A 110936-nucleotide genomic window follows, 5' to 3' on the forward strand; every position below is an offset into this window, starting at 1 on the left:
GCTGGAGCGTGGTCATTGAGGACAAGTCGACGAGAGACTCCCGAGTACGTCTACAGTCAGCCTTGCGGTAAGCTTGTGCGCTCGGAAGAACCTAGGGTAACAATGGGGCAAACTAAAAGTAAATATGCCTCTTATCGCAGCTTTATAAAAATTCTCTTAAAAAGAGGGGGAGTTAAAGTGTCTACCAAAAATCTAAATACGCTCTTTCAAACAATAGAACAGTTTTGTCCATGGTTTCCAGAACAGGGAACTTTAGATCTAAAAGATTGGGAAAAAATTGGCAAAGAATTAAAACAAGCAAGTAGGGAAGGTAAAATCATTCCACTTACAGTATGGAATGATTGGGTCATTATTAAAGTAGCTTTAGAACCGCTGCAAACAGAAGAAGTTAGCGTTCCAGTTTTCGATGTCCCTAAAAGCTGTGCAGTAGATTGTGAAAAAGAGGCAGGGATAGAGTCCCGGAAAAGAAAAGAAAGTTCACACTGTAAATGTGTAGCAGAGCCGGTAATGGCTCGGTCAACGCAAAATGTTGACAATAATCAATTACAGGAGGTAATATATCCTGAAACGTTAAAATTAGAGGAAAAAGATCCAGAATTGACAGAGCCATCAGAGTCTAAACCACGAGGGCCAACTCCTCTTACAACAGCTCAGATGCCTGCAACCTTAGAACCTCAAATGCAGGTTAAACAAGTACAAACTCCAAAAAAAGATCAAGTAGAAAAAGATAGAGTCTCTGTCACGGCAATGCCAATCCAAATACAGTGTCCACAATATCAGCAGGTAGAAAGTAAGATCCAGCCGCCAGTAGCCTATCAATACTGGCCGCCAGCTGAACTGCAGTATCGGCAGCCTCCAGAAAATCTGTATGGACAGCCAGGAGCATTTCCAGTGCCACAGGGCAGGGTGCCATATCCTCAGCCGCCCACCATGAGACTTAATCCTACAGCACCGCCTAGTACACAGGGTAGTGCAATACATAAAATTATTGATGAGGCAAGAAAACAGGGAGATATTGAGGCTTGGCAATTCCCAGTAATATTAGAAGCAAGGCCACCTGGAGAAGGGGCCCAAGAGGGAGAGCCTCCCGTAGCTGAAGCCAGATATCAGTCCTTTTCTATAAATATGCTAAAAGAGATGAAAGAAGGAGTAAAACAGTATGGACCCAACTCTCCTTACATGAGAACATTATTAGATTCCATTGCTCATGGACATAGACTCATTCCTTATGATTGGGAGATTCTGGCAAAATCATCACTCTCACCCTCTCAATTTTTACAATTTAAGACGTGGTGGATTGATGGGGCACAAGTACAGGTCCGAAAAAATAGGACTGCCAATCCTCCAATTAACATAGATGCAGATCAACTATTAGGAATAGGTCAAAATTGGAGCACTGTTGACCAACAAGCAATAATGACAAATGAGGCCATTGAGCAAATCAGGGCTATCTGCCTTAGGGCCTGGGAGAAAATCCAAGACCCAGGAACCGCCTGCCTTTCCTTTAATACAATAAGACAAGGCTCTAAAGAGCCATACCCTGATTTTGTAGCAAGACTTCAAGATGCTGCTCAAAAGTCAATTACCGATGAGAATGCCCGTAAAGTCATAGTGGAGTTGATGGCATATGAAAATGCCAATCCGGATTGTCAATCAGCCATTAAGCCATTAAAAGGAAGGGTTCCCGCAGGATCAGATGTAATCTCAGAGTATGTTAAAGCATGCGATGGAATTGGAGGAGCTATGCATAAAGCTATGCTTATGGCTCAGGCAATCACAGGAGCAGATATCTCTGTAATTGCTTTAAATCAGTGGCCAAAAAATTGGCCTAAACAAAAGGCTGTAACAAGACTTGTCGGCGTAGGCACAGCTTCAGAAGTGTATGAAAGTACAATTATTTTACATTGTTTAGGGCCAGATAATCAAGAAAGTACTGTTCAGCCAATGATTACTTCAATTCCTGTTAATCTATGGGGTCGAGATTTGTTACAACAATGGGGTGCAGAAATCATTATGCCCGCTCCATTATACAGCCCCATGAGTCAAATAATCATGACTAAGATGGGATATATACCAGGGAAGGAATTAGGAAAAAATGAAAATGGCATTAAAGTCCCAATTGAGACTAAGAAAAATCAACAAAGAAAAGGAATAGGGTATCCTTTTTAGGGGCGGCCACTGTAGAGCCTCCTAAACCCATTCCATTAACTTGGAAAGCAGAAAAACCGGTATGGGTAAATCAGTGGCCGCTACCAAAGCAAAAACTGGAGGCTTTACACTTATTAGCAAAGGAACAATTAGAAAAGGGACACATTGAGCCTTCATTCTCACCCTGGAATTCTCCTGTATTTGTAATTCAGAAAAAGTCAGGCAAATGGCGTATGTTAATGGACTTAAGAGCCATAAACGCTGTAATTCAACCCATGGGGCCTCTCCAACCTGGATTGCCCTCTCCGGCCATGATCCCAAAAGACTGGCCTTTAATTATAATTGATCTTAAGGATTGCTTTTTTACCATTCCTCTGGCAGAGCAAGATTGTGAAAAATTTGCCTTTACTATACCAGCCATAAATAATAAAGAACCAGCCACCAGGTTTCAGTGGAAAGTATTACCTCAGGGAATGCTTAATAGTCCAACTATTTGTCAAACTTTCGTAGGTCAAGTCCTTCAACCAGTTAGAGACAAATTTTCAGATTGTTATATCATTCACTATGTTGATGATATTTTATGTGCTGCAGAAACAAGAGACAAATTAATTGACTGTTACACATTTCTGCAAGCAGAGGTTGCCAACGCAGGACTAACAATAGCATCTGATAAGATCCAAACCTCTGATCCTTTTCATTATTTGGGGATGCAAATAGAAAATAGAAAAATTAAGCCACAAAAAATAGAAATAAGAAAAGACACGTTAAAAACACTAAATGATTTTCAAAAATTGTTAGGCGATATTAATTGGATTCGGCCAACTCTAGGCATTCCTACCTATGCCATGTCAAATTTGTTCTCTATCCTAAGAGGAGATCCAGACTTAAATAGTAAAAGAATATTAACCCCAGAGGCAACAAAAGAAATTAAATTAGTGGAAGGAAAAATTCAGTCAGCGCAAATAAATAGAATAGATTCTTTAGCTCCACTCCAACTTTTAATTTTTGCCACTGCACATTCTCCAACAGGCATCATTGTTCAAAATACTGATCTTGTGGAGTGGTCATTCCTTCCTCACAGTACAATTAAGACTTTTACATTGTACTCGGACCAAATAGCTACATTAATTGGTCAGACAAGATTACGAATAATAAAATTGTGTGGTAACGACCCAGACAAAATAATTTTTCCTTTAACCAAGGAACAAGTTAAACAAGCCTTTATCAATTCTGGTGCATGGCAAATTGGCCTTGCTGATTTTGTGGTAATTATTGATAATCATTACCCAAAAACAAAAATCTTCCAGTTTTTAAAATTGACTACTTGGATCTTACCTAAAATTACCAGACATGAACCTTTAGAAAATGCTCTGACAGTATTTACTGATGGTTCCAGCAATGGAAAAGCGGCTTACACAGGGCCAAAGGAGCGAGTAATCAAAACTCAATATCAATCAGCTCAGAGGGCAGAGTTGTTTGCAGTCATTACAGTGTTAGAAGATTTTAATCAACCTGTTAATATTATATCAGATTCTGCATATGTAGTACAGGCTACAAGGGATGTTGAGACAGCTCTAATTAAATATAGCATGGATGATCAGTTAAACCAGCTGTTCAATTTGTTACAACAAACTGTAAGAAAAAGGAATTTCCCATTTTATATTACTCATATTCGAGCACATACTAATTTACCAGGACCTTTAACTGAAGCAAATGAAAAAGCTGACTTACTGGTATCCTCTGCATTCATAAAAGCACAAGAACTTCATGCTTTGACTCATGTAAATGCAGCAGGGTTAAAAAACAAATTTGATGTCACGTGGAAACAGGCAAAAAATATTGTACAACATTGTACCCAGTGTCAAGTACTACACCTGCCCACCCAAGAGGCAGGAGTTAATCCCAGAGGTCTGTGTCCTAACGCATTATGGCAAATGGATGTTACCCATGTACCTTCATTTGGAAAATTATCATATGTTCATGTAACAGTTGATACTTATTCACATTTCATATGGGCAACATGCCAGACAGGAGAAAGTACTTCCCATGTTAAAAAACATTTATTATCTTGTTTTGCTGTGATGGGAGTTCCAGAAAAAATTAAAACTGACAATGGGCCAGGTTATTGTAGTAAAGCTTTCCAAAAATTCTTAAATCAGTGGAATATTACACATACAACAGGAATTCTTTATAATTCCCAAGGACAGGCCATAGTTGAAAGAACTAATAGAACACTCAAAACTCAGTTAGTTAAACAAAAAAAAGGGGGAGACAGTAAGGAGTGTACCTCTCCTCAGATGCAGCTTAATCTAGCACTCTATACTTTAAATTTTTTAAACATTTATAGAAATCAGACTACTACTTCTGCAGAACAACATCTTACGGGTAAAAAGAACAGTCCACATGAAGGAAAACTGATTTGGTGGAAAGACAACAAAAATAGGACATGGGAGATAGGGAAGGTGATAACCTGGGGAAGAGGTTTTGCTTGTGTTTCACCAGGAGAAAATCAGCTTCCTGTTTGGATACCCACTAGACATTTGAAGTTCTACAATGAACCCATCGGAGATGCAAAGAAAAGCGCCTCCACGGAGACGGAAACACCGCAATCGGACACCATTGACTCGCAGGATGAATCAAGTGGTGATATTAGAAAAACAGATGAAGTCACCACGCACCAAGAAGGCGGAGCTGCCAACCTGGGCACAGTTAAAGAAGCTGACACTGTTAGCTAGAAAAAACCTAGCTAGCACAAAGGTGACACAAACCTCAGAAAAAATGCTGTTTGCAGCTTTAATGGTTGTATCAACGGTGGTAAGTCTCCCCATGCCTGCAGGAGCAGCTGCAGCTAATTATACCTACTGGGCCTATGTGCCTTTCCCGCCCTTAATTCGGGCAGTCACTTGGATGGATAATCCTATTGAAGTATATGTTAATAATAGTGTGTGGGTAGCTGGTCCCACAGATGATCGTTGCCCTGCAAAACCGGAGGAAGAAGGAATGATGATAAATATTTCCATTGGGTATCGTTATCCTCCTATATGTCTCGGGAGAGCACCAGGATGTTTAATGCCTGCTATCCAAAATTGGTTGGTAGAAGTACCTACTCTCAATCCCACCAGTAGATTTACTTATCATATGGTAAGCGGTATGTCACTCAAACCACAGGTAAACTATATACAAGACTTCTCTTATCAAAGATCATTAAAATTTAGGCCAAAAGGAAAACCTTGCCCCAAGGAGATTTCCATAGAAAAAAAAGATTTAGTTTGGGAAGAATGTGTGGCCGATAGTGCCGTGATTTTACAAAACAACACATTTGGAACTGTTATAGATTGGGCACCTCGAGGTCAATTCTACCACGATTGCACAGGACAAACTCAATTCTGTCCCAGTGCACTAGTGAGTCCAACTGTTGATAGTGACTTAACAGAAAATTTAGACAAACATAGGCACAAAAAATTTCAGTCTTTCTACCCTTGGAAATGGGGAGAAAAGGGAACCTCCACTCCAAGACCAAAAATAATAAGTCCGGTTTTTGGTCCTGAACATCCAGAATTATGGAGGCTTACTGTGGCTTCATACCACCTTAGAATTTGGTCTGGGAACCAAACTATAGAAACAAGAGATTATAAAGCATTTTACTCTATCAACCTAAATTCCAGTCTAACAGTTCCTTTACTAAGTTGTGTAAAACCTCCTTATATGTTAGTCATAGGAAATGTAGTTATTAAACCAGACTCCCAAACTATAACATGTGAAAATTGCAGATTGTTTACTTGCATTGATTCAACTTTTGATTGGCAGCACCGTATTCTGCTTGTGAGAGCAAGAGAAGGCGTGTGGATCCCTGTGTCCATGGATCGACCATGGGAGGCCTCGCCATCCATTCATATTTTGACTGAAGTATTAAAAGGCATTTTAAATAGATCCAAAAGATTCATTTTTACTTTAATTGCAGTGATTATGGGATTAATTGCAGTCACAGCTACAGCCGCTGTGGCAGGAGTCGCATTGCACTCTTCTGTTCAGACAGTAAGCTTTGTTGACAATTGGCAAAAGAATTCCACAAGGTTGTGGAATTCACAATCTGGTATCGATCAAAAATTGGCTAATCAAATTAATGACCTTAGACAAACTGTCATTTGGATGGGAGATAGGCTCATGAGCTTGGAACATCGTTTCCAGTTACAGTGTGGCTGGAATACGTCAGATTTTTGTATTACACCCCAAGTTTATAATGAGTCTAGACATCACTGGGACATGGTAAGACGCCATTTACAGGGAAGAGAAGATAATCTCACTTTAGACATTTCTAAATTAAAAGAACAAAATTTTGAAGCCTCTCAGAGTCACTTAAATATTGTGCCTGGAGCTGAGGCGTTAGATCAAGTGGCAAAAAATCTTTATGAATTAAACCCCACGACTTGGATTAAGTCTATTGGAAACTCTACTGCAGTAAATTTTGGAATTATGTGTCTCTGTTTAATCGGTTTGTTTTTAGTGTGCCGGACCAGTCGAAGAATCCTGCGCCAAAATCGAGAGAACGAACAAGCCTTCATCGCCATGGCACATTTATATAGAGGGAAAGGGAGGGAGAATGTTGCGGAAAGTCAGGGACCTTGAACTGAAGGACTGGCTGAAGCCACAGCAGAAAAACATAACATATGAAGATTTCACGGACATTTTATTAGTTCTCCAAAATTTATACTTTTGTAATTTCTTATGTCTTTACTTTAATCTCTTAATCCCATCATCTTCTTTGTACGCTGAGGAGGATATATGTCACCTCAGGACCCTGTGATAATTGCCTTAACTACACAAATTGTTTGTAGAGGACGTGTGTTTGAACAATACGAAAACTGGGCATCTTGAAAAAAGAACGAGATAACAGTGGTGTTCAGGAAACAAGGGAGGTAACCTTGAACTGGCCGCCGGTGAGCCGGACGGAACAGAGCCATATCTTTTCTCCTTTTGCACACAAGTAGGAGAGATATCGCTGAATTCTTTTTCTCAGCAAGGAATATCCCTGAGAAAGAGAATGCGCTCTAAGGGTAGGCCTATAAACGACCCCCTTGGAGTCGTGCCGCCTTTTACGGTTGAAGCCGAAGGGATGAAATAAGCCCCGGCCTCCTGTAGTGCTCCCAGGCTTATTAGGATGAGGAAATTCCCACCTAATAAATTTTGGCCAGTCAGGTTGTCTGCTCTCAAACCCTATTTCCTGATAAAATGTTATCAATGACTATGCGTGCCCAAAAATTTCGTTGGCAATTTTAATTTCAATTTTAACACCGCCCTGTGAACTCATCCTGCCTCCACTTGCTTTATAATATTCGATTACCTTGTGAAGTATGTAATCTCGGTATCATAATGACAATGGTAGTTTTGTTGAAAAGAAAAGGGGGAAATGTGGGGAAAAGAAAGAGAGATCAGCCTGTTACTGTGTCTATATAGAAGGAAGTAGACATAAGAGACTCCATTTAGTTCTGTATTTGAGATGCTGTTAATCTGTGACCCTACCCCCAACCTTGTCCTTGCAAGAGACATGTGCTGTGGTGACTTAAGGTTAAAGGGACTTTGGGCGGTGCAGATGTGCTTTGTTAAACAAGTGCCTAAAGGCTGCTTATGGTTAAAGGTCATCACCATTCTCTTAAATCTAGAGAAAAAGAAAAACATTCATCTCCTGCCCGTCCCTGGGCGATGGATGGAGCAATACTGCTAAAAGGTTTATGGAGATGTTCGCATATACATTTCAAAGCACAGCACCGGTGATGGTAAAGATAATTATCAATAAATACTAAGGGAACTCAGAGGCCGGTGCCGGTGTGGGTCCTCTGGAAGCACAGCACCGGTCCCCTGGGCCCCGCTTTTCTTTCTCTACACTTTGTCTCTGTGTCTTATTCCTTTTCTCAAGTCTTTCGTCCCACCTAACGAGAAGCACCCACAGGTGTGGAGGGGCAGGCCACCCCTTCAGAGGCTAAATTATGAAGGATCTGAATACTGAAGGCCATGTAGTAGTTACCACCTACTACACATTTACTATGCACTTACTAAACACTGTGCTAAGCAGTTGACAAGAACTATCTCTCTGTGTCTTTTTTTTTTTGAAACGGAATCTTGCTCTGTCGCCCAGGCTGGAGTTCAGTGGTGCTATCTTGGCTCACTGCAACCTCTGTCTCCTGGGTTCAAGCTATTCTCCTGCCTCAGCCTCTCGACTAGCTGGGACTACAGGCGCCCGCCACCATGCCCGGCTGATTTTTATATTTTCAGTAGAGATGGGGTTTCACCATACTGGCCACGCTGGTCTCGAACTACTGACCTTGTGATCTACCGACCTTGTGATCTACCCACCTCGGCCTCCCAAAGTGCTGGGATTATAGGCGTGAGCCACAGCACCTGGCCAAGAATTATATCTCTTAATCTTCTACAACCTTAAAAGATAGATATTATTATCAGTCCCACTTTGCAGATGAGAAAACTGAGATTCAGAGAAGTAAAGCAACTTGTCCAAAATCATACAGCTAAAAGATCTTAAAGCTCACACTCAAATTCAGGTCTGGCTGGCTCTAAAGCTGTGTTCTCTTTTTGTTGTTGTTTTATTTTATTTTAATTTTTAATTGGCACATAATTGTACATATTTATGGGGCACATAGTGATGTTTCAATACATAAAATGTTTAGTGATCAGCTCAGGATAATTAGCATACATCTAAAAAATGTATCATTTATTTATTTATTTATTTTGAGATGGTGTCTCGCTCTGTCGTCCAAGCTGGAGTGCAGTGGTATGATGTCGGCTCACTATGACCTCCACCTCCCGGTTTCAAGTGATTCTCATGCCTCAGCCTCCTAAGTAACTGAAACTACAGGCACCTGCCACCACTCCTGGCCAATTTGTGTACGTTTTAGTAAAGACAAGGTTTCACCATGTCAGTCAGGCTTGTCTTGAACTACTGACCTCAAATAATCTGCCCACCTTAACCTCCCAAAGTGCTGGGATTACAGGCGTGAGCCACCGTGCCTGGCCTCACAAATATATAATTTATTTGTTTCCAGCACAAACATTCCATATCCTTCTTCTAGCTATTTGACAATATATATTATTGTTAATCATAGTTATCCCCCAGTGATATAGAACACTAGAATTTTTTTTTTTTTTTGAGATGGAGTCTCACTCTTGTTGCCCAGGCTGGAGTGCAATGGCGCGATCTTGGTTCACTGCAACCTCCACCTCCGGGGTTCAAATGATTCTCCTGCCTCTGCCTCCAAGTAGGTGGGATAACAGGCACCCGCCAACATGCCTGGCTAATTTTTGTATTTTTAGTAGAGATGGGGTTTCGCCATGTTGGCCAGGCTAGTCTCAAACTCCTATCTCAGGTGATCTGCCCACTTCAGCCTCCCAAAGTGTTGGGATTAGAGGTGTGAGCCACCGCACCCGGCCAAGAACACTAGAATTTATTCCTCCTATCTAAATGTAATTTGGGGCCAAGTGAGGTGGCTCACGCCTGTAATCCCAGCACATTGAGAGGCTGAGGAGTGGGGATTACTTGAGCCCAGGTGATCACCGTGGGCAACATGATGAAATCTCATCTCCACAAAAAGGTACAAAAAATTAGCCAGGTGTGGTGACATGAGCCTGTAGTTTCAGCTACCCGGGAGGCTGAGGTGTGATGATCACTTGAACCCAGGAGGTGGAGACTGCAGTGAGCAGTGATTGCATCACTGTATTCCAGCCTGGGTGACAAGAGTGAGATCCTATCTCAAACAAACAAACAAACGAACAAACAAATGTAACTGGGGGCCGGTGTGGTGGCTCACGGCTGTAATCCTAGCACTTTGGGAAGCCAAGGTGGGAGGACAGCTTGAGCCCAGGAGGTCAAGGAGGCAGTGAGCCATGATCCTGCTGCTGCACTCCAGCCTGGGCAACAGAGACCCTGTCTCAAAAAAAATTGTAATTTTATGTCTTTTTTTTTTTTTCTTTTGAGATGGAGTCTTGCTCTGTTGCCAGGCTGGAGTGCAGTGGCACAATCTTAGCTCACTGCAACCTCTGCCTTCCGAGTTCAAGCGATTCTCCTGCCTCAGCTTCCCGAGTAGCTGGGACTACAGGTGTGCACCACCACACCCAGCTAATTTTTGTATTTGTAGTGGAGACGGGGTTTCACCATGTTGGCCAGGATGGTCACAATCTCTTGACCTCGGGATCTGCCCACTTCAGCCTCCCAAAGTGCTGGGATTACAGGTGTGAGCCACTGTGCCAGGCCCAATTTTGTCTTTTTTTTTTTTTTTGAGACGGAGTCTTGCTCTGTTTCCCAGGCTGGAGTACGAATGGCGCGATCTCGGCTCACTGCAACCTCTGCCTCCCGAGTTCAAACAATTCTCTGCCTCAGCCTCCCGAGTAGCTGGGATAACAGGCGCCCACCACCATGACCAGCTAATTTTTGTATTTTTAGTAGAGATGGGGTTTCACCATCTTGGCCAGGCTGGTTGTGAACTCCTGACCTCATGATCCACCCCCCTCGGCCTCCCAAAGTGCTGGGATTACAGGTGTGAGCCACAGTTTTGTGTCTTTTAACAAATCTTTCCCTGTCCCTTCCTTCCCCCTGCTCTTCCCAGCCTCCAGTATCATCTGTTCTATTTTTCACTTCTATTAAATCAACTTTTTAAAAGCATCCACATATGAGTGAGAACATGCAGTGTTTAACTTTCTGTTCGTGGCTTAAGTCAGTTAACATGTCCTCCAGTTCCATCCATGTTGCTGCAAATGACAGGATTTTGTTCTTTCTAATGGCTGAAAAGTATTCCATTGTGTATATACACCCTATTTCCTTTATTCATCTGTTGTTGGACACGGAGATTGATTTCCTATTTTGGCTACTGTAAGTAGTGCCGCAATAAATATGGGGGTGCATAAATATGGAGTGCAGACGTCTCTTGGATGTACTGATTTCCTTTTTGTTTTTTGTTTTTTTTTTCCTAAATCGGCTTCCTCAGGTTGAATTATGTCCTTTCCTTTAGATAAATGTCTATGGCTGTATTTTTAACCACAATACTATGCTTTCTTCCTGAAGGATTTTGGACTTTATCTCGTAGATGATGTGGAGCCATTAAAAATGTTTGAGGACAGGAGTGGCAAAATCTGGGTTTTTAGAAAGTTTCCTACTGGCAGCAGTGTAGAAAACGGACTGGAGCAGAGAGAATGACCTCTTCTAAAAGAAAATGTGAGAGGCCGGGCGCGGTGGCTCACGCCTGTAATCCCAGCACTTTGGGAGGCCGAGGCGGGCGGATCACGAGGTCAGGAGATCGAGACCATCCTGGCTAACACGGTGAAACCCCGTCTCTACTAAAAATACAAAAAAAATTAGCCGGGCGAGGTGGCAGGCGCCTGTAGTCCCAGCTACGCGGGAGGCTGAGGCAGGAGAATGGCGTGAACCCCAGGGGGCGGAGCCTGCAGTGAGCCGAGATCGCGCCACTGCACTCCAGCCTGGGTGAAAGAGCGAGACTCCGTCTCAAAAAAAAAAAAAAAAAAAAAGAAAATGTGAGCCATGCGCGGTGGCTCACGCCTGTAATCCCAGCACTTTGGGAGGCCGAAGCGGGCGGATCACCTGAGGTCAGGAGTTGGAGACCAGCCTGGCCAACATGGTGAAAGCCGTCTCTACTAAAAATACAAAAATTGGCTGGGCGTGGTGGCGGGCGCCTGTAATCCCAGCTACTCGGGGGGCTGAGGCAGGAGAATCGCTTCAGCCTGGGAGACGGAGGTTGCAGTGGGCTGAGATCGTGCCACTGTACTCCAGTCTGGCGACAGAGAGAGACTCCGTCCCTACAAAAAAAAAAACAAAAACCATATATATATTAAAAATAAAAATAAATAAAAGAAAATGTGCTGACTTAGGGTTATGGGGGTCGTCGTACCACCAAGTGGACTCATTGAGCAAGGGAGATCTGGTACTAGGGCAAGCGGCCTAGAGGCTCCGCGCAGGAGGAGTAGGAGAGGCTGAAGAGTAAAGAGGGTTTAGAGGGTGGGACTAGGAGTCTCTCGACATTCTGTTACTTCTGCCTGTAAACGCCCGACTTCCGCCGCTGGGGGCCACCCGCAGGTAGTGGTATCGAGCGTCGAGCTCCCAGAACCGAGCTGGTGAGGGGCTGCGAGTGGCGGCGCAGTCTCGGTAGGCGGTATGAGTTTGGCTGGGGGCCGGGCACCCCGGAAGACCGCTGGGAACCGGCTTTCTGGGCTTTTGGAGGCAGAGGAGGAAGATGAGTTCTACCAGACGACTTATGGGGGTTTCACAGAGGCAAGATCCGGGCCTGGGAAAAGGGAGGGGAGGAAGCGAAGAGGAGCCCTGAAGGGAGAAACCCCGGACAAAGAAGAGGGCGGGGAATAGAGAGGAGCTCTGGGAGCTGATACTCAAGTGGCGTGGGTGAATCGGAGCCGGGGGGCAAGGCGGGGGGACGGATAGTGTGGAGTCCTAGAAGGGAGAGCTCTGGATGGGGTCAAAGGGGCCTCAGACGGAGAAGCTCTCCGGAGGCACTCCAGAGAACAGAGAACGGCAGAAACCTACCGTGTACTTGCGTGGTTGCATCTCTCACTGTACTTCTGACGTCCAGCATACACGAGGCACACACATACTAGTAGTCAGTTGCTCGATGTATACTCGTTGGCCCACTGCCGGATTATTCACCTGAGACATGGAAAGGAACCGCTCCAAAAGTAGAGGAGCTTAGCCCACTCCTTTTTCAGCTTTCAAGTCTCAGTGTAAATGTTTTCTCAAGAAGATAACCCTTCCTTGACTATCCTAACAAGTGTCCCCATTGATTTCTTCCACAGAACATATTTCAATTTGTAATTAGATTTGGTTTGCTTACTTGCTTATGCTTTTCTATTGCATTGTAAACTGTATAAAGTTAGAGATGGTCTGTTTTGTTCAACATTATGTGTGAGGTGTCCGGACTGGGCTGCCACTTGCTAAATTTTTATTAGTTGAACCTACTCGTTTATTAAATGTGTTGAGTACCCAGAGCATGCCATCGGTAATAGGTTGTTTTAGGCTCTGGGGAAACAGAATATTAAAAACAGTGCTCTGTCCTTACATACTCCATGCTCCAGTGGGGTAACTGGCTGGGTTAACAGTTAAAATACTGTGTGATGGGCCGGGCACAGTGGCTTTGGCTAGGCACACGGATTACACGCCTGTAATCCCAGCACTTTGGAAGGCCGAGGTGGGTGGATCACAAGGTCAGGAGATCGAGACCATCCTGGCCAACATGGTAAAACCCCCTGTCTCTATTAAAATACACAAATTAGCCAAGCGTGGTGGCGTGCGCCTGTAGTCCCAGCTACCCAGGAGGCTGAGGCGGAGAATCGCTTGAACCCTGGAGGAGGAGGTTGCAGTAAGCCAAGATCGTACCACTACACTCCAGCCTGGGCGACAGAGCAGAACTCCGTCTCAAACAAACAAAAAATGTGTGATAAAGACTAAAACAAGGTGTAAGAGTCTTAATTAAGGTAATACATCTGAACCAAAGTTGTTGATCAGGATAGGCATCCCTGGAGGGATGATGTTTAAGCCGAGGACAGTTTGAAAAGTAGACCTTAGCTTGATGAAAAGCAGGAGAAGGAGAAAGGTTAGTCCACAGAGCAGGTTGGGGAGAGTATGTAAAGACATTGAGATCCTGGTCTAGGACCTGCAAGTCTACTTTCATTCTCCAGAGCATGAAGGAGACTACAGATTGTTAAACCTGGAGGGAGTAGGCATGGGCCAGATCATTTAGGGCCTTGTGAGCTATGTTAAGGAGTTTTGCTCTTCATCCAGCGGACTGAGAAGAGTCATCAGAATTCCAGGATGAAATTTGTACTTTAGGAAGATTACTTACTCTGTAATGAGAATGGCTTGAAGGGGGCATGGCAGTAGAGAAACAAAGATTCAAGAGAAATTAAGGAATAGAACCCACAGGACTTAGGGGCTGGGTGCGGTGGCTCACGCCTGTAATCCTAGCACTTTGGGAGGCCGAGCTGGGTGGATCATGAGGTCAGGAGTTCGAGACCAGCCTGACCAACATGGTGAAACCCTGTCACCACTAAAAATGCAAAAAATTAGCTGGGTGTGGTGGTGTGCGCCTGTAATCCCAGCTACTTAGGAGGCTGAGGCAGGAGAATCACTTGAACCCGGGAGACAGAGGTTGCAGTGGATTGCGCCACTGCACTCCAGCCTGGGCGACAGAGCGAGACTCTGTCTCAAAAAAAAACAAAAAACCCACATCACTGACAGAGTCATTACTGACACAGCCCTAACCAACTAGTTTAAAATAGAACTTTCTCATCCCTCCTCTAAGGCCATTTTCCTATTTCTGTCATTTTACGACTTGTTATTTAATATGTACCTTTCATGCTTCCAAAAAGGATTTAAGGAGGCTTACAATATAAACAAAAAGTAGGAACAGTAAAAATAGAGACAGATCAGAAGTAATTGTACCAGGAACCTCTGCTAAAATGGTAATAGCAATTGATATTAAATTTAGCTGTGAGCTTCCTGGTAGCCAAACCTTGTATTTCTTTTTTTAGTAAGAAGCATACAAGTTCTTCAAGAGACACAAACTTTTTCAGCCTTAAATCCTAGGGAGCATTTATCATTATATCCTTATATTATAAAAAGTAACGGTTTTCATGGATGATATACAAACATTCTCTTATCTAGTGATGTCTCTTAATGACTCTCAATAAAAGCCAAAGGAATGGTAGTAAATCCTTAATTTAGTGCAAGTATGTTGATTGGGCACTAAGCTAATGTGTGGTTGATCTACTACCCTCTGGTGATATGGCTTAATACCAGATTAAAGCCGAGGGGATTAATGTGTTCCCAGGCCGTCTTTTACAAACATCAGTTAGGAGGAAATGATGGTCATCAGTGCAAAATTGAACTCTGGCTGGCTTGCTGTGTCAACCATCTGTGTTATTTGCTTGCTTTGGCATCATGTGTACCAAGATTAGCCCATTAGTCTGCATCACTGATTGAAGAGGGAGCCACATGTGTGAGGTGTCACCCAGCCCAGTTGACTGCCTCTCCCTCAAGTGGCTTTTTTCCCTTTTCTTTATAAAATGGCTGCCATTCTAGCCCTAGCCTGTTCACCTGAGGTCTAGGCTGTACTTCACGTTCTCTACTCCAGGCCATCTAACTGCCTCCAGAGCTTTCTGAAATACCCATTGTACATACCGTTACCCCTCCCCTAAATCTTCAGTGGCTCTCCATTATCCATAGTAGCAGTACTCAGCTGTTTTTCTGTCCCAACACACCTGAGGAATGACACATATTTCTCTCAGTAACTTTAGTTTACCTCAACAAAGATTATCAATGGTAGGACAAATAAGGAGATGGAGGGGATTGAGAATCACTGGCCTGCAGGTTAAAATCGTGTTTATTAGCGTGACATTTGAGTTTCTCTATAAATGGAATGCAACCTTCTTTTCAAATCATATAGTCCTACAGTGCAATCAGTGTTGGAAGGAGGCAGTGCTGGAGCCAAACGCAGTTGGCTAACAAGGTTTCTTGACAGAAAAGTTTTACTTAGATCTAAATCCTTATTCCATAAACATGCTGTACACATTACCATTTCTGCGCCTTTGTTTCTGCTATTTCATCTGCCCATGATTCCTTCTTCCCTCTTGGCTGTCTAAATACTAACAGTGTTTTCAACTATAGTTTAAGTCCTCTTCATCCTTTTTTTTTTGAGACTGTGTCTCGCCCTGTCGCCCAGGCTGGAGTGCAGTGGTACTATCTCAGCTCACTGCAACCTATGCCTCCTGGGTTCAAGCAATTCTCCTGCCTCAGCCTCCCAGGTAGCTGAGACTACAGGTGTGCATCACCATGCCCAGCTAATTTTTGTATTTTTAGTAGAGACAGAGTTTCACCATGTTGGCCAGGCTGGTCTCAAACTCCTGGCCTCAAGTGATCTGCCCATCTCGGCCTCCCAAAGTGCTGGGATTACAGGCGTGAGCCACCAAGCCTGGCCGAGACCCACATCTCAAAAAAAAAGTAGATTATGTTCTCCCCTTTACTGTAAGCCCCTGAAGGTAGAGACCAAACCATATCCTTTTGTTCCCCAGTACTTAACAGTGTGTTGCAGGTAAAGGGCTATCGATTAATGTTGGAAGGAGGTGGTACTGGAGTCAAAGGCCATTAGCTAAAAAGTTTTCTTGCCTGAGGAAAATGAAGGGCTGGATTCAGAAGGAGAGTAGGGCAGCCCTTATCAAGAAAGTTGAGAGATTCTGTTTCTCCTGAAGGGGCATTAAGGCTTCCATTGCCAGCCAACCCTCATCTCCCTGTGTCCTTAGGAATCCGGAGATGATGAGTATCAAGGGGACCAGTCAGACACAGAGGACGAAGTCGACTCTGACTTTGACATTGATGAAGGGGATGAACCATCCAGTGATGGAGAAGCAGAAGAGCCAAGAAGGAAGCGCCGAGTAGTCACCAAGGCCTATAAGGTACAGGGGGAGTCCTAGTTGTCTTGGATTTCCTCAATTCCTATTCTCTCTTTCATCAGGTCCCAGTACTCCCTACGCCACTTCCATTTCTGGCAATGCTAGTTTTCTCTCATTGAGATCCTCGTATTTCTCCTTACTTCTTCTGTTCCCTGGTATCTGATTCCAATCTGTCCTCAGGAGCCTCTCAAGAGCTTAAGGCCTCGAAAGGTCAACATCCCGGCTGGTAGCTCTCAGAAGGCCCGAGAAGAGAAGGCATTACTGCCATTAGAACTACAAGATGACGGCTCTGACAGTGAGTAGGGATGTTTGGGTCAATTGGAAAAATTGGCATATGATGATAAAGTATCATATCAGTGTTAAATTTACTGTTGTTGCCGGGTGCGGTGGCTCACTCCTAGAATCCCAGCACTTTGGGAGGCCTAGGCGGGTAGATCACCTGAGGTCAGGAGTTCGGTACCAGCCTGGCCAACATGGTGAAATTCCGTCTCTACTAAAAATACAAAAATTAGCCAGGTGTGGTGGTGGGCCCCTGTAATCCCAGCTACTTGGGAGGCTGAGGCAGGAGAATTGCTTGAACCTGGGAGGCAGAGGTTACAGTGAGCAAAGGCCACACCATTGCACTCCAGCCTGGGCAACGAGCAAAACTCCATCTCCAAAAAAAAATAATAAAAAGAAGAAAAAATTTACTGATGTTGATAACTTACTATGGATAGGAAAATCCTCATTCTTAGGAAATACACACTGAAATATTTAGGGTTAAAGGCCATGATGTGTACAACTTTAGTTACCTAATTTAGATCATTCAGAAAAAAACCACACATACAAATGTAAAAGGGCCAAAATATTACCAATAGGTGATAGGGGTAAAAGATACATGAGTATTCCTTGTACTATTCTTGCAACTTTGTAGGTTTGAAATTATTTCCAGGCCAGGTACGGTTGCTCGTGCCTTTAATCCCAGCATTTTGGGAGGCTGAGGCAGGCAGATCACGAGGTCAGGAGTTCAAGACCATCCTGGCTAACATGATGAAACCCCATCTCTACTAAAAATACAAAAAATTAGCTGGACGTGGTGGCATGCACCTGTAGTCCCAGCTGCTTGGGAGTCTGAGGCAGGAGAATTGTTTGAACCCAAGAGGCAGAGGTTGGAGTGAGCCGAGATCGTGCCACTGTACTCCAGCCTGGGCGACAGAGCGAGATTCTTCTCAAAAAAAAAAAAAAAAAAAAAAGGAAAGAAAAGAAAAGAAATTATTTCCAAGCACAAAATTTCAAAATAAATAAAATAGGTGGACATGAATTCAAAGATTTCTTCTTATCTCACTCTCTTCCAGGTCGGAAGTCCATGCGTCAGTCTACAGCTGAGCATACACGACAAACGTTTCTTCGGGTACAGGAGAGGCAGGGCCAGTCAAGACGGCGAAAGGGGCCCCACTGTGAGCGGCCACTGACCCAGGAGGAACTGCTCCGGGAGGCCAAGATCACAGAAGAGCTTAATTTACGTTCACTGGGTCAGTCTGTGGTTTTGGAAAAAGTAGGTAGAGGGGCTGAGGGGCATGAGAAAAACCATGAGACCTGGAGGACCAAAGAACTGGAGAGATGGAAATTTGGGATGAGGGAATCAGAAGGAAGAAATGGCAGAGAGTAGGTAATTAGGTGTAAGAGGCTAGGCAGTTACGAGCACTCTGAAGAACAAGCTAAGGTACTTTGGTATAAAATAAGAGTTATATAGAACTGAGGTCAAATCCTCGTTCTGCTATTCACTTGCTTTAAGTCTGTAGGTAAATTACTTGACTTATTCACATTTTGCTTTTCTTGTTTATAAAATGGGGTGTATGCCTAATGACTCAGGGAATTTAGGCAGGAGGATCACTTGAGGCCAGGAGTTCATAACCAGCTTGGACAACATAGTGAAACCCCATCTCTAAAAAAAAAAAAAAAGCAGGGGGTGATAATGTTGACTTTAATGATAATCATGAGAATGTAAAGTCAGCAGATTAGTCCTTCATGAGATAAATTGCTTTAAAAATCTCTTCATTTTATGGTATTGCTTTAAAAATCTCTTCAGTTTGGGCCAAGCGCAGTGGCTCATACCTGTAATCCCGGCACTTTGGGAGGCCAAGGTGGGTGGATCACTTGCAGTTGGGAGTTCCAGACCAGTCTTGCCAACATGGTGAAACCCCGTCTCTACCAAAAATACAAAAATTAGCTGGGCATTGTGGCACATGTCTGTAATCCCAGGTACTTGGGAGGCTGAGGCAAGAGAATCATTTGAACCTGGGAGGTGGAAGTTGCAGTGAGCTGAGATCACACCCCTGCACTCCAGCCGGGGCTACAGAGCGATACTCCATCTCAAAAAAAAAAACAAAAAAACAAAAAAACAAAAAAAAAAACCTCTTCAGTTTATAGGCATAGAACCATGTACAGTAGTATATCATACAAAAATATATACTTCTTTATAGAGTAGTAAGGAGTCTCGTATCGTGAAAGGTACATGATAAATTGAGGGACCAGCAGATTCACACCTCTTAGTACATACTTTCTGGGTGAAATAGCATGTGGAATCACCCACAGTATTTAATATGTTTTCTTTCTCTTTTTTTCTTGTTTTTGACACGGAGTCTCGCTCTGTCGCCCAGGCTTGAGTGCAATGGCGCGATCTCGGCTCACTGCAACCTCCACCTCCCAGGTTCAAATGATTCTTCTGCCTCAGCCCCCCGTGTAGCTGGGACCACAGGCCCATGCCACCATGTCCGGCTAATTTTTTGTATTTTTAGTAGAGACAGGGTTTCATTGTGTTAGCCAGATGGTCTCGATCTCCTGATCTCATGATCTGCCTGCTGTAGCCTCCCAAAGTGCTGGAATTACAGCCATGAGCCACCGTGCCTGGCCATTTTTCTCTCCTTTTTTTTGTTCTCTCTTTTTTTTTTTTTTTTTTTGGCCAACCATATATAATTGAATATGCATAAGCTAGATGTGATTTCCCAGAAGTGGGAGATTATTTACCTGGAATATCTGGGACCCATCCTATTCCAGATTAGTAATAGTTTTGAAATTTAGATAACTTCGCCGGGCGCGGTGGCTCACACCTGTAATCCCAGCACTTTGGGAGGCCGAGATGGGTGGATCACGAGGTCAGCAGATCAAGACCATTCTGGCTAACACGGTGAAACCTCATCTCTACTAAAAATACAAAAAAATTAGCCAGGCATGGTGGTGGGTGCCTGTAGTCCCAGCTGCTCAGGAGGCTGAGGCAGGAGAATGGCGTGAACCCAGGAGGCAGAGCTTGCAGTGAGCCGAGAATTGCGCCACTGCATCCCAGCCTGGGCGACAGAGCAAGACTGTTTCAAAAAAAAAAAAAAAAAGAAATAAAGAAATTTAGATAACTTGACTCCAAAAGAACACAATGATTGAGAAAAGATTTAGCTCATCCCTAACATCTTCAGGATATATTCTCATCACTTTTTCTTTCATTATATTGGTATTAAAGTGGGACATATAATCTTTATTTATATAACAGCAATTAAGTATTTTAAAACAGTAGCTGTCCCTTAAAACACATAAAGTAATGACAGAACCATCACAAGCAACAAGGTCACCTTGATGTTACTGTAGTTACAATCTGCATCCCTTGTCCACGTTGATTGGTTTGGACCACTGTAAGGAGAGTGACTCCCAGGTTTTCTTTTCTTTTCTTCTTTTTTTTTTTTTTTTTTTTTTGAGACAGAGTCTCACTCTGTCGCCCAGGCTGGAGTGCAGTGGCGTGATCTCGGCTCACTGCAAGCTCCGCCTCCTGGGCTTGAGATTCTCTTGCCTCAGCCTCCCAAGTAGCTGGGATTACAGGTGCCCGCCACCATGCCCAGCTAATTTTTTTGTATTTTTAGTTGAGATGGGGGTTTCACCATGTTGGCCAGGCTGGTCTTGAACTCCTGACCTCAGGTGATCCACCCGCCTCACCCTCCCAAAGTGCTGGGATTACAGGCTTGAGCCACCGCGCCCGGCAATTCCCAGGTTTTCGACATCAGTAACTGGCTTAGGAGACCCTGAAGGAGGAGCAAGTTCAGTGGGGAAAAAATAAATTTATTTTTGAACATGTTGAATTTAAGGAGTTTGTGAGCAATTCATGCAGTGATGAGAGGTCAGTTAAATATGCAAATCTGGTGTTCCAATAAGAGATCTGGGCTGAAAATATAAATTTGGAAGTCTTTAGAATATGGATGGTAATTGACGATATTGGAGTGCATCTGAGCATGGAGGGAGAAAGCTCAGAGTGAGAAAACAGAGGCCTGATAGAGTCCTGCAGACACTAAAATGTGATAGTTTCATACAAGAGGAGGAGCTTTGAAAAGAGCCTGGAAGTGACCAACGAGTTGGAGAAACCCAGGAGAGTTTGTGTTAAAAATGCCAGGAAAGAGAATGTCTCAAGAGAGTAATTGCTGCTGAGACGATGATTAGTAGAACTGAGAAGTGCCCATTGGTTTTGGTGAGATAGAGGTCAGACATTACCTTAGCACTTTTTGGGGACCAAGTCATATCAAAGTATATTGGGGAGCAAAACTTTTCAAGCTTGGCCATGAAGGGTAGAAGAGGGCATAGAAGCTACAGAGGGGTCTGAGATTAAGGTAAAGTTGTTTTTATTTTATTCGAAGATATTAGAAATTATATCTTTCATGAGAAACAAGTGAGTTTAAAGAAAGAGAAGAAAAAACGGTTATTAATAGTGTAGGTTTTTGGAGATGGGAGGCAAGGCTGGGAACCAGAGCAGCATGGTGGAGGAATTGGCTTTAGATGGGGGAAGGGAGAAAGAAAGTGTGGTGGCTGGGCGCTGTGGCTGACACCTGTAATCCCAGCACTTTGGGAGGCTGTGGCGGGCGGATCATCTGAGGTCAGGAGTTCGAGACCAGCCTGACCAACATGGAGAAACCCAGTCTCTACTAAAAATACAAAATATTAGCTGAGTGTGGTGGCACATGCCTGTAATCCCAGCTACTTGGGAGGCTGAGGCAGGAGAATCACTTGAACCCGGGAGGTGGAGGTTGCAGTGAGCCGAGATCGTGCCATTGCACTCCAGCCTGGGTAACAAGAGTGAAACTCTGTCTTTAAAAAAAAAAAAAAAGAAAGAAAGTGTGGCTTAGCCGAGTGCAGTGGCTTAGCCGAGTGCAGTGGCTCCTAGCACTTTGGGAGGCCAAGGAAGGAGGATCACTTGAGCCCAGGAGTTCAAGACCAGCCTGGGCAACATAGTGAGACCCCTGTCTCTATTTAAAAATGTGGCTTACAGTTGTAGGTTTGTAATCCAGAGGGAGGGCATCGCAGTGGTTCTCACCTGATGTCTTTTTCATTATGCAGCACCATCTGTCAAACATTAAGGATACAGCTGGAAGCTTGAGGAAACTGAGGAGCATTTAAATAGTTATTGATGTGGGATATTGAGCAGTATTGAGGGACCTGCTGAAGGCTAGGACCATGAATTTATGGTGGTTCCAGTCTGTGCTGTTATTTTTCTCCAGTAGCACTCAGCAGTCCAGATCAGGGCAAGGGAATTATTGACAAGAGAGTGACTGAAGTGATTGAAATGATACAGTGAGCAACCTAAGCGTGATTTAAAAAGGAAAATGTGACTGGGCGCGGTGGCACATGTCTGTAATCCCAGCACATTGGGAGGCCAAGGCAGGCAGATCACGAGGTAAGGAGTTCGAGACCAGCCTGGCCAACATGGTGAAACCCTGTCTCTACTAAACATACAAAAAATTAGCCAGGCATGGTGGTGCATGTCTGTAGTCCTGGCTACTCAGGGGGCTGATAATCACTGAGGAGAATCACTTGAAACCAGGAGGTGGAGGTTGCAGTGAGTGGAGATCATGTCACTATACTCCAGCCTGGGCAACAGAGTGAGACTCAAAAAAAAAATTAAAGTGACATGGAAAAGAAGGTTGTTAGAGATGAGGTGATAAAGTGTGGCCATGCAGTGTTGAAGGGGCTACCCAAGTGCACTTTGAAGTCACCAGGGTGACCCTAAGATGATGGGAATTGGGGTAGAGATGAAGAGTGGAAACCACTGCCAAAGTCTTCAGTGAGTGAGGGAGTGACCATGACTAGGAAGGAGAGAAGGTAATCTAGACTCTTGGCACAGGTCTCAAAAGAGAAGAGAGTTTGCTGGTAGGCAGAAAAGTAGTGATCTGAAAGCTACAGGGTGGGGTCCAGTAGGACATAGGTATATCCTGTAGGGATGTAAGAGAATGAGCAACCTCCACCAGAGGTCTGCAGAGAGGAGTGGTGGCCTCAGTGAATGACCAGGTTTCTGTTAAGGCAAGTCATGGAAGGAATGCTGAGTGAGGAGCTTGAGGATATAGATGAGTTGGCAGATTACAGAGCACGAGTTCCAGAGGGTGTAGGCAAGTGTTTGAAAGTAGAGGGGTTGGGCCAGGCGTGGTGGCTCATGTCTGTAATTCCAGCACTTTGGGAGGCTGAGGTGGGCGGGTCACGAGGTCAGGAGTTCCAGACCATCCTGGTCAACATGGTGAAACCCTGTCTCTACTAAAAATACAAAAATTAGCTGGGCATGGTGGCGCGTGCCTATAGTCCCTGCTACTCAGGAGGCTGAGGCAGGAGAATTGCTTGAACCTGGGAGGGGGAGGTTGCAGGGAGCCGAGATCGCGCCACTGTACTCCAGCCTGGTGACAGAGCAAGACTCTGTCTCAAAAAAAAAGAAAAAGAAAGTAAAGGGGTTGAGGGGTTGGAAGACAGCTCAAGGGAGAGAAAGCAGTATTATCAAACAGTTCAAGTGCAAGAGAGGTTCAATCATTGGAAGGGTTTCCAGAGTACTCTTTTTTTTTTTTTTTTTGAGACGGAGTCTCGCTCTGTCGCCCAGGCTGGAGTGCGATGGCAGAATCTCGGCTCTCTGCAACCTCCGCCTCCCAGGTTCAAGCGATTCTCCTGCCTCAGCCTCCCGAGTAGCTGGGATTACAGGCCCAAGCCACCACACCCAGCTAATTTTTGTATTATTAGTAGAGACAGGGTCTCACCATGTTGGCCAGGTCCGTCTCAAACTCCTGACCTCGGGTAATCCACCTGCCTAGGCCTCCCAAAGTGCTATAATTACAGGCGTAAGCCACTGCACCCAGCCTCCAGAGTACTCTTTTTATGGTCAGACTTTAGGGGATTGTGTTCATCGTAACCGTATTTAAGGACACAGAAATCTGGAGTTCATTCAGAGGAAGGGGACGAGGAATATTTTGATTCATTTTTTTTCGTATGTTTGTTTTGTTTTTGGAGACGGAGTTTCACTCTTGTTTCTCAGGCTAGAGTGCAATGGTATGATCTTGGCTCGCCACAACCTCCGCCTCCCAGGTTCAAGCAATTCTCCTGCCTCAGCCTCCTGGTAGCTGGGATTACAGGCATGCACCACCACATCTGGCTCATTTGGTATTTTTAGTAGAGACGGGGTTTCTCCATGTTAGTCAGGCTGGTCTCGAACTCCCGACCTCAGGTGCTCTGCCCACCTCAGCCTCCCAAAGCGCTGGGATTACAGGCATGAGCCACCACGCCTGGCGATTCTTTTTTTTGAGACGGAGTCTCGCTCTGTTGCCCAGGCTGGAATGCAATGGCGCAATCTCAGCTCACTGCAAGCTCTGCCTCCTGGGTTCATGCCATTCTCCTGCCCCCACCTCCCGAGTAGCTGGGACTACAGGCGCCCGCCACCACGCCCGGCTAATTTTTTGTATTTTTAGTAGAGACGGGGTTTCAGCGTGTTAGCCAGGACGATCTCGATCTCCTGACCTTGTGATCCGCCCATCTCTGCCTCCCAAAGTGCTAGGATTACAGGCATGAGCCACTGCGCCTGGCCTCTTTTTTTTTTTTTTTTTTTAATTTATTTATCTTTTTGAGACGGAGTCGCACTCTGTTGCCCAGGCTGGAGTGCAGTGGCACGATCTCGGCTTATTGCAACCTCCGCCTCCTGGGTTCAAGCGATTCTCCTGCTTCAGCCTCCAGAGTAGCTGGGACTACAGGTGCACACCACCATGCCCAGATAATTTTTTGTATTTTTAGTAGAGATGAGGTTTCACTATGTTGACCAAGATGGTCTTGATCTCCTGACCTCATGATCCGCACACCTTGGCCTCCCAAAGTGCTGGGGTTACAGGTGTGAGCCACCAAAAAAAGCCCGGCCCTTTTTTTAAAATTTTTTAAATTGTTTATTTTTTTGAGACAGTTTCGCTCTTATTGCCCACGTTGGAGTGCAATAGCGCAACCTCGCTTCAACCTCTGCCTCCCAAGTTCGAGCAATTCTTCTGTCTCAGTCTCCCAAGTAGCTGGGATTATAGTCATGTGCTACCACACCCGGATAGTTTTTGTATTTTTGGTAGAGATGGGGTTTCACCATGTTGGTCAGGCTGGTCTTGAACTCCTGAACTCAGGTGATCCACCCACCTCCGCCTCCCAAAGTGCTGGGATTACAGGCATGAGACACTGTGCCCGGCCTTGATTCATTTATTCATTAACAAATATTTAATGAGTGAGGCCGGGCGCGGTGGCTCACGCTTGTAATCCCAGCACTTTGAGAGGCCGAGGCGGGCGGATCACGAGGTCAGGAGATCGAGACCACGGTGAAACCCCGTCTCTACTAAAAATACAAAAAAAAATTAGCCGGGCGTGGTGGCGGGCGCCTGTAGTCCCAGCTACTCGGAGAGGCTGAGGCAGGAGAATGGCGTGAACCCGGGAGGCGGAGCTTGCAGTGAGCCGAGATTGCGCCACTGCACTCCAACCTGGGCGACAGAGCGAGACTCCGTCTCAAAAAAAAAAAAAAATTTAATGAGTGCCCGTAATGTGGAAAATGCTGTATCACCCTGATAATATTTAGGCAATATGAGTTATAGTCACTGCCCTTAAGGAGGAGACATATATACCAATAGGGCATCACCACAGAGCAGTGTCACGGAGACCAGGCAGGTAACATGAAGTGTACAGCCAGCCAGAGGGATGGTGGTGAACTGGAGAGGAGTGCCTGAAAGGAGGAACAGTTACTCAGCTCAGCTAATTGTTCCCCTGTAAGAATGCAGACCCAGGGTTGCCAGATTTTGTTGTTTAAGAGCGACCAGAAATCTCTATATTTAAATATAATTTCCTACTTTGTTAATTTTTTTTTTTTTTTTGGAGATATGATCTCACTCTGCTGCCTAGGCTGGAGTGCAGTGGTGCCATCTCAGCTCACTGCAACCTCCGCCTCCCCGGCTCAAGCGATCCTCCCACCTCAGCTTCCCAAGTAGCTGGGATTACAGGCGTGTGCCAGCACACCCAGCTGTAGGAGTGAATTGACAGGGCATTTGTAGAGGAGATTTTGGTATCTGGGAAAGCAAATAAGCTCCTCACCAAGGGGTACCTTCCAACTCTGAGGTACTATAGAGGGCCCAGGTGTACTTGAGAAATGAGCAGAGAAGATGTCAAGAAAAAACTTATAAGCAGAAAACTTACAAAATGGGAGGTGCCAGAGGGCCTTAGGGGACTTCCATAGTTGTCTCTGGTAGTTGGCAGTGACTAGATAGCCAGGAAGATAATTGAGAGATCGTGGGACAGTACTGGGATGTGGGAAAAAGGGACATTCTGATCATCCCCTCATTTCTTCCTTTGACCCTAAAGAGACATATGAGCGGCTTGAGGCTGACAAAAAGAAGCAGGTTCATAAGAAGCGGAAGTGCCCTGGGCCCATAATCACCTATCATTCAGTGACAGTGCCACTTGTTGGGGAGCCAGGCCCCAAGGAAGAGAACGTTGACATAGAAGGGTGAGTGAATCTCAAGAGGAAAAGAGATTGTATATTCAGCTCATGTTCTCTTGGCCCCATTTTCCTTGCTTTTCTCACACAGCTCACCTCAACACTCGGAGATTTCTTTCAGATTCCTCACTCCCTTCAGCTCATTTTCTTTTTTTTTCTTTTTTTTTTTTTTTTTTTTTTTTGAGACAGGGTGTCGCTCTGTCGCCTAGGCTGGAATGCAGTGGTGCAGTCTCGGCTCACTGCAACCTCCACCTCCTGTGCTCAAGCGATCCTCCCACCTTAGCCTCCCAAGTAGCTGGGAGTACAGCCACACATGCTAATTTTTGTATTTTTTGTAGAGACGGTTTCGCTGTGTTGCCCAGACTCCTGGGTTAAAGTAATCCTCCCGCTTCATCTTCCTAAAATGCTGGGATTACAGGTGTGAGCCACTGCGCCCAGCCCAGCTTATTTCTTTCCTTTTTCTTTTAGCTTCTCTCTTCTTCTCTTTCCTGTTTTTCCTTCTGGCCTAGCTTTCTTTTCCCATCAATCACTTAGTAGGTTCCTCAGAATGTTCCCAACACCCTGCCTCCTTTTTCTCTTTCCTCATCTCTCTGATTTCCTTCTTTCTTTCTTTCTTTCTTTTTTTTTGAGATGGAGTCTCGCTCTGTCACCCAGGCTGGAGTGTAATGGCACGATCTTGGCTCAATGCAACCTCCGCCTCCTGGCTTCAAGTGATTCTCCTGCCTCAACCTCCTGAGTAGTGGGATTACAGGCATCCGCCACCACGCCTGGCTAATTTTTATATTTTTAGTAGAGACGGGGTTTCACCTTGTTGGTCAGGCTGGTCTCGAACTCCTGACCTCGTCATCTGCCTGCCTCAGCCTCCCAAAGTGCTGGAATTACAGGCATGAGTCACTGCACCCAGCCTGATTTCCTTCTTTCTATATCTGTTGTCTTCTCTCCTCAGCTCTTTGTGTTTTTCTTTGTCTTTTGTCCTCAGACTCGATCCTGTTCCCTCAGCATCTGCATTGACTCCTCATGCTGGGACTGGACCCGTCAACCCCCCTGCTCGTTGCTCACGTACCTTCATCACTTTTAGTGATGATGCAACTTTCGAGGAATGGTTCCCCCAAGGGCGGCCCCCAAAAGTCCCTGTTCGGGAGGTCTGTCCAGTGACCCATCGTCCAGCCCTATACCGGGACCCTGTTACAGACATACCCTATGCCACTGCTCGAGCCTTCAAGATCATTCGTGAGGCCTACAAGAAGTACATTACTGCCCATGGACTGCCGCCTACTGCCTCAGCCCTGGGCCCCGGCCCGCCACCTCCTGAGCCCCTCCCTGGCTCTGGGCCCCGAGCCTTGCGCCAGAAAATTGTCATTAAATGAAGAGATGTCTAGTCCTCAGAAACTTCTTTCCTGCCATGATTGGGGCTCTTGCTGTTCCATTTCCTCTCCCTGCTTCTCCCCTTTGTCACCTCTGATCTTTGCCTAATCTATTTCTTTTTCCTTTTCCCCTAGTTCTTACAGGTTTCGTTGTGTTTTTTAATCTAATAAAATAGAAAGATCCCTTTTGTCTGGTGTCCAGTCTAGGGTTGGGAGCAAGAAGTATTTATGAATACCTGAATATATTTGGGTCTTTATTTGATAGCATTTATTATGAGCTCATTCCTCCAACTAAATTATAAACATCTGAAAATTGCACACCAAAACACATCCTTGTATTGACCTTCCTATCACTTTACACTCACTGTTTTGAATACAGCAGGCACCAAATAAGAAGGAACTGGCTGATTCTAGTCGAACTCCGATGTCTCGGACTGGGGCTTGTATGAAGGGAAGTGGAGGAGATGCCATGGCTGTTAATGACCACTAGAGGCTCTCAGGGCTGGACAGGGTATGGGGGCTGTGTATATGTGATCTCCCACTACCCCCCACCTGGCCAGAGCTAAAATAATAAAATGCTGAGCTCACTGTTCCCCCACCCTCTCCCCCGGCACTGGGCTCCTCCTGCTGCTGGGACAGTGCTGTAGTAGAACAGACAGACGTACTGACACAGGGGAGGTGAGAAGGGAGGTGACCACCAGGACTGGTAGGTGGGGAAGACAGGGGGCTTATGGATGAGAGTCCGGTGGGAGATGGGAGGAGAAGAGTGGTTCCTATGGGGAATGATGTGGAGTGTGTCCCTGTCTCTGTCACTCTGTGTATATTTCTGCCACTGTGCCGTCCTACCCCTTAACTGTGTATAGTTTACATTGTTGATGTGTCTCACATACTTTCTGGATCTTTCATATTCAGCATGGTGTGTATGTATAGCTTCTTGTGTGTATCTTATATTGTACAAAATTGTGCGAGTTTAATATTCCCACTGTTTTTAAAAAAACTTTACCCCATTTACACCCATTGGTCTGGTGTCACCTTCCTGTCCAAAGCAAGGGACAGATTATGGGGACTCAGTCCCTTCTCCAGAGGCCTTACTACCCTTACCCCAACCTGGAAGTCCCCCAACTGCTCCGAGCCCTTGCCTTCCCTTAAGACTTCAAATTTTAGCAAACACAGAAAGTGAAATCTTGATCCCCCACAATAAAAGGGAAATGAGGATTGGGTAAGAGACTCTCTCTTCCCCTTACACCCCATTGTCCTTGCTTTTTTTATCCGGTTTAGGAAAAAGGCTGGATTATGAGGAGGAGAGGAGGAATTTCCCTGAAGCTCTCTATTCCCCCACCCGTCATCCCCTTTCAATAGGAACTGGGCATGGGACCAGCTGTGTTGGCAGGGCTTCCGGCAGCTGTGTTATGGCGAAGGCACTGACAAGTGAGGTTATAGGAGAGGGGTGCTGCCAGGATTTCTCTGTCATACCGTGGGAAGACAAACCCAGCTTAGATGTCTGGGATCCCCATCCAGGGTGGCTGGAAGCTGGGGAAGCAGAAAGGAGACTCTAGTTCTAACTTTAAACAACCTAATCTTCCCGGCTTCCCATCTTCAACTAGATTTCTAATCAAGAAATCCAATCCAATGTTCTGCCCCCCTGGCTGGTCTCTTTGTGTCCCTGCTGTGTCCCTGTCCATCTTACCATTGTCCATCCTTTTGTCCCATGTTGCCCAGGCTCTGTGAGTGCCACACAGTGGGGAGGGGGTGGGGGCCACCATGTCATCATATCAGAAGGAACTGGAGAAATACAGAGACATAGATGAAGATGAGATCCTAAGGACCTTGAGCCCTGAGGAGCTAGAACAGCTGGACTGTGAGCTACAGGAGATGGACCCTGAGGTAGGGGCTCCAGCACAGGGAACCAGGGGCAGTCCCAGGCATTTGGGAAGGGTGTTGGGCTCTGGGTGGCTGAGAATAGGGTTTGCTACAGGACCAAGAGTCCTAAGAAGGCCAGGGGAAAGGTGTCTGGAGATGTTTTAGGGAGACCTAGCAGTACCTAGGTCAGAGGGGAGGTCTGACTTGCTCCCCAAAACTCATCCCTAAGAACATGCTCCTGCCAGCTGGACTAAGACAACGTGACCAGACAAAGAAGAGCCCGACGGGGCCACTGGACCGAGAGGCCCTTTTGCAGTACTTGGAGCAACAGGCACTAGAAGTCAAAGAGCGTGATGACTTGGTGCCCTTCACAGGCGAGAAGAAGGGTATGGGGACCCTGACATCCATGCCTTGTAGAACCCAAGTGGCTGTGCTGTCTCTCACTTGTCCCCACTCCAGCTTCCCTCTCACTTTCCAGCTCCTAGTTGCCTAGGGACTCAGATGCCCTGACACTTACTTAAATGCCAGCTTGCACTCTTCAGTTCTTTTTTTTTTTTTTTTTTTTTAAATGGAGTCTCGCTGTCTCCCAGGCTGGAGTTCAGTGGCGCGATCTCGGCTCACTGCAAGCTCTGCCTCCCAGGTTCACGCCATTCTCCTACCTCAGCCTCCCAAGTAGCTGGGACTACAGGCACCCGCCACCACACCCTGCTAATTTTTTTTTTTTTTTTTGAGATGGAGTCTCACACTCTGTCGCCCAGGCTAGAGTGCAGTGGTGCAATCTTGGCTCACTGCAAGCTCCACCTCCCGGGTTCACGCCATTCCCCTGCCTCAGCCCCCCGAGTAGCTGGGACTACAGGCGCCCACCACCACACCCGGCTAATTTTTTTGTATTTTTAGTAGAGACAGGGTTTCACTATGTTAGCTAGGATGGTCTCGATCTCCTGACCTCGTGATCAGCCCGCCTTGACCTCCCAAAGTGCCAGGATTACAGGCAAGAGCCACCATGCCCAGCCGCTAATTTTTTGTATTTTTAGTAGAGACGGGGTTTCACCGTGTTAGCCAGGATGGTCTCGATCTCCTGACCTCGTGATCCACCCGCCTCGGCCTCCCAAAGTGCTGGGATTACAAGCGTGAGCCACCACGTCCGGCCCCGTACTCTTCAGTTCTTGAGAGATCAGGGGACTAAGGACTCCTGAGCTCGTAGAGGATTCAGGCTTTCCAGTGTCCCCTCGTGCCCCAGCATTCTACCTCCTGGAGAAGGAAAGAAACCTGGAGGCCGGGATCTTGGGAGAAATTACCTCTACCTGAACCATCCTTCATCTCCCCATCAGGGAAACCCTATATTCAGCCCAAGAGGGAAATCCCAGCAGAGGAACAGATCACCCTGGAGCCTGAGCTGGAGGAGGCACTGGCACATGCCACAGATGCTGAAATGTGTGACATTGCAGGTGGGTAGCTGTAGGAAGTTGAGGGTGAGAGGATCGGGGCAGGTAGATTCTAGCCATGACATAGGACTAGTGAGGAAGGCCTTCAACCAGAATGTGGATGTCTAAGAAAGCCTCAAGCAGTAGTTTCAAGCTTTTCTTGTTTGTTTATATATTTATTCATTTTTAAATTTAATAACACCTCAAGAGCAATTTTACAGGGATTGTAAGAGCAAATAAAAGTGGAACCATTGGGCTGGGCGCCGTGGCTCACACCTGTAACCTCAGCACTTGGGAGGCCGAGGCGGGTGGATTGCCTGAGCTCAGGAGTTCAAGACCAGCCTAGGCAACACAGTAAAACCCCGTCTCCACTAAAATACAAAAAATTGGCCAGGTGCGGTGGCTCACGCCTGTAATCCCAACACTGGGAGGCCGAGATGGGTGGATCACCAGGTCAGGAGATCGAGACCATCCTGGCTAACATGGTGAAACCCCATCACTACTAAAAATACAAAAAATTAGCCAGGCGTGGTGGTGGGCGCCTGTAGTCCCAGCTACTCGGGAGGCTGAGACAGGAGAATGGTGTGAACCCAGGAGGCTGAGCTTGCAGTGAGCTGAGATAGTGCCACTGCACTCCAGCCTGGGCAACAGAGCAAGACTCCGTCTCAAAAAACAAAAAACCAAAACAACAACAACAAAAATTAGCCAGGCATGGCAGCATGCACCTGTAGTCCCAGCTACTTGGGAGGCTGAGGCAGAAGTATGGCTTGAACCCGGGAGGTGGAGGTGGCAGTGAGCCGAGATCACACCACTGCACTCCAGCCTGGGGGACAGAACGAGACTCCGTCTCGGGGGAAAAAAGGTGGAACCATTCTGGCTGAAAGCAGAGTCTCTACAGACTCCTTTATCCTCTAGTGGCTCATAAGGGACCTTCCTTTAACTCTTTCTCAATGTTTTAGAAACTACTGCCTTAAGAAGTTTATGTATGGAAAGGACCCCAGGGGCTGAGAGAGGGTGGGGAACTTCTTTGGCAAAGTGTAAGTGGTCAGGCTTTACAAATGCAGCAGATTCAGAAATAGGTAGGAGGGAGGCTTGGAACACGTTCCTTTGCATTCCCTGTGACCCCTCTGCTTACCCTCTCCAGCAATTCTAGACATGTACACACTGATGAGCAACAAGCAATACTATGATGCCCTCTGCAGTGGAGAAATCTGCAACACCGAAGGCATTAGTAGTGAGTGTGTTTGGGGAGCACGGTCCCCAGGGCTCTGGGCAGGCAGTCCTAGTGTCTGGGAGAAGGTAGAAAAGGGTGAAATTGATGATTCTGGGAGAGAACATGCTGCATGAGTGATAAGAAAACCTGTGGAGTGCCAGGCGAGGTGCCTCATGCCTGTAATCCCAGCATTTAGGGAGGCTGAGGCGGGTGGATCACCTGAGGTCAGGAGTTCGAGACCAGCCTGGCCAACATGGTGAACCCTTGTCTCTACTAAAAGTATAAAAATTAGCTGGTTGCATGCCTGTAATCCCAGCTATTATACTTGGGAAGCAGAGGCACAAGAGTCTCTTGAACCCGGGAGGCGGGAGGTCAAGGCTGCTGTGAGTTGAGATTGTGCCACTGCATTCCGGCCTAGGTGGATAGAGCGAGACTCCATCTCAAAAAAAAAAAAGAAAAGAAAAGAAAACCAATGGGGAGGAGAGGGAACATGTTGGGGTTCCCTTCCTGCCCTCACTTACTAGGTGTAGTACAGCCTGACAAGTATAAGCCAGTGCCGGATGAACCCCCAAATCCCACAAACATTGAGGAGATACTAAAGAGGGTCCGAAGCAATGACAAGGAGCTGGAGGAGGTGAACCTGAATAATATACAGGTATTTGACTTGCATCCTCCAAACCATAACACCGGATAACCACTGACATCCGAGAGTCCCTTAGCCCACCATCTCCTATTCCCCTCTGGTAGGACATCCCAATACCCATGCTAAGTGAGCTGTGTGAGGCAATGAAGGCAAATACCTATGTGCGGAGCTTCAGTCTGGTAGCCACGAGGAGTGGTGACCCCATCGCCAATGTAAGGCTAGTTGACATCCCCAGCCCTCTCCCCACATCTTACATGCGCCCCTTGCACGGCTGTCATAAAGGGTTTTGCTAGGGAGTGCTATTCTCATCATGCCTTCTTAGGGCAGCCCTCATGGAGACTCCTACCTTCAGTGCTATGGCTCATAACTCTCAACCCTCTCTAACACTGCCAGTCCCACTGCACATTCATCTCCCTGCTTTCCCGTGCTATCCGCCCTGCTTTCTGTATCCCTCTAGCTCCATTTACAGCTCCTGAAAGACTCTTCTCAAAGAGCTGTGTTTCCCTCTTGCTCCTGTTCTTTCTTTCCTCAGTCATCTGTGAAACTGTTCCCTAATCCTAACCCAAGTCCCTACTACCCAGGCAGTGGCTGACATGTTGCGTGAGAATCGTAGCCTCCAGAGCCTAAACATCGAATCCAACTTCATTAGCAGCACAGGACTCATGGCTGTGCTGAAGGCAGTTCGGGAAAATGCCACACTCACTGAGCTCCGTGTAGACAATCAGGTCAGCATTCCCTTCCCCTGATGTTAGCATTCAGTCTCATTGAGTCTCTTCCCTGAGCCAGCCAGTGGAGCAGGTAGCTTACTTAATCTTGTTTGAATTCTCCTCTTCATTGTCTCTACGAGGGAAGCCATGTCAGTGTCTCTCTTCACCCACTGTGGAGAAACAAGTTTCTTTGACCTCCCAAAGGGGTCTGTGGTCTGGGATGGTAAACAGCCCAGAGAAGGTGACTATCAGCTTTTGCCTCCCCCTCCCCCAGCGCCAGTGGCCTGGTGATGCAGTGGAGATGGAGATGGCCACTGTGCTGGAGCAGTGTCCCTCTATTGTCCGCTTTGGCTACCACTTTACACAGCAGGGGCCACGAGCTCGGGCAGCCCAGGCCATGACCCGGAACAATGAACTACGTGAGTAACTGCAGACATGATGTGTGGAGTGGGCAGGGAAGTGCAGAAATTGGTGGATCCTCCTGAAAGCAGACCTAATGACTAATAGCCCAGGGTGCTACCAAAGAGCTATTCATATGAGAAGTTCAAATCCCAACAGTGATCAGAAAGTAGACAGAAAACTCCCCCTGCCCCAAATATGGACCAGTAGAGAGGTAGAAAGGATGCTAGAGATAATCATACTTGTTTAGAGGTATCGTAATTTTATTTGTGGTGTGGTTTCTTGTTTTGTTTTGTTAATGTGGGATGGGCCTGTAAGGTGGCCTAAGACACTACCAGTTTATGAGTTTGCCTAAGGTAGTGGAAAGGAGAAGAGTGCCTTTGCAGAAAGCAGGAGCTGGAACAAACACTTATGTTTAATATTGCTCCTTTACAGGTCGCCAGCAAAAGAAGAGATAACACTGCATTTCCCTTTACCAACTAGAGCTGGGAGCACTGGACACTTAAATCCTCATCTGTCCTCCTTTCCTGTAAATAAAAGCCCTTCTATCCATTTTGCCTGCCTCCTTCCTTGGGCTTTGGGGTGAGAATCTTGGCGCTAACCCCCAAGGGTTACTGCCAGTTCACCAGGGGATTATTTATACTCTGGGGATCAGCAGGCAGGGAGGTTCAGGTTACTAGGAGGAGGTGGGGGAGCTCCTCCCTTGGTGTTCCCCATAACCCTGCCAATGCCTTTCGACTCTTCTATTTTCACAGGGAACTTAGCCGCAGCCGTTTCCAGATGTGGCCAGGTCCCCCCAGTGCCTACCCGCAGTCCTCATGTGATTTGAAGGGGGAAAGGACTTTGAGTGGTAGTGGAGAAGCAGGCAGACAACATGAAGGGCAAAGACCTCTTTTTGACAGTCTTATTAATAGGGCACCAGGCTGATGCAGCTGACGCTTGGCATGGCTTTGGTAGAAGGTGGGGGAGGGGTTAGAAGTATGGATAGCTGTGGCTGGGCGCGGTGGCTCACGCCTGTAATCCCAGCACTTTGGGAGGCCGAGGCGGGTGGATCACGAGGTCAGGAGATCGAGACCATCCTGGCTAACATGGTGAAACCCCGTCTGTACTCAAAATACAAAAAATTAGCTGGGCGTGGTAGCGGGCGCCTGTAGTCCCAGCTACTCAGGAAGCTGAGGCAGGAGAAAGGCGTGAACCCGGGAGGCGGAGCTTGCAGTGAGCCGAGATCGTGCCACTGCACTCCAGCCTGGGCGACAGAGCGAGACTCCATCTCAAAAAAAAAAAAGGAGTATGGAGAGCCGTGTACATTGCAGGCAAGGAGTAGTTGGAATGAGAATGAACAGATCTGAAATCCTGAGATCCAACAAGGAACCAGACTTAAGGAAAGTTAAGTTCTCAGCACCCATTGCAGTTTATTTGTGAATGAATGGGAAAAGGGTATCAGTCCAAGGGGAGATCAGGTGGTTCCTCCTCATCAGAGTCAAACTCAACATTTTCATCTTTTACCCATTGACCTCGTCCATCTGGGATCCATCCAGAGCTGGAAACATCAGAGAAAACAGCATCGATCAGGAAAGAGGCTTATTAAGAAGTTAGTGGTGAGCTCACACCTGTAATCCCAGCACTTTGGGAGGCTGAGGCGGGTGGATCACTTGAGGTCAGGAGTTGGAGACGAGCCTGACCAACATAGTGAAACCCTGTCTCTAACAAAAAAAAAAAATTAGTGGTGAGAAAAAATCGAGAGCCATGTAAGTTGGGTGGCTAAAACAAAACGAAACCAAAGATAGAAAACAACAATAGGAGTCCGGGCGCGGTGGCTCACGCCTGTAATCCCAACACTTTAGGAAACCGAGGCAGGCGGATCACCTGAGGTCAGGAGTTCGAGGCCAGTCTGACCAACATGGAGAAACCCTGTCTCTACTAAAAATACAAAATTAGCCGGGCGTGGTGGTGCATGCCTGTAATTCCAGCTACTTGGGAGGCTGAGGCAGGAGAATCACTTGAACCCAGGAGGCGGAGGTTGCAGTGAGCCGAGAGCGTGCCATGCACTCTAGCCTGGGCAACAAGAGCAAAACTCCGTCTCAAAAAAAAAAAAAAAAAAGGAAAAACAATAGCTTTGAAACAAGAAGGGTCAGAGAGAAAAGAAAATCTGAGGAAACTGATTAGGCACACTCACCTTCGAAGGGTGAGATAATGGTCCAGGGCTCGTCTTCTTGTGGGGCTCATGGGTGCAGGGGCTGAGACAGTTGCTGACTCCTCGGCTTGTGGGCCAGCCCCAGGTTCAGGTTCCCTACTGATCTTCCCACTCTGGAGTTCGACCTCTGAAGGTGGCATAGGGGAAAGGGAGACAGAGGGACCAGGGGCTTCTGGTCTAGGTAGAGAAGAATAGTCTGTAAAAGCAGTAAGGGAAAGGGCCAACTCTCCCATGACTCCCAACCTCTTAAAACAGTGCTTCTTAAACTATATTTCTCAAGATATTAATAAGTTCTGCATACAAAGGATTTTAGAATCATGAATTTGGGAAAGGCTAGCTTAAAATTTTACAAGTTTTTTTAATCTTAAGACTTTGTATAGCTTTTACAACTGTTATTCTTCAAGTAGAATTACAAAGTGCCATTTCTCAAACTTTATTTAAAAATCACAAAATTCTCCTTTTCGTTTTCTTTCTTTTCTTTTTTTCGAGATGGAGTCTCACTCTGTCACCCAGGCTGGAGTGAAGTGGTGTGACCGTGGCTCACTGCAACCTCTGCCTCCCGGATTCAAGCAATTCTCCTGTCTCAGCCTCTTAAGTAGCTGGGATTATAGGCACACACCACACACCCAGCTAATTTTTTATATTTTTGGTAGAGACGGGGTTTCACCGTGTTGGCCAGGCTGGTCTTGAACTCCTGACCTCAAGTGATCCACCCACCTTAGCCTCCAAAAGTGCGGGATTACAGGCGTGAGCCACCGCGCGCAGCCAAAATTCTCCTTTTCTTGAAACACTAAGTAACATCTCCAGAACACTAGTATTCCTCAGAATACACACTGGAAAACCCTTTTAGAGCCATCTGTCTCCTTCTGAGCCTTCCTACCTCTGGCTTTCCCGTCCCATACCTGTACTTCCGGCGGCAGCAACTGTTATAGTAGGGAGCTCTGTGCAGAGCACTCTGGGTGATAAGTCTTGTCTGAGTTAGCAGAGGAGCCTGGTAAGGAGATGGGAGACAGAGTCAGAGCCTTCAGCCCTCCGCCCTTCCAGCCTGATGTGTGCAGCAGGGTCTTGCCTAGAACACACTCTCCACTCTCTGATTACCTCAGCTTTGGTTTCTTCCCTCCTCAATTCATTCTGATGTCTTGGATTCTGCTTTCTTTCCTTTCCCGGCTGCTTCTTGCCATAGAAAAGCTGCAAGCCTGAGGAGAAAGGGAAACAGAATTAAAAGCATAGCACCAAGAGTGGTGTGCAGAGATTTCGAGGGTTTATTCCCCATCCCGTCTTCCCCCTAACTTACTGGACAGATGTTTCTTGCCTGCACGGTGGGCAGTCAGCATGGCCAGGGTGTCCAGTACCGGTCGATGGGGGCAGATGGCACAAGCAAAGCTGAGCAGGGGTAGAGAAGAGGATAACTGGTCCAGGGGAAGAGGGTTGGGCCCGTCCCTGCCATAAGTCCCACCCTGTCCTAGCAGTCTTTGCAAAACTCAACTCCCTGGTGACCCAATCTCCACTTCTTCCAGTCCTCACTGGCCGCCAAAGAATCCTAGGTACTCCTGCTGTCCTAATTAATAACAAAAGTTTGTTGAAGCCGGGCGTGGTAGCATGCACTTGTAATCCCAGCTAATCGCGACGCTGAGGAGGCAGGATCACTTGAGCCCTAGAGTTCGAGGGCAGCCTGGGCAACACCGCGAGACCTCCGTCTCAAAGGAAAAAAAAAAAAAAGTCTGTTGAGCCTCTAACCGCAGAACCCTCAGGCTTGAGCCATTCCTCGCTCTTACCGTCCATCCCGAAGCATCAGCGCCTCATCCTCTGGAATGTAACTGGCTAGGAGGTCCCCGACTCTTCTTTTCTGCAGGGAGTAGGGGAAGAAATCCGGACGGGATCAGCGGGATAGGAGAGAAGGATGGAAGCGAAATTATAGAAATGAGTGAAATGGAATAACGACCCTGGGGAGAACAGCGATCACAGACCGAAAAAGGAGTCACTACACAGCTTTAAGTCTCCTGGTTCTCTCCTGCACCCCCGAGTTGTTGCCAGAGCAATGAAACAAAGCTCCTTCCCAACCTTCAGAGAGCGACTGAAGCGGCTCCAGATCCTCTCCGCTCACGCTTACTTTGAGCACATTGAGTTGACTCCAATCGTCTCCTTCCCTCTTGAAAGACATCACGACTGTGAGTCCCAGAAGTGATAAATTCTCTTGTTCCGGTTTCGCCACTCCTCCAGGCCACCGTAGCAAGAGCGGGACAGCGCCTTCTCTTTTTTCCTTCTCTTCCTGTCAGCCTCCATACTTCCGGGGATGCACTTCCACGCATGCATTGCGCGATCCGGAAATCCACTCTCTGGTGCACGGAGGGAACTGCATTTCCTATGGTGCCCTGCGACTCCGCAGACGCGGAGCCTTTTGGGAAATGAAGTCTTTTCCTCAAAGACCTTGCCGCTCAGCTGGATCCAGGCCCTTGCATCTTGGCGGACCTGAGGCGTTTGGAGGGACAAGAACCTAGATGTGGAGCTGAAATTTGAGGGTGTGACCTATCTTATGCGGAGCAGACCTTTGAGGATCTCTGAGTGGAAGGTGTACTACAAATTCTTGCAATCCTCACGCTCTTCGTCTGCGGCGACAGTTCACCTGGGGTGGGCCTGATTTGCTCCTGACTCTAGCAAACAAACCCCGGGACCGGGCAGAGCTGGGACGTTGGAGCGCCCTGAGGCCAGGCTACTTGGGGGCAAACTGAGGAAAGAGTGTTGAGGATTATTTCTAGAGTTCAAAGGTCAGAGGTCAATGTAGCGAGGAGTTGTGGGGACGTCCAAAGTCGGAGGGGTGCTTAGGGGAGAATTAGGGAGGAACTGAATACTTAAGGGACAGATTTGTGGATAAGGAGCTTGGAGGGAGGAGAAACCGGGAGGGGGCAGATGGCGTAGTGCTGGGGAGGCGGGGACACAGGGGAAGAGAGAAGGGGAAAGGAATCCCCTGAATATCCATTCCCAGACTTCAGGCCTGTCACTCGCAGTCTCGGTCGTACCTCCCCTAGTTGCAACCCTAGCTGTTGGCAGGGTGAAGAGATGGCTTCCCCGTCTAGACAGCCCCCGCCAGGGGGGTCAGGACTGCTTCAAGGGAGCCGGGCTCGTTCATATGGAAGCCTGGTGCAATCAGCCTGCTCCCCAGTGAGGGAAAGACGCCTGGAGCATCAGTTGGAGCCCGGAGACACCCTGGCTGGACTAGCACTCAAATATGGGGTGACGGTGAGTTTTCCAGGATTGGGGTGCAGACAACAGTCAGGAGGGATTTAGTCCTGAGAAGAATGTAGTGGCCCTTCTAGGTAACCTCCCCCGAAATGTTCTTAATGTGTTGCACTCTGTTCTGCCTTTGTTTTCCCATCACAGTGTTGCACAAGTCCTGCCCTACTATTCCAATGGAGAGGAACAGCTCCTATTTTATTATGCCAGACGCTGTGCTGGGGGCTTCACATACGTTAGCTCATTGCACCCTCACATCCTTATCAAGTATACATTTATCGTTCCCTTTTGGCAGATGAAGAAACTGAGACTTGGATTGGTTAACCAGTTTGACTAAGGTCAGATAATGAGTGTCAGATTTAGGATTCAAACAGGTCTGTCTGACTCTATTAACCACACAGAAAATTTTACGTTGAGAGTGATTAAACGTTTACAGCAAATAATGGAGAGCTGATTTTTAGTTCTCAGTTCCTAAAGTGTCCACCTCTCCTTGCTCTTGGTTCCTCCTCAATGCTCTGCCTTCTTTCCAGTAAGGTGGCCTCCTTTGTGCAAAAACAGGTACTCTACACCAAGTATTTCAGGTCATGCATGGGGGAAATTGGATAGATGTAAAAATGTACAGCACTGAAGTTGATGGGATTACTCCCCCTATCCCCGCCCCTGTTTTCTTGTTCCATCTCACTCGAACAAATGTTGAATTTAGCCAACACTTTTATGCTTGCTGTATTTAAAGCACTGTGATAACTTTTCTGGGAGATAGAAACTTAAACTATATGGTTGCTGTCCTCATGTAATTTATGGCCTAATGAGAAATGAACAGGGACACAAATAATGATTACAAGTGACAGAATGTGGTGAGTTTGTAAAGGTATTAACAAAGAATAGGGGCCAGGCACGGTGGCTCACCCCTGTAGTCCCAGCATTTTGGGAGGTGGAGGCAAGTGGATCACCTAAGGTTACAAGTACGAGACCAGTCTGGCTAATATGGCGAAACCCTGTCTCAACTAAAAATACAAAAATTAGCCGGGCGTGGTGGTGCTCACCTGTAATCTCAGCTATTCAGGAGGTTGAGGCAGGAGAATTGCTTGAACCCAGGAGGTGGAGGTTGCGATGAGCTGAGATCGCACCACTGCACTCCAGCACTCCAGCACTCCAGCCTGGGCAACAGAGTGAGACTCTGTCTCAAAAAAAAAAAAAAAAAAAAAGATAGGAAATCAGAAAAGATTAAATTTCAGTTGGAAAGGGGCTGTGGTGGGCCAGGCGTGGTGGCTCATGCCTGTAATCCCAGCACTTTGGGAGGCTGAGGTGGGTGGATTGCTTGAGCTTGGGAGTACAGGATCATCCTGGGCAATGTGGTGAAACCCCATCTCTACAACAAATACAAAAATTAGCCGGGCATGGTGGCATATGCCTGTAATCCCAACTACTGGGGAGGCTGAGGCAGAGGATCACTTGAGCCTGGGAAGCGGAGGTTTCAGTGAGCCGAGTTCGCGCCACTACACTCCAGGCTGGGCGACAGAGTGAGACCTTGTCTCCAAAAAAGAAAGAAAGAAAGAAAATACGAATACACTCTATCTGTAGTTTCTATATTTCATTATCTAATTATGATACTTAGATAATTATAATTAATAATTTTTAAATAAAGCATTAATGAGCCCCTGCTATGTGTCAAGGTCTGTAGGATGCTAACGACTGCCTGGGGATACAGAGACAGCAAGTCACAATCCTTGCCCTTAAAGGACTTATAGGGTTTAGGTAAAGCAAATATTTAAAGAGGTGAATAATATTATAGTAGGGTTATGTATTATTATAGCAATATTTACAGTATGCATTCGGAGCCCTGAAGAAGGTGGCACAAAGGGAGTGATAGTTGATGAATAGAAGTTTTCCAAGCAGAGAATGGGATAGTAGGGGGGCGGGAGCATTTCAGGCAGAAGTAACAGCATGAATAAAGTGTGAAAAAGATCATGGAATGTTCAAAGAAAAATAAAAAGTTCAGGAAAGCAAAATGTAGAGGTGTCAGAGGGAGATTAATCTAGACATTTCCTTTGGGAGCTGGATTGAGAAAGCCCTTGAATGCTAATTTGGTTTTTATCTTTTAGCCAATGCAGAGCCATAGGTGGGTAGTGGATTAATCAGATTTATTTTTTTAGAAAGATAGATGCCAAGAGGAGGATGAGTAGAAATACAGCGAGGAAGGCCAGTTAAACTATTGCAATAACCCCAGATGAGAAATACTGAGGGTCTATTTTAAATCTTTGGCAGTAGACCTGAAGATGAGACCAGATATGGGAGAGATTTTTGAAGCAGTTTTGTTGACCACTTGGTATGGTGATGAAAGGCAAGTATTAGTTAAGGATGACATTGATGTTTCTACCTTGGGAGGCCAGGCAGATAGATGGTGATGCCAGTCACTATGTCCAGTGATGAATAAATAGGTCAAAATAAATATTTATTAATGATATTGTTAATAGTATAGTGTGAAAAGCATTCCCAGAAGCAGTGAAAAAACCCAGGATTGTCGTTCTAGCTCTGTCATTTAACTTGATAGATAATTTTAGGCAAGTAGCTTAACCTCTCTGAGCCTCAGTTCCTTCATTTTTATTCATTCATTTATTTATTCATTAATTTTTAATTTTTTTATTTTTAGAAATGGCATCTCACTATATTACTCAGGCTGGACTCTAATTCCTGGGCTCAAGCTATCCTCCCTCCTCAGCCTCCTGAGTAGCTGGAATTACAGGCATCAGACGTTGTGCCTGGCTTGCACAGTAATTTTTTTAAATGTAAGGGGGCCAGGGCCGGGCGCGGTGGCTCACGCTTATAATCCCAGCACTTTGGGAGGCCGAGGCGGGCGGATCACAAGGTCAGGAGATCGAGACCACGGTGAAACCCCGTCTCTACTAAAAATACAAAAAAATTAGCCGGGCGTGGTGGCAGGCGCCTGTAGTCCCAGCTACTTGGAGAGGCTGAGGCAGGAGAATGGCGTGAACCCGGGAGGCGGAGCTTGCAGTGAGCCGAGATTGCACCACTGCACTCCAGCCTGGGAGACAGAGCGAGACTCCGTCTCAAAAAAAAAAAAAAAAATGTAAGGGGGCCCTAAGACCAAAAAGTGTGAAAACCACTCATCTATAAAATAGAAATAATGTCAGCCCTTTGTACTTTAGCTTGGTTGTTATGGAATCAAAGAAGACTCTATACAGTCACTTTAAAAAGCTCAAGATGTAAGATTGATCATTATTACTGTCCTTAATTTTGATGACTTTTTTTTTTTAAGATGGAACAGATTAAACGTGCAAACCGCCTTTATACTAATGACTCCATCTTCCTGAAGAAAACCCTCTACATCCCCATCCTGACAGAGCCCAGAGACCTGTTCAATGGTTTGGATTCTGAGGAAGAGAAAGATGGAGAGGAAGAAGTACACCCAAGTAACGATGAAGTTTGGCCACACTCAACTGAGAGGAAGAAACAAGAGACAGGAGCAGGACGTGCCAATGAAGTCCTCCCCACACCTGGCCAGGAAACCCCCACGCCCATCCATGACCTCTCTGCCTCTGATTTCCTTAAGAAGCTTGATTCACAGATCAGCCTGTCCAAGAAGGCTGCTGCCCAGAAGCTGAAAAAAGGGGAAAATGGGTGAGTCTTGAATGGTTCCTTATAAGTTCCTCCCTAGACTCCTCCATCGTTCCTGTCTTACCTAACCACAAACACAAGTAAGTAAGCACAGTGCCAACAGAGGCAAGGTGATACCTTTCCCCCATGTGGCCCCAAGATAGTGAGCAGAGGCGATGGCTGCTGGCATGGGTAGAGGCAGTGGAAAACTAGGTTCTGTGTTCTTACTGGAGTCAGACAATTAACTGTTTTTTTTTTTTTTTTGAAATGGGGTCTCGCTCTGTCGCCCAGGCTAGAGTGCAGTGGCGCCATCTTGGCTCACTGCAAGCTCTGCCTCCCAGGTTCACACCATTCTCCTGCCTCAGCCTCCCGAGTAGCTGGGACTACAGGCGCCCGCCACCACGCCCGGCTAATTTTTTTGTATTTTTAGTAGAGACGGGGTTTCACCATGTTAGCCAGGATGATCTCAATCTCCTGACCTCGTGATCCACCTGCCTCGGCCTCCCAAAGTGCTGGGATTACAGGCGTGAGCCACCGCCGCGGGCCGACAGTTAACTATTTTTACTGCTCTGATCATCCATGAAGGAGCATTAGGGCTAGGCTTTATCTAGAGGGTATTGAGACTGTCTTGAAGCAACCAGCTTATGTATTAGAAGACAGCTTTCCATGTACCTCTCACTTGGCCCATTGTCAGGTTCTTCCCTTGATCTGTCACTCTTTCCCCCCTTTCCTCACTTGCAGGGTACCTGGGGAGGATGCAGGTCTCCACCTGAGCTCCCCTTGGATGCAGCAACGAGCAGTCCTAGGTCCTGTGCCGCTGACGCGTACCTCTCGGACCCGGACACTACGGGACCAGGAGGATGAAATCTTCAAACTCTGATGTCCCCAGAACTGACTGAGAGAAGCAAGATGTTGAAAGAGAAACTTCAGGGGGAGAGGAGCCTGAGGTGAGGCTCAAGAACATGGCTTACGGGCCTGCCTCCCTCCACTCCAGCCATCTTCCCCAGCCTCCTTATCCGCCAAAAATTCCTTGGCCTGGGTCAGTTTTATTGGCAAGATTAGGGAATGAGAACTGGACCTTTCCCAGTTCTTGGGCTGAATCTAGAGTTGAGTCCTTTAGACTCAAAAGGCTCTTTTTATATCCCTGTTGCCTTTCCTATCCTTTTTTACCTTTCCCTGGCCTTAGAACGGGGAAGCAGAGACTCCCCCTCAGCTTCTTCCTCATCTCCAACTATGTGACATAATTTATTTGGTGCTAATATTGAAGTAATATTTATTTGCTATATTTTATTCCTTCCCACTCTTAGCTGAAAAATGGAATTTCTATAGCCCTGGGGTGAGGAGAACCCGGGAACAGTGAGCCAGTGACTGCTGGTTCTCCACCTTCCCCACCTCGTTAGCCAAACATGTTATTGAGGATGAGGCAATCGGTGATCTAGCCCACCACAGAGAACGGATGACTGCTGGCCTTTTCTCCAATCTCAAAGTGACAGATTTGGGCTGATTTTTTTTTTTTTTTTGGTACCCCATTCCTGTTAAATGGGCTCAGTCTTGACTAACCAATTCCCTGTAACTTTTTCACAATTCTTGACTCTGAGAAAAAGCAGCACAGTAGGGACCTGAACTCTCCATTCTACCAGTTCACCCTTCTGACCTGTTCTGCTCAGCCTGTGGTGAGGGGAACAGATGGAAGAAGGCTTTCCTTGGGGTTTGAAGAGGAAGCCAGTTGTGGGAGTCTCTTTGTTACACCCCCTCCCCTCCAGACCCTCTCTCTCTATGCCTTCCTCCTCACTGCATATTTATTTGCGATTTGTAGCACTGATCTATGGTACAGTTGTTTTGTTTCTTAAACAGAAGTAGGTAAGGAAACCTCAATAATAATGGAAATCTGCCTCAGTCTCCTGTTTGGAAATGATGAGAGGTGAGATAAGTAATGTTTATATACCTCCTTTCTTCTGTGATGATTATAAGGTATACGAAGCTAGACAGATTAAACATTGAGCCCTGTGCATATTTTAGTAGTTTTATTTCCCCTATGAGAATCTCCCCTGCCCGAGCCCTTTCCTCCTGCACTCTGGAACAGAGCCTCTGGCATCTATCCAAGCTGTGTCTCTAAGGGCCACCTTCCCCCTTCTGTCTTTAGTGTCCCCAAAGGGGTTCTCTGGGCTGTGCCTCCTTTCCTTGGTTCACATGGGAGGGGTCTTCCCTGTTTCAGAAGTCCCTTATGGGAGAAATAGAGATCCAAGTTTCACTTCACCTTTTTCAGGCAGTTCTGTTTCCTGTCCTGGGGCTGGAGTGGGAGAGAGGCCTCACCCCTCAGCATTGCTCCTTCTCCACCAGCTGTTTGGGGGTGGGCTGGTCTCAGAGTCAAAAGCACTCTTGGGAAGGAATGAAGCCTGAAGATTGAAAAGTGTTAGTGCCAGGTGAGCAGGGTTAGGAAGCCCATTATCTGTGTTTTCTCAGTCAGCCATTTTGTCAAGGTGGAATGTGCTAGGCTCAGGACTCTCAGAGCTTCCCTTCATCTAGCAGCTTCCTGAGTCCGTCACAGATCTTGCCAAGGTGCTGAGTGAAGTCAGGCCCATAGAGGGCCGTGAGCAGACCTGGGTCAGAGAAGTGATCAAACACGTGGCGGATGCGGCCATGTGACTTGGGCGTGAGGTGGCGTTCCACCAACTCCAGTAGCATATCCCGGCACTCGGTCAGCAGGCCAGCCAGAACAGCAGCCTCGAAGGTGAAGTCTACCTCACCAAAGCTAAGTGCTGTCATGGCACCCTGCCGCAGCTTCTGGCGAAAGCGGGTAGCCAGGGCCAGCTCACTGGGGCCAAAGGAGCCATTGCGGTGCAGCACAGCCACCTTGACGGCCACTTTGATCAGGTCCTTGATCACACGCTGGGCCTGGGGCCGGCTGTGCGTGTACTCCTTGGACACATGGTAGAGCTCATCTAGCACCTCACTGCTTGTCTCATCTATGAAGAGATGAGCCACAGACCGACCCGCCATCTTACTCAGTAGCTTCTTCTCTGCTTGCAGTGCCAGGCTCTTTGAGCTGAAGGACTCCATGGGTCCTGGAGAGTGGGGTATGTGGTCAGTCACTAGAAGAAAGGCCACAGGCTTCCTTAGAAAGAGAGAAATGGCTTTTCCCCTTTCTGTTGCTTCTTTAGTTTCCATGTCATCATCATCTTTGCCATCCTCCCCGCCCCCTGGGGCCCCTCCGGCCTCTATGACTTGCTCCTGCCTGCTTTTTCCCCTTAGTGCTATAGCAATCTCGACTCCAAAACAGCCCACAGGAGTGGCGATAGTCCCGGCTGGAGGAATGTGGGCACACGGGAGGCTAGCCTAGCACAAGTTACATCTCAAGGGGAAGTAGGCTGTTGCTGCTGCAGTGAAGACACGGCTTACCTGACAGATAATTCTTTTTTTTTTTTTTTTTTTTTTTTTTTGAGATGGAGTCTTGCTTTGTCACCAGGCTGGAGTGCAGTGGTGCGATCTCTGTTTACTGCAGCCTCCACCTCCCGGGTTCAAGCTATTCTCCTGCCTCAGCTTCCCAAGTAGTTGGGATTACAGGCACCCACCACCACACCCGGCTAATTTTTGTATTTTTAGTAGAGACAGGGTTTCACCACGTTGGCCAGACTGGTCTCGAACTCCTGACCTCATGATCTGCCCACCTCGGCCTCCCAAAGTGCTGGGAATACAGGCGTGAGCCACCACGCCCAGCCTGACAGAATTCTTACAGCTACCATTTTTGGACACTGACTCTGTGCCATATGTCTGTGGTATAGGTATGACCATCCTTGTTTTACAGCTAAGCAAATGATACTTACTTAAATAATTTACCCAAGATCAAACGCAACTCATTTTTTGGCCCCCAAAGCCAGTGGCAGATAGTGTACTATACTTCCTTTAAAGTAAGAAGCATAAGCATCCCAGGAATCCTAATAGGAGTAATAACTAACATTTACTGAGAACCTACTATGTGCCAAGTGCTTTATGTCAGTCATCTTAGTCTTCCCAATCTTGTATAAGGTTAAGGTAGGTATCCCCATTTCGCAATGAGAAAACTGAAGCTAAGAGAAATTTAGCAATTTGGCCAAAGTCACTAGTAAATTATAAAGATGGGCTTCAAACCAAATAATCCAGAGAAACCTCCTTCCCTGGAATGCTCCCAGTGTGGTTAAAGCACATTGAGGAAGCATGAGAAGCCAGCACCTCAAGAAGGGCAGGCAGTCCTGAAGGTCTGAGCCTTCTGCTACACTGAACTCAGGACCCTCTTGGCGGCATATCAGCTCCATGTGTCCAGGGTTCTCTCCCCATGGTCTTCGCCTGTGGTTCTTCTGGTTGTTTTGCTTCTTACTTCCCCCTCCTCTGCTCTGCAGGATGTGGCTGTGACCGCAGTGAGGAGCAGCCTCGCCCTCTCCCCCAAACCAAAATGGGAGTCTGAAGAGGCAGGGGAGGTGGAGACTGTGGGGGTTTTTTCCCCAGCTGAATCCTTCCAGTGGAAACCTGAACCTTGCTTTGCTCCCAGCTTGCCTTGGGGCTTTCTGGACCACGCTCCGCAGCCGGAAGAGGAGATTGCTCCATGTGAGCCTTCCTTCCTCCTTGGCCTTCCTGTTACCCAGCTCTCCATTGCCCCCATTGCCGTCTCACATTTGTTCCGCTGTCTTCTCCCTCTCTCCCTGTTTCAGTCTCCCTTTTTCTCTTGTCTGGGTCCTCCCTATGATCCTCTGGCCTGGCCATACTCTCCCTCTGGCTCTTACCCATCTATCTCCTTGTTTCCTAAGATTTCCTTGCATTTCGCATACATCCATATAGATATGGATCCACCTGCATCCCTCAGCCCTGCCCCCACCACATCCAAAACCAGGTCTTTCAGAGGCTGCCTTGCCACCAGAAAAACTAAGCTAAGCTCTACAAAGGACCCAAGAATTGTGCAAGCGAGAGTTTCACAATATGAAAAGCTAAGACTGAAAGAGCTGGAGACTCCTCTGCCACCATTACCCCTAAAGTCTACCATTCTGTCACTGCCGGTCCCTCACCTGCTGTGCTGGGTGCCAGTCTTGCCTTGGATGTTCCCGGAAAGCTTACAGAATGGAGAAGCTTCACTTAGTGTGAGAGCCCTTTGGCTTGGCCCCACCCCTTGAGCCCCGCCTACCTACTCTCTGTTCAACCTCCGGTTCATCACTACGGTCACCAAGAAGGCCTCTGGCCCAAGAGCAACCTAGAAATAAGATAAAAGTCAAAAAGAGTGGAATTCTGTTGGAAACAGTCTCGATTCTTTGAAGGGGGGAAAGGGATTTGCATCCTCCACTCTCAAATTGCTTCTTTCTTTTCTTGCTGCCCAGTTCCTGGAAATCCTGTCCTTATATTTCTACAGTACTGGGAAGGATGTAAAGTCTACATTTCTGGGGTAGGAAGTCAGTGGGAAAAGTTCTGAAGATTGAAAGGTGGTGCTGTGGGGCAAGTATTTAATATATTATTCCAGTGATTGCTAGGTAAGAGCACAGACTGTCACAACCCTTAATACTGAAGGGAGGAAGGTGCTGGGACCAGGGCTGCTGCACCACAGGTGACCAGCAGGTGCCAGCACAGCACTGAATCACTAGCCTAGAGGAACAAGCCTAATGAGTTGCCTTTTTTTTTTTTTTTTTTTTTTTTTGAGACGGAGTTTTGCTCTTGTAGCCAAGGCTGCAGTGCAATGGTGTGATCTCGGCTCACGGCAACCTCTGCCTTCCGGGTTCAAGTGATTCTCCTGCCTCAGCCTCCCAAGTAGCTGAGATTACAGGCATGTGCCACCATGCCTGGCTTATTTTGTATTTTTAGTAGAGACGGTTTCACCATGTTGGCCAGGATGGTCTTGAACTCCTGACCTCAGGCGATCCACCTTGGCCTTCCAGAGTGCTGGGATTACAGGTGTGAGCCAACGCACCCTGCAGGGCCTACTGAGCTTTGTAGCTGCTAAAGGGATACAAAAATGAGGGGAAGTCAAAATTGGGTTTTGTTTGTTGTTTTGTTTTTGAGATAGGGTCTCGCTCTGTCACCCAGGCCACAGTGCAGTGGCATCATCACAGCTGACTGCAGCCTTGACCTCCTAGGCTCAAGAGATCCTACTTCAGCCTCCCAAGTAGCTGGGACCAGAGGCTCACACCACCAAGCCTTCCTTTTTTTTGTAGAGAGGAGGGTCTCACTATGTTGCCCAGGCTGAACTTCTAAACTCAAGCAATCCTCCCACCTTGGCCTCCCAAAGTGTTGGGATTACAGGCGTGAGCCGCTGCACCCATCCTGGAAGTCACAGTTGTTGAATGAGACAAAAACACTTGCTATCAAGAATCTTATGGGGAATCTGGCCAGGGAGATAAGCTTAAACATAAATAACAGTAATAGTAGTCAAACAATGCCATTAACTTTAATGGGGATTTAAATAATTTTGAGAGTAAAGAAGCTTAATTATGATAGGGCTGAAGAGGTAGACTTGGAAAGATAAATTCAACTACTTAATAGCCAGAGATGGGGAAGAAGTCCCAGATGATGGGGACGGCATAAGCACATGCGGGAAAAAAACATAATACACGACATTCTCAGGAAGTGGTGATTTATGTCTGGAATGTAAGTTGTTTGAGAGATAAGTGAAGAAGGAAAAAGATCAGATCATGGCAAACTTTAAAAAAGTTGCTCCAGGCCGGGCGCGGTGGCTCATGACTGTAATCCCAGCACTTGGGGAAGCCAAGGTGGGTGGATCACCCGAGGTCAGGAGTTTGAGACCAGCCTGGCCAACGTGGTGAAACCCTGTCTCGACTGGCTGCAGTGGGCGTGGTGGCTCACACCTGTAATCCCAGCACTTTGGGATGCCGAGGCGGGCGGATCACGAGGTTAGGAGATCAAGACCATCCTGGCTAACACGGTGAAACCCTGTCTCTACTAAAAATACAAAAATTAGCTGGGCATGATGGCGCATGCCTGTAGTCCTAGCTACTAGGGAAGCTGAGGCAGGAGATTTGCTTGAACCAGGGAGGCAGAGGTTGTAGTGAGCCGAGATCGCGCCTCTGCCCTCCAGCCTGGTGATAGAGTGAGAGACTCTGTCTCTAAAAAAAAAAAAAAAGAAAAGAAAAGAAAAAGAATAAAGGGAATAAAAATATAAGAAGATGCAAATACAATAATAACTTCTGGATTCAGAATTCTGCTACCTAGTCTTTACCTGTTTTCCTTTCCAGCTTCAAACTCCCCTCCCTCCCTCCCTTCCTTCCTCTCTCTGTCTCTCTCTCTTTCTTTTCTTTTTTTTGACAGAGTCTTGCTCTGTCCCTGTCACCCAGGCTGGAGTGCAGTGATGTGATTTCAGCTCACTGCAACCTCTGCCTCCCAGGTTCAAGTGATTCTCCTGCCTCAGCCTCCCGAGTAGCTGGGATTACACTGCCACCACACCTGGCTAATTTTTGAATTTTTAGTAGAGACAGGGTTTCGCCATGTTGGCCAGGCTGGTCTCGAACTCCTGGCCTCAAGCTATCTGCCCATCTTGGCCTCCCAAAGTGCTGGGATTACAGGCATGAGCCATAGCGCCTGTCTGTAATTTGTGATTTTATTAACTGTCTACCCACTGAGCTCAGATTGTTTTAGTGTCTGCACAGTGCTTGGCACATACTGTGGTCAATAAATATGTGCTGAAAGAATAAAGTCAAAACATATCCAAGAACCCGGATATGAGGGGAAAATGGTAGTAACATAGGAGTCACATGTTATAATGTTCATTTACTTCATTCATGGGGAAGTCTTTTATTTTCTCTCTCGCTCGCTCTTTTTTTTTTTTTCAATTGAGACAGAGTCTCACTCTGTCGCCCAGGGTAGAGTGCAGTGGTGCGATCTCGGCTCACTGCAACCTCTGCCTCCCGGGTTCAACTGATTCTCTGCCTCAGCCTCCTGAGTAGCTGGGATTTCAAGCACCCACTGCCATGCTTGGCTAATTTTTGTATCTTTAGTAGAGACGGGGTTTCTACTATCTTGGCCAGGCTGGTCTTGAACTCCTGACCTCGTGATCCACCCACCTCAGCCTCCCAAAGTGCTGGGATTACAGGCGTGAGCCACCGCACCCGGCCAAAAACAATTTTTTTTCTTTTTTTTTGAGACGGAGTCTTGCTCTGTCACCCAGGCTGTAGTGCAGAGGCGCGATCTCGGCTCACTGCAACCTCTGCCTCCCGGATTCAAGCAATTCTCCTGCCTCAGCTTCCCAAGTGGCTAGGATTACAGGCATGTGCCACCACGCCCGGCTAATTTTTTTGTATTTTTAGTAGAGACGGGGTTTCACCATATTGGCCAGGCTGGTCTCGAAATCCTGACCTTGTGATCCACCCACCTCGACCTCCCAAAGTGCTGGGATTACAGGCGTGAGCCACTGTGCCCGGCCACAAATTTTTTTTAGAGATAGGGTCTTGCTATCTTGCCCAGGCTGGAGTACAGTGGCTCATACTGATCACTGCAGCCTCGAACTCCTGGACTCAAAGGACCTCCTGCCTCAATCTCCCAAAGTGCTGAGATTACAGGAGTGAGTCACTGTGTACCCTGGCCAAATGATGGTATCTTAAATGTGCAAAACACTTTTGAATTTGCAAAACGTTTCACCTACAGGATCTTATTTGATCCTAAGAAGTAGGCAGGAAGGAGGCCGGGCGCGGTGGCTCACGCTTGTAATCCCAGCACTTTGGGAGGCCGAGGCGGGCGGATCACGAGGTCAGGAGATCGAGACCACAGTGAAACCCCGTCTCTACTAAAAATACAAAAAATTAGCCGGGCGTGGTGGTGGGCGCCTGTAGTCCCAGCTACTCGGAGAGGCTGAGGCAGGAGAATGGCGTGAACCTGGGAGGCGGAGCTTGCAGTGAGCCGAGATTGCGCCACTGCACTCCAGCCTGGGCGACAGAGCGAGACTCCGTCTCAAAAAAAAAAAAAAAAAGAAAAGAAAAGAAAAGCCATATTAATAGAAGTGAAACTATCCATTCATTAAAAATACATATTTATTAAGCCCCTAGTCTCTGTTAAGAGAAAGAGGGACCTCAGGAGCCAAAAGAAGAAAGCATTTCAAGGAGTGGGGAGTCAACAGGTCAAATGACACAGAGAGGGCAAAAGGATAAAGACTGAAGAGTTGTTCATTCAATGTGACCAGGAGGTCATTGGTGGCCTTAATGAGAGCAATGTCAGTGGACTGATGGGGACAAAAACTAAAATGATTGAGAATGAGAATCATGAAAATGGATATGGCAAGTATAGGTAACTCTAGAAGCTTAGTTATGAAGGGAAGAGAGAAATTGAGTGATGACTGGGTGCAGACAAGGATCAATAGAAAGTTTGGAATGTTTTCCTTTTAATCATGGGAATTACTTGAGCATGTGTATATGCTAAGGGGAAAATATCAGTAGAAAAGGACAGGTTAAGGCTGGGGATGGTGGCTGACGCCGGTAATCCCAGCAGTTTGGGAGGCCGAGGCAGGAGAATCACTTGAGCCTAGGAGTTCAAGACCAGCCTGGGCAACACAATGAGACTCTGCCTCTATTTTTTTTTTTAAGTTAATACCTTCTATGTGCAGGCACTATGCTACAAGGAAAGGATACAGTGTTGAGCAAGATAGACAACCAGGGACTGCATACAACTTATAGTAAAGTCATAGGTGAACCTTCGACAGGTGATATGGATGGCATTCACTAGGATGAGAGAGACATGATGCAGCTAAGTATATCTGTAGGGAGCAAAAAGTTGGTGGAATTCTCACTTTATTATCTCTGTTTTCTCTGAAGACGGATGAGGGTTTTCCTGAGATGAACAAGGAAATGGTAAGGAAAGGAACTTGCAAAACAAGGAGGAAGTTTGAAATAGCTCCCTGGGGATTGGAAGAGAGTGCTTTTCCAATCCAATTCGTGGGACTGTGTGATTTCCTTTTTTTGAGATGGAGTCTCGCTCTGTTGCCCAGGCTGGAGTGCAGTGGTGCAATCTCAGCTCACTGCAACCTCGGCCTCCCGAGTTCAAGCAATTCTCCTGCCTCAGCCTCCCGAGTAGCTGGGACTACAGGCGCACGCCGCCATGCCTGGCTAATTTTTTGTATTTTAGTAGAGACAGGGTTTCACCATTGTTGCCAAGGCTGGTCTCGAACTCCTGAGCTCAGGCAATCCACCGGCCTTGGCCTCTCAAAGTGCTAGGATTATAGGTCTGAGTCACTGCGCCCGGCCAGGACTGTGTGATTTTCTTCAAAACACTAAGGGAGTAGAAGAGCGGGTTTTTTTTTTTTTTTTTTTTTTAAAGAGTCTCCCTCTGTGTTACCCAGGCTGGAGTGCAGTGGCATGATCTCGGCTCACTGCAATCTCCTGTCACCCGAGTTCAAGTAATTCCCCTGCCTCAGCCTCCTGAGTAGCTGGGATTGCAGGTGCCTATCACCACGCCCGGCTACTTTTTTTTTTGTATTTTTAGCAGAGCTGGGGTTTCTCCATGTTGGCCAGGCTGGTCTCAAAACTCCTGACCTCAGGTGATCTGCCCACCTCGGCCTCCCAAAGTGCTGGGATTACAGGGGTGAGCCACCTCGCCCAGCCAAGAGAGTCATTTTGATTTGTCCTTCAAAATAGCTCTCAGATTCATGTATTTCTTTCTAAACCCATCACCCTTGTCTGATTGTCCCTCTCCCCTCACCTTTAAACCTATTTTCTTGCTAGTAGTTCTCTGTCTTCTTGCTTAAAAAAAAAAAAAAAAAAGACAAGTTGCACCCTTTTTCAAGAATTTAAAATGACATCCTACTCCTGTCAGATGATTTTTAACCAGCTCACCTAGGCATTCCAGGCCTTCTGTAATTTGTCTTCTCCTTTTCCCTCTCCTTGCTCCTAACTAGTGCCTTTCCCATACACCAGCCTCACAGGATCTTTTTGTTATCCATGCTGCAGGCTCCTTGCTCACCAAGTAAAAGTTTTTGCTGAAGCTGTGTCCCTCGGGAACATTTTCTTCTTTTGCACCAAGCCAACTCCCACCAAAGTTTTCCTGTCCTCCCTGATAAAATGTATCCAGCATCTTTCTGTGCAGTCTTCGGAGAATATTTGTCTTCTTTGCACATTTGGAAATTTATGTTCAATGTAGCTTTTCTTTTGAGACTTGGTGTTGTCTTTTTAATAGTTTAGTACTATTAAATATTTAATATTTAGTACTGTCTTTTTAATAGTTTAGACTTTTTAATAGTTTAGTATGTGCAAATCTTATTTTAATTCAAATATATTATCATTTTCTTAGAGTCTGCAACCGCAACCCACAGTGGATTGTGTAGTAGATTGTGTCTCAAGTAAGTGTTTAATACTTATTGGATTGAACTGAGATTCGAGCTGGGTCCTAAAACTTTAAATGAATTACACCTTAATCCCCACTCACTAATCTATTCAATAAGCATGTATCTGAGTACCTAAACCCTGTGCTAGGAGCTAAGATTTCTTTTAACCTCGCAGTGCCTCTATATTTTGAGGTGTCTTTCTCTGAAAATTTCTTTCCAGCCTTTAAAACAACCCCAACTGTCTGACAGTTTGCTGAATTGCCTTGGACCCAAGATCCCTCGGCCGTTAATCCTGTGTAGATATTGTCCCTGTTTATCTTCTTCTATTTTTTTAGATCTGACTTTACTGAGTTACTGTTCATCTTACTGGTTCACCTGGCCTTAAATCTCTGTCTCTCTCTGTGTGTGTGCGTGTGCACATGTGTGTGTATGTTTAGGTCTCTTGCGTACTCGCTGTGGGGCTTAGCCTAGTTGTTGATACTCCCCTCCCTGATCACAGTCCAGTTAAGGCTGGCCTAAAGTGGCAAACCCCTTCCCCCTCCTTTCCTCTATTCCAGAGTCCAAGATGTGGGTAGAAGTGTTCAGTCAGATAAAACTATCTGAGAATGCCAGTGTCTCCCAGGCCACCCACTTTCCTGGAGAATTTTGAGAATGTCTTTTGTCCCAGCCCCACATAGAGAAGAATCCTACCAGGCAATACCAAGGTACCAAGCAATCCTGTCTGTAGTAGTTTATTCTTCCTCCTCACTGACATTCCCAGGGGCTTTATGAAGGGTGGGGAGGGAGAAGGGGCAGTTTTGCTGTTTGGAGGGATGTCAGGGTCCTCTGAGGAAAGGTGGGACATATGTCTGTGGGGCAGGAAGGCTGTGTGGGTTACTTTATCAGGTCTTAGCGTTGCTACTCTTTGTGTCTTTCTCTGAGTCAGTTAGTCTTGATTTCCACATCTGTTTTGGCTTCAGCCTCTCTCACCTGCCCTCTTCCATTACCCAACAGCCTGACTGCTAGCTAGTTCTTGCCATAGTGGCCCAAACTCATGCTGCTTTGTAGAGCTGGGAGGGGAGGAGATCATGGAAACAAGGGAAACCTCCTGCTGACACCTTCCTTTCCTTTCCCAGGCCTCCAGCCCCCACGCGCATGCTAGGCCTCCTCATCGGGGTCAGGACGAACCAGAGGAGGCCTACGGGGAGAAATAAGGAGACAGAGGGAAAACGCATAGAGAGGAGCAACAGAGAGTTGGGGGCAGAGTCAGGGAGATGCGGGATGCGCCCTCGGGAGCAAGGTCGCCCAAGCCGTATAGGAGGGGAAGGGAGGAAGGATCGCGCAGGCTCTGACAGCCCAACCCAGCCCCGCGAGGCTCCCAGGTTTCCTGTCTCTTTCTCTTCCCAGCTCCTCTTCCTCTCTTGTAAAATTTCTCCCCAGAGCCTCTCCTGTGCCAGCCGGTCTCTGCTTCTGTATGTATTTCTTCCTCTGCCCAGTGTCGGCGACTGTCCGTGGGTCTCTCCATCTCGCGTCTGTCTCTGGTCTCCAGTGCAGCCTCCCGGCCTGGCTCTCCTGGCGCCCCTCCCCGGCCGGCGCTATTGGCGGAGAGGCGACGAGAAGGCGGTGTCTAGCCGCCCTCCGAGGGCGGGATTAGTCGCGGCGACCCAAAGGCGGGCAGGAGGTGGGCCCGGCTGGGAGGCGGGCGGGGCCACTGGGGCCGAGCCCAGAGCCCCGGGCGGTCGCATTGTTTTCCTCCGCGGATCCGCGGCTGGACTCGGACCCAGGGCTCTCCCGATAGCACCCCGGAACCCAAACTCAAGCACTATCCAATTCGGACGCTCATCGCATCTCGCCTGAGCACAACCACGGATTGCGAACTCAGCGCAGCTCGTGGCCGCTGGCCGTCCGCGGCGATCTCGATCCCGCTGACCCGAATCCTGGAGCAAGTACCCCGGGCAGGGAAGGGGCTGCGGGGAGGCGGGGAGGGAGCAGGAGGGCGCGGCCGGCGGGGGGCAAGCTTCTGAAGCGCTAGGGTACCAGGGAGGGTGTCGGCGCCCGGTGTGGCTGGCTGACGGAGAGGGTCAACGAAATCGGGGTGCAGGGAGGAAGGAGGGACAGTGGCCGAGCCCCGTAACTGTACTGGTGGGAGCAGAGTCTGGGCACCTCGTTCAACTGGGCTTTCGTCGAGTCGCATCCCGCTGGACTGGGAAGCGCGAAAAGAGATTATTTGAGGCGCGCACCGTAGAAAGGGTGGAAAACCTGGCCCCTTGCTTTCCCGGCAGGGAAACTAGGGCTCCGAGACCCGCGGAGAACTAGACCCTCCTGACGCCCCTGAAGGGATGGGAAGAGGGGCGCATCGTTCCGGACTTTGTGTCATGGGTGCTCCTCTGTCCTTGTGCAAGCCGGAATCTAAGCACCCTCTGAAGGGTTGGCTCGTGCAAAGAGGCGGCGAATGGGGCCCCCGAGCAACATCGGTCCCAGCGCCTATCTCCTTCCTTCAGCCCGCTCGGCCCGGGGCTTTGTTAGACTGAAGTCTCCCAAAGAGGTCATCCGAGCTGGCAACTGCCTCCTGAGCCCACAGACCCCACTGAGCGCCGGCCACAGGCCCGCCCTCGTTGGTTCTCAGCCTCTGGCCCTGTTTCCCTGGCCTGGGAGACCCGCCTCTGCTCCCCAACCCCCGCTCCCATCCCCTCTCCGTCTGCGCCTGCAGGCCCCTCCAGCCCCTCCTCCCGCTAACGTGGCTCTGGGACCCGGTCCCGGCCCAGAGTCTGCTACCGGCCCCTCCTCGGAGCCCCGGATCCAGTGAAGGGGAGACACGTTGAGCCCCTGGCCCTAGGCCCACCTCTTTCGAGGCTCTAGACACCTGGATTGTCCTGGTTGGGGGTTGGGTGGGAGGGAGGGTAGGTGCTGAGTGTGGGGCTAAGAGCTAAGAGTGGGGGAAATGGCTTGGAGAAAGGAAAGCACCGGTTCCACAGGCTCCTTGGCGCAACCCTGCTCCCTCTGAGGAAGGTGGACTGGGACGGGCGACCAGCCCAAAGGCTTCCTGCTATTGTCCCCAGCCCAATCTCCCCTTCTCCATCCCTTCCACAGCTCTGCTAGACTGTGGCTATGACCCCAGCCACTCCCCAGAGGTGGCTTCGGGGCCAGGAGAGAGAAGGGCTGTTTCCTCTTCCCAGCAAGGGGAGGATCTGGAAAGGGGAGAGTCGGCCAGGTCTCTCCCATGTGCTTCAGATGTGGGGTGTGAAGCAGCTAGGATTCTTCCAGAGCAGAGTGATCTTTTCTCCAGGCCAGGAGTTGAGGAGCTGACCAGATGCTGCTCCCCAAAAACAGCTACAAGAAGCCCTCTTAAAGGTGTATCATAGTTGAGTCTAGAGGGCCAATGCAAAGGCCAGCCAAGTGTTTTTAGAGGCTGGACTAATCCAGCCTGAAGTGGGGTGTGAGTGTGTGTGTGTGTGTGTGTGTGTGTGTGTAGACTGGATGGAAGGGAGGCACAGCCTGCTCTCTCAGGGAGGAAGGAAAGGGCTGAGGGTGCTTGCTATCAGATCATTTGGCCTGGAAATGAAGAGCATGTAAATGAGATGCAAATTAGCCTCTATTGTCCCTAGCTAAGGCGCTTTTGCTAAGAAGGCTGTTGGATTCTGAGGGCTTTAACATGGGAGTGGTCGCCATGCCCCACAAACTCTCCCAGTGACCCCGTTTGCCAAGGGTGGCCCTGTGGCTCTAGGAGTTTCTAGAAAGGGGCCATCCCCTTCCCCTACATCTCTGGGCATGAAGCCACCAGCACCTTTGTGACCAAACTATTAAGAAGTGTCATCAGCCCCCTCCCATTTTCAAGGCAGCATCTCCCCTACCCAAGCCTGCCTCAGCAGACTTTTCTTGAATTTTTACATTTACTTGTAAGGGATGTGGTAAGGGGAGTGTAATGCAGTCTCTTCCCTCCTTTGTCCTGTCTTCCATCAGGTCAGAGGTTTCCTATCCTCCTCAAGCCCCCACAGGAGTCACCACCCCAGGTAAGGAAAGGGCAGCAGCTCCTGAGGGCAGGGGGTGGAAACAGGCATGAGCAGGGAGCAGGAAGAGGGGCTGGCTCTTCTCCACACTTTCCAGAGACCAAAGTTGTTTCCAGGGTGAAGATAACAGTTGCTCAGGGCAACTTGGAGGCAGGGGGGCGGTGGGGAGAGCAGGTTGGGGAGGATGAGAGACAAGCTATGTCCCTTTCTCTTCCTTTCTCTTCCCCTGGGAACAACAGCATCCGGAAACATGTCGGGGGAGGGAGGAAGGCCCAGCCTTTCAACACCAGAGGGTCGTTAGCTAGCTGCTACTCTGCCCCTGGGGAAGGGGGCTCATCATTAGGTGTTCCTACTCTTTTCCCTTTTTCAGCTCTCTTGGGGCCCCACCTGACGTCAGCCTCCCCACCAGTGATGCTGGATTGGGGGTGGGGGGACACTTGGGTCCTGGCTGGGAGAGTAGAATTACTGGGGAGATGGAAGGGGGCTTGGTGTGGAAGCTTAGGGTCTGTTTTGGGGGACACGGTGGGATGGGCAACTAAGCATTGGTGAAGGATAGTTATCTGTTCACAAAAGAAATTATTCTCACCCTTCTTGACCTGATTTTTGGAGCTGACCAAGTCCCTCACTTCAATTTTAGGGGAAGGCAGGAAGCTGGTATATACCTCCTACTGTGGGCCCCAGCCAGGGTCATTTGGCTGAGGGAGGCTGATGGGTGGAAGGAGACCTGTCTCACCATCTCTTCCACCATATCCATCTTTTCTTGGACTTTGGGCTACAATTACCTGCCTGTCACTGAATAATTTATATTTTAATTTCAGAGGCGGCAGATGAGGGAAGGAAGGGAAATAGGGGCACCTTTAGCTGTTTTGCTTCACTAGTCCCTTGTACCCCTGGCTTCTCATAGGGGGTGGGTCCGCTCTTCCCCCCTCAAGTACATGCACTGGTTCTTAGGAGCCAAGGAAGGAGCAGGGGGCTAGAGAGCCTGGAGGGGGTGGCACAGTGGTCGGGCAGACAGCTGCAGCCAGAGCTAAATTTAGCCTCTGATCTGGCTTTGATGCAGATTCATTTTTGGCGAAGACAGTCCCCCCCACCAACTCTCCTCCCTACTCAGTTCTTCCCTAGCGGTGGGAAGGGCCCCCGAAGCATGAGCTTAGACCAGCACAGTGACCTCTAGGCTGCCTCCCCCAACTCTGTCTTCCTCAACTCTAGAAACGACAGTGTCGGCCACACAGCTGCCCCCGCCTAGGCACAGTTCCTGCATTGCTCCCAGGGTGCCGTGGGGGTCTGGGAGGGAGGGGGAGTCAGACATGGTGCCCTTTTCCTCCTCCCAGTGCCAAGGAATCACTATTTATAATTTTAAGGCTTCAGTCTCTAATTATAGCTGAGAAGGGGTTAGCAAGAGGGGGGCCAGGGGGTGTCACCTACTGAATGTCCCAGACCCAGTCAGGAGAGAAGAGGAAAAGCTGAGTGAGAAGGCTGAGATGGGGGTGGGTGTGTCCTGTCCTTACCTGGGGTCATGCATGTAGGCCTCACACCAGCCAGTTTGGGCCAGTTGCAGAGGGAAGGGCCTTGAGTGACAATGACAGCTGGCTGGGACTGGGGCAGTGCTGGAGAGAGGGTTCTTTTCCCCCACCCCACAGGGTCTTCTGGGGATAGACCAGGAGAGGAGCCTGCTGGCTTGTGTCAGGGTAGAGGGAACTTGGCTCCTCCCCTACTTTTCCCTGTCTCCCCTTTCAGGGCCGGCTTATGGGTGAGGGGGCACCCCCTGGGGCCTGAGCTGCCCCGCACAGGATGCCCCGTGCCCCCCACTTCATGCCCTTGCTGCTACTGCTGCTGCTGCTCTCACTTCCCCGCAATAAGGCCGCCTTTCCCCAGGACCCCCTCCCTCTGTTGATCTCTGACCTTCAAGGTGAGTGCCCAGTACCTACCTTGCCCCATCTCTGTGAACAATTAGAGACTGAGACCCCCTGTGTGGGAGGCAAGGTGCAGGAAGGCTCCCAGCCTCAAGGAAGCTAACAGCCAGACCAGCAAAAAGAAGCAAACAGGTAGAGTGAGCTGACACCTCCTGCCAGCTGCTTCTCATCCCTGGGCCTGGTTTCTTCACTTAGAGGCAGCATCGCATGGAGGTTAAGAATACGGACTCTCCAGGAGATTGAGACCATCCTGGCTAACATGGTGAAACAACCTTTCTTTGTCTCAGTCTCCTCAGCTGTAAAATGAATATAATAGTATTCTGAGCCAGTGGTGGGTACTCAGGAGGCTGAGGCAGGAAGATCACTTGAGCCCAGGATGTAGTGCTCTGTGATGGCGCCTGTGAATAGCCACTGCAGTCCAGCCTGGGCAACACAGCCAGAGTCATCCCACCCTGCAACCCCGTACCCCATCTCTTTAAAAAAAAAAAAAAAGTCAGCCAGGCACGGTGGCTCACGCCTGTAATCCCAGCACTTTGGGAGGCCAAGGTGGGCAGATCACCTGAGGTAGGGAGTTCGAGACCTGCCTGGCTAACATGGTGGAACCCCGTTTCTACTAAAAATACAAAAAATTAGCCAGGCTTGGTGGCATGTGCCTGTAACCCCAGCTACTCGGGAGGCTGAGGCAGGAGAATTGCTTGAACCCAGGAGGCGGAGGTTGCAGTGAGCAGAGATCGTGCCATTTCACTCCAGCTTGGGCAACGAGAGTTAAGCTCCATCTAAAAAAAACAAAAAACAAAACAGTCTTCTACCTCATGGAATTATTTAGGGATTAAATGAGGTTATACATGTAAAGTGCTGAGAACACTGTATGGCACAAAGTAAATGCTTTATATGTGTTTGCTGTTATTCTTAGCTACATAGAGAAGGTCTAATACTAGTTCAGTGGTTCCCAACACCTCTTACTCGCCTCGCTACCACTGGTACCACCAATAAGCCCACCATGATAGAAAGCATAAACCCACTTTTTCTGAGAAGAACCTTTATCTATTTGCAGTTCCTGTTATATTTGTAGGATTTAGAGTAATTTTAAGGATAGAGGAACTGCAGTTGGGTTACTGGGAGTAATTGTTGAGGGATATATAAGAATAGCAAACACTCCTATGTGCTAGAAGCAGCTCCAAGCACATTATAATTTTTTTTTTTTTTTTTGAGATGGAGTCTTGCACTGTTGCCCAGGCTGGAGTGCAGTGGCACGATCTCGGCTCACTGCAAGCTCTGCCTCCTGGGTTCACGCCATTCTCCTGCCTCAGCCTCCCGAGTAGCTGGGACTACAGGTGCCCGCCACCACGCCTGGCTAATTTTGTTTTTGTATTTTTCGTAGAGATGGGGTTTCACCGTGTTAGCCAGGATGGTCTCGATTTCCTGACCTTGTGATCTGCCCGCCTCGGCCTCCCAAAGTGCTGGGATTACAGGTGTGAGCCACCGCTCCCAGCAGAGCACATTATAAATGTTAAATCATTTATCCCTGAACTCTGGCTATCCTTTGACCACTGATGACTGTGGTTTCCACCATGATCAGGCCAGGTGGATGCTGGAGGTCAGGTGGTCAGAGGAGGCAGAAACCTCGGAGGGCTGGCCGGGCGCGGTGGCTCATGCCTGTAATCCCAGCACTTTGGGAGGCCGAGGCGGGCGGATCACGAGGTCAGGAGATCGAGACCATCCTGGCTAACACAGCGAAACCCCGTATCTGCTAAAAATACAAAAAATTAGCCGGGCATGGTGGCGGGCGCCTGTTGTCCCAGCTACTCAGGAGGCTGAGGCAGGAGAATGGCGTGAACCTGGGAGGCGGAGCTTGCAGTGAGCCGAGATCACGCCACTGCATTCCAGCCTGGGCGACAGAGCGAGACTCCATCTCAAAAAAAAAAAAAAAAAAGAAATCTTGGAGGGCTGAGGTGGCCTATGAAGAGCCTTGAGGGGAGGGTGCAGAGGGCTGGGAGAAACGGAGTGAATAAATGCTCCAGAAAGACAGTGCACAAGGTGGGAGTGAAAGGAAATTGCTAGCCCTAAGGCAGTTCCAAGAAGGGACTAGGCTCAACTCTGGAGGCAGACAGACCTGGATCTGAATCCTGATACCTGCCACTTCCCAGCTAAATGAGCAAATTCCTAAATGGCCTCTAGCCTCAGGCTCCTCATCTGTAAAATGGGGCCAAAGCTACCTCATAGGACCATGTATTAAATAAGACAATGCGTGTAAAGTGCTAACACTGTGTTTGGCAGAGATTAAGTACCCAGTGTTATTGGTATTAAGAATAGCTTTTGGGCACTCTAACCTCACACATCCACTGTGTCCACTGCTGGGTTTCATCTGATTGGAGAGGGTGTTGGGGAAGTTTGTGGTATTCTCAGAACCCTATCTCTCTGTGTCCTCTAGGTACTTCCCCATCATCCTGGTTTCGGGGCCTGGAGGATGATGCTGTGGCTGCAGAACTTGGGCTGGACTTTCAGAAATTCCTGACCTTGAACCGGACCTTGCTAGTGGCTGCCCGGTAAACTGGCCGTGGCACAGTTGTGGGGCAGACATGCATGCTCCTGGGCAGACATGGGACCTGTATGGCCACTGTAGCATCTTGCAGGGGACACATGCAGGTGCACGAGCCACAGGGTGTGGACATGCTTGGACCCAGAGCACAAATGCGAAGGCATGGAGGAAGGGGGAAGGGGAGGGCCAAAAGGTCTGCACTGTTTGTCCCTGAACAGCTGACTGTGGGTAAGGTGGGGTGCCTTGACTAGGCTCTGACCCCTCCTTACCTACCCCTTCAGGGATCACGTTTTCTCCTTCGATCTTCAAGCCCAAGAAGAAGGGGAGGGGCTGGTGCCCAACAAGGTGAGGGGCTGTGTGGGATGAGGTGCAGATGTGGAGATGAGGCTGGGAAAGGTCAATGGGGGTCAGGTGGGTGGGAAGAAGAATCCAAAAGGAGCCATAATGTGAGGAGGGAACCCAGTTGCCCCATGATTTTCCCTCTTCAACTTATCCCTTCAGTATCTAACATGGAGAAGCCAAGATGTGGAGAACTGTGCTGTACGGGGAAAGCTGACGGTAAGGAGTGAGACGAGAATGTGGAGGGAAGGAGAGGACTACTTTGCCCCCAGTCTCTGTCCAACTGGTCCTCTACTATGCCCAATTTCCTTCATACTTTTTCCATCCCAGGCCACAGGGGAAAATGAGAAGGAAAGAGAATTCCTGATTTTCAGTTTCTCTTACATGCCTCACAGAAAAGAAAAGTGAGGCTCAGAGAGGCCAAACGATTTGCAGAAGGCCAGAGGGCCGGCAAACAGCTTATTTGGGACTTTATCTCACATTGCTCTGTTGGGCTCAAGAGGAGTAGCCCACCTTTCTTTTTCTTTTCTTTTTTTTTTTTTTGAGACGGAGTCTCAGTCTGTCGCCCAGACTGGAGTGCAATGGCACGATCTCGGCTCACTGCAACCTCCGCCTCCATGGTTCAAGCATTTCTCCTGCCTCAGCCTCCCAAGTAGCTGGGATTACAGGCGCATGCTGCTACACCCAGCTAATTTTTTGTATTTTAGTAGAAATGGGATTTCACCGTGTTGCCCAGGCTGGTCTTGAACTCCTGAGCTCAGGCAACCTGCCCACCTTGGCCTCCCAAAGTGCTAGGATTACAGGCATGAGCCACCGCGCCCGCCCTGTAAGCCTACCTTTCTATTACCTCCTGTTCTCAGTCCCAGGACCCTCTGTCACTGACTTAGAATTTTGGGTTCTCTAGGACGAGTGCTACAACTATATTCGTGTTCTTGTTCCCTGGGACTCCCAGACGCTCCTTGCCTGTGGAACGAACTCATTCAGCCCTGTGTGCCGCAGCTATGGGGTACAAAAGAGAGTGTGGGGGTTAGGATGGAAGTTGGGGGGACCCCAAGATGGGCTATCGGTTTGATGGGAAAGGACCAGGGACTGGGGTTGGGGAATGGGAGTGCCTAGAATGCAAAGGTCCAGAGGGGCTGGGGAGGAGGCAACGGGACATGAGGGAATAGGCTATAGAACCAGACTCCAAGACCCTAAAGGTTCTAGGCATCTGCTCCCTCTGCCCCCAGATAACTTCGCTGCAGCAGGAGGGTGAGGAACTGAGTGGGCAGGCTCGATGCCCCTTTGATGCCACCCAATCCAACGTGGCCATCTTTGCAGGTGTGCAACTGGGCATGTGAGAAGAAAGCATGTGGCTGGAGGGAGCTCCCACCTTAGCTCCTCTCCCAGTGGGTCTTTCCCCCATTCCCCTGAGTGGAGGGTTGAAGTAGGGGCCAGGGCCAGGCCTAGGTAGGGGTGCAGGAGGCCCAAGAAGAGGCAGGCTACAGATCCCTGAGCCCTCCCCTGACCCCACTCCACCCATCCCTCCAGAGGGCAGCCTGTACTCAGCCACAGCTGCGGATTTCCAGGCCAGTGATGCTGTAGTTTACAGAAGCCTTGGGCCCCAGCCCCCACTCCGCTCTGCCAAGTACGACTCCAAGTGGCTCCGAGGTCAGGGCGGGCCTGGGGAAAGGAGACTGTTATTGGGGAGGAGGCACAGAGGGAGGACCGTGGCGGGAAGCAGGCAAATGGTGTGGTAGTGTGTATGTATGCAGTGGGGAGAGCGGTGTGGGGCCAGGAGCTTCTGAGCAGGTACAGATACTCTATACCCTTTCCTGTCATTCCCCATCTTAGAGCCACACTTTGTCCATGCCTTGGAGCATGGAGACCATGTCTACTTCTTCTTCCGCGAGGTCTCTGTGGAGGATGCTCGGCTGGGGAGGGTAAGGAGGTGGGCATCAGGGTGGGTAGCTGGAGGGTTCTGCTGGATCCTGAGGAGCCAGTCTGAGTGGGAGGAGAGCTCCTGACCATAATCTCCACAAAGCAATCCCCTGGACTCTCACCCCTCAACTTGGAATAGCCCCAAGCCCTCTGCCCCCACATCCTGCTTGTCCCTCACCCTTGACCCAAGTTGACCTACCATGCCACGCCCTTCATTCACTGTGCCCCTCACATTGCTCCCTTGGTGCTCTTTTTTTTTTTTTTTTTTTTTTTTTTGAGACGGAGTCTCGCTCTGTCGCCCAGGCTGGAGTGCAGTGGTGTGATCTTGGCTCACTGCAAGCTACGCCTCCTGGGTTCATGCCATTCTCCTGCCTCAGCCTCCCGAGTAGCTGGGACTCCAGGTGCCCACCACCACGCCCAGCTAATTTGTTTGTATTTTTAGTAGAGACGGGTTTTCACCGTGTTAGCCAGCATGGTCTTGATCTCCTGACCTCCTGATCCACCCAACTCAGCCTCCCAAAGTGTTGGGATTACAGGCGTGAGCCACTGCGCCCAGCCCCTTAGTGCTCTTCACTCACCACACTCCTTGCACGCAGCTGGCCCTGTGGGTCTGTCTCACCATTGTCTACTCCACTCTCCTCCCCTAGGTGCAGTTCTCCCGTGTAGCCCGAGTATGTAAACGTGACATGGGCGGCTCGCCTCGGGCCTTGGACCGCCACTGGACATCCTTCCTGAAGCTGCGGCTCAACTGCTCTGTCCCTGGGGACTCTACTTTCTATTTTGACGTTTTACAGGCCTTGACTGGGCCTGTGAACCTGCATGGCCGCTCTGCTCTCTTTGGGGTCTTCACCACCCAGACCAATAGGTTGGTACTAGGCTGACTAGTGTGACCCGATCTGTCCCCTGCCACACCAGCCTCCAAACTCCCCTTTCACAGCCTACTGATGGGGCAGTTAAGGGAACCTCCGAGCAAAGCCAGTTTGCTGTGTTGCCCACCATTTTTTCTCCTAGTGTGGCACCCAGTGGCTGCCCCACCTCCTCAGTCTCTACCTCTTAACGTGGTATGAAGGGTGCCACCACTTCTTCCTGGGGGAAGTTGTGCAGTTCCTTTCAGCACCTATCCTGCATCTTTTCTGGCTCCTCCAGCATCCCTGGCTCTGCCGTCTGCGCCTTCTACCTGGATGAGATTGAGCGTGGGTTTGAGGGCAAGTTCAAGGAGCAGAGGAGTCTGGATGGGGCCTGGACTCCTGTGTCTGAAGACAGAGTCCCCTCACCCAGGTACCCAGGATGGAGTGGTTTTTGTGGGGGCAGCAGCAAGCAGCGTCTGCCCCCAAGATGGGATTGTGAGGAGGTAGTGAGATGTCCAAGGCCTCAGGGTGGGAGCTATAGTGGGGTGGCAGTGGGGCCAAAGAGCTGCGGCAGTGAAGGGGAACAGTGCTATGAGTGTCTGTGTGGAGGAGGAGCAAGGCTTTCCAGTCAGGTTTGGGAGCAGTAGGGGGCACAGAGCTTAACTAAGCTCCAGCTCCCAGTCCCAAGGCAGCTCCTTCTCATTCACCCACCAGGCCAGGATCTTGTGCAGGAGTAGGGGGAGCTGCCTTGTTCTCCTCTTCTCGAGACCTCCCTGATGATGTCCTGACCTTCATCAAGGCTCACCCGCTGCTGGACCCCGCTGTACCACCTGCCACCCATCAGCCTCTACTCACTCTCACTAGCAGGTATGGGGCTGAAAAACACTGACTACTGCCTCCCTGTTCTCAGCCACCCTCCTCTTTCTTTGACCCAACAAGGTAAACCGCATTGGTGTGAGGAAGAACTTGGGAAAGCAGAAGGGAGAGAGCTAAGAAGGGAACCCTGGGGCCTGGGGGAAGGGCACAGGCACAGCTACCAGAACAGCTGGGCTCTCCCTGAAATGTTCAGGTTTCTGCTAGACAGGTTCCCTGACCTGAAGCTCTTTCCTCCAGGGCCCTACTGACCCAAGTAGCTGTGGATGGCATGGCTGGTCCCCACAGTAACATCACAGTCATGTTCCTTGGCTCCAATGATGGGACAGTGCTGAAGGTGCTGCCCCCAGGTGGGCGATCCAGGGGACCTGAGCCCATCCTCCTGGAAGAGATTGATGCCTACAGCCCTGCCCGGTGAGGCCTTTGGAGGGCAGGCCCCCTGCAGAGCAGGGATGGGATGGAAGGTAGCAGCTGCAGATATGGGAATAGGTTGGAAACATCAACATTGGCTTTTGCAGGGTGGGAGCTCTGGGCTAGACAGGCTTGGCGAGAAGACTGGACAGTGTGGTAGGGCGGGGCAGCTCCATGGGTTCTGCTCAGTTGCTTGTGCACCTCCCCGCTTTCTGTTCTTCCACTCACTCAGGGAAAAGGTAGCCTCAACTGTCCATCTCTGGTTCCTTCTGGCCTCACCCTAGGTGCAGTGGGAAGCGGACCGCCCAAACAGCACGACGGATCATAGGGCTGGAGCTGGACACTGAGGGTCACAGGCTCTTTGTGGCTTTTTCTGGCTGTATTGTCTACCTCCCTCTCAGCCGGTGTGCCCGGCATGGGGCCTGTCAGAGGTGAGAGGGGCCTGAGGCCAGGCCCTGTGTGGGCAAGCTCCCCGGCCAGCAAGAGCACAGAAACACAGGTCTTTAGGGTGGCAGGAAAACACAGGGGATGGCTGCGGGGTGCCTAGGTACCTCAAGCATTCTGAAGGTGGGCAGAAACCAGGGTGTGGAGAGACTGAGGTGGACAGGAGAGAATGAGGCTGGGAGCCTCCTGTAAGCCAGGGTGGGAAGAGGCAGCAGAATGGAAAGTGACTGGGGTAGAAAGGGATCCAGCCTCACACACCTCCGTTTTCCCTAGGAGCTGTTTGGCTTCTCAGGACCCATACTGTGGATGGCATAGCTCTAGGGGCTGTGTGGACATCAGGGGACCTGGTGGGTAAGTGATGGGTCCTTGGGTTTCCTGAGCATAAATTCCCCACCAATAAGAGAGCAAGCTGAGGGCCAGAGTGGGAGATAGGGACAGGGTACAGAATTCTAGAGCCACTTCGTTTTCCTCCTAGGACTGATGTGGATCAGGCTGGGAACCAGGAATCCATGGAGCATGGTGACTGCCAAGGTAAACAGAAGAGGTGGCTGCGGTTGCAGCCAAAGCTGCACATGGCCATGATGGCCACAGACACCATCCCAGGCTTGGGCTTTTGTCCTCTCCTTCTGTGGCACAGTCACCCCATCAGTTCTTCATGAAGCTTCTCTTTCGCCCCATCTTCACCCTGTCCCTTCTTCATAGACGGAGCTACTGGGAGTCAGGCTGGCCCTGGGGATTCTGCTTATGGTGAGTCCTCTTGTCCCAATCTCACCTTCCCTTGCTCAGCCCACATAACTGAGTGTGTGTCCTGTGGCAGCAGCAGAGCAGCATTCTGAATACCCTGGGAGTATCGGAAAAGGGTCGGCATCCTCCAGATACCCAGCATGTAGCTCAGTACTTGGCACACAGTAGGGTACTTTTTGAACAAATAAATCAATGTCCTGCATGATGAGCCCTTCCCCAGGCCCAGAAGAAACTAGAGGCTGGCGTTCTGGACTCCTGGGTTCCACAGGAGGGAGGAAGGACCCCTGGAAGGGTGTCAGGGGTAGAGATCAAGAGCCTCACTGGCTCTGACCTGGTCTCTGCCACCAGTGCTTCCGGGTCCTGGCCCTTCCCCTGGGACCCCCAGTCCCCCCAGTGATGCCCACCCCCGGCCCCAGTCTTCCACACTTGGACCTCACACTCGGGGTAAGGGGGCTACTTGGGAGGGACAGGAGTGAAGTGTGGGGCTGCTGATTCTCGGAGCGTTCTAAGCCCCTCACTGACTGGTGTTTGGTGCTCACTAACGCCTGTTTGGAGCCTCCCCTCCCCAGAATTGGGCATCCCAGCCCCGAATCCTCCTGCACGAGCAGTTTTTGGCAGTTGCTCTTGGCATGGCTACAGGGGCCAGAAGTGGGATGGGGAATCCCCAGGCCCAAGCTCTGGCCTGAGTGTGAGGGGGTAGTGCCTGGGCTGTATGCTGAGGAGTCAGGAGAGGTGACTCCTGAGGATGGTGGAGGCTGTAGGAGTGAGGCTGAGTAGCAGCGGGAGGGACGATGATGTCAGGCCTGGGAACTGCCGGCGCCTCTGGGCCTAGGTCCCCCGCACCGCCTCCCCTTGGCTGAGCCTCCCTCCTCCCTCTCGGTCGGCAGGCGTGCGCCGGGACCTGCCCCCAGCCTCAGCCTCCCGCTCCGTCCCCATCCCACTCCTCCTGGCCAGTGTGGCCGCAGCTTTTGCCCTGGGCGCCTCAGTCTCTGGCCTCCTGGTCTCCTGTGCTTGTCGCCGCGCCCACCGCCGTCGGGGCAAGGACATCGAGACTCCGGGGCTCCCGCGCCCTCTCTCCCTCCGCAGTTTGGCCCGGCTCCACGGTGGGGGCCCAGAGCCCCCGCCGCCCTCCAAGGACAGGGACGCGGTGCAGACGCCGCAGCTCTACACCACCTTCCTGCCGCCTCCGGAGGGCGTGCCCCGGCCGGAGCTGGCCTGCCTGCCCACCCCCGAGTCCACGCCGGAGCTGCCGGTCAAACACCTCCGCGCCGCCGGGGACTCCTGGGAGTGGAACCAGAACAGGAACAACGCCAAGGAGGGCCCGGGCCGCTCACGGGGCGGGCACGCGGCGGGCGGGCCCGCGCCCCGCGTGCTGGTGAGGCCGCCGCCGCCCGGCTGTCCCGGGCAGGCCGTGGAAGTCACCACCCTGGAGGAACTGCTGCGCTACCTGCACGGCCCGCAGCCGCCCAGAAAGGGGGCCGAGCCCCCCGCCCCTTTAACCTCTCGGGCGCTCCCGACGGAGCCCGCCCCCGCCCTCTTGGGCGGCCCCAGCCCCAGGCCCCACGAGTGCGCCCCGCCGCTGAGGCTGGACGTGCCCCCCGAAAGCAGGTGCGCCTCTACCCCCGCCCGGCCCGCGCTCTCCGCCCCCGCTCCCCGGCTGGGCGTCAGCGGAGGCCAGAGGTTGCCTTTCTCCGGCCACCGGGCCCCCCCTGCCCTGCTCACTCGAGTCCCCTCGGGAGGTCCCTCCAGGTACTCCGGGGGTCCCGAGAGGCACCTCCTGTACCTGGGCCGGCCCGAGGGCTACCGGGGCCGCGCCCAGAAAAGAGTGGACGTCGAGAAGCCCCAGTTGTCCCCGAAGCATCCCCTCGTCGGGCCCTCCTCCCGCCAGGCCGTCCCGAACGGCGGCCGTTTCAACTTTTAAAGGGAGCGGCCCATAGCCTCCAGCGTGGGGAGCGCCGGAGTCCTCTCGGCCGCGAGCTGGACGCTCTTCAGGACGTCTCACCGCCCCCTCGCCCCGCACCTCCAGCCTTCCCGACTCGCAGTCTCCCGAGGCCCCTTTTCGCCTCGGGTTTATTTATTGACTGTCTTTCCCCCTGTCCTCGAGAGAGGAGTGGGAGGTGAGAAGCCCATCCCCTCAGTGAGCCAGCATTTCGGGGGGAACTGGCAGACTCCCACTCCCCGCTCCCTTCCAGCCAAGCTGCCTTAACTCGCCCCTCGGGGCTCCCCGAGAGACTGTGCCCCGGGCGGGCCGCGCGCGCTGTGTCCAGAGTCCTCGGGCCTCCCGGGTCTGGGACGTGCCTCTCCTACTGTGTAGGAGCCTCCGCTTCCCAATACAGCCGTGTCTGCAGCCGCTGCCTGACTTTACTCGGGCGGGGGAGGGCGGCAGTCGGTCGGCTCGCTCTCTGCCTTCATCTGGGCCCTGGGCTCTCCCGGGTAATGGGATGGCTGCGGTCCCGCCGGGGGGCGGTCTGGAAAGGTTTCCTAAAGGAGACGAGCGAACTAATGGTGTCGAGGTGAGCCAGGGCCCGGGGGACCCCGGTAAAGTTTAGTTGAGGCTGGGGAAGGCCCTCGGAGCTCGTTTCCGGATCGAGGTAAGAGAGACTTTCTTAAAGGCCTAGTCTATGGGATGGGGCGGCGGAGGGAATTTTTTGAGAAATAAAATGAAGCTGCAGCGTACGTTACTTGAAGTTCCACATCAGAAAATCTTGTCCTGAGGAGAATTTGGCTGGAAGATTTTGGGTTGCATGAGGGGTAGGCTGCAAAAAACAGCAAAGTATTCGTCCCTGTTGGAGGCAAGGGTCTGCCCGCAGCTCTTACCTAAGGAGCGGCCCCCGCGGAGAGCGGGACGGGGGACGAGAGCGCGCGCGACGTCACACGCACGCTTAGCTACCCCCCAAGAAGCCGCCGCCGCGCTCAAGCTCCGTGCGCTCAGGACCAGGTAGCGTGTAGCTGTCGTGATGCTCCCTTTGCTGCGGTTGGGACTGGCTGCGGATACCTGTCCGTTATCCCCGGCACCAATGAGAGGGAGGAACAGGACCACCTGCACCGCCTACCACCCTCGCGCTAAGAACGCTTAAGGCCTAACGCAGGCGGCAGCTGGTGTGAATTTACAAATCAGGTTTTTCACTCCCGCGTGGCTGCAATGTCCACCCAGTTCGAGCCCCACATTCTCCCGCTGGCGCCGCCTGGGGGTCGGGCCAACTCTTGCTGCTAAGGAAGCCTCACCAGTCCCTTTCTCGTTTGCTACCTAAATGTCCTCGGCGGGAAACTGCTGAGAACAATTTGGGGAAGCCTGAATTTGTTCCTAGTTCCGCGCTTTATTACTTGTGATCATGACTGGTCAAAACTCCGCCCGAAGCCTCCATTTGTTCATCTGAAAAATGGGGTTGAGAAGCTCAAGTACTAGAATGTGAAAACGCTTTCTAAAGGCGAAGGCATGGTATCTCGAGAGACAGTAATTCCTTCAAACTCACGCATAGGCTATTCCTATTCCTAACTTTGCGATCTGCTTTCACTAGGCCTTTCCCTTTGTATCTTTATAATTTTCACCTATAGATTTTGCCCTCAGGGGGCCGGGCGCGGTGGCTCACGCTTGTAATCCCAGCACTTTGGGAGGCCGAGGCGGGCGGATCACGAGGTCAGGAGATCGAGACCACGGTGAAACCCCGTCTCTACTAAAAATACAAAAAATTAGCCGGGCGTGGTGGCGGGCGCCTGTAGTCCCAGCTACTCGGAGAGGCTGAGGCAGGAGAATGGCGCGAACCCGGGAGGCAGAGCTTGCACTGAGCCGAGATCGCGCCACTGCACTCCAGCCTGGGTGACAGAGCGAGACTCCATCTCAAAAAAAAAAAAAAAAAAAAAGATTTTACCCTCAGGGTTTTTTAATGCCCTCTGAACATTACTTCCATTTCAGTTAAGCTTGTCTGGCCAAATTTGGTTGTCCTCCAGAGTCTGACCTTTTTTTGCTTGGCGCTTGTTTCACCAGGTTGAAGTGGTCCTTTAGGTCTCAGTTTTTCGCGTATGGGGTGCCTTACTTAAACCAAGGTGCCTCGGGGCCAGTGCTAGTTTCCTAGATACTGCAGGAAAGCAAGCAAGGAAGGAGCAGAGAATCCAGTCACTTGACTTCATTATCCTCTTCAAACCGAAATTTTAAAGGAAGGACAAGGAAAAATTTCAAGGCTGCATGCAGCCTTTCACAGTCCTCTGAGGGACAAAACTCAAATATAGTTCTTGCCTTGAAGGTGGTCACAAACAAAAAGGGTAAATGATCCTAAGGTTTAAATATAGATCTAAAAGAGAGATACATACAATGGAAATTTAATCTTGTAATTCTTTGCGGGCAGCAGTAATTTATAGGTTAAAGTCCTGGTTGTAGTTTAATTATAAAATATGTTCTTTTATTAGTATTTATCACTATGGTGACTTCTTTAGCCAAAGAGTATCTAAACTGAACTCAGAGCTAACAGAACTATGTTGCAGTGAGAGCAACAGTCGTGGGTCTCTACCGCTTGTTTTCTATGTGACCTTGGCAATTCAACCAACATCTTTGAGGCTGTTTTTTTGGTAAGGAATGGAAAGAACATATGGCAACAGGGATTTGTAAAGAACCATAAAATATATATATTTAAATTAAGTGCTTTGTGGGAAAATTATTTGCCCAAAATAAAGCAGACTTCTACCAAGTATGCAGTTCATTAATACAGATACCTCTCCCTGATAGAGAGTAGTGAATAATAAATTAAGAGGATGAATTCAAGTAAATGATCCCTGACAATAGAAGGATAAATATGACCTCAAGGAACCTGCTAACACTCTTTTTTAAAAAATCGTATCATTAGCTCAGTTTTTGTCTTTAGGAAAACCAGAATGTGCCAACGGGAGGATAGCATCATCATCCTCAGGGATTTCTAAGCTGATTTCTCAGAGGCATCCTGGGAGGTTATGGAGAAACCAGGGCCCCAGCAGACAGAGTCCATCAGTTTGTGTAAGGCTTTGGGGACTTGAATCACAGAAGGTTCCACAGTCACAGAGCTTGAAAAGCTGCTCAGCATCTTGGGTTCTTTGGGGGCTAAGTCACAGGGGTCTGAGCTATTATTGTCTCTCAGGTTTTTAACTCCTTGATGTCACCGTCCCATCCATGAGAACCACACAGGTATGTGTCACTCTCTGCTACTTAAGCCAGCAGTTGACCCTTCAGAACTGTTGGCTCATAAGAATATAAGGTTATATCTATGAGAGTAAGGTTCAAGTATATGGATAAAATATGAAGCCTGTAAATCTAAAAGATCACTTACCTTTACCAGGTGTATCGGACAGGGTCCCAACAGGAAATAACATTCTCAAAATAATGAAGGGCTATTTTGAAAGGTATGGGCAAAGGATAGGTCAGTAACTGGAGGCTAATAACTATATTAGGCCTAAAAGGATAAAAGGAGTTATTGGTTTCTAGGTCCTGGAGCAGGAGAGTGCCTTGAGAGAAGCAGTGACTTTTTTTTTTTTTTTTTTTTTTTTGAGATAGAGTCGCTGGAGTGCAGTGGTGTGATCTTAGCTCACCAAAACCTCCGCCTCCCAGGTTCAAGTGATTTTCGTGCCTCAGCTTCCCGAGTAGCTGAGATTACAGGAGTGAACCACTGCACCTGGCAGATGTCAATACATTGACTTCAGTCTTTTCTCTTCCCCCAGTCTCCTGTCAGGGCTCCCTATTGGCTGAATCCAACTGGAGGCCAAAGCACAGGAAGCCCATTGATGTTCATATAGGTCAGTCTCCCAGGACAGAGAACAGGCTACAGAATAGAGGAGTGTAAGAAAGAAAGAAAACATCCAGCATACCTAGAGATGAAGACCCTATTCATTCCCCACAAGAGAGATTATTTTTTACTCTTTTTGCTCAAGTATTGCTGGCCAGAAACTCTATGCAGATACCCCCAAATTAGTTTTGGAGCAAAATTTACTTTGGGGAGCTTATAGGAAATGCTGCTTGCATCATATTTTTCTTCTCAGTTTCTTTCTTTTTTTTTTTTTTTGAGACGGAGTCTTGCTCTGTCGCCCAGGCTGGAGTGCAGTGGCGCAATCTTGGCTCTCTCAGCTCACTGCAATCTCCACCTCCTGGGTTCACGCCTCCTGCCTCAGCCTTCCGAGTAGCTGGGATTACAGGGATGTGCCACCATGCCCGGCTAATTTTTGTATTTTCAGTAGAGATGGGGTTTCACCATGTTGGCCAGGCTGGTCTCGAACTCCCAACCTCAGGTGATCTGCCCAAGTTTGGCATTTTTTTTTTCCCTGAGACGGAGTCTCACTCTGTCACCCAGGCTGGAGTGCAGTGGCACAATTGCGGCTCACTGCAAGCTCCGCCTCCTGCCTCAGCCTCCTGAGTAGCTGGGACTACAGGCACCCGCCACCACACCCAGTTAATTTTTGTGTTTTTAGTAGAGACAGGTTTTCACCATGTTTGCCAGGATGGTCTCGATCTCCTGACCTCGTGATCCGCCCGCCTCGGCCTCCCAAAGTGCTGGGATTACAGGCGTGAGCCACCGTGCCTGGCCCTCGGTTTCTTAAATGCAAATCTGAGATGAATTAAGCTGCCCAAGGCTAGTGAATAAAATAGCATTCTGACAAAAGGGAAATCACAGAGGAAAGTACACTAATTAACTCAATGTAGAAACTGTAGTTTTAGAAAGAACAATTTTAGCCCGGGTGCCATGGCTCACGCCTGTAATCCCAACAGTTTGGGAAGGTAAGGCAGGTGGATCCCTTGAGCTTAGGAGTTCAAGACCAGCCTGGGCAACATGGTGAAACCCTGTCTCTACCAAAAATACAAAAATTAGCCAGGCATGGTGGTGTGCACCTGTAGTCCCAGCTTCTCAAGAGGCTGAGGCAGAGGATTGCGTGAGACCTGGAGGTCGAAGGTCGAGGCTGCAGTGAGCCAAGATCATGCCACTGCACTCCAGCCTGGGCAATAGAGTGAGACCCTGTCTTTAAAAAGAAAAAAAAAAAAAGGACAGTTTTTACAAGTGTGTGACTCTGCAAAGTCAACCTATGTTTATAACTATATGATGAGGATAATACTCACCTTGCAAGATGGGTATTTATATGTATATGCAGAGTACCTAGCACATTGCCAGACATGTAGCAAAAGCTTAAAACATGGTGGCTATTGTTATTATTTATAATATCGGGCCCTTTCCCAAACTTTCCTTTACAGCACTACCCTTAAATTTTAGGACAGGTTATAGGAGCAGACTGCAACCTCACTTTTGTTCAGAAGTCTCCTATAGTCTTAACTTACTCTATTACCTATCAGATGTCTTGCACAAGCCTTACATAGGTGTAGTTATCACTGGGTTGCTCCCACTTCAGCCTTCACCTGTATTTTTTACTTGTTGATCTCCTTGGAGTAGAGGGTTCTTTTTCCCAGAGGAAGGAAGTCTTAGGAAAGTTGCCCTAGTTCATAATTTTTCCCATTACTTAAGACTATCACCCAGCCGGGCACGGTGGCTCACGCCTGCAATCCCAGCACTTTGGGAGGCCAATGTGGGTGGATCACCTGAGGTCAGGAGTTCAAGACCAGCCTGGCAAGACATGGTGAAACCCAGTCTCTACTAAAAATACAAGAATTCGCTGAGTGTAGTGGTGCACGCCTATAATCCCAGCTACTAGGGAAGCTGAGGCAGGAGAATCACTTGAACCTGGTAGGCAGAGGCTACAGTGAGCCAAGATCGTGCCACTGTACTCCAGCATGGGCAACAGTGAGACTCCGTCTGAAAAACAAAAACAAACAAAACAACAACAACAAAGTATCAGCCATCAGAGAACTCTAGGTTCCTATCTCTCTAGTTCCCTCCAACTTTCCCATCTTGATGATTTCTCTCACCAGGATTTAATTCAACAAGATTTTTAGTTCTTTGGTTCTTAAGGCTCCGCAAGTTCCTGCTTTTTTTTCCGTCAGCACAGCCCAGACTATATATATTGCTGAAGTACCTGCCAGAGTTACTTTCTATTAGTTGAATATGTGCCAGCATTTGCTGACTATATGTATTTACCAAAAAGAAATTATCTAAATGTACCCTAGTACATGGTAGGTGTCCAATTTCCTAAATATTGACTTTGAGAACTTACTGGAGATTCCAGTCACTGAACGCAGATGCTTATATGTCCTTAGCTTTGGACAGGCTCAAAGCTAATTTTGTAAAGAAAGGTATCCTTCTTGCCAACAAAACAGCTTTTCAGAACTCTATACACTAGATAGGACACCCATATTGCTAGTCAAATTGGTCTGTTCACCCCTGGCTATCAATGGGGATTGTGCTACTATCAGACTGATCTTCCTATTTTTAAATATAAATGTGTGCTGATTTTGGACTAAGATAGCAGCAAGCACCCTAATAAGCAAGAATAGCTGAGAAGCTGGCAAAGTAAGTCTACTCTTTCCAAGCACTTCTGAGTCTGATGTTTTTCCCCATACATCTCAGCATTGACTTTACTCCCACACAAGGCACATAATCATTTTCTTCAGCTACTTTTCTTTTTTTTTTTTTTTTTTTTTTTTGAGACAGAGTCTCGTTGTTGCCCAGGCTGGAGTGCAATGGCGCGATCTCGGCTCACTGCAGGCTCCGTCTCGGGGGTTCACGCCATTCTCCTGCCTCCGCCTCCTGAGTAGCTGGGACTACAGGCGCCCGCCACCTTGCCCAGCTAATTTTTTGTATTTTTAGTAGAGACGGGGTTTCACTGTGTTAGCCAGGATGGTCTCGATCTCCTGACCTCGTGTTCTGCCCGCCTCGGCCTCCCAAAGTGCTGGGATTACAGGTGTGAGCCACCGCACCCAGCCTTCTTCAGCTACTTTTCTCCTCCCTTGGTTGTTTGCTTTTAGGGAAGGGAGAGGGGAATGAGAGAAAGAAGGAAAATGTACATTTAACAAGCTGGTCAAAAGCTCTCCTCATTCTTGTTTCATTTCTTACCTCAACTTGCTCTGCCTGTCAAGAATACCAGGCCGAGAGAGGTGGATAAGGAAAAGGCAGTGGGCATGCATGGGTTAGTAGATCTATACCCCTCCCCCTTCAGTTAGCTCAGTTGGACAGGGAAAATGAGCTCTGTGGTTCACCTGTGATTAAAGAATAGATACAAATTTTGCCCAGGAGATGAAAACAAAGTCAATGACACCCTGAAATGGTCGGCTTTGACATTTTATTGAGAAACATTTTTATTTTAAATGATAGTACAAAAACTGTATATATAATATAGATCTGTATAAGTATATATACATACAAATGCTCATACACACATATACACACAAACTTGCTCATCAGAATAAAACCCTATTCTAAATAAAGAAGTATATTAAGTTTTTCTAAAAATATGCTGTACATAAAGCTGTCAGACAACCTGAGAAACTGAGGACATTGTGAGAATAGTCTGGGCGCATCCCCCCACACACACACCTGCCGAAGTATACACACAAATGGCCTTGACAGAAGGAGAGCACATGGGGCAAGGCCAGGGAGAGAGCTGCTACCATCATTGTTGCTAGAACAAGATGTCTAAAGCCAACTAGAAAGCACAGGATATAGAAGGTGACCTAGATTAACTTTCAGAAACAAACCACCTCAGAATAAACAAAAAATATGTGGTAGGGAAGGAGGGGAATGGAGAGAGAAAAGACAAGGCCCAGAGATTAGAAATGACCTGCTAACTAAATTCGAGTGCCTGGGAAAGCCTCAATGAGATAGGAACAATGAAATCACAAAAGCAGAAAAGGTAGGACGAGGGGGAGACAGGGAATCACAATTTCCTGTCACTAACATGCCAAACTGCTACTGTAGAGTCTAGGAATGTCACCTCACCCCCTAATACTAAAGAGGCTAAAAAATAAAATAAAAATTTAAAAAGGGCAGCATCAGAGACTTAAAAAAATTGGCATAGGAAATAATAGTACTACTCAGAAGGGGGAAATAGTCACCACATAAAATAGAGACAAATAAGAGCCTAGAGTGCATACAGGTGGTCATGACGTATAGTCCATTCTGAAGCTCCTTTTCTAGCTATCCAGAGATGGGTGTGCACAAGGAGTAGAGAAGAGGAAGCTTTCTCTAATTAGGACAAAAACTGATTCCCACTCCATATTAAACTATCAGGAAGAGTTCAGTAAATGCCTCAAATTTTCCAGCTCTGGAGGTCTGTAATGATAGGAGAGAGCCACACAAGCTTTCTTAAAATGGTCATCATCATACTGGTGAGAAAAAAAAAAAAAAGAGGCTGGGCACAGTGGCTCACACCTGTAATCCCAGCACTTTGGGAGGCCGAGGAGGGTGGATCACGAGGTCAGGAGTTCGAGACCAGCCTGGCCAATATGGTGAAACCTCGTCTCTACTAAAAATAGAAAAATTAGCGCATGCCTGTAATCCCAGCTACTTGGGAGGCTCAGGCAGAAGAATCGCTTGAACCCAGGAGACGGAGGTTGCAAGATCATGCTGCTGCGCTCCAGCCTGGGCGACAGAGAGAGACACTGTCTCAAAAAAAAAAAAGAAAAAAGAAAAAAATAATCATTTCTCAAACTGATATTTCTTTTTTTTTCTTTTTCTTTTTTTTTTTTGTGAGCCACCGCGCCCGGCCTCTCTCTCTTCTTTTTTTTTCTCACCAGTATGGTGACGAGCCACTACTCCCGGCTAATTTTTGTATTTTTAGTAGGGACTAAGTTTCACCACGTTGGCCTGGCCTCAAGTGATCCTCCCGCCTCGGCCTCCCAAAGTGCTGGGATTACAGGCGTGAGCCACCGTGCCTGGCCAGCAGCTTTATTTATTTTATTTTATTTATTTATTTATTTTTTTGAGACCGAGTCTCACTCTGTTGCCCGGGCGATCTGTTGCAGTAGGGCGATCTCAGCTCACTGCAAGCTCTGCCTCCCGGGTTCACGCCATTCTCCTGCCTCAGCCTCCCAAGTAGCTGGGACTACAGGCACCCGCCACCACGCCTGGCTAATTTTTTGTATTTTTAGTAGGGCTGGGGTTTCACCGTGTTAGCCAGGATGGTCTCCATCTCCTGACCTCGTGATCCACCCACCTTGACCTCCCAAACTGCTGAGATTACAGGCGTGAGCCACTGTGCCCGGCCAGCAGCTTTATTTTAAAGTAGACAACCATCCTAAGCTCGAAGTTTCTCTTGCTCAAGCACCAATTCTGATCCATTTGTCTGTTTTTTCTTTTTCTTTTTTTTTTGAGACAGAGTCTCGCTCTATTGCCCAGGCTGAAGTGCAGTGGCACAATCTCAGCTCACTGTAAACTCCACCTTTTGGGTTCAAGCAATTCTCCTGTTTCAGCCTCCAGAGTAGCTGGAACTACAGGCGTGTGCCATCATGCCCAACTAATTTTTGTATTTTGGTAGAGACAGGGTTTTGCCATGTCAGCCAGGCTGGTCTCGAACTCCTGACCTCAAGTGATCTACCCACCTCAGCCTCCCAAAGTGCTGGGATTACAGGCGTGAGCCACCGTGCCCAGCCATTTTTGTCTGCTATTTGATTCTTAATAATCCAACCTTGCCAATAAGCCAGTTGGAATCCTCTAACCCAGAAGATCTAAGCAATATTTCCCCAACTTCCATGACTAATCCAGAAAGATATGCAAAGTCATGAAATGGTATTGCCATTAATGTATTCAATATTTAATTTCTAACTACTTCAAAGCATCCTCACCTGCCATTCTCTCCATGGCAATACAATTGGAGATCAAATCCTATTTCCCGTATCTGGGATGCCAAGAGGACTGTTCCAAGTAAATAAAAATAAATGCCTTTTTCTTACTTATTTTCAGATACCTCCATTCTCTCCCTCCCTACCCTAGCCTCTCCTCTAACAAACTGCACTATCTCAGAGACCCATCATAAAAAATGACTTGGCCTGTATTAGAGATTTTGGGGGTTGGGGAGGTAGGAATGATAGCTTCTGCAGAAAGAACAATAAGATCTGCTAAAGAATTCCCCGCAAAAAGTGGTGACTGTATAGTCAGAAGGGCATGTTAGATGGACATTCTCTGCCTTTAGCCAGTAGCTACCCGAGAGAGTGAGCTGGTTGGGCCTGAATACTGAATATCATCTGCAGAGTTAACCTCCTCCCCCTTAATGGGCAAGGTGTGGGGGAAGAGGGATTAAAGTCAACATATGCACCAATAACATAAATAAAAGACATCTAAAATGATATTTGGTTCCTCCATTGTTAAAGTAAGGCTCCGAAATCCCACACATAACAGCTTCTTGTTAGCACCTGGTTCCCAAAGGGACTCAGAAAAAATAAAAACACTGCAAACAGGAAAAGATTATTTGACAGCAGATAGAACAATTTCATCATCACCCTTACCTAGGCTACTCCCCCTCACATTTCCCTGTCATCCCCAACAGCCCAGAATATCCTCCAATCAACTGGGAAGTGTTCAGTACTCAGATCTGTGGAGAAAACCTAGCTAAGGTGGCCAGTAGCCAAGGTTAATTTCCAAACTGATATTTTTGCCTATAAATGTATAATAACCAATTCTGTTGGTTAAATTTGATTTGGGGAGTTAAGTTTTCAGTCTGTTTTGAGACCCAAATGATTCTGCTCCTCTGTAACACTGCAGCAAATTACTTCACTAATCAAGGTAAACAGAACCATGTTAACTGTCAGGTTTTTTTCCAAATTAAAAATGCATGTTTTCCCCATGACTGCTAATTAAGAAAACCATATTCTAAACAGTCATTCAAATGTTTACTTGGCACATCTCCCTCTGGTTTCTTCTAATTTATAACAAAGCAAGCAAGTCTAGAACGATGAGGGCCCAGTTTCAAAGGCAATAACCTCTGTAACATAACCTGTTCATAACCTCTCTCTCTCCATCCATATTCCCTTTCTTTGGGAAAAACTCCATGTTGACATACAAAGAAAACCCAGCAGGTGGCTGGGCGCAGTGGCTCACGCCTATAATCCCAGCACTTTAGGAGTTCGAGACAGGCGGATCACCTGAGGTCAGGAGTTCAAGACCAGCCCGACCAACATGGAGAAACCCCATCTCTACTAACAATACAAAATTAGCTGGGCATTGTGGCGCATGCCTGTAGTCCCAGCTACTCGGGAGGCTGAGGCAGGAGAATCGCTTGAACCCAGGAGGTAGAGGTTGCGGTGAGCCGAGATCATGCCACTGCACTCCAGCCTGGGCAACAAGAGCGAAACTCTGTCTCAAAAAAAAAAGAAAAAGAAAACCCAGCAGTTGAACACTTTCCAAAAGTGTCTGGGCAGAGGAAGTGTAGGCATAGTGGGAGAGAAAGGAAGAAGACAAAGTAGCCAGAATCTTTGGTTCTTTATGGCACTGATAGTTCTTATTCCCTTTGTCAGGCCCAACAAGCTCACTCTCTCGGGTAGCTACTGGCTAAAGGCAGAGAATGTCCATCTAACATGCCCTTCTGTAACAGATCCAAGCTTAAGGAAACAGAGCAATTTACTCATGCCAGATCAAAAGGAAATAAAACTAAACATCATCATCAGCATTTACCTCCGACCCCCTTTTTGTTGCACATAAGAGGATAAGATATAAGCTCCACAGAAAAGCATAATATGTCCTAAATGACACTTAGAAAATTCAACAAAGTTTTATAAAATTAGAGTCTAGGCTGTGCGTGGGGTGGCTCATGCCTGTAATCTCAGCATTTTGGGAGGCCGAGGCAGGCCGATCACCTGAGGCCGGGAGTTCCAGACCAGCCTGACCAACATAGAGAAACCCTGTCTCTACTGAAAATACAAAATTAGCCGGGCGTGGTGGCGCATGCCTGTAATCCCAGCTACTCGGGAGGCTGAGGCAGGAGAATAGCTTGAAACCGGGAGGCGGGGGTTGCGGTGAGTTGAGATCATGCCATTGCACTCCAGCCTGGGCAACAAGAGCAAGACTCCGTCTCAAAAAAAAGAAAAAGACTGAGCTTGACATTACATAAATGTTTGGAAACAAGTTGTTCTGACAAGAGACTACCCTCCTCACTGTAATTTTATAAAATCCAGTCAGAGCAAAGTTTATATCTCAAGACCAGAGTTTCATAGCCCCCATAAGCCTTTTTCTGGCCACTTCCCAGCACTGTGGAAACACAGCCTGGATTTTGGTTTTATATATACTCCTCCCACATAAACAAGTTTTCTTTCCTTTCTAGTTTTTTTTTTTTTTTTTTTAAATGGAGTTTCACTCTTGTTGCCCAGGTTGGAGTGCAATGGCGCCATCTCGGCTCACTGCAACTGCCGCCTCCCGGGTTCAAGAGATTCTCCTGCCTCAGCCTCCCGAGTAGCTGGGATTACAGGCATGTGCCACCACACCCAGCTAATTTTGTTTTGTTTGTTTGAGACAGAGTCTCACTCTATCGCCCAGGCTGGAGTGCAGTGGCATGATCTTGGATCACTGCAACCTCTGTCACCCGGGTTCAAGCGATTCTACTGCCTCAGCCTCCCGAGTAGCTGGGATTACAGGTGCCTGCCACCTCGCCAGGTGAATTTTTGTATTTTTAGTAGGATTTCACCATCTCAGCCAGGCTGGTCTTGAACTCCTGACCTCGTGATCCACCCGCCTCAGCCTCCCAAAGTGCTGGGATTACAGGCGTGGGCCACCGGGCCTGGCCCTAATTTTGTATTTTTAGTAGAGACAGGGTTTCTCCATGTTGGTCAGGCTGGTCTGGAACTCCCGACCTCAGGTGATCCGCTCGCCTCGGCTTTCCAGTTCAGTTTTTAAAAACTCTATTTCAGTTTCCTTTTTTTTTTTTTTGAGGCAGAGTCTGGCTCTGTTGCCCAGGCTGGAGTGTAATGGTGCGATCTCAGCTCACTGCAACCTCCGCCTCCCGGGTTCAAGCGATTCTCCTGCCTCAGCCTCCCAAGTAGCTGGGATTACAGGCAGGTGCCACCACGCCCGGCTAATTTTTTGTATTTTTGTTTGTTTGTTTTGTTTTGTTTTGAGATAGAGTCTCGCTGTGTCGCCAGGCTGGAGTGCAGTGGCGCGATCTTGGCTCACTGCAACCTCCGCCTCCCTGGTTCAAGCAATTATCCTGCCTCAGCCTCCCAAGTAGCTGGGATACAGGCATGTGCCACTACACCTGGGTAATTTTTGTATTTTTAGTAGAGACGGGTTGTCACCATGTTGGCCAGGATGATCTCAATCTCTTGACCTTGTGATCCACCTGCCTCTGCTCCCAAAGTGCTGGGATTACAGGCGTGAGCCACTGCGCTCGGCCAATTTTTTGTATTTTTAGTAGAGATGGAGTTTCACCGTGTTAGCCAGGATGTTCTTGATCTCCTGACCTCGTGATCCGCCCGCCTCGGCCTCCCAAAGTGTTGGGATTACAGGCGTGAGCCACCTCGCCTGGCCTAGTTTCCTTTTTCCTTTGAGATACAGTCTTGCTCTGTCACTCAAGCCTGGAGAGCAGTGGCGCAACCACGGCTCACTGCAGTTTTGACCTCCAAGGCGCAAGCGATCCTCCCACCTCAGCCTCCTGAGTAGCTGGAACCATAGATGCCTGTCACCATACTTGGCTAATTTTTAAATTTTTTGTAGACACAGGTTTCTATGTCGCCCAGGCTCATCTCAAACTCCTGGACTCAAGAATTCTCCCATTTCGCCGGGCGCGGTGGCTCACGCTTGTAATCCCAGCACTTTGGGAGGCCGAGGCGGGCGGATCACGAGGTCAGGAGATCGAGACCACGGTGAAACCCCGTCTCTACTAAAAATACAAAAAATTAGCCAGGCGTGGTGGCAGACGCCTGTAGTCCCAGCTACTCAGAGAGGCTGAGGCAGGAGAATGGCGTGAACCCCGGGAGGCGGAGCTTGCAGTGAGCCGAGATTGCGCCACTGCACTCCAGCCTGGGCGACAGAGCGAGACTCCGTCTCAAAAAAAAAAAAAAAAAGAATTCTCCCATTTCAACATCCCAAAGTAGTGCTGGGATTACAGGTGTGAGCCACCACACCCAGCTTATTTCAGTTTTTTACACAAGCATCTGAGCTATAGACACATAATGGATACATATCTGTCAGACAATCAAAAATTTCTTTTCAGTGATATGGTGGCATATGCCTGTCCTCCCAGCTACTCAGGAGGCTGCGCCCTGGAGGCAGAGGTTGCAGTTTGCCAAGATTGCACCACTGTACTCTAGCCTGGGTGACAGAGTCAGACCGTGTCTCAAAAAAAAAAAAAAAAAAAAGGAAAATTCTCTTCAGTGAAATTAACTTAAGGTTGGGAGTTCCTGCTCCTTTGGAGACTTCCCCAAAGCTTGTCTAACCTCCCTCCCAATTAGTTTTTCCAACAGATATGCATCATAAATCTAAGGGGCATTTTCAGGTCACTTGATGGTGTAATTATTAAAGGCATATATATTGGTGCATATATATTAGAAATGTTATCTTAAAATCTTTTGTGAGAAAGTCATTTAATAAAAAAAAATCAACCCACAACATGCAGTATTCTTTTACTTCTATGTTTAAAGCAATGATATGAGCTAAGAAATTTGGTCCTTATTCTTTTGGCCCCTCAGAAAAAATGTTCCCTAAATATGGCTTTGAATTTTCCAGTTGCACAGAGAAACTTCCCGAGCCCAAGCATTGTACCCTGCTATAGTTTTCTTCTTAAAGACACTCTTAGTTTTTATACAATGTTTGTCTTCTGTATATTTTCTTTTTAAAAAGAGGATTAATATGAACACAGTGCAAATTGTGGCCCTTGCATATTAAGATGAAACAGTTTCCATGGAAACTCTAGTGTGAGGCTCTGTGGTCCCTGCTGACCCAGTCACTTTTGTCTCTCTCTCTTCCAACTCCCCCTCTGTGACTACTACAGCATCTACCTCAGCCACCTCTTCATCCATGGTGGAATCAACTCCATTGGGCTGCTGTCGGGCTATGGCCTCCAGCTTAAGACGGTACTGTTCTGCTTCCTGCTCTTTCTTTAGGAGCTGGTGTCGGTATTCCTGGGCTCTTCGATTGGCCTCCTGGAGTTGTTGCTGTAGTAGCTCTCTTTCATTGCCTTCCTGTAAAAATAAGCCATGTCACCACCAGGTAAATTCCTGATCATAAATTATCCAGATAGTAGACAAAAAGGTCAGGCGCGGTGCCTCACACCTATAATCCAAGCACTTTGGGAGGCAGAGGCGGGCAGATTATTTGAGGTCAGGAGTTCGAGACCAACTTGGCCAACATGGTGAAACCCCGTCTCTACTAAAAATACAAAAATTAGCCAGGCATGGTGGCAGGTGCCTGTAATCCCAGCTACTCAGGAGGCTGAGGCATGAGAATCACTTGAGCCTGGGAGGCGGAGGTTGCAGTGAGCTGAGATCATGCCACTGTACTCCAGCCTGGGCAAGACAGCAAGACTGTCTCAAAAAGAAAAAAAAAAGATGAAGAAGGGTTCAGGCCTTGATAATTATGGCTTTAAATTCTTTTCATCGCTCCTAAAAACATTACCTTGCTTTCCTCCACACTGTTTGTCTTCTCTCCTATCCTTGGTTTCTTTGTTAGTGGCAACTTCTCTTCTTCTTCCTCTTTAATTACAGTCTCTTCTGCAACCTGACCAGCAGGTACAGTTAGAACTACAAGTCAAAGGACACCAATTGGAAGTGATGAATGCATAATAAAACAAAGAAGTTTTGCTTGCTTTTAATTAGAAAATAAAATAAAATATATTCTAGGTTGGGTACAGTGGTGTGTGCCTGTGGTCCTAGCTACTCAGGCAGCTGACTGGAGGACTTCTTGAGTCCAGGAGTTCAAGGCTAGCCTAAACAACATAGCAAGACCCCATCTCAACAAAAAAGCAAAGAGAAAGTTACATATATTATTTGATATATCATTTTTAATATCTCTTTGAATTTTAGAATCAACAGGTAAGGCATGGCCCTTCAGGGAGAAACAAAAAGGATTAATAGAGCACTGAGAATGGCTCAAAAAGGAAAGGTATAGATTTGCAGGCTTGGAAGCCATGCAAGTAAGTCCCAAGTCTGAGGCTCTTATATGAAGGTGTCTGACTCTAGGTCACCTATGGCCAATTAGCTTATCAATTCGCCCAGAAATGGCAGGGTGAGGTGGCTCACACCTATAATTCTACCATGTTGGGAGGCTAAGATGGGAGGATCACTTGAGCTCAGGAGTTCAAGACCAGCTTGGGCAACATGGCAAACACCGTCTCCGCAAAAAAAATAAAAAAATTAGCCAGGCATGGTGGAGCATGCCTGTAATTCCAGCTACTTGGGAGGCTGAAGTGGGAGGATCACTTGAGCCTGGGAAGTTGAGGCTGTAGTGCGCCAAGAACTCGCGACTGCACTCCAGCCTGGGCGACAGAGTGAGACCCTATCTTAAACAAACAAACAAACAAAAACTGCAGAAATAATCTGTCAAAAGAAGGCCTGAAGTCTTTATATATTTTTGAGACCTCTAATAAAAGCCAATAGCCATTATCTGTACCTAAATTAATTCTCTTCTCATATATAAGTGAGAGAAGAGTCAACACACACACAACATACATGACACACTACACATCTGTCAGAATGGCTAAAAGTTGTTTTTTTTTTTTTTTTTTGAGATGGAGTTTTGCTCTCGTTACCCAGGCTGGAGTGCAATGGTGTGATCTCGGCTAACTGCAACTTCCACTTCCTGGGTTCAAGTCATCTCCTGCCTCAGCCTCCGAAATAGCTGAGATTACAGGCATGCCCCACCATACCCGGCTAATTTTGTATTTTTAGTAGAGATGGGGTTTCTCCATGTTGGTCAGTCTGGTCTTGAACTCCCGACCTCACGTGATCCACCTGCCTTGGCCTCCCAAAGTGCTGGGATTACAGGTGTGAGCTACCATGCCCGGCCTTTTTTTTTTTTTTTCCAAGAAGTCTCACTCTGTAACCCAGGTTGGAGTGCAGTGGCACAATCTCAGCTCACTGCAACCTCCACCTCCTGGGTTGAAGCAATTCTCCTGCCTCAGCCTCCTGAGTAGCTGGGACTACAGGTGCATGCCATCACACACAGTTAATTTTTGTATTTTTAATAGAGACTGGGTTTCTCCATGTTAGCTAGACTGGTCTCGAACTCCTGACCGCAGATATTCCACCTGCCTCGGCCTCACAAAGTACTGGGATTACAGGTGTGAGCCACCGTGCCAGGCTAAAAGTTTTTTAAAAAGTGATGACACCAAATGCTGGAGAGGATGTAGACATGCTGGATTATTCATAAATTGCTGGTGGGAATGTAAAATGGTACAGCCACTCTAGAAAACAGTTTGGCAGGCTGGGCGCAGTGGCTCATGCCCTGTAATCACAGCACTTTGGGTGGCCGAGGCAGGCGGATTGCCTGAGCTCAGGAGTTTGAGACCAGCCTGGCCAACATAGTCAAACCGCATCTCTACAAAAAATACAAAAATCAGCCAGGTGTGGTGGCACCTGCCTGTAATCCCAGCTACTCGGGAGGCTGAGGCAGGAGAATCGCTTGAACCTGGTATGCGGAGGTTGCAGTTAGCTGAGATAGTGCCACTGCACTCCAGCTTGGGTGACAGAGTGAGACTCCATTTCAAAAAAAAAAAAAGAAAAGAAAATAGTTTGCCAGTTTCTTTCTTTCTCTGTCTCTCTCTCTTTCTTTCTTTCGAGACGGAGTTTCATTCTTACTATTCAGGCTGGAGTGCAATGGCGCGATCTTGGCTCACCGCAACCTCTGTCCCCAGTTCAAGTGATTCTCCTGCCTCAGCCTCCCGAGTAGCTGGGATTACAGGCATGTGCCACCACACCTGGCTAATTTTGTATTTTTAGTAAAGATGGGGTTTCTCCATGTTGGTCACGCTGGTCTCAAATTCCCGACCTCGGCTGGGCGCGGTGGCTCACGCTTGTAATCCCAGCACTTTGGGAGGCCGAGGCGGGCGGATCACGAGGTCAGGAGATCGAGACCACGGTGAAACCCCGTCTCTACTAAAAATACAAAAAATTAGCCGGGCGTAGTGGCGGGCGCCTGTAGTCCCAGCTACTCGGAGAGGCTGAGGCAGGAGAATGGCGTGAACCCGGGAGGCGGAGCTTGCAGTGAGCCGAGATTGCGCCACTGCACTCCAGCCTGGGCGACAGAGCGAGACTCCGTCTCAAAAAAAAAAAAAAAAAAATTCCCGACCTCAGGTGATCCGCCCAAGTTTGGCAGTTTCTTAAAAAACAAAACACACACTTACCATATGACGCAGCAATTGTACTCTCGGGCATTTATCCCAGAGAATAGAAAATTTATTTCCTACTTCTTTTTTTCTTGAGACAGAGTCTGGCTCCGCCCAGGCCGGATTGGAGTGCATTGGCATGATGTTGGCTCACTGCAACCTCCACCTCCCAGGTTCAAGTGATTCTCCTACCTCAGCCTCCCGAGTAGCTGGGATTACAGGTGCCTGCCACCACGCCTGACTAATTTTTGTACTTTTAGTAGAGATGGGGTTTCGCCACGTTAGGCAGGCTGGTCTCAAATTCCTGATCTCAGGTGATTCACCCACCTTTGCCTCCCAAAGTGCTGGGATTATAGGCTTGAGCCACCATGCCTGGCCTATTTCCCATTTGTTTTCTTTTCTTTTCTTTTTATTTTGAGACAGAGTCTCGCTCTGTCTTCAGGTGGAGTGCAGTGGCACATCTTGGCTCACTGCAACCTCCGCCTCCCGGGTTCAAGAGATTCTCCTGCCTCAGCCTCTCGAGTATCTGGGACTATAGGCATGTGCCACCACACCCAGATAATTTTTGTATTTTTAGTAGAGATGTGGTTTCACCATATTGGCCAGGATGGTCTCGATCTCTTGACCCTGTGATCCGTCCACCTTGGCCTCCCAAAGTGCGTGCGCCACTGAGCCCGGCCCTATTTCCCATTTTTTTATTTTCCATAAGAACCTGTAAACAATTATGGTATTCATAATGCTTTATTTATTTATTTATTTATTTACTTTTTATGAGACAGAGTCTCACTCTGTTATCCAGGTTGGTGTGCAGTGGCAGAATGTCTCACTGCAGCCTCAACCTCCTGGCCTCCAGTGACCCTCCCAAGTAGCTGGGACTACAGGCACACACCAGCATGCCTGGCTAATTTTTTTCTTTTTTTGTATTTTTTTTTAGAGATGGGTTTCGTCATGTTGTCCAGGCTGATTTCAAACTCCTGTGCTTAAGCTATCTGCCGGCGTAGTCCTCCCAAAGTGCTGCGATTATAGGCATGAGCCACTCACTGTGCCCAACCAGTTTTATTTTTAGATAGCTGAAACTGGAAGCAACTTAAATGTCCTTCATTGGGTAAATGGTTAAACAAACTGTGGTACATCCATATCATGGAATAATACTCAGCAATAAGAAGGAATGAAATACTGATTCAAACAACACTTTGCATGGGTATCAAGGGAATTATGCTGAAAGGAAAAAAGCCAATCTCAAAATCATGTATACTGTATGATTCCACTTACATAACATTCTTGAAATGACAAAGTAGAGGATGGGCACGGTGGCTCATACCTGTAATCCCAGCACTTTGGGAGGCCAAGGTGGGCGGATCACCCGAGGTCAGGAGTTCGAGACCAGCTTGGCCAACATGGCAAAACCCCGTCTCTACCAAAAATACAAAAAATTAGACAGGCATGGTGGCATGTGCCTGTAATCCCAGCAATAGATTTCTCTGTATTATTTCTTAGAACTGTACTAAATCTTGCCGGGCGCGGTGGCTCACGCTTGTAATCCCAGCACTTTGGGAGGCCGAGGCGGGCGGATCACAAGGTCAGGAGATTGAGACCACGGTGAAACCCCGTCTCTACTAAAAAATACAAAAAATTAGCTGGGCGTGGTGGCGGGCGCCTGTAGTCCCAGCTACTCGGAGAGGCTGAGGCAGAGAATGGCATGAACCTGGGAGGCGGAGCTTGCAGTGAGCCGAGATTGCGCCACTGCACTCCAGCCTGGGCGACAGAGCGAGACTCCGTCTCAAAAAAAAAAAAAAAAAGAACTGTACTAAATCTTTAATGATCTAAAGATAAAAAGTTAAAAATTATATTTAGGTTTTAGGATATATTATGATTATTTTAAAACAGAAGATTTGGCCAGACACAGTAGCTCATGCCTGTAATCACAGCATTTTTTTTTTTTTTTTTTTTTTTGGGGTTGGGTTTCCCCTTTTGCCCCCGGGTTGGGGGTGCAGTGGCGAGATCTCTGCTCACTGCAAGCTCCGCCTCCCGGGTTCACCCCATTCTCCTGACTCAGCCTCCGGAGTAGTGGGGACTACAGGCACACGCCACCAGGCCCGGCTAATTTTTTTGTATTTTTAGTAGAGACAGGGTTTCACCGCATTAGCCAGGATGGTCTTGATCTCCTGACCTCATGATCTGCCCACCTTGGCCTCCCAAAGTGCTGGGATTACAGGCGTGAGCTACCATGTCCGGACAAAAATTTAAAAACAAAAACAAAAAACAGAAGATTTACCTAATCATTGGGTTTGGCAGATTTAAAAATTGGTTTGTATTTCTTTATAAACTCATCAACTGATGTCAGTGGAAAGCAGCTTAGATATATGTTGAGTAGAAATGGAAGTTTAGTCTGGGATTTAAATTTTTCTGCAGATAACTTACAAAATCTGTTTTCCTTCTTTGGGCCTTAAACATATTTGTAAAAAGTAGTGTAGGCTGAGCACAGCGGCTCACGCCTGTAATCCTAGAACTTTAGGAAGCCAAGGTAGAAAGATTGCTTGAGCCCAGGAGTTTGAGGCCAGGCTGGGGACCTTGTCTCTGTGAAAAAGTAAAAAATTAGCTGGGTGTGGTGGCTCGCACCTGTGGTCCTAGCTACTTGGGACTTGAGGTGGAAGGACTGCTTGAGCCTAGGAGGCTGAGGTTGCAGGGAGCTGAGATTGCACCTCCAAATAAATAAATAAATAAATTTTAAAAACAAAAATAAAAAAGTAGTATAGTTTATTTAGGTAAAGCCTCAATTCTATTCTTTTTCTCCAAAACATCTCAGTTTTCATTTATTTATTTCCATTATAAGCAGTCTCTCACCTACCCAATGAGCCCTAAAAACTTAAAATGATAACTATGTTCACAAAAATATCAGCAATGCATAAATTAGAATTTATGATATCAAAGTTTGGATTATAATAAGTTTAATTCTTACCTTCCCATACTTCCTGATCCATCAGTTGAAATAATTTAAAAATTATAAATCCCAACATAGACAACATAGTAAGACCCAGTCTGTACAAAAAATACAAAAAGGCCAGGGGTGTTGACTCACACCTGTAATCCCAGCACTTTGGGAGGCCAAGGCAGGCAGATCACTTGAGTTCAGGAGCTCGTGACCAGCCTGGCCAACATGGCGAAACCCTGTCTCTACCAAAAAAAAAAAAAAAAAATTAGCTGGGCATGGTGGCACATGACTGTAATCCCAGCTACTCCGTTGGCTGAGGCAGGAGAATCACTTGAACCCAGAAGGTGGAGATTGCAGTGTGCCGAGATCACGCCACTGCACTCCAGCTGAGTCCCTGTCTAAAAAAAAAAAAAAAAAAAAAAATTAGCCAGGCGTGGTGGTGCATGCCTGTAGTCCCAGTTACTTGGGAGGCTGAGGTGAGAGGGTTGCTTGGGAAGTCGAGGCTGTAGTGAGCCATAATCATGCCACTGCATTCTAGCCTGGGCAACAAAGGGAGATCCTATCTTTAAAAAAAAAAAACCACAAAAAAAAAACAACAAAAAAACTATAGGCCGAGTGTGGTGGCTCACGCTTGTAATTCCAGCACTTTGGGAGGCCGAGGAGGGTGGATCACGAGGTCAGGAGTTCGAGACCAGGCTGACCAACATAGTGAAACCCCGTCTCAGAATGGTGAACAACCAGGAGGCGGAGGCAGGAGACTGTAGAACCAGGAGGTAGAGTTTGTTTCACGAAACAAATATATATATATGAGACAATGTTTTGCTCTGTTGCCCAGGCTGGAGTGCAGTGGCATGATTATGGTAGCATACTGCAACCTTGAGCTCCTGGGCTCAAGTGATCCTCCTGCCAAAACCTCCTGAGTAGTTGGGACTATAAGCACGTGCCATCAACCAGGCTATTGTTTTAAAAAATTGTGTAGAGATGAGGGGGTCTTGCTATGTTGCCCCAGCTGATTTGGAACTCTTGGCCTCAAGCAATCCTCCTGCTTTGGTCTCCCAAAGTGCTAGGATTACAGGATTACATATGTAAGCCATTGTGCCTGGCCAACCTCCAGTATTTTTAAGGCATGGAGTTGTAATGATGGGCTTCCTCTTTTCAAAAAATTTTAATTATGTCTTTTTTGAATAACTGATACATTAAATGATTAAAAACATCAAGACTATAAAAGCATATACATTGAAAAGCCTCCCACTCATCCTTAGTACCCAGTTGCCCTCCCTGGAAGCAACTAATGTTATGCCTCAGTATACTAATGTATAGCCTCAGTCTGAATATAGCTGGGCATGGCGGCGTGGAACTGTAGCCCCAGCTACTCAGGTGGCTGAGGCGGGAGGATAGCTTGAGCCCAGGAGGTCGAGGCCGCAGTGACCCATGATTGCACCACTGCACACAAGCCTGGGTGACAGAACAAGACCCAGTTACACACACAAAAAAGAAAAAAGAACTGTTTAACCAAAAGATACACACCATCACTGGGTGTGATGGTTCATACCTATAATCCCAGCACTTTGGGAGGCTTAGGCGGGAGGATCACTTGAGGTCTGGAGTTCAAGAACAGCCTAGCTAACATGGTAAAACCCTGTCTCTACTAAAAATACACAAAAATTAACTGGGCGTGTTGGTGTGCGCCTATAGTCCCAGCTACTCAGGAGGCTGAGGCACAAGAATTACTTGAACCAGGGAGGTGGAGGTTACAGTGAGCCAAGATCCTGCCACTGTGCTCCAGCCTGGGCAACAAAGAGGAACTCCATCTCAAACAAACAAGCAAACAAAAAAACCCAAAGGTACATCTTTATGTACATCTTTAATACCTACAGATATTACCAATATCCTTTTTAGAGGATCCATTAATTTGCACTCTCACAAGTGATTTATAAGAGTGCTTGTTTCCTTATACCTTTAACAACATAGTGTTATAATGGTATGTCAGTACAGTATTTATTTGCACTTCTCTTGTTATGAATGAAGTAGGTCGAATATATTTTTTCTTTCTTTCCTTTTTTTTTAAGACAGAGTCTCACTCTGTCATCCAGGCTGGTGTGCAGTGGCATAATCACGGCTCACTACAGCCTCAACCTCCTGGGCTCAAGTGATCCTCCCACTTCAGCCTCCTGAGTAGCTGGGAATACAGGCGTGCGCCACCATGCCCGGCTAATTTTTGTATTTTTAGTAGAGACGGGGTTTTGCTATTTTGGCCAGGCTGGTCTTGAACTCCTGATCTCAAGTGATCCTCCTGCCTCAGCCTCCCAAAGTGCTGGGATTACAGCCGTGAGACGCCTCACCCAGCTATTTTCGTATTTTTAAGAGCCATCAGTACATTTTTTTCTGTGAACTATTGGTTCATATTATTTGTTATTTTTTCCACCGGATCAACTGGTTTTTACTACAGATTTTATACATATTAGGCAATTAGCTTTTGCCAGTCTGGTTCCATTTCTTTTTCTTTTTCAGAGCTTCTTTGCCCAACTTGCATCTGGCAATCTCCCACTTCCACTATTTGTCTTAATGCCTCATTTTTAGGTGAGTATGGAGTATCTAAAATATCTTTTAATAAACAATTGTCTACAAGAGATAACTCACCTTGCTGTCCATCTTGCATAGTTACAATAAATGGCTGGCCAATGCCTCCAGTAGGGATTGAAGTTTGGATATTACCCAGAGGGACTCCATCAGTCACTATGGTGATGACCCTCTGGCCTCCATTCCCCATTACTTGCCGGATTGATGAGTCAACAGAATTTCCTTCTATAATTTCCTCTGAATTGGTTAGAGATGACAAAAGCAAATTTAAAATTTCAGCTTTTTAAAAAAATAGGAGTATGGCAATTTCAACCTCCTTGAACCTGACAACATTCAGGGAGAGGAACGTTTGAAAAAAAAAGTGAGATTCAACAGTTCACAAAAGGTTTTGTGAACAATGCTAAATCACAGGAGAAAAGAAAATAGACAATGCATTAGAACAGTATTTTATAAAATGTGTTCACTGAGGTATTAATAACTTTCACTAAAGATGGGTTCTATGTATAAATACATTTTCAAAATTCTGGTTTAAATATGCTTAAACTTTTTGGTTTTGTAGGAGTATCAGAGACTTCAATAGGCTAATTAACATTGTGATTTTCTAACAGGGTGTGATTCTCCAACAGGGTATAAGATACTCTGTTTCAGCTGGGCACGGTGGCTCACGCCTATAATCTTAGCACTTTGGGAGGCCAAGATGGGCGAATCACTTGAGGCCAGGAGTTAGAGACCAGCCTGGCCAACATGGCAAAACCCTGTCTCTACTAAAAGTACAAAAATTAGTCAGGCATGGTGGCACATGCCTGTAGTTCCAGCTACTTTGGAGGCTGAGGCATGAGAATCGCTTGAGCCTGGGAGGCGGAGGTTGCAGTGAGTCGAGGTGGAGCCACTGCACTCCAGCCTGAGTGACAGAGCGAGACTCCGTCTCAAAAAACAAACAAAAAAACCAGATATGCTGTTTCCCCAACATATTTGATATTGGAACCTTTTTTTTTTTTTTTTTTTCAGGAAGTATCTTGAAAGTCTAAAATGGCTGAGCACGGTGGCTCACACCTGTAATCCCAGCACTTTGGGAGGCCGAGGTGGGCAGATCACCTGAAGTCAGGGGTTCGAGACCAGCCTGGCCAACATGGTGAAACCCCATCTCTACTAAAATCACAAAAATTAGCTGGGCGTGTTGATGGGCACCTATAATCCCAGCTACTTAGAAGGCTGAGGCAGGAGCATTGCTTGAACCCAGGAGGTGGAGGTTGCAGTGAACCAAAATCCTGCTACTGCACTCCAGCCTGGGCGACAAGAGCGAGATTCTGTCTCAAAAAAAAAAGGCAGGCCGGGCGCGGTGGCTCACGCTTGTAATCCCAGCACTTTGGGAGGCCGAGGCGGGCGGATCACGAGGTCAGGAGATCGAGACCACAGTGAAACCCCGTCTCTACGAAAAATACAAAAAAATTAGCCAGGCGTGGTGGCGGGCGCCTGTAGTCCCAGCTACTCGGAGAGGCTGAGGCAGGAGAATTGCTTGAACCCGGGAGGCGGAGCTTGCAGTGAGCCGAGATTGTGCCACAGAGGAGATCCGTCTCAAAAAAAAAAAAAAAAAAAAAAAGGCTAAAATAACCATAAATCAGAGTAGATCATTTCTATAAGAAAATAGGGATATTTAATAGTGAATTAACAGAATAATATGTGAAGTAGTCAAAATATTGGAGTTTGATAGACAAAAATGTTAGGTGGCTTTTTTCATCTGATAAATCAAGAATAGCTGGCTGGGTATGGTGGCTCATGCCCATAATCCCAGCACTTTGGGAGGCCACGGCAAGAGGATTGCTTGAGGCTGGGAGTTGAAGACCAGCCTGAGCAGTGAGACCATCCCCCCAAATTTGAAAAATTAACTGAGCGTGGTGGCATGCACCTTTAGTCCTAGCTACTCAGGAGGCTGATGTGGGAGGATCACTTGAGCCCAGAAGTTCAAGCTGCAGTGAGCTCTGATTGTGCCACTGCACTCCAGCCTGGGTGACAGAATAACAGAATAAGATCCTGTCTGTATCAAAAGAAACCCCAAACATATATATATATAAATAAAATAGCCAATGCTTATGTGCCAGGTACCATTCTATGAGTGTTATGTGTATTATGTTGAACCGAGATTTTCCGTTTGATTAGTCACTATCCCAATAAACTAAGCACTATTAGAGGAAATAATTCCTACCACTATGGAATTTCTCTATCTAAAGTGTCACAGGGCCAGGCACAGTGGCTCACACCTATAATCCCAGCACTTTGGAAGGCCGAGGTGAGCGGATCACCAAGGTCAGTAGTTTGAGACCAGCCTGGCCAACATGGCAAAACCCCATCTGTACTAAAAATACAAAAATTAGCTGGGCATGGTGGTGGGCGCCTGTAATCCCAGCTACTTGGGAGGCTGATGCAGGAGAATTGTGCTTGAACCCCGGAGGTAGAGATGGCAGTAAGCTGAGATCATGCCACCGCACCCCAGCCTGGGTGACAGAGTGAGACTCTGTCTCAAGGAAGAAAGAAAGAAAGGGAGGGAGGGAGGGAGGGAAGGAAGGAAGGGAAGGAGAAAGAAAGAAAGAAAGAAAGAAAGAAAGAAAGAAAGAAAGAAAGAAAGAAAGAAAGAAAGAAAGAAAGAAAGAAAGAAAGAAAGAAAGAAAGAAAGAAAGAAAGAAAGAAAGAAAGAAAGGGAAAGAAAGAAAAGAAAGGAAAGAAAGAAAAGAAAGGAAAGAAAGAAAGAAAAGAAAGGAAAGAAAGAAAGAAAGAAAGAAAAGAAAGGAAAGAAAGAAAGAAAGGGAAAGAAAGAAAAGAAAGAGTCACAGATAGAACTTTGCAGTAATAAATGGGGTATCAACCATCCATATGAAACACATCTAAGTAGTTCAATGGAAATAAAGGATTCACATCTCTTAGAAACAAAGAACAGTTAAATATTAAAGCTGAAAGGTCCTGGATAGATAACCTAATCCAACCATCATGCCAAAGATAAGAAAACTAGAACCTGGAGAAGTGATTTATCCAAGATCAAAGAGCAAACCAAAAGAATAGCAAGGACAAGTTTAATACACTGCTTTTCCCTTTGCTATGTTGTTCCCTCATATACATCTGAGTAGAGATCTTTATGATTACACCCATTCAGAAAAATAGGATTGGAATTGGAAGAATGTTCCTGCCACCCAAATGTCATGGCAGAAATAAATCAGAAATTCTGCTTTCATATATAATGGAGCAGATGGCCAGAGGGTTCCAGACAGATTTCTAAATGTCTACTGAACCCCACCTATGACTATATGCCCCTGCCTATATGAAGCCTTAAGTCTTCCCCACACAGACCACTAGCTCTGGCTAAATAACTTGAAAACTTTTTTTGTTTTAAATATCAGAAAGGCAATACATAGCTTATATTTGCCCAACTCCTTTGGAAATGCCAAAATAACATCTCCAGTGAAAATAAAAGCAAGCCAGCCGGGCGCAGTGGCTCACGCTTGTAATCCCAGCACTTTGGGAGGCCAAGGCAGGCGGATCAGGAGGTCAGGAGATCGAGACCACGGTGAAACCCCGTCTCTACTAAAAATACAAAAAAAAAAAATTAGCCGGGCGTGGTGGTGGGCGCCTGTAGTCCCAGCTACTCGGAGAGGCTGAGGCAGGAGAATGGCATGAACCCGGGAGGCGGAGGTTGCAGTGAGCCAAGATCGCGCCACTGCACTCCAGCCTGGGCGACAGAGTGAGACTCCGTCTCAAAAAAAAAAATAAAATAAAATAAAATAAAATAAAAGCAAACCATGAAGCACAAAGGATATGACAACGAAAAAGGTACCAGTCCCATGTATTTTGATACTTTAAGATATCTGGGCTGCTATTTTGAATCATTCTATGATAGCATCAGTCAAAACATAACATAGAGTATCTCCAAAAAAATCTGCTAATGTGAGAATAGACATTTCAATCTGAAGTAACTAGAGTCAGGGAAAACAAACTTCAAACTGTAAACACACAAAGGAATAATTCAGTCATTCTCTGATATTATTCAGCTGTCTGATTATACCACCTAGCAATTTTTCTTTCTGATGTTCGATGACGCTACATCCCTTTTCCTTAGCTGTCTCTAATTAAATGCAATTCTTTAATAATATTTCATGCAAATTAAATCTGCTGGAGACTTAAAAGAAAAAGTGGTGATTCACTCAGCAGCATATCGCTTACCTACCTGTGGCTCTGTGTGAGTTGGAGAGGGGGACTGATGCCTCAGCAAGAGCTGCAAGGGTAGCCAGCACTGAGGTGGTAGAATTTGAAAACTGTACTGTTGAGGCATGGGGGTCACCTATTTCAGTAAGAAAGACAAATGAGGTCCAATGTAGAGAAAAAATTGAGGCAAATTAAAAACAGCTTATTAAATCAAAACCTCAGCTTTTCACTCTAATGTCCTCAATCTTGTTCTCTAACTCAAACTGATATAAGCCAATTATATCAGTGTTAAAATTCTTTTAAGGTTTAAAAAGTTTTTCCTTTAAAGTGGATTAAATTAGTATACTTGGAGGGCCGGGTGCTGTTCCTGCCTGTAATCCCAGCACTTTGGGAGGCCGAGGCAGGTGGATCACGAGGTCAGGAGTTCGAGACTATCCTGGCTAACATGGTGAAACCCCATCTCTACTAAAAATACAAAAAATTAGCTGGGCGTGGTGGTGGGCGCCTGTAGTCCCAGCCACTTGGGAGGCTGAGGCAGAAGAATGGCGTGAACCCAGGAGGCGGAGCTTGCAGTGAGCTGAGATCACACCATTGCACTCCAGCCTGGGCGACAGAGCGAGACTCCTTCTCAAAAAAAAAAAAAAAAAAAAAAAAAAGGATACTTTGTACAGGGCCACTACATTCCCCTCATTTAATCATTCTCTTGGCACTGCCAGTGCTGAGCATTAGTAGCTAACAGACCAAGAGTGTTACCCACTCCCTAAGCTGGCTGGGCACAGCTCTCCTTGGCAGCAGGCAGTAAGTGTAAAATGCATACCTCACTCAAAGCTGAGCAGTGATAAGGGAATAGTCCCCTTCTGGGCTTTACCCAATCATACTACCTTTTTTCATCAGCTAGATAGATGTGAAGAATAGGATTCACCTCTAGTACAAGAATAGTTAAAAACCTAAAGTTTCATGGCCAGACGCTGTGGCTCATGCCTGTAATCCTAGCACTTTGGGAGGCCGAGGCGGGTGGATCACCTGAGGTCAGGAGTTCGAGACCAGCCTGGCCAACAAGGTGAAACCCTGTCTCTACTAAAAATACAAAAATTAGCTGGGCTTGATGGTGGGCACCTATAATCCCAGCTACTTGGGAGGCTGAGGCAAGAGAATCGCTTGAACTTGGGAGGTGGAGATTGCAGTGAGCTGAGATTGCACCACTGCACTTCAGCTTGGGCAACAGAGCAAGACTCCATCTCAATAAATAAATAAATAAAAAGTTTCATATATTGAATGTCAAAGGGTAGTACAATAGATTAATGCTAAAAACACTAAATGCTAAAAATACTTTAGTTATGTCAAGATGTACTTTTATTTTTTATTTACTTACTTTTTGAGATGGAGTCTCGCTCTGTCTCCCAGGCTGGAGTGCAGTGGCACGGTCTCAGCTCATTGCAATCTCCACCTCCTGGATTCAAGCACTTCTCCTATCTCAGCCTCCTGAGTAGCTGGGATTACAGGTGTGCACCACGACACTCAGCTAATTTTTATACTTTTAGTAGAGACGAGGTCTCGCCATGTTGCCCAGGCTGGTCTTGAACTCCTGACTTCAGGTGATCTGCCTGCTTCGGCCTCCCAAAGTGCTGGGATTACAGGCATGAGCCACTGTGCCCGGCCAAAATGTACTTTTAAAAAGACTTTGTTCATAACCTTCTTCTCTTACATCTGTGTGCTATTCTCATAGCTAAGTTGTAAGAGGGAAGTGCACTAGATCTGGCAACAGACATGCCTAACTTTATGAATCAAAAGTATTATTCTAACTGTAGATACTTCCTTGTTGGGGAAAAAAAGTATTACTCAACAGTTTTGTATAAATCTTACTTTTATAAAATGAATTATATTTCTCTATTTCTTTCACTATAATTTCAGAGATACCTATTATGCCAGTTACAAATTTATTGCCTCTCAGTTCCAAATCTACACTTCTTTGTCCTGCCCGGTGATGCTGGGGCTGGACCCTATAAACATTTCTTGTCAGCTGGCATGACATTAAGCTTTGTTAGTATAGAAGTAGAAGTAGCAGCTGCACCCTCTATTGGCTATTCCTGTATTCTTTTTTTTTGAGACGGAGTTTTGCTCTTGTTGCCCAGACTGGAGTGCAGTGGCGCGATCTCAGCTCACTGCAACTTCTGCCTCCCAGGTTCACGCCATTCTCCTGCCTCAGCCTCCGAAGTAACTGGGACTACAGGCGTGCGCCACCATGCTCAGCTAATTTTTGTATTTTTAGTAAGACGGGGTTTCACCATGTTAGCCAGGCTGGTCTCGAACTCCTGACCTCAAGTGATCTGCCCAACTCGGCCTCCCAAAGTGCTGGGATTACAGGCGTGAGCCAGCACACTAACCAATATATTTTCTTTTTAAATGTACTCTTAATTTTTTTTTTCAAGATAAAGTCTGGCATTATCGCCCAGGCTGCAGTGCAGTGATACAATCTTGGCTTACTGCAGCCTCTGCCTCCCAGGCCCAAGCTGTCCTCCCACCTCAGCCTCCCAAGTAGCTGAGACTACAGGCGTGCATCACCGTGCTTGGCTAATTTTTTTTTTTTTTTGTACAGACCAGGTTTCACCATGCTGCCCAGGTTGCTCTTGAACTCATGAGTTCAAGCTATCTGCCCGCCTCAGCCTCCCAAAGTGCTGAGATTATAGGCGTGAGCCACCGCACCCAGCCTACTCTTAATTTTTAAGTTTTCCCACTACCTGTGCTTAAATATTCTTTCCAGTTTTTCTTCTTTCAAGAAGTCAGGGCCGGCCGGGCGCGGTGGCTCACGCTTGTAATCCCAGCACTTTGGGAGGCCGAGGTGGGCGGATCACGAGGTCAGGGGATCGAGACCACGGTGAAACCCCGTCTCTACTAAAAAATACAAAAAAATTAGCCGGGCGTGGTGGCGGGCGCCTGTAGTCCCAGCTACTCGGAGAGGCTGAGGCAGGAGAATGGCGTGAACCCGGGAGGCGGAGCTTGCAGTGAGCTGAGATTGCACCACTACACTCCAGCCTGGGTGACAGAGCGCGACTCGATCGAGCAAAACTCTGTCTCAAAAAAAAAAAAAAAAAGTCAGGGCCAGGCACAGTGGCTCACACTTGTAACCCCAATACTTTGGGAGGCTAAGGCAGGTGAATTGCTTGAGCCCAGGAGTTTGAGACTAGCCTGGGCAACATAGTGAAACCCCATCTCTACTAAAAACTACAAAAAAAATTAGCTGGGTGTGGTGACAGGCGCCTGTAATCCCAGGAGGCCGTGGCAGGTGGATCACAAGGTCAGGAGTTCCAGACCAGCCTGGCCAACATGGTGAAACCCCGTCTCTACTAAAAATACAAAAATTAGCCAGGTGTGGTGGCAGGCGCCTGTAATCCCAGCTACTCGGGAGGCTGAGGCAGGAGAATCGCTTGAACCCAGGAGGCGGAGGTTGCAGTGAGCCGAGATTGGGCCACTGTGCTCCAGCCTGGGCGACAGAGCGAGACTCCGTCTCAAAAAAAAAAAAAAAAGTTGTTTTAATCAGTGTGACTGAACCAATATGAATCCAAAGGATTGTGAATGTTCTGATAACATGTATATATAAATTTAATGTAAAGTTTTTGTATCATCCCGCTGAATGCAAAATTATTTTATTTTATTATTATTATTTTTTTTTGAGACGGAGTTTTCCCTCTTGTCGCCCAGGCTGGAGTGCAATGGCGCAATCTCGGCTCACCACAACCTCCGCCTCCTGGGTTCAAGCGATTCTCCTGCCTCAGGCTCCCAAGTAACTGGGATTACAGGCATGCGCCTCCACGTCCGGCTAATTTTTGTGTATTTTTAGTAGAGATGGGGTTTCTCCATGTTGGTCAGGCTGGTCTCGAACTCCTGACCTCAGGTGATCCACCCGCCTCGGCCTCCCAAAGTGCTAGGAGTACAGGCGTGAGCCACCGCGCCCGGCCTGCAAAATTATTTTAAATAACTGTTGATAGCTTATAAAATGAAGATCACTATTGCCCCCTGGTGGGCATGTTGGGGTCAAACTTCGCTAAGATATGTTTTCATTTAATAGCTATTATTGAAGCCCTACTATAAAATGGACCTTGAAATACAAATTCTCAAACTCTCACAACAGCCTCATAAAGTAGGTATTATTATATCTCAATTTTGCACATAAATAAACAAAGCGAAGTTTTCCTAGGGTCAAGCAGCTAGTCAACCAATAATTATTTGAGCACAATTCTGATTCCAAAATTCTGTGTATATCACATACATTGCTTCTTCTCTTTTACCACACTGCCTCTCAATATCAATAGCTTAGTCAAGATCTTTCCTTTGACATTATACAAACTTAACTAAGAATACTGTTATTTCAAATAAAAGAAAAAAAAGAAACCAGTAGTCAATTGGAAAATTTATTTAAATGAGGACACAAGTTATTTCATTGTAAAACAAATATTTGTAAAAGGAGATGCTAACTGAAAGGCCAGGTGCAGTAGCTCACGCCTGTAATCCCAGCACTTTGGGAGGCCGAGGCGGGTAGATCACGAGGTCAAGAGATCGAGATCATCCTGGCTAACACAGTGAAACCCCGTCTCTAGTAAAAATACAAAAATTAGCTGGGCGTGGTGGCACATGCCTGTAGTCCCAGCTACTCAGGAGACTGAGGCAGGAGAATCGCTTGAACCCAGGAGGCAAAGGTTGCAGTGAGCCAAGATTGCGCCACTGCACTCCAGCCTGGGAAACAGAGTCTCGGAGAAAAAAATAAAAAATAAAAAATAAAGGAGATGCTGAAAAACAAACTCATTCATTCTTATTTAGATAGGAGGTTTTGTTGAAAACATGCAGGTTTCTTTCTTTCTTTTTTTTTTTTGAGATGAAGTTTCACTCTTGTTGCCCAGGCTGGAGCGCAATGGTGCGATCTCGGCTCACTGCAACCTCCGCCTCCCAGGTTCAAGCGATTCTCCTGCTTCAGTCTCACAAATAGCTGGGATTACAAGCACCCACCACCACACCCGGCTAATTTTTGTATATTTAGTAGAGATGGGGTTCCACCATGTTGACCAGGCTGGTCTTAAACTTCTGACTTCAGGTGATCCACCCACCTCGGCCTCCCAAAGTGCTGGGACTATAGCGTGAGGCACCGCGCCAAGTCAAAAACATACAGGTTTCAAAAGATCAACACCAAGTAGTTTTCTCTGCTGTTTTCTTTTTATATATGCACTCAAGAACAAATCCAGACTTTTTTTTTTTTTTTTTTGAGACGGAGTCTTTCTCTGTCCCCCAGGCTGGAGTGCAGTGGCGTGATCTCGGCTCACTGCAAGCTCCGCCTCCCGGGTTCACGCCATTCTCCTGCCTCAGCCTCCCGAGTAGCTGGGGCTACAGGCGCCTGCCAACACGCCCGGCTAATTTTTTGTATTTTTAGTAGAGACGGGGTTTCACCGTGTTAGCCAGGATGGTCTCGATCTCTTGACCTCGTGATCCGCCCGCCTCGGCCTCCCAAAGTGCTGGGATTACAGGCTTGAGCCACCGCGCCTGGCCCAAATCCAGACTCTTATACTTTATTCAGAAAATCACATTTACCTCTTTTATATCAGTACTCCAAAAGCCACTTATGTTTATTCTGCTTTGTTACTGCTTTAAACTATTAATGTTTATTTCCCTTATGAATATCATGTTGAGGCACCTTCATATTTTCATTTTTGGTCTAGGCATAACCCTTCAATAGATTAATCTGTACAATATTTTCCTTTTTTTTTTTTTCAGAGACAGGGTCTTGCTCTGTCATCCAGGCCGTAGTGCAGTGGCACAATTATAACTCACAGTAAGTCCAACTCCTGAGCTCACGAGATTCTCCCATGTCAGCCTCCTGAGTAGCTGGGACTGCAGGTATGCATCACTATGCCCACCTAATTTATTTTTAGTAGAGGATGGGGTCTTGCTATATTGCCCAGTCCAGGGTGGCCTCAAGCAATCTTCCCACCTTGGCCTCCCAAAGCATTGGGATTACAGACATGAGCCACTGTGCCCAAGCCAGAATATTTTACTTTTAACACAGTAAGTATTCCTTTGTAATCCCTATGTATGATCTTCCCTTCCCCAGAAAGAATAAGTACCTCTTAAAATCTATTACAAATCTTCTGCTTTGGCAATATTTTAATTAAGGAGTATCAGAAAGGGTATCCATTCATCTCTTGGAAAATCTAGGGTTCTGTTCATTTTTGAGTCTAAAATAAATTTCATGTTATCAGAACATTACCTGAGGTTGTTTTGGTGTTGGTTGAAGAAATAAGGCTTGCGAGGTTAACAACCTCTCCTGATGTGAAGATGAATGGAGCAGCCATAGTCACAGGGTCAGTCACAGGGTTGGCTCTCTCTGGATTAACATTCACCTGATCCTGCATTGCTTCCTATCAAACAAGGCAGGATATTTCAGTCAGAACACTTACTAGCTTTTCTTTTCTCTTTCTTTTTTTTTTTTTTTTTTTTTTGAGACAGTCTCACTCTGTCACCCAGGCTGGAGTGCAGTGGCACAATCTCGGCTCACTGCAACCTCCACCTCCTGGGTTCAGGCAATTCTCATGCCTCAGCCTCCTGAGCAGCTGGGATTACAGGCACGCGCCACCACGTCCAGCTAATTTTTTGTATTTTTAGTAGAGACAGGGTTTTGCCATGTTGCCCAAGTTGGTCTAGAACTCCTGGGCTCAGGCAAATCGCCCGCCTTGGCCTCCTGAAGTGGTAGGATTACAGGCTTGAGCCACCGTGCCCAGCCCAAGAACACTTATTATTCAATTACACAGTTACTGAACAGCATATTCCACTCCCACCCCAATGCTCTATCAATCATAACTAGTTCCCATATACAATGTCCCAGGGAGATCAGAGTTCTCATTAAGACCACCATTTTTTTTCAGACCAGGCTAACAGAGTTGTTAGGTTGCTTTCCAAAGCTTGTTCCTACTTCAGGAAAGCAAAGGTGTATTATTTGCAAAAACTTCTAGACAATTCACTTAACCTCTATGAATCTTGTTTTTTTCATTTGAAAAATGAGGGAGTCAGGCCAGGCATGGTGGCTCATGCCTGTAATCCCACCACTTTGGGAGGCTGAGGCGGGTGGACCACTTGAGGTCAGGAGTTCGAGACCAGCCTGGCCAACATGGTGAAACCCTGTCTCTACTAAATACAAAAATATCAGCTGGGCATGGTGGCGGGTGCTTGTAATCCCAGCTACTCGGGAGGCTGAGGCAGGAGAACTGCTTGACCCAGGAGGCCAAGATTGTAGTGAGCCAAGATAGCGTCATTATACTCCAGCCTGGGCAACAACGAGTGAGACTCCGTCTCAAAAAAAGAAAAAAGAAAAATGAGAGAGTTGACCTGAATAGTCTAAAAAGTAATTTCCAGCACTAACATTTTATGATTAATTATCTACAAGTCAGTGTGCTAGCAAGAGATCCCTGCAGAGTATCTACAGAGACCAATATTCTCTAAAGTTTTGTCCAACTACTTGTTCCATTCTGCCATTGAAGAAATTCCTAAGAGAATATATAACAAGCAAATAAAGAAGTGCCAGATTTTAAAGTCTCGCTCCATATGCTGTACTTTTGCTTCCAGGGATATCTGTTCAATTTTGGTGAAAAGTAGCTTATCTTTATTACTTTCAGAAGCAATTTTCTACAAACATAATCACTACTTTAAAAAGTCCAGTTATGAAAGGCCTCTAAACAAAGAATTGAAAGTTCAAGGGGCTAACCAATCTATAGACCACCTATCAATTAAAAAAAAAATACTGAAAATGCAGCGGAAATGGCTTGCTTGCTTGCTTTCTCTGTCTCTCTCTCTTTTTTTTTTTTTTTTTGAGACAGAGTCCCACTCTGTCGCCCAGGATGGAGTGCAGTGCTGCGATCTCGGCTCACTGCAACCTCTGCCTCCAGGGTTCCTGCCTCAGCCTCCTAAGTAGCTGGGACTATAGGCGCACGCTGCCATGCCCGGCTAATTTCTTTTGTATTTTAGTAGAGACAGGGTTTCATCGAGTTGCCCAGGCTGGCCTCGAACTCCTGAGCTCAGGCAATCCATCCTCCTCGGCCTCCCAAAGTGTTAGGATTACAGGCATGAGCCACCACACCCAGCCAGAAATGACTATTTTTCATATATAATTATCCCCTTGACTAACAGCTTCAATTGAAACAGGTTATCCATTCTTTGGATATTGTGAAATTCCTTTTCTTTTTTTTTTGAGAGTCTCACTCTGTCTCCCAGGCTGGAGTACAGTGGCACGATCTCAGCTCACTACAATCTCCAGCTCCCAAGTTCAACCGATTCTCCTGCCTCCGTCTCCCAAGTAGCTAGGATTACAGGCACCCACCACCAAGCCAACTAATTCTGTATTTTAGTAAAGATGAGGTTTCACCATGTTGGCCAGGCTGGTCTTGAACTCCTGACCTCAGGAGATTCACTCGCCTCAGCCTCCCAAAGTGCTAGGATTACAGGCGTGAGCTACCACGCCTGGCCTAAATTCCTTCTTGAATTTGGCCTTTTCCTTTATCCTCCACTAGGACATGAAGTGTTCACAGCATGATAAAATTAAAGATAGGAAATAAAATATTACAATATTACATGATAAATAGACATCTAGTAAGTGGAGGGAAGAGTAGTACCGCTACATGGCGAAATAGTAGCACTTCCTTGGTTCAAGTTCTCATTGGCCCTTGCCTGGCCTAATGAAAGTCACCATATAGTTATTTAGCATTAAGTGTCTCTCTCTCATGTGTGTGCCGCATTCCAAACAATCATCTTTTTAAACCAAATTTAGACATATCAGTCCTCTATTTAAAAACTTCTATCCAAATGCATCGCCCACATAACAGTTCAAACTCCTTCACATGCTGTAAAGCATCCCTACATTCAGAATCCAGCCTAACTTTCAAGCTTAGCATCTGCCACTCCCAAACTCTACTTCCTTTGCCCATTCTCTCATCACTCAACTACTTTTTCTTGAACATTCTAGGTTGTTTCACACCTCTGTCTTTGATTTGCTCTTTTTCTAGCCTAGAATATAGTTTTCTCACTTCTCTGCCTACTTCAATATTCAGTTCACATTCTACTATTCCCTCCTTTGTGCTCCCATGGCACTTACTAGATATCTATTTATCATGCAATATTATAATATTTTCTTGCCTGTCTTTACTTTTATCATGCTTTGAACACTTCATGTCCTATTAATTTTTTTTTTTTTTTTTTTTAGATGGAATCCTTCTCTGTCACCCAGGCTCCAGTGCAGTGGTGCGATCTTGGCTCACTGCAACCTCTGCCTCCCAGGTTCAAGTGATTCTCCTGCTTCAGCCTCCCGAGTAGCTGGGATTACAGGCACACGTCACCATGCCGGGCTAATTTTTTTTGCATTTTTAGTAGAGACGGGATTTCACCATATTAGCCAGGCTGGTCTCGGAGTCCTGACCTCAGGTGGTCCACCTGCCTCGGCCTCCCAAAGTGTTGGGATTACAGGCGTGAGCCACCACGCCTGGCCCACGTCCTGTTAATTTTTATATCCTCTGTCCTATTGTTCCCTGATGTACAGTGCTGGCTTAAGAAATTAATGGGCAGGCTGGGCGCAGTGGCTCACGCCTGTAATCCCAGCACTTTGGGAGGGCGAGGTAGGCGGATCACCTGAGGTCAGGGGTTCAAGACCAGCCTGGCCAAAATGGTGAAACCCTGTCTCTACAAAAATACAAAAATTAGCTGGGCATGATGGCAGGTGCCTGTAATCCCAGAAACTCGGGAGGCTGAGGAGGAAGAATCACTTGAATCCAAGCAGTGAGCCGAGATCGTGCCATTGCACTCCAGCCTGGGCGACAGAGTGAGACTCCATCTCGGGGCGGGGGTGGGAAACAGAAATTAATGGGACACAGCCGGGCATGGTGGCTGCTTGTAATCCCAGCACTTTGGGAGGCCAAGGCAGGTGGATTGCCTGAGGTTAGGAGTTCAAGACCAGCCTGGGCAACATGGCGAAACCCTGTCTCTACTAAAAATACAAAAATAAGCTGGGCATGGTAGTGTGTGGCTATTGTCCCAGCTGCTGGGGAGGCTAAGGTGGAAGAATCCCTCAAACCCAGGAAATGGAGGCTGCAGTGAGCTGAGATCATGCCACTGCCTTCCAGCCTGGGAAACAGAGTGAGACTCTGCCTCAAAAAAAAAAAAAAAAAAGACGAAATCGTCATAGTTAATTTTAAATTCTGAAGTGGCTTCCTTATCACTCAATATGCTTTAGAGTTTCATAGATAGTCCCCAATTTACAAGGGTTCAACTTACAATTTTTCAACTTTGCCATGGTGTGAAAGTGATCTGACTTATGATGGGGTTACACCTGCATAAACTTATCATAAACGGATCCAAAGTAACCCTATCATAAGTTAAGGAGCATCTGTATACTGTCTCACATCAGTTGATGAATATTCAGAAAACATCAAGTAACTTTTAATACTGTCCCAAGTCAAATTTAATTAGAAAGGGAAATTTTCATGGAGAAAAAGACATTCTAAAGCCAAATAAATGTTTTTGGTACTAGCCACAACATGGTTCTTTAATCACCATGATTAATTCAGGGCTTTATAGAATATATATATTTAAAAATATATAAAAAAAAATATGTGTGTATACATACACACAACTATATATATATTCTATACATATATGTGTATTTTAAAGATACTAATGACACTGAGTCACAAGACTGAGACATTAGAAGTGCTATTTTAATAAAATAGAGAAAATTCAGTTTTGATTCAACTCCTACAAAAAAATCCTTAACTTCAATTAACGTACACTCTGGAGAGTATAAAAAGAACCACACCTGGAGGATGACCAAAATCTCAGCATTGTTTTTCTCCAGAGCTATGTCAAAGGCTGATTTATCAAATTTGCTGAAAGCATGGACATCAGCTCCATATTTGATAAGTAACTCTACGACATCTCGATGGTGGCGCTCTGTGGCCCAATGCAAAGCTGTCATCTTCAGCATGTCCTTGGCATTCACATCTGCACCATTCTGTCACAGAAAAGCATTTTTTTCAACAAACAGTGGTTATAGTAGCACAGGTGCAACATCCCATCATCAAATACAGAGGATTTCCATAGAGATTACGTACTCAAATCTAGATCACATTTAAGGAATATCAAAGGGAAAAACATTTCTCAAATTCTCCTAAATGCTGACAGAGATAATGTTTTCAACGAGTGGGTCCTCTAAGGACATCACTGGGAAATTAAACAGATGGAAGACAAAGAGGGAAAGAACAGATTTTTGTTGCATTTATTAACAGAAAGCCAAGTGCCTGAATAAATAGGCATAAGTGCAGAGAATACCTTCAGAAATGGAAAGAAGAAAAATCAGTAAGTCTGTTTAGCCTTTAAAAAATTAGAAAAGCTTGAGCTCAGGAATTCAAGATGAACCTGGGGAACATGGTGAAAAAACATGCCTCTACAAAAAATTCAAAACATTAGCCAGGCGTGGTAGTACGTGCCTGTAGTCCCAGCTAAAGGGGAGGCTGAGGTGGGAGAATCTCTTGAGCCTGGGAGGTGGAGGCTGCACCACCGCACTCTAGCCTGGGTGACAGAGTGAGACCACTGTCTCCAAAAAAAAAAAAAAAAAACCATTAATAATAATAAATTGGAAAACTAGGCTGGGAGCAATGGCTCATGCCTGTAATCCCAGCACTTTGGAAGGCTGAGGATGTAAGGATCACTTGAGGCCAGGAGTCTGATACCAGCCTGGTCAACGTAGTGAGATCTCATCTGTATTTTTTAAAAAAATATGATTTAAAAAAAATGGCTGGGTGCAGTGGCTCATGCCTGTAATCCCAGCACTTTGGGAGGCTGAGGCGGGTGGATCATGAGGTCAAGGGATGGAGACCATCCTGGCCAACATGGTTAAACCCCATCTCTACTAAAAATACAAAAATTAGCTGGGCGTGGTGGAGCACGCCTATAGTCCCAGCTACTCCGGAGGCTGAGGCAGGAGAATCGCTTGAACCTGGGAGGCAGAGGTTGCAGTGAGCCAGTATTGCACCACTGCACTCCAGCCTGGCGATAGAGCAAGACTCAGTCTCAAAAAAAAAAAAAAAATTAGAAAACTGGCTAGGCCCAGTAACCCCACACCTGTAATCCCAGTGTTGGGAGGGTGAGGCAGGAGAATTGCTTGAGGCCAGGAGTGCAAGGCCAGCCTGGGCTGGGCAATACAATGAGACGCTATTCTCTACAAAAAATAAAAACAAAAATAAATTAGCTGGGCATGGTGCTGCATGCCTGTAGTCCTCCTAGCTACTTTGGAGGCTGAGACAGTAGGATTGCTTGAACCCAGGTGTTGAAAACTGCAGTGAGCTATGATCATGCCACTGCTCTCCAGCCAGGACAAAAGAGTGAGACCCTGTCTCAAATTTAAAAAATTGTTTTACAGCCGGGCGCGGTGGCTCACACCTATAATTCCACCACTTTGGGAGTCTGAGGCAGGCAGATCAAGGTCAGGAGTTTGAGACCAGCCTGGCCAACACAGTGAAACCCCATCTCTACTAAAAATACAAAAAAAATTAGCTGAGCATGGTGGCGGGTGCCTGTAATTCCAGCTACTTGGGAGGCTGAGGTAGCAGAATCGCTTGAACCCAGAAGGTGGAGGTTACAATGAGCCAAGATTGTGCCACTGCACTCCAGCCTGAGTGACAGTGCGAGACTTCATCTTTTTTTTTTTTGGAGACAGAGTCTCGCTCTGTTGCCC

General features: G+C 47.4%; 7 protein-coding genes across 24 annotated transcripts in view; 4 read left to right on the forward strand and 3 right to left on the reverse strand.

Annotated features, from left to right (window-relative positions):
* Window positions 1-12243: 12243 nt before the first annotated feature.
* On the forward strand, window positions 12244-27941 carry VPS72 (vacuolar protein sorting 72 homolog). Its single transcript, XM_032154691.2, has 6 exons — window positions 12244-12436; window positions 16471-16623; window positions 16801-16915; window positions 17955-18131; window positions 26254-26398; window positions 27369-27941. The coding sequence occupies exons 1-6, from the start codon at window positions 12320-12322 to the stop codon at window positions 27754-27756; spliced, it is 1095 nt and encodes a 364-aa protein (XP_032010582.1). The 5' UTR covers window positions 12244-12319; the 3' UTR covers window positions 27757-27941.
* Window positions 27942-29110: 1169 nt separating this feature from the next.
* Window positions 29111-34501, forward strand: TMOD4 (tropomodulin 4). The gene is made up of 9 exons (XM_032154692.2): window positions 29111-29637; window positions 29843-29999; window positions 30945-31061; window positions 32182-32271; window positions 32775-32905; window positions 32998-33105; window positions 33475-33618; window positions 33875-34019; window positions 34435-34501. Exons 1-9 carry the CDS (start codon window positions 29515-29517, stop codon window positions 34455-34457), a joined length of 1038 nt encoding a protein of 345 aa, XP_032010583.1. The 5' UTR covers window positions 29111-29514; the 3' UTR covers window positions 34458-34501.
* Window positions 34241-38493, reverse strand: SCNM1 (sodium channel modifier 1). Of its 3 annotated transcripts, none has more exons than XM_032154693.2 (7): window positions 38304-38493; window positions 37969-38039; window positions 37488-37576; window positions 37292-37389; window positions 37096-37184; window positions 36176-36370; window positions 34241-35539 (listed from the first exon to the last, which is right to left on the reverse strand). In XM_032154693.2, exons 1-7 carry the CDS (start codon window positions 38352-38354, stop codon window positions 35440-35442), a joined length of 693 nt encoding a protein of 230 aa, XP_032010584.1. In that variant the 5' UTR covers window positions 38355-38493; the 3' UTR covers window positions 34241-35439. The 3 variants fall into 3 exon arrangements, with proteins under 3 accessions (XP_032010584.1, XP_032010585.1, XP_032010586.1); XM_032154694.2 differs by having other exon boundaries at window positions 34247-35539; window positions 38255-38492; XM_032154695.2 differs by having other exon boundaries at window positions 34247-35539; window positions 38161-38492.
* Window positions 38494-38526: 33 nt separating this feature from the next.
* Window positions 38527-44955, forward strand: LYSMD1 (LysM domain containing 1). 2 transcript variants are annotated; one of them, XM_032154697.2, is made up of 3 exons: window positions 38527-38762; window positions 42702-43063; window positions 43781-44955. In XM_032154697.2, exons 1-3 carry the CDS (start codon window positions 38727-38729, stop codon window positions 43917-43919), a joined length of 537 nt encoding a protein of 178 aa, XP_032010588.1. In that variant the 5' UTR covers window positions 38527-38726; the 3' UTR covers window positions 43920-44955. The 2 variants fall into 2 exon arrangements, with proteins under 2 accessions (XP_032010588.1, XP_032010587.1); XM_032154696.2 differs by having other exon boundaries at window positions 38528-39430.
* SEMA6C (semaphorin 6C) lies at window positions 43935-73013 on the forward strand. Of its 7 annotated transcripts, none has more exons than XM_058439294.1 (20): window positions 43935-43986; window positions 58257-58306; window positions 60041-60212; window positions 62648-62762; window positions 63037-63100; window positions 63257-63313; window positions 63999-64100; window positions 64324-64414; window positions 64625-64744; window positions 64928-65016; window positions 65662-65879; window positions 66161-66292; window positions 66577-66729; window positions 66976-67149; window positions 67431-67577; window positions 67864-67941; window positions 68066-68121; window positions 68293-68337; window positions 68683-68778; window positions 69222-70370. In XM_058439294.1, exons 3-20 carry the CDS (start codon window positions 60095-60097, stop codon window positions 70253-70255), a joined length of 2889 nt encoding a protein of 962 aa, XP_058295277.1. In that variant the 5' UTR covers window positions 43935-43986; window positions 58257-58306; window positions 60041-60094; the 3' UTR covers window positions 70256-70370. The 7 variants fall into 7 exon arrangements, with proteins under 7 accessions (XP_058295277.1, XP_032010591.1, XP_032010593.1 ...); XM_032154700.2 differs by lacking the exon at window positions 43935-43986 and adding an exon at window positions 55991-56238 and having other exon boundaries at window positions 69222-73012; XM_032154702.2 differs by lacking the exon at window positions 43935-43986 and adding an exon at window positions 55991-56242.
* TNFAIP8L2 (TNF alpha induced protein 8 like 2) lies at window positions 45123-48149 on the reverse strand. The gene is made up of 2 exons (XM_032154698.2): window positions 48076-48149; window positions 45123-46131 (listed from the first exon to the last, which is right to left on the reverse strand). Exon 2 carries the CDS (start codon window positions 46097-46099, stop codon window positions 45545-45547), a length of 555 nt encoding a protein of 184 aa, XP_032010589.1. The 5' UTR covers window positions 46100-46131; window positions 48076-48149; the 3' UTR covers window positions 45123-45544.
* A 4484-nt stretch (window positions 73014-77497) lies between the features above and the next one.
* Window positions 77498-110936, reverse strand: part of GABPB2 (GA binding protein transcription factor subunit beta 2) — a 57037-nt gene continuing 23598 nt past the window's right edge. For 6 of the 9 annotated variants that reach the window (XM_032154709.2, XM_058439297.1, XM_032154708.2 and 3 more), the window contains 6 exons: window positions 109020-109214; window positions 104433-104583; window positions 98202-98315; window positions 94049-94225; window positions 85770-85894; window positions 77498-85336 (listed from right to left, as the gene is read on the reverse strand). In XM_032154709.2, coding sequence (XP_032010600.1) covers window positions 85037-85336; window positions 85770-85894; window positions 94049-94225; window positions 98202-98315; window positions 104433-104583; window positions 109020-109214 — 1062 coding nt within the window. In that variant the 3' untranslated portion in view covers window positions 77498-85036. The remainder of the gene's footprint in view (window positions 85337-85769; window positions 85895-94048; window positions 94226-98201; window positions 98316-104432; window positions 104584-109019; window positions 109215-110936) is intronic. The other 3 variants (XM_032154713.2, XM_032154712.2, XM_032154716.2) reach the window with 3 other exon arrangements.

Source organism: Hylobates moloch, unplaced genomic scaffold (assembly GCF_009828535.3).
Source record: "Hylobates moloch isolate HMO894 unplaced genomic scaffold, HMol_V3 SCAFFOLD_5, whole genome shotgun sequence".
In the NCBI taxonomy this organism is placed as follows: Eukaryota; Metazoa; Chordata; class Mammalia; order Primates; family Hylobatidae; genus Hylobates; species Hylobates moloch.

Coding starts and splice junctions, on each gene's coding strand:
- VPS72 (XM_032154691.2), top strand. CDS start 12,320: ATGAGTTTGGCTGGGGGCCGGGCACCCCGGAAGACCGCTGGGAACCGG. Junction 12,437..16,470: donor CTTATGGGGGTTTCACAGAG/GCAAGATCCGGG, acceptor CTGTGTCCTTAG/GAATCCGGAGATGATGAGTA. Junction 26,399..27,368: donor GAGAACGTTGACATAGAAGG/GTGAGTGAATCT, acceptor TTTTGTCCTCAG/ACTCGATCCTGTTCCCTCAG.
- TNFAIP8L2 (XM_032154698.2), bottom strand. CDS start 46,099: ATGGAGTCCTTCAGCTCAAAGAGCCTGGCACTGCAAGCAGAGAAGAAG.
- LYSMD1 (XM_032154696.2), top strand. CDS start 39,251: ATGGCTTCCCCGTCTAGACAGCCCCCGCCAGGGGGGTCAGGACTGCTT. Junction 39,431..42,701: donor CACTCAAATATGGGGTGACG/GTGAGTTTTCCA, acceptor TTTTTTTTTAAG/ATGGAACAGATTAAACGTGC. Junction 43,064..43,780: donor CTGAAAAAAGGGGAAAATGG/GTGAGTCTTGAA, acceptor CCTCACTTGCAG/GGTACCTGGGGAGGATGCAG.
- TMOD4 (XM_032154692.2), top strand. CDS start 29,515: ATGTCATCATATCAGAAGGAACTGGAGAAATACAGAGACATAGATGAA. Junction 29,638..29,842: donor TACAGGAGATGGACCCTGAG/GTAGGGGCTCCA, acceptor CTCATCCCTAAG/AACATGCTCCTGCCAGCTGG. Junction 32,272..32,774: donor CAACACCGAAGGCATTAGTA/GTGAGTGTGTTT, acceptor CTCACTTACTAG/GTGTAGTACAGCCTGACAAG.
- SEMA6C (XM_058439294.1), top strand. CDS start 60,095: ATGCCCCGTGCCCCCCACTTCATGCCCTTGCTGCTACTGCTGCTGCTG. Junction 62,763..63,036: donor ACCTTGCTAGTGGCTGCCCG/GTAAACTGGCCG, acceptor CTACCCCTTCAG/GGATCACGTTTTCTCCTTCG. Junction 67,578..67,863: donor CGGCATGGGGCCTGTCAGAG/GTGAGAGGGGCC, acceptor CGTTTTCCCTAG/GAGCTGTTTGGCTTCTCAGG.
- SCNM1 (XM_032154693.2), bottom strand. CDS start 38,354: ATGTCTTTCAAGAGGGAAGGAGACGATTGGAGTCAACTCAATGTGCTC. Junction 38,040..38,303: donor GTCAACTCAATGTGCTCAAA/GTAAGCGTGAGC, acceptor TACTCCCTGCAG/AAAAGAAGAGTCGGGGACCT. Junction 37,577..37,968: donor CTGATGCTTCGGGATGGACG/GTAAGAGCGAGG, acceptor ACCCCTGCTCAG/CTTTGCTTGTGCCATCTGCC.